Source organism: Pleurodeles waltl, chromosome 2_1 (assembly GCF_031143425.1).
Source record: "Pleurodeles waltl isolate 20211129_DDA chromosome 2_1, aPleWal1.hap1.20221129, whole genome shotgun sequence".
NCBI classification, from domain to species: Eukaryota; Metazoa; Chordata; class Amphibia; order Caudata; family Salamandridae; genus Pleurodeles; species Pleurodeles waltl.
Window position 1 is genome coordinate 398,981,929 of NC_090438.1, and position 144,179 is coordinate 399,126,107.

Below are 144,179 nucleotides of genomic sequence, written 5' to 3' on the forward strand. Positions count from 1 at the left end.
TGTCACCATCAAGTCTGTAGGTGACTATTACATGTTGCTCTTCCATTGTCGACAGGTCCACCAGCGGTCTGTACACTGGAGGATGCCACCATCTCCTCACCTGCCCCAGCTGACGTGCTCTATGGATGAGAACAGCGATCAGAGGGTCAGCCACAGTGAGGTACAAAAAAAACAACTTTATTGCACACAATTGTCAATCCGCTAGGTGCCTGTCTTAGTGTGTATGCAAGGCTTAGATATGTGTGACACATTTAAAATTAATGCCATGTGGCCCCCTGAAATGGCAGCTACCTGACCTGTAAGGTGGGACAAGGGGATATGAGGTAACTGCACTCCTGTTGTACACCGTTGCAGTAGGCGGTCGAAGACTGTGGCGCAATCCTGCATTGGTTAACATTGGACCCTATGGGTCCCAGGAGCCAATGATGATGTACGCCGGCGGTGACGGTACTTACTGCAGCAGACTTGACTGCCATTTTCTCTCTGTTCACTCACTTGATAGCTGATCTTCGACAGGAGAGGACCTACACTGCAAGTGTTTTGTACACTGCAAGTGCTGCTGTGACCTCAGTCTGGAATCAACAATGGCCCCTGCCTTCACATCAGAGGAGTTGGAGAAACTAGTGGATAGGGTCCTCCCCCAGTACACGCCTCTCTACGGTCCTCCAGCCAACCGATGAGTACACTGTGAGCATGCTGTATGGGCAATGCCTGTTTGGAGTGGTGTGGATGTGAGATGGGGGGGATGTGGCGTCAATGATCTGACGGAGAGTGAATGTGCATCAGGGCAAGGGTAGGAACGTGGGCCAATGACTGTGACGGTCCCGACAGTTAATGTTTTACCTTTTCCCCTGTACTATTCCTGTAGGTCAGCGGCCACCAGAAGAAGGATATTTGGCGTGCCATCGCCAAGGACGTCTGGACCCTGGGGGTCCACCACAGACGGAGCACCCACTGCCGTTAAAGATGGGAGGACATTCGCCGCTGGAGCAAGAAGATGGCGGAGGCCCAGCTGGGGATGGCCTCCCAATGTGGGAGGGGTGCCCGTCGCACCATGACCCCCCTGATGTTCCGGATCCTGGCGGTGGTGTGTCCGGAGTTGGATGGGCACTTGAGGGCATCACAGCAGCCACAAGGGGGTGAGTACAGTCACATCCATCTGACTCAGCGTGCATTAGGAGGTGTCCGGGTGGGGGAGGTGGGCTGTGGGTTCCCCTAGGCTAGGGCGAGCCTTGTAGGCAAGGACCCTTGTTGAGGCAGGCTAAGTGACACCCCAACCCCACCAGTAGTAAGAGCCATCTACAACTAGTCAGGCTCCTGTGACTTCCATGTGTGCAGCAATCGGGCATAGGCCATGTATCCCATGTCCCTGTGATAAATTAGGGAACTCTAAGTGCATGATATAGTGCAGAGGGCTGCTGTGTCTGTAGTGTCCGCCAACGGTAGCGGTGTTGCATGCACTGAACATGTCTTTCTACTTTCTTTCCCCCAACCTTTTTGTGCTCTCCCTGTTCTTGTGTGCGTTAGCATCATCAGGTGGAGGAGTTGTGCCACCAGAGCAGGAGGGAGCTGCATCCCACATTGCCCTCGAGGGCAAGACTATGGAGTCAGAATTCACCAGTGGGACGGAGGGCGAGGGGAGATCCACGGCGGGGATTGGAGCAGAGACCAGCGACACCGACTCCTCCTCTGATGGGAGCTCCCTTGCGGTGGTGGGTCCCTCTGTGCCCTCCTCATCTACAGGTACTGCCGCCACCCCCCTACCAGCACCGCCCTCCCAGCAGTCCCTTTGCGTGTCCCACGTGGCCGCTCACCCAGGAGGGTGGGCATCTCCTTCGCCCCAGGCACCTCAGGCCCTGCCCCAGTCAGCCCTGCTGCCCTCAGTGAGGAGGCCATTGACCTCCTCAGATCCCTCACTGTTGGGCAGTCTACCATTCTGAATGCCATCCAGGGTGTAGAGAGGCAGTTGCAACAGACAAATGCATACCTGGAGGGCATTCATTCTGGCCAGGCAGCCCAACAGCGAGCATTTCAGACTCTGGCCTCAGCAATGATGGCAGCCATTGTCCCTGTGTCAAACCTCCCCCTCCAACTTCTTCTAACCAGACCCAATCCCCAGTACCTCAGCCTATCCCAAGCACACCATGAGACCATTTGCACACACCTCAACACACAAGGGTAGCTCTGGCAAATATAAGCACCACGCATCCCACAGGCACTCACACAAGCCTCATACCCATGCACGCATACCATCATCCACTGCCTCCACTGTGTCCCCCTCCTCCACAACTCCCTCCTCCCTCCCTGTCACATCTCCACTCACACCTGCATGCACTACATCTTCAGCCACTACCTCCATCACCAGCACGCCCATCACCACACACCGCTCACGTGCAGTCACCACCCCCACTACCATTTACACATCCCCTGTGTCCTCTACCAGTGTGTCTTTGAGCCCTCCTCCCAAAGTACACAAACGCACTCACACACCCACCCAACAGCCAGCCACCTCACGACAGCCTCCAGCCCATGCACCTTCACCCAAAATCAGCAAACGAACACCTCCTACAACCACTACCTCTTCCTCCACTCCAAAACCCCCTCCATCTACCCGTCCCAGTGTGTCTAAAAAACTTTTCCTGTCAAACCTTCACCTCTTCCCTTACCCTCCCCCACCCTTTCCGTCCCCTAGAGCCCGCCTTTCCAGGTCCCAACCCAGCACCTCAGCCACCACATCACCGGGCACAGTGGTGCCAGCAGTAACCGGCTTCTGGAGTGTGCCAAGCAGCAGGGCTGCCAGTGTCCCAAGGAGCGAGGCCAAGGACATTCCCCCACCTCCAAAACAGAAGAAGTTGCCCACATCCCAGAGGGAGAAGGCCAAAACACCTGCCACCAAGCGCTCAGCCAAGACAACAGTTGGGAGTGGCAAGATAGCTGTGCCACCATCCAAGGTGGGGAAGGGCCTGAAAAAGAAAGGCAAGTTGCTGCCAACCTGCACGGTGGACAAGACCGGCACCGGCACCGCCACATGCACCGCTACCACGGCCACCGCCGCCAGCACCCAAGATACTGAGCACTTCACCAGCACTGCAGACACTGTGGCCTTCAGCAGCACCGAGGTCAGTGAGCCCGCCACCAGCACCGCCGCTCATGACACCGCCGCCAGCACCGAGGTCAGTGAGCCCGCCACCAGCACCACCGCTCATGACACCGCCGCCAGCACAGAGGTCAGTGAGCCCGCCACCAGCACCACCGCTCATGACACCGCCACCAGCACAGAGGTCAGTGAGCCTGCCACCGGCATCGGCGCTCATGACACTGCCGCCAGCACCAAGGTCAGTGAGCCCCCCAACAGCACCGCTGCCCAATGACCGCCGGAAGCACCGCCGCTACTGAGCCCGCCGCCAGCACCGTCAGCGGCCACGCAACATCTTGAGCCAGTGGCATCACCGCAGACATGGCTGCCATCCCCAGTGGTCATTCGTATGAGGCTTGTGGTCAGTTCCAGGGGCCTGGGCGGCTTCCATGTTGCCCCACCGTCAGTGGAGTATCACATCCACTACCTCAGTCCTTGGCAGTATGAAGCACTCTGGGCAGAAAGACCCCTCCAGAACCAGTGGAGAAAGGCATCCACTACTTCCGCCCTTGGCAGGATGAATCACTCTGGGTGAGGGTGGGGGTGGGGGTGTTGCGTGTGTCTGTCACTCTCTTTTCCCTCCCCCCTCCCCTGTGCCATAGGTGCAGTTCTCACCGTGGTCGTCGTCGCCGTCGGTCGTGCTACTGGTAGAGGAGCAGGAAGACAATCGCAGGGAGGATTTGGAGTTCCGGCTCCATGGCGTCCCGGTTCTTTGTGGGGTGTGTAGAGGTGAGGGTTTTCCCTTCCAAGTCCTGTTTCTGCCGTGTTTTTGTTCGCATTGAATCTGCCCCGGAAAAGGTGGCGGATTGGCCTGTCATAATAGTGTGAGCGGTACATTGTCTCCCGCCTGTCTGATGGCGATGACCGCCAAGCTGTTTGTTTGTACCGCCGTGGCAGTCATAGTGTTAAAGTGGCTGTCTCTGTTGGCGGTTTCCGCCACGGTCGTGATTCCAATTTTGTTTCCGCTAGCCTGTTAGGGGTCTTACAGCCGCTTTACCACCGACCGCCAGGGTTGTAATGAGGGCCATAGTACTTGAAATGCATGTAAACAAATGGCAGTCCAATCTCCTCTACTGGTCACATAATATGAGATTCTTCGCTGTAAATCATAACACATTTCACAAAACTGACCAATGCTGAAGACATTCAGGTGATCACTTATACCCCAAATAATTTAACACAGACAGTTTTTCAAAGAGAGATCTGTCATTGTTAAGAACACACTGCATTGCGTACACACCATATGCAGTGGCCATCTTGGAATTTCTTCTGTTTAAAAAAAATCATACATAGGTATACATCATATATATATAAATATTCATCATTCTCTGAATTACTTAAAATAAAAACATTTCAAGATTGCCTTTGTGTTACTGATCAGACGAGTCATCTTGGAAGTTTTATTGCTTTGTGTTAATGAAAAACATGTCAAGATTGCACTGCACGTGCATATACATGTTTACACATGTCTAAACACTTTGGAATGGAACAGCCACCCACTGAACAGTAGGTGGGTACTGAGTAGCAAGAAAGTGGTAGGGCCACTAATTATTTCAAAGACAGAATTCTGCTCAACTGATGGGAGAAAAGTAGGGAGAAGCACGCATATGCAGAGATAGCAGTCACAAATACATAAATGCAGTGAAATGCAATGTTATAACATTATCAGTGAAAGGATGCAACTCATCCAATCAAAACACAGAAAGACCAAAATGCTCCTTGAGTGGAACAAGAAAAGGGAGGAAAGCCTTCATATCTGGAATAGACTATTAAACCACTAAGAAAAGGTCGGACATACAGCCCAATCTAAGATTTTGTTTAGAAACAATCAGTAGAGACCTAAAATGTGGTGCTGTTTGTCAGTGACACACATATGAGCTCTCCACACACATATTACCACCTACACTTGGACAGAAATGTTCACCTGGGTGGTAGTCACCATTTCCTGGTGGAAATATCACACCAGAGATGGGAATTATGGTAGGCTGTGTGAAATTTGATTAATTTGGTTTCACATAATTGTCTGAAATTCCAGCAACAGTACACTTAATTATGCAAACATATGCAAATACGCGAAAATATAAATCCGCACTAAAAAATAGTGTAAAAAACATAAATACTATAAACAACAACCCCTTACAATTGCTGAAGATTTTACAGCAAATGGCACGTTTATGTTCAACATTTACCACAAGTGGAAAATAGGCAACAGGATATAATGGTGAATTTCTGGAATTTCATGTAACAAGCATAACGCTTAATTAATGAAATTACCAGAATTACACCTCCATAATTAAACAGTTGCCCATGCCTAGTTTATGAGCATCCAACTTTCACAAGGGTTTGACGACCACTGTGACTGAAAGTATGACTTTATTAACAGATTTCAGTCACACACAGCCAGGTGTGTGACCTATAGGTCACATACAATGAAGAAAGCCTTTTACATTTCCAGACTCCTTATTTCAGGTTTAGATTGGTAAAATGACATTCAAATCCAGCATGGAATGAACAAAGCTGGGCCTATCTGATAAGCTCTAACAAGAATGAAATACATGTGTCAGCCACTGTTTTTATTATTTCCAAGTTGCCTTGGTTGGTCTTGTACCAACCAGATGCTGTAATGCTAAACGGCTTTTGTCATTTTGCAGCTCAGTGTGGGTAGCACTAGGTAATTCTAGGCTGAAAGGCTTTGCTGTAAAACTGGCAAAAAGCTTTATTACTTTGTCACTTTTTTAGCACAGCTTGAATGACACTGTGCAAATTCAATGCTTACAACTTGTGGGGCATATTTAAAAGCCCCTAGCACCACCTTTCGTCACATTAGTGTAATTTGTTTGATGCTAATGTGGCTCAACGAGGCTAAGATCCTCTTGCCACATTTACAACCCCAGGGTGCATGACCAAAGGCTGTGTGCAGTGGGTGGTTAGGCACCTGGTGGGGATTGGGTGCAGAGCCAGGCCATTATGTAAGGCCCTGGGGCCAACCTACCAATGCACACATCCAAAGGTAATATTGCATGGTGGCTTGGGCACCCATACTGGTGTTAAATGCAAGGCTTGGCCTGAAGTAAGGCACAGCAGCCACCCCCACCGCATATTCAAAAACCACAGGGTAAAATGATATTACCACTGCAGTAAGTGACTTCAAAATGTATGATTGGTTATCCATCAGTATGATACGCAGATGCAGTAATAATGTTCTATGTTTAACTGTACTGCAGCTCCAGAGTTCTTCAGTTTTGTTCACTAGGAGGTATAATAATAATATTGTTATTGCATGATTCATAAAATCATTGCAATACAGTACATTACAAATAAATATGCTGAAAAAGAGATATATATAAAACAAACATAATTCCTGCACTGTAGCTTGGATGAAGTTGGCCCCGGGTAGAATACTAACTACTGGGATGCATGTAGCTAAGGCACACTGACTAAGGGGAATATTTAAGAGCCCTTAGCACCACCGGAGCATCACTTTTAGTGAAGCTCTGATGGCGCTATGCCCTGAGTCATATTTACAAGGTGGCATTAAGCTCATTTTTGTGGCTTAACACCACCTTGTAAATACGGCCCCTTCACATGCAGCCTTTTGCATTGAAGTGGCTTGCAATGGTTGTTGCTGTGACGTGCCACAGCAACACCTGTGACGTGCACAGCAACACCTATTGCCACACCAGGGGTGGTGTTATCAAGGCGCAACGAGGAGGAATACTTTTATTCCTCCTCGTTTTTTGCTTTTTATATGTGTGATACATTTTGCAGCATGCATGGAAAGAGCAAAATTCCAGAAATGATTGTTTATGTGCAGGAAGGTGTCCCTTCCTGCACATAATCAATCATTTCAAAATTACGCTTTGGCACTTCTATGTGTACTGCATTCACACATAAACATTCAAACCCCTTAACGCAGACATCCTTGCAACTTGGTGCAAGGATACCTGCGTTGGCGCTAGGCAGCTCAATTTAGCGCCAGCTTAGGGGACAACACAGGGATGCGCTGTATTCAATTAAATACATCGCATACCTGCATTGTGAAAACGACAGAGCGCAGTGCTGCCAATTTCGGCAAAGCATCAAGCTCCATCATTTAAAAAAAAAAATATGGGCCTAAATCTGGCTGACTACCAAGCATGTTAAAATTGATAGAACCATGAAGAACAAATAAAATACAGTTGATCTTGTTGAAATTCCATCAAATAAAAAACACAAACTGCAGCCAGGGACAGTGTGGATAAAGTAATAAGGATATTGTCAACGAAGGTGCAAGTACAACAGCCTAGGCATCTACAGGCCCTGTTCTGTTAATAAACTGTCAAACACATAATAGGGCAGGGCAAATGCATTAGAAGGGCTGCGGGTGATGAATGGTAGGACAGCAGGAATTCATAAATGACACCCAGTGGCCTAATGCATAGTTTACATTAGTAACAAATGGCTTATCTCAACTGATGAGGCCTATGAACCATTAGGGAGCCAAGTGCAGTGTATATAAAGTGCAGAGGATATTGTCAAAGAAAGAGATCAAATACATCCATCTAAGCATCTGAGGGTTCTATAGTGCCAGTAAACCAACAAACACATAATAGGGCACGGCCGGAACACTGGTACAATTTCTAGGAAAAAGTGCCCAAAGAGTTTGGGCCAGATTTAATAAAAAAATAATGGTGCACAGCGCTGCACCAAATTTAGCAGCATTGTGCACCATCATTTTCACAATGCAGGGATGTGCCTTATTTAGCAAACCCCTGTGTTTCCCCTAAATTTGCTGCTGTGTGCCAACGCAGCCATCCTTGCCCCGTAGTGCGAGGATGGCTGCGTTGAAAAGAAGATTGTTTGTGTGCAGGAAGGAACACCTTCTTAAATGGTGATTTGCTCTTTCTATGTGTGCTGCAAAGCATTTCTCCTCATTGTGCCACTTTAATGCCACCCCTGAGCAATTGTTTGTATCCAGCTCAGACCAAAGAAAGTAACTCAGTGAGCCTTCCTTTGCCTGGTTTAGTTTACAGCAACATACAGTATTGCAAAGGCCACCATTCGTGCAATTGACTGTTTGACAATACCAAACTCTAGACTAATCTGGGTGCGGGGAATGGGTTGGTTGGTAGCTGAAAGATTTGTCTCTATACCTAACTAGCTTTTTATCCAATATATTTCTTTCTCACCCACTTAAAGCCTTGCTTCCATAGGCTACGATTGGCAGGGCTTTGGCTTCGGGTACTTGCCTTTCAATTCTGTAGAGAGGGACCTCAACCCAGAGGCCAAGGCACTACCCTTCTTTCTGATTTCTTCTAGTTGGTCGCTGTACCTCCCATTCTCACTAAAAGAGATGCCAGGATACTTGAAGATTTTGGTTACCCCTATATTTTCTTGATTTATGAACCACTTGGGTTTCTGTTGCTTAGGACTTTGAATAATGAGGATCTTGGTCTTCTACTTGATAATTAATAACCCATTCTTGACTGTATAAGCTGAAGTAACGTCAAGAAGACACTGTAAGCCAACCTTAGTTCTACTGATGAAGACTAAATAGTTATTGACCAGTGGATTTGACAGATGGATACCCTTTAACTTGGGCGGATGAGAATTCACATCATTTAGTGCAGGTGTAGATTCAGATAAGAACAGATAGAATAATGTTGAATAAAGAACACAGTCCTGCTTGAGGCCTTGTGTGGTGTTGATTGGCCTGGATAGATGAGGGGCATCTCCAATTTTAATTCTGATCCATGTGTCTTTATGTTGAGTTCCAACGCCCTTAATAAACTACCCGCGATATTAAGGGCAGCCAGCTGATGCCAGAGCTTCCTCCATTCAACCTTGTCAAATGTGGACTTGTAGTCAATTAACCCAATTATTCATGTTGAGTGTTAAGCTTTGCTTGTAAGGTTAACAGAGAGAGTGCCATGACATTAACTGAAGTTCCTGAATGCCTAGTGAACCCAGCTTGGTTCGTCTGAATGATGTTGTTCGTCTCAGCCCAATGATGCAACATGTCCAGTATAACCCCGGCAAAGTGTTTAGACTTTTTTATCAATTAAAGCCATCAAACAATAGTTCCCAGGGACTCCTTTGTCTATACCCTTAAAAATAGCAGCAAGGAATGAACTGCACCATGTAGGGGAAGTACAGTTTTTCTATAAGATGCTAGAAAAGAATGGTGTGAAGTGTATAGCCCAGAATGATGGGTCGTCCTTTTAAATAGCAGGAGGGATTCAACTGAGTCCAGGCGCCCCCTCTCTGTGACCTTTAGCTATTTGCTTCTTGACCAGATTTTTGAGAACTGTGCCCCAAGATGAGTTGCAATCACTACTCCCAGGCTTTGGCTGACAGGGGTTTAGTGGATTTTAAGTTGTTTCCTTCAGCGTAAGGCTGGATCATGCATGCTGATGAAATGAAGTGGTAAAAAAAAAAGTGGTAACAGGTTGAAATGTTGGAAGAGGCCACATTTGGGAGTGAACTTCTACCCCCATTTAGGGTCTGCCAAAACTTCAAATAATTTTTGACCTGATATAGTAGAGTAGTTTTGATTAAAAGAAATTCCATCTCACCCTTTGGAAGGTCCTTTTCTTCTTTTTTTAGTATCTCCTCACCTTAGGTTGTGCAGTATTGTGTGGTCCATTAGTGATTTGTTTTATGGCTCTCCATAACGAGTTTATCCTCCTTTTAGCCATCCACATCAAGTGGGTCTTCATTTGTGCTTTAGATCTCTTTTTTGCTAAGATGTGCATGGCATGTTGGCTTGCATATTATTCTGTGAACCTTTCCCAGCCACACAGAGGGTTTTCGGCTGATGTGCTAATGGAAGCTTTTAGTTGTTTCACTTCTGAGGCCAGCACGAGCAGGGATTAAAGGGTATACTTTATCCTTTTGTAGTTGATTGTGTACCCTTTGGGCCCGAGGTCAACAGTGTGTGCATGATCTACCGGGGTAATATAAAAAATGATCTCCTGTGGTCGATGGTCACTGACTGTTTTCTCCCTGAAACAAAAGAAGGAGATATTATTCAGCAGAGAGAGGCTGAAAAAGGTGTATTCACTTAGGGTTGCCTCAGATGAGTTTAAGTATGAAAAACCAGGTGTTTTGTCAGGGAGTATGTGACCGTTTAACACTCCAAGGCCAAGATGTTCATGGGTACCTTGTAATGATCATTCTTTCTTGTCGTCTTTATGCTACTCTGCGATAAGTTGAGATATCATCCAATAGCCGTCTTTGAACTTCTGTAACCTCTTTGGCAGGTAGTACACTTGTTAGCCACATTTTGAAATTGCCTGATATAATGAGATCAATGCTGCGCCTCTCTGACCTCGGACCTGTTATAATGTTGATCAGTTTGTCAGGAACCTCTGTCCTTGGTCTAATGTTCAGATGGTTGTAGACAGTTACCAGAATTATTTTCTCAGTATTGCCATTAGTTGTTTTGAGTGACAGATCGACTACCTGCACTCCATCATCATTAGTGTGTCGGATCCCAGACTCAATTGTGTAGGAAGCGGTTACGTAAATAGAAAGATCATCTTTACAACACCCGTGCTTATGTTGTGGGGATGCAAGGATAAAATAGTTTATGAAGCCCTCCAGTTGGTGACCCTTCTGTGACCAAGTCTCTTGCAGGAACACAATTTGTAATGAACAGAGGTGTTGGTGGGTTTCAGAATGTTCCAACTTGCTTGCCACTCCATTAATATTCCAAGAGCATACCTTTAGGACCCATTTGGGGGAGAAATTGCCTTGATGTTTTGTAATCCTAACAGCCCAGTTGACTTTGAAGTTCCCAAAAGCCAACTTCAATTGTCAGGCTTTTCATGCCCAGGAACAGGCCTTTCAAGGGTCCCGGCAATGAACTGACCTGAGGGGACAGGTGACTTACTGAGGATATTTCTTTCATGGGGCTGGCAATGCACTGACTTGAATGGGCAGGGGACTTACTGAGGGAATTTCTTAAGACAGAGTAAAATGTTCTGGGTCGAGACATTGAGTAAGCCTCTTCCCTTACGTGCTCTAGTACATGCAGGTATCCAGGGTTTCTGAACAGGGTGGTTGTGATCCCCCACTGCCTAAAGGTGTCCGCATTACCCAGGACATTCTGGGCCACTTCAGTAGATGTCCAAGTTACTTTGGTCGTCTCATTACTCTGACTAGGACCTGAGTCAATAAATTCAATAGAATTCATCAGACCTCTCCGAGTGAACCTAAGGATCGTACAAGCTTAAGGATATCACCCTGGTTTAAGATGTCAAAAGGTCCCTCAGACATGTATTCCGGGTAAAGTAAGATACAAGTTGTGGTGGGTAAAGGTTGCAAGCCGTCCTGGAGTCTCTGGTGTTGATTGAACTCTCCTGCTCAGGGGAGCAAGAGCTGCAAGGTCTCCTAGAGCAGAAGGGGATGAAACATGCCTGTTGACAGTAACCTCCAGAGGTCCAGGGCACGTTACAGCAACCCTGCTTTTATTGCAGCGCTCATTGTTAGGAGTGGCAGGGGTTCCCTTGGCACTGAAGTCTAAGCCTCAGATTAGACCAATCAGATTAATTGTTTCAGGAAGAGGGGTAAGAGGCTCTGGGTTGTTTGGCATAGCTAACTCAATAGTATCCTTCAGGGCTGGAACCTTGGAGATTTTGGTGGTATTAGGCATTGAAGGCCCAAAAATAGTCACCAAGTTGAAACCCACAACCAAAGCATAGAGGAACGGATATTTTCTTATGTTGAAGATTGGGTAGGCTGTCTGTTTATGAGCCCGAGTTAGGGTTTTATTTGGGCCCTTCCTGCTTTTGGCTAGTTTACATTTTGGCTCTTGTTGGGTTGTTGCTCGTTCCTGTCCAGATTCCTGTGTGCCTCTTGGGGGGATGGTGTCTTCTCTGGGTCAGCACAAATAGATGCTGCAACCTGATAGTGGCCTTCTGATGGGCTATCTCTAAAGTTCCTATACTGTTATTCAATGGCCTCATTAATAATAGGCACACTTGCATTATCTCTGTGGTTAGCCTGGGTACTCAAAACAGCTATGACACCATCAGCTTGCGTTAGACTGGTGCGCTTTTGGAATTTATAGTTGGCCGCTTCCTTCAGATCACCCAGTAGTTTTGGCATCATCTCTGGAAGTGTACTTAGCTTGTCAAGAACAGGGGAGCAATTACTCCCACAGTATGGCTCTAGAGCACCCACCTGTGACTTTGCTCTTTTTAACACACTCTTTAGATTTGAGAACTTTTCATTAATTCCTGACACAGACATAGCTAAGCTGTTCAGAAGGCTTATCTGTATGTCCATTTTATTAGCTCGGAAGTTCATAACCTCTACTGAGTTCTGCAGTTTTCTGAGCATTGAAGCCCAGAGCGGCCCTTGGGGCCCTTGAGGTTCCTTATCACCTATTGTGATGGGGCTGAACTTATTTGGTGCTTCTGTGCAATATGAAGCCAGCATGTTATCCTATTCCTTAGTATGGAGATATGATAGAGCTTTCAAAAGAGCTCCTAAGTCGCCCTCGATATAGGCAGTTTGTTTTTCTACGACCATAGGGTTAGAGTCAGTCTCAGTAACTGTTGTCGCTGACACATCTGGTTCCCCATGCCAATGCGGGGGATTAAGAAATACTCTACCTTGAATTAGCAGCCAGCCCATCATCCCTACTCTGGGAAGCTAAGGCACGCTCTTCATGGGGGCAGGCCTTGATGAATTCGGGACTCAAGTATCTTGCAGCTTTTTGGGTTCACTTCCTGACCAGAAGGGGACAAAGTACTAGTATGCACAATCATAGTAGAGCTTAAAGTAGCAGACAGCCCCTTGAGGTTGGTGTTGCTGGAAAAAATGACAGCCCCATCGCCTTTTAGGAAATTGAATTTAGATGTGATTTTGGGCTGAAAGCTATTTAAGTTCGCCCCTCCAGGGTGGCTATTTGCAGCCACAAATGTTGTTACTACAGGCTGGTGTACAATTGTGGGTGTTCTGGGGGACAGCAGTAGAATCTAGTCAAATGGAGCTGATTGTGCTGAGAGGTTCTTCCGCTTTCTTCTCTTTTGGGTCACCACTGGTCCCCACGACCTTCCTTAATGCATCTTCAAATTATGTCTAGTTGTGACAAGGGACTGAAGGAGATAGTCTGGCTCCTTGGCTCCCTGGCTCCTTGGCTGCAATAGGCTAGACCTTAATGATGATTGATGCTCAGTATCACTATGTTGCTGAGTATGCTCTGTTAGGTGGTCAAAAGTAAAAAGGGTTACGTGAGGTTACAGGCTATAGGAGAGGTGCAAGCCACATTGGACTAATTCCGACTGCTTCCGAGCCTACCCCTTGCACACACTAATCACCTAGGATCACTCACGATCATCCACTGTAGACTATTGAGCTAGTAAACTGTTGGGCTACTGGCTTCCTGAAAGGCACAAAGTGGTTAGACAAATAAGCTAATTAGCTGAAGTAGCAGAGTAAGCAGATAGACTGGGTGGATAGTATGAAACCAAGAAGTTGCAGCTTTAAGTAAGATCACTTAAATCAATCCATGGGAGCTATTAATAGCTTTTATCTCAGCTTTTCAACTCTCCGCTGTTGAGTGCACTGCCTCACCCCTCCCCTAGGACGTCAGTGTCCTTGAAGATCGGCCACAGCTATATGGATGGAGGCACAAGAATGCACCGTCTCTCTAAAGTTCCAACATTATGTGGAGTGTTGCAGTGTGGGATACTCACGGCACTCCCCAAAGTCTACAGCCAAACCTTCTCTGGGTTCCCTGAGTTTCTGGGTTTCTTTTGGGTTCCTACTTTACCCTGCCCTGGAACAGTGTATGGGAGTGTGGAATGATGCAATATAATATAATCGTATGGGAATAGACTGGAGGGGTGCTCTACCCCGTGTCTTCCTCTGACCACATCTGTGCACTACCTCACATGTGCCTCACGCTCATTGGCACAACTTTTCCTGGTATCAGCACATCTGACCAACTGGCACAAAATGCTGCAGCTGACCAGAAGATTCAGCCACGGTACCAATTCTGGGGACCCTCTTAGAGGCCTGTTAGAGGCTTGTTGAAGTTCCACACACCTTCTTGGTGCCCAGTTCTGGCTTCAAACCTCACATGAGCTCAAACCTCAGGCCTCTGGCAGCCACAGGCAGCCACTGGCATCAATGTTCTCCCAGCCATGAAGCCCGATGTCTACATGCAACGTGCTGGTTCCTCGCCCGATCTGTCCTCTGCTCTGTTCTCTGTGGGTACCCACAGGTGTCCTAGGCTCTGTCGTGCTCGACAATCGTCTGAGTTCACTGTCTTAGGTGCATCACTGTTAACCCTAGGTGGTATACAAATAGTTGTCAAACTCATAACTGTATAAGTGGTCAAAGCTTATCAAGAGTCTTACTGTGCCTTGACTTGCAGCTTTCTTTAAAATAAATCATGATGTCAAAGGAATGCACTTGTCATTGTTTTTGTGTGTTAAGTTTTATATATCACTCTCCCTTGCTTCTCTTTCTTTCCCTCAACTTCATGCAAATAGTTATCCTCCGCAGTACTGTATCGCATTACATCATGACCTTATGGGAGAAAGCCTCCATTCCTGCTGCGTGTCACAGACAGTGGACTATCTGGTTAATACAGCAAGGTCAACAGAGGTCTCCCAGCATCAAAATGGTCATATTGTGCGCCACAAAGAGTAGCTCCAAAAGGACTGAAATAATTCCATTTGTGTTGGCCAGGGAAGTAAAGGCAGTCATAATGAGACCACCAGCCATCTTACAGTTTTGGTCATGGTGATGCAGCGATTACATGTTTTGCATTCAGGTGGCTGTCAACTGACGGGGTGCAATAAACAGCAGTCCAATGAAGTCTCTGCAACAGCTCACAAGTACAAACAAGCAGGCAATCGGTTAACTGAAAACAATCAGGATATCCAAATCCCTCTGGCACCTGCCTAGTGGTCAGAGGCTGAGCACCAGAACACAAAGGCACAGATTTCAGAAGGCCTAGATCCTCCTTGCACCACATTGGTATCATTTGTGGCCAAACAAGGCCAAAATTGTGGTGGCACATTTACAAAGTAGTACAATGCATGCATTAGGCCACTTTGTAACCTCTTGCACCACATTATGCCTGCACCAGGCATAACATATGCAAAAGGGGCATCCCCTGTTAGGGGGACCGCAAGAATGGTGCAGTGTAATCTAAGAGATTCCACTGTGTCATGTTTTGCAGACTTTAAGGCCTGCACAGAGCAGGCTTTAAAGGGGGTCACATCTTTGCTTTCAATGGGTGCCTATATACTGTACAGGATTAGCGCCAACATTTTAGTGCTAATTCTACACAGCACTTCAAGAGAGTCAAAAATGTTGACGCTATTGCCCCTACCTGTGCCGTGGTGTGCCATATATAAAAGACAGCACACACACAGTGGTGGTAGGGGGGCTCTAAGGGGTGCAAGAAAGGTGGCACTGCACATTGTTAAACATGTCAGCTCAAAGAGTCACTTCTACCTCAGGCCCAACATCAATAATTATTATAAAGATGACAATATAATTCACCTACTGTAAATTTAGCAATTTTGTCATGTTGAATTTAAAGTCAATAAAAATACACAAAACAAGGACAGTTTAGTACAATAAAGGATGTATGTTCCATCTCAATTAAATCCATTAAACAACAAAGAGGCCTAGATATGTATGAAGTGACTACGTGACTTTTTTTCTTTATACAAGTTAAAAATGTAAGTCATTAGACACCTGTCAAATGGGGATGGCCTTCTTTACTGTTTGAGTCATTGGTCAAGTTGTATATCATGGAGTAAGCTTTCTACCTATGATCACTCCATGTCTTTGTCATGACCCTTTCTGATATATCTGAAAAGACTCAATATAACAAAATTGTGTTAGCCTAATAGTGTAGTAGATTATAAATTGTAATGTTTCATCAAATTCACAATGGGGGCAACTAGAGTCCAAAATTATCAGGATTTACTTTCATCTCTGTAGACATTTGTGTAGTTTTGCTTAACACACATGATAACACTGACATAACCATATCAAAACATTAATTAGTCTCTTCAGGAATTACCTACATACTCCTTACACATTCCCAACACTGACAAATATCAACAATGAAGATTGTTTTTTCCACTAGCCAACTCAAAGTGTACCTCTCCATGACAATGTTTAAATGGTCCTATGTAACATTGTGATGATAAGTCATCTACTCTACTGGTTGCACAATGCAGGAGACTAACATGCCAATTGTGGCTGAGTTGTCTAACACTCTGCCTAATATATGCATGTGCCCAATGTCAGAGAATATGTATTAACATACTCAGATGCACATATAACATCAATTTACCACATAAGTGCTCACACAGCAATGTTTAACCGTTTCTGTGCCGTGGATGTAATGGTTACGTCCTGCGGCACAGTGCTCCAGTGCTGAGGACGTAACCATTACATTCCTTGGCCAGGAGCACGGAGGGAGCGCCCCCCCCACCCCGACACCCCTCCTGACCCCCCTATTCCCCCTGTGACGTCAGCGCGCTGACCTCACAGAGGCCGCCTCCCATCGCATCGCAAGAGAAATGCAAAAGCATTTCTCTTCCGATCATTTTATGGGACCTGAGAGGCTTTTTTGCATTTCTCTTCCGATCATGTTATGGGGGCCTGAGAGGCTTCAAAGGGAAGGAAAGGAATTTCTTTCCCTTTGAAGTCCCTCAGAGCATTTTAGCAGCCAGATTGTGAAGCGATCCGGCTGCTAAAATGCCCACTAGACACCAGGTATATTATTTTTTTAGGAACTTGCCATAAGGGGAGCGACCCCTTGGGCAAGAGTCGCTCCCCAGGGGGGCATTTTTTTTCAAGGCCTTTTCTGCCCTCTAGGCGCCAGGGATCATTATTTTTTTTTGTTTTGTTTTTTTTTCCTTGTTTTTTAGAGGTGGGGAGCGACCCCTTAGGGAAGGGTCGCTCCCCTAAGGGGCAAATTATATATAGACCATTTCTGCCCCCCCTTGGGGGCAGATTGGCCTATTTTTATGATGCCGGCAGAAACCACTAGATGCCAGGGAGTTTTTTTTCTAACGCAAATTTCACGCAAGGGGAGCGACCCCTTAGGCAAGGGTCACTCCACTGGGGTGCACATTTATTTTAGGCCATTTCTGCCCCCCTGGGGTGCAGATCAGCCTATTTTAATTAGGATGATCTGCCCCAAAGGGGGACAGAAACCACTAGGCACTAGGGATTTTTTGTTGTTGTTGTTTTACAGACGAGGAGCGACCCCTTAGGCAACGGTCGTTCCCATGGGAGAGGCAAATTGTATTTAGGCCATTTCAAAGTGAATGTGTGTGTTTTGTTTGGGGAGGCAGCCCCTTGGGCAAGGGTCGCTCCCCATGGGGGCACATTACTGTTGGCCATATCTGCCCCCCTTTGGCTTATTTTTTGAAGGCCCATCTGCCCCCCAGGGGGCAGAAAGCCCACCAGAGACCAGGGAAGATTTTTTTGTCAAAATAAGAGGGTGGGAGTATGGCCAAACCCCCACCCCAAATACATGGGTCAAAGTTGTTCTGCCCATGGGGCAATTACCCCCGATCCACACCCTGGGGGGGGGGGGCAGAAAGTCTACTGGATGCAAGGGAATAAAAAAAAATAGTGGGGTGGTGGCTACCAACCAGTATGGGCCTGGTTATACCCCCACCCCAACTGAAGGGGGTAACAGTCTTTCAGCTCTCCCCCGCACACTAAAACATCTTATCCCCCGGCAAGCAAGAGGACATTTGATTATTTTGGGTTTTCGTTTTACATTTGGGCCATGAGAGCTTGGCTAACTCTCAAAATCGTCCCACTTGGAATGGTGAGGGCTGCACTTTATGGACTTTGGGACGCTGCCATGTAGAAAAATCCACAAGACCTAGACGCATCTGAAAACTAAACATCTAGGGGGCATATTTATACTCTGTTTGCGCCGAATGTGCGTCAAAAATTCTGACGCACATTCAGCGCAAACGTTGCCCAATATTTAAACCCTGACGCCCGAGCCGGTGCAAAAGGAAAATGGCGCAATGTGCGTCAGTTTCTGGAAGCGGCACCCCGCCCTGCGTTAATGACATGCAGGGTAGGCGTTCCCGTCCAAAAACCGACGCACACAGCAGCGCGTCGTATTTATGCTTCCGGGCAAAAATGACTCCCGCGCGGTAGGCGGCGCAAAAAAATCACGCAAAGCACGAATAACGTGAAATTTTAACGCCTGGGTCAGGGCAGGTGTTAAAATGGGGCAAACACACCTGTACTTAATCAGAACACACAGAACAAACAACAGAGCAGCAGAGCAGCAGAGCAGCAGAGCAGCAACAGGGAGACATGGAGGTGCTTTTTCTTCAGCGTGCACGTAGACGCAGAGCCCTGCAGCAACAACAGCAGCTACAACAACAACAGCAGGGACCCCAAAAACAGCACAGAAGGCAGGAGAGGATATTCCGCCCAAGAACAACCCTGCATGGCCTCAGGGAACGAGACATCATCCAGAGGTACCGGTTGAACTGGCAGGCCATTCAGCAGCTGCTGAGAAATATTGAACCGCAGTTGGCCCCCACTTTAGTGACTCCACGCACTATCCCAACAGAAACAAAGCTGCTTGCCGTACTTCACCTGCTGGCAAGTGGCTCGTTTCAGACAACTGGTGCCCTGGTTGGAGGAATATCACAACCATCTTTCTCCGCATTCCTGCCTAAAGTACTGGATGCCATCATTCGCCTGACACCCTGCCACATCTGCTTCCCTAACACACTGCAGATGCAGCAGGAAACTAAACAGGGGTTCTACGCCATCAGTGGCTTCCCGCACGTCCTTGGTGCAATCGACTGCACACACGTACGCATTGTGCCACCTGCTGCAACAGAACACCTCTACCGCAACAGGAAGCACACACATTCAATCAACGTGCAGGCCATAGTCGATCACCATGACTGATCAGCAATATTGTGGCTAAATATCCTGGGAGTGTACATGACGCATTCATCTTCCGTCACTCCACCATCAACCAACACTTCCAGGAGGGACGATATGGCAATGGACTACTTGTTGGTAAGGACAAAAACCAAACTCATATACACACTGCTCAGAAACCCTCTAGGACAAACAACACATACACCACAATAGCAACACCTAGCCAGGAACACACTGAGGTATTCACATCACTAGCCATGTTTCAGAAGTCACCATTGAACCTGTCACACATTGTAATTTACTGTACAGCTTAGTGTGAAGACATTAATGACTGTGGTAGCCTAAATGTCACCTTGCAAATTGGAAGTCTCACAATAACCTGTACACTAATACAATGCATAAGTTTAAAGGTATGGGATGGCCTGGGTATGTTCATATGAACGTTTAAAATACACTTTCATGTTTCAACTCTGCATGGAACTATCATCACACCCCCAGTGAGGACACACGGACACCTGTATCACAAGTCACAATGCAAGGGAGGGCACACTGTACTGGAGAAACCAATACATCCTGCTGACAAACAGTTATCCAACAAACACTTGCTCAGCCAAGGAAAAAAACTCAATGCAAAAGTTTTCACCAACAACCATAGGTTGTCACATTAGTACACAAAAGAGTCACAGACAACACAACACAACTACTGCCATCAAAGATCCGTACAACAGTGCCTCCTACATCTAATTGATCCCATTCTGTGTTTCTCTTTCAGCTGATCAGGGGTATGGCATCCAGCCTTGGATAATGACACCATTTGGGAACCCAAATACTGCTGCTGAGCGGGCATACAATGACGCCCACAAGAGGACACGCAGCATTGTGGAGCGGACCTTTGGGATCCTAAAGTCTAGGTTCCGCTGCCCTGACATCACTGGCGGTAGCCTACTCTATTCCCCAGAGATGGTCTGTAAGATCATACTCACTTGTGCCATATTGCACAATATTTGTGTAAAAAGGAATATTCCCCTCCTTGACCTGGACCCAGACATGTCTGAGGATGACAAAGAGGAGGATGCTGGCCTGCAACAGGAGGGGGAACAACCTAACACGGCAGCAAGAGTGCGTAGGCGCCAACAGCTTGTAAATAATTTTTTTTCTTAATGTATCATAATAACTTGTATTCCACACTTGTAAATAAACACAGATAACCAACACCACATCATGCTTTGGCCTATGCATTTCGGACCACCTTTAGTTTGAAATCGCTGAAGAAGAATGTCGTCTCATTGAGCAAGAATGCTATAACATTCATCACACCAAAAATAAACATCACAAATGTATGCACAGAGGGTAGGATGTGACATGATACATTACAAAACACTGAGGCCAACAGGAGTACAAATGTGGCAATTATACATGCCGGATCCAAACACCTGAGACAGTCTCTCATCCAGCCCAAAATTTGAGATCATTTGATAGTCATATCACACGTGTTCAGAGACAGGGTGGGACCATCCATGTGTACGTGACCATGTCATCAATGGCTTCTCTCAATTGTGTGATATGAGCAATACACAATTGGAACAACATCAGCTGCCACTAACTCAGGAGGAGACCTTGAAGTCACAGTGACAACATACACCCAGACAGGTGATAGTGGATCCACATTCCAACACACATGTACACATATGTCATACAATCAACCCAATATTTGAAAGTAGACCATCACAGTTGTGTCCCAGTTAGAACCTAGCAGGAAGAATGTAACATGCCACTAAACCAGTTTATGCAGAAAGGGACACAGACAACAACAAAATTATTCTCCTTGGCACATCAGGAACGCTCAGAGTCTTGCAAACATAGTCATTGGAAAAAGGTATGCAAGTTTGCTCCAATTCATCATTACTGCAAACGTCAAATGGGCTAATGAGATGAATGAATGGTCAACAGTCCTTCATACCACATGGCCTTACATTAGCCTGCTGCAGCAGGTTTGCCATGATATAATAAATAAAACCCATGGATACAGTAGCTATTCTGGATGGTCAAATCCTAGGGTGCTGGGGGCCTAAGTCCACCTCTACCGCCCCCCAAACATACAAGAATCTTGTACTTGTGAACTAAACACATGCATAAGGCACATGTGTGGGCTACATGTCAAAAGTCCAACACAAATCAGAAACACAAAATCATAATGGGACATGGTTAGCCCCATAAAAACTGTAAGTGACTATTGCACTCCCTGTTAGGACTACAGATAAAGGCATCACCATCATAATTGTGGACACATTTTGGAGAAGGAATACATCATGGTATCCCATCCATCATTTCAAAATAGCCATCTGCAATTACCCAAAATATGTAGACAAATATGGTCAATACATTAGTTAACGTATCCAAAACATTACAGTGTGAATGCCTTCTATACATACAACAACGGACATGTGTCATATCCAAACACAAATGTGTATCACATAGCACCGTTTGACCATGACAAATCACCTTTCCAAAGTTCAAAACATGAAGACATAAGGAACAATTTGCTCCAAATTCTACGCATACAGCATGGGCGTCATAATTTGTTCACGTACATGAGTGCACAGAATGCAGAGTCAAATCTAAATGTATCCAAAAGTTTCACATATTTAGCCATCAAAGTATAATTTACATCATAATTTTTTTTTGACTCAGCATCATGTGCACTCTTGTACGTGGAAAAAATATGACGCCCATGATGTATGCGTGGTAAAATTGACGCTACATGAACAATATGTTGGTCATCTCATGTACATTCAAAAATTATTAATATTCATATCATATTTTTTGACTCAGCATCATGTGCACTACTGTACGTGGAAAAAAATGACGCCCATGATGTATGCGTGGAAAAATTGGCGCTACATGGACAATATGTTGGTCATCTCATGTACATTCCAAAATTATTAATATTCATATCATATTTTTTGACTCAGCATCATGTGCAATGTAATGCGTCAAAAAAAAATGACGCACAATTGTGCATGCGTGAAAATATGACGCATAACGGGAAAATAAAAACGGCGGCCATTTTCTGCAGGAAGTGATGTAATAGGATATCCTGTTTACTAAATCTGTACTGGGAGTTAACTTTCACTTTCACTTTGCAGTCTCTGATTTATCTAGACTGTGTGGTTGTGTGAAAGGTGTTGTCCTGTGTTTTACTGATTTTGTGTCCTGTGTCCCTTGTATTTTGTCTTTTTTGTGAATCTATTCTTGTTGCATAACATTGTCTCAGTCTGTTTAGTCTTGTTTTGTCTATTCCTGTGATTGTTTGTATTGTCTGTGGGAGTCTGTTGTGGGTAGCATAGTTTTGGGGGTTAGTTGGGCTATTTTTCTCCTTTTTCCTTTTCCTTCACACCTCTACCTTTCCCCATTTCCCACTTTTACTTTCTTATTTCATTTGTCCATTTTTCTAGCAGACAATATGTCAGGTAGGCCTCGCCTGTCCAGGATGGGTGAAGATGAATTGGGGGGATTCATATGGCTAGTTAGCCATTTCCTCCCACTGATGCTGGAGGCTGGGGGCCGTGTGATACAGGGGTATCACACGGAGGCTAGGAAAATCCGGTGGGAGAAGGTGCGCCATCACCTGGTCCGGGTCTACGGGAGCATGCGCAATGTCCATCAATTGAAGCACCGCTAGGCAGATCTGATCACCAGGGAACAGGACCTGCTGGACCACCTGGGAATCCGGATTGGTGGCCATGTTGGTGAGTACAAATCAATTACATGGGAATAATCGAAATCTGTGTGGGAACATGTGATGATTGTTACCCAATCTCCTAAATAAGTAGCTGACTGTGTGTAATGCTAGGGAAACCTAGGCCCATGTTTATACACATATATCCCCATTTTTGCTACACATTTTCACGCAATAACAGCAGCAAATTGCAACATCTATCTGTATTTTGCTATTTTGCCCCCTCTCTGCGTGACAAAATGATGCAAATGATGCGCTACAAAGGTATACATATGTGCCCTAATGTGTATTTGTTGCAGAATGTGTATGAAGACCAATGCTAGCAGTCAGATGGCTCATTTTTGCAACACATACCAGATGCCAGTAGCTGTATGTAATGTAGTGTTGCATTTGTGTCAGACAAGCAACACGTTAACGGCTCTATTTGTACTCTACAGGTCATAATGGCCAGTGAGTAAGTCATGTAGAAACAACATACCTACATATGTAGACGCCATAGCTAGACAGAAAATTTTAAACCCATGATGATGCTATACATGTGTGTTGCCTTCACGTCACATGAAGTTAGATATGTTGGCCACACATATGTCACATGTGTGTGTGGTTGCTGTGTGTTGAACATGTCCACCTAGCCTGTTTGATTGTGAGTGGTCATGCAGTCCTCATGGAACCAGTTTTGGAATGTCTCTCTGGGATGCACATGCTGAGATGTATGGATAACATTATTGTTGGGGCATACTAATGGAGGGTTAACTTGGACGACACATGACTGTCATGGCCACTGCATGTGTGTAGTAGGGTGTGTAACTGTAGCAGGAGTCTCATCCAATGTTAATGTTGAATACAAAGTCATCCATGCAGTATGAGCATGTGGGAAAGTCTATCATTACCATGTCATATTCACACAGTGTCATTGTAACTGAAATTATTTGTCAGTTCACCCAGTCTGAGTATATTCTTCCTTTCATGCTTTACAGGTGGACCAGCCCCGTACACCGTGGGAGAGGTGGCACATTTTGACGACCCCGATACCTACAGTGAGTGTCGCCTGAGTGCTAATTTCATTGTTTGGTAATGAAGCATGATGGATTACTGTGTGTTCAAGAGAATTCATGATTTGATGCGCTGGCCGTTCATTGGCATTGTTGTTTTAGTGTGATATCAAATAGGACTTATGTTTCTGTAAAGCAATACCTAGCCATCTCTCAGATTGAGGGGCTGTAGGTCATTCCAGTTGGGCGGCAATGGGGAATGGGATGACTCATTTGGAATACACTGGTCAATGTTAGACTTGGTCAGGGACTTGGCATGAACTGAGTCTGCATATCAGACTGACAGTCTCCCAGATAGCTTAGGCACATGGCTTTGATGACAAGTGCTTCTTCCTAGTTGAGGATGGACTGTGTACACTGTAGGTCGGATCTTCCGGGGGCATGTACTTCCACAAGGTGAACTAGAAGTGTGTGTGACTTGAGTGCAATGGCCTAGGTGTTCTGTCGAATCATGAGAATGGGGCCCGTATTTATACTTTTTTAGCACCGCATTTGCGTCGTTTTTTTACGCTAAATCGGCGCAAACTTCCAAAATGCAATTGCATTTTGAAACTTCGCGCCGATTTAGCATTAAAAAACAACGCAAATGCGGCGCTAAAAAAGTATAAATATGGGCCTGGGTGTTCTACCTCCTCTGTGTGTGTTGTAAAACATGCCTCACTGATAGTATGTCATGTTGGCCTAAGTCATATCATTTTGACATGTGTGGACCTGGGATGTGTCAATGTTTGTCTGACTACAACGTGTTGCTAGCCCTTCATAGGTGTTGTGTGTGAAGGCACATACTTGTTGAACTTTCTATACACTCCTGGGTGTGCATTGAACATGGGATTGTTGGTTGTTCTTCCCATACCACCCACAAATACTGGGATGTTACTGTGAAAGAGGGTACCTAGGACTGTAGCAACCAGTATGTTACACATACTTGACACCTTTTGTGACTTGAGTTAGTACCTAGGGCCAGATGTAGCAAACTGTTTACAAGTTGCAAATGTCATACATTTCTGTTTGTGAGTTGCAAACGTCTGTTTCCTATTCCGAAATGTATTTGGTGATCATGAACATATTAGCAAAATGCTTTTCCAAATGCAAAATATGAAGGGGTTTTCCAGACCTACTTGCAACTCACAGTGGTAGGCAATTCCATTTGCAACCGAGTACGTGGTTGCAAAGTGAGTCGCAGTTATCATCCACTTGAAGTGGATGGTAACCCACTTGCTAACTGGAAGGGGTCCCCATTGTAACCCTTCACCTTTGTGAGTGGACCTAAATAATCCTGTACAAAACAGCCAGTGGTCTAATGGACCACTAATTACCGTGAAATAATCCAAAATTGAAGTTGTTGTAATTTTTTACTAAGTGCAGCTCATTTTCCTTTCAGGTAAACGGCCTACACTTGGGGAAAAATAACCTGCTTTAGTTAAAAGCAGTCACGTCCATGGAGGTCTGCTTTTCCCAGCAGGCCTCCATCCCCGTGAGTGCCCATAGTCGCTAAGGTGGCGCAACATGGAACCCACATCATTGATGTTCATGAGGTGGGTCTTAGCGACCCCATAGCGACTCGCAGACGGTGTCAGAGACACCGTTCTGCATTGCAAATTGCTAGTTGCATTTTCCAAATTCCTACATCTGGCCCCTAGTGTTGACATTTGTTTATGGCCCATGGGTTCAATCTTAGCACACAACTAATTCCAAATGGCATTGAGTGAGGAGTGTGATTGTTATCACATAGAGTGACATATGTAGTGAAGTCAGTATGCGGAAGAGGTGCTGCCATGATGTCAAATGCCTTAGGTATGATTTGGATGAGTAGTTTAGGGTGATGTCATCCATCATGTAGAGACATGGATATGCTAGGTGTGATATGCCCTTATGTAGGCATGTTTCACATGTACTTCCTCTGAGCCTTTCCGTGAACTATGTTGTGACAATTGCTGCAACCAATACATTTCTAGTAATGGACAAATAACCCATTGTGCTATTCCACCCAATGCAAATCCAAGGCTAAATATTTGCCTTTTCTCTTCACAGCTGCAAACCTGAGTGCCGCAGATCGCAACCATTTTGAGCGCCGTGCGCTGAGATACAGGCACATCCTGCAGGTGCAGTGTGGGTATCGGAGGATGGCCCGCTAGTACCATTCAGATCGGGCCTCCGGGGCGTGGTGGGCCACACCACAGGCTCCCCCTACAGTGCCACCATCAACCACCAACACCACATCCACCAGGTCTGCCCAAGTGGACCCAGCAACGTCTTCAGCAATGGACCCAGCATCTTCCTCCAGACCTGGACCCAGCCGTGTGGTGGTAGCAGGACTGTCCCGTGGCCAAACAACTCCTGCCACAACATCAACCTCCGCCGGCACGCAAACCAGCACAGACCCTCCTGTGGACCCAGCTGCCTTCCTGGCATTGTCCCGAAAATTGGACAAGTTGGTGAAAAAGGTGGACAACCTGAGGGAGGACATGAATTATGTCAAAAAGAAGGTCCGCTCCATCAGGCGCACACTACTAAATCTGTAGTACTTTTGCCCTCTTGAACTTTTACCCCTCCCCTCTCACCTCTTTCCTATTTTATACTGTTAGTTGGGTTTTGGGGATTAGTTATAGGATAAGTATAGGTAATTAGCTTAGTTAGTGTTAGGGAAGAGGGTGGGGGGTCCTCCTTCCTTCTATCTTATATTTTTGTGTGGGTGGGTGGGGGGCAATGTTGGGATTCCTGTTTAAAAAAAAAAAAAATATTAAAAATATCAACAAAAAAAAATACATATATGTTTGTTTAGGATAGTATAGTATATGTGTAGGTTAGTAAGTGTTGTCCTGCATGTGTCTTGTCTCATAATGGTGGGTGGGGGGTTGATGTTTAGATCGTTTCGTTACATGTGTAGAGTAAGTTTAGCTTAGGTTAGTTAGGGACAGTTGTGGGTTAGTAGTAGTCAGGTTAGATTAGTGTAGGTTTACCTTTCCCTTAGTTGCCTCTTTTATTACATCATTGAAATAAAAATTTAGTTAACCCTTTACATGATGCGTTAGGTGCTACATTATCATGGCCTTGACATCAGTGTAGCAGAATGTTTTAGTATGACATTTGTGTCCTATGCTCGCTATCCCCAGGATATTGAGGTTTAACATGCCAGCTACCCGTGTGCTAACTTGGTAAGTATCCACCATGTGGGAGACCCACCATTGGTAGTGTGCATTGATCACCAAGGGTTTGTTTCGGTATGTATCCTACTTCACAAAGAGTGCTTCCAGACTTGTTATTGTGGGTAAATAGATAGGTCGGACAGCAGTGTGAAGTTCAGGGAGATCTTTGTAGATGAGGAATTGTTCACACTCTTGTGTTGTTGCTGTCATTGCTGACCTACATCATGTGTGTACTGATTCAGCATGACTTTCCTTCATGGAAGTATACTCCGTAAGGGTGATTGATGCAGTGTAATTTGTTAATGATTCCTTACATTTTACAGCTTTTTTTCTTATTTAAGTATTGCATGGTGCCTACATTTCTCAGGCACCATTAGTTGACTAGAATAGCTATAGATGGTGCATCATTCTGTCCAACACAGCATGATTGTGTGCTTAGTCCCTTCATCAGTTATTTTCCTCAGTATGGTAAGGCTATGATGCAATCCTGGCGACTGCACAGATGTTTCAGTATACATGAAATCAGGACAGTAGTATAGAGAATCTACATGGTTGCCACACAGCCACTTTGGAGTTATGTACTGCACAGTTGAAGTGTGAAATAACACAGAGACACAATAGGTGTGCAAGTGATATTTATTTATAGGTGGTGTAGTGCAAAATGTCCATTCACCATGTTTGCTGAGTCCGTTCTGGTGCATAATTACATGGTGATCCTACAGAAGGGGTGTGGATGATGCTCCTGACATGCTGGGGTGATGTCACAGACAGTGCAGAGGGACAGGAATTGCCAAATAGTAGGAGAGAGACATTCACTGGCAATGGGGACAAGTCATACAGTGGATTGCCAAACAGTCATTGAGTGTAGTTGTAGTGAGACTGGCATTTGACAAAACGTAGGACCTTGGTCAGAGTAGGCCATGGTGCAGGGACTAGGGCTTCCGGGTACTCTTGCGTGTGAATGTTATCTGTTCCATGTCTTCTTCTTCTGATGTGTGTGTTGCCTGGTGTGTCCTTGTTGTTGTTGGTTGTGAAGGGGCAACACACACCTCAGTGTTAGGAGACATGGAGGCAGACATCCCGGGGGCTGATCCCTGTCGAGTTATGAAGGGCAGTACTGCAGCAAGGAGGGCCTGCTGGTTTTTCAGAATGGCAGCCACATCACGATGGTAGGCAGCCAGGTCGGCCCTGAGGGGTTCTATGTTGCATTCGTGCACACGTTGACTGGCTTGCAGTTGGAGTTGTTGTGTCAACTGGATGACAGCTGTGCAGATTTCCTTCTGTGTTTTTAAAAGTTCCTGCAAGAGCGATGTTCGGGCTTGCATTGCAGCTGCTTGATCAGCAGTTGACATCATGCACGAACGCACCCCCTCAAGGCTGGCTGCCATAGTTTGCATCCCCACCCGCACCTCCTTGGCCAGCTCCCGCTGGACCCCAACGACGGTTCTTTCGAAGCTGGTGCCAGTGTCGTCAGAGTCCTCAGCTGTGTTGGAGCTGGCAGGTCTTACAATTGGGGTGGCGGGTGGTTCTCCTGTGGTGGCTGCTTCTTCTGTGCTCCTCCTTGTGACTGAAGGTGGGGTTTGGAGGCTTTCAAGGACCATTTGAATGGTCTCTTGTGGGATGTTTATGGGCTCGTCATCCATGTCATCAGGGAACTCAAGGACAGGCATATCGGCAGGAGATCTGTGTTCCTCTGCAATGAAACAGGGTACAATTAGTGTGTCTGTGTTGTAACAATTTTGCACTAAGATACAAGCCTTTGGATGCCTTAACTTTGTGCTCTGAGTTTGTCTTGGTATCTGCTGTCCGTCATAGGGCATTGTTGTAGGCCTATGGCCCACCTGTGTGTCACATGTATGATATGGAGCTATCAGACATGTCTGCCTGATCGCCTCTAGGTGTTGCTTTGTAATTATTTAGGAATAGGCGTGTTTTTGTCCTACTCCTCCCTCGGTGTTTAACTATTGTTATGGAGGGACATTTTGTTGGGTGGGCTCTCATTATCCTACATGTGATTACTGGCTTTCTAGGCAGCAGGATAGCTAATGGTGTGGGGGACTAAGTCTGACCCACTTGTAACTGACTCTGTCACCCTGATATTTCATTTTGCTCAGACTAACTAGCAGTGCCTCTGGTCTCCCACATCAAAGGAATGTTTAGACATCCGAGCGCATGACATCTTTGGAACTTCTCAGGGAAGTGGTGGTCACTCAGATCCTACACAATTATGGGGTGATTTTAACCTTGGCGGACGGCGGAGGCCGTCCGCCAAGGTACCGCCGTGAAATGACCGCACCGCGGTCAAAAGACTGCGGCGGCCATTTAAAAATTTCCGCCGGCCCAGCAGAAATGCCCCTGCAACGAGGACGCCGGCTCAGAATTGAGCCGGCGTAGTTGCAGGGGTGCGACGGGTGCAGTTGCACCCGTCGCGTATTTCAGTGTCTGCAAAGCAGACACTGAAATACTTTGCGGGGCCCTCTTACGGGGGCCCCTGCAGTGCCCATGCCATTGGCATGGGCACTGCAGGGGCCCCCAGGGGCCCCGCGGCACCCCCTACCACCATCCTGTTCATGGCGGGTTTCCCGCCATGAACAGGATGGCGGTAGGGGGTGTCTGAATCCCCATGGCGGCGGAGCGCGCTCCGCCGCCATGGAGGATTCAATGGGGCAGCGGTAAACCGGCGGGAGACTGCTGGTTTACCCTTTCTGACCGCGGCTGAATCGAATTGGTATTCGATGCACAGCTGGAAACTGTCCTCCTACAAAGTTTGGGGGGAATTAAGTACACTGAGGGCACTGGATGACAAAGCTTATTCCGAAGTACAAACACAGTTCACCCTCATCAATCACAATCTAGCACAAATTAATTCCAGATTGGTACAAGCAGAACAACACATATCCGACTTGGAAGACACTCAGAGCTCTTTAGAACTTCAGGTACTGCAACTCAAACACAGGATATTTGAGACCCAAATAAATATGGATGATTTAGAAAATCACGCTAGGCGCTCCAACCTATGATTTGTGGGGATTCCAGAGGGCCTCGAAAATGGAAAAAACCTGGTGAAATTCATGACCAATCTGCTTTCTCAGCATGTGTTTTCTGATGGTCCTGCTTCACCAAAAGATACCACTATTATGAGGGCCTACCATGTTCCCTCATCTCAGCTGGTAAATATGAAATATCCTTGACCTATTCTGGTGAACTTCAGGGCCTTAAGGGTCAAAGAAGCCATTTTAACGGATCTGTCAGAAAAGACAGGGTGGTGTTGTCAGGAATTTAGAAATATGATCAAACCTTTGAAACGAAAAGGCATCCACAAACCTATAGTACAGCAATCCAAACAAAATGCTGCTGGAAGGCCAGTTTCATGTTTTACAAACAAACGAAAGAGCGAAAGAGCTGCTAAAGCCCAAGAAATAGAGTATTTATTCTGGACATTTCAACATGGGCCTTTTTATTTTATTTTATTTTGTTTTTCTCTTGAAGATGCAATATTGTATGATGAAGCATTATTTGCATTGTGTCAGTTATGGGTAGGGCCAAAATATGCAGCAGAGCATTCAATTAAATATCTCTTGGTGACATGTTGACCAGGAACTTTAGCTGCTTTAATAGGTTGTGATGATCCCCAGAAGAAAGCTCTTGAGTGCTATGGCAAGGCACTCAGCTAAAGAGTAGGGGGAGGGTGGGTCAGGAGGTGGTAGGCTCCCATAGGAGACTCACAGGCCAGATGGGCTTTCTGGGCCTCTTCGCTTCAAGGGTACGGGGGAGGGCGATAGGGCACTGGGGGTTGGGAGTTTAGATGGTGTTAGTGTGGAAGGGTTGTATAGTTGAGGTAGAGGGGGGTCACAGATTGGGTTTGAAGTGCAGCACTTGCAATTGAGTTTTAATTAAAATATGTAGAAGTGTATTTAAAAAATGTTCATATGTTCAAATGCTTTCAACTTTTTCAAGCTCAAGAATGGGCAAACCTCAATATGCAGTAGAGTGTAAAATGCTGAATATGTGTTTACCTTCATGATGATTTAAATCATCAGCAGCTTCAAATAAATTCCTCGAATATATTTAGCATGCTTTTTTTGTGTTAGCAAATGTGGCAGTTCGTAAAGTTGCAATATTGATTAGTAGAAATATTGCTGCAGACATAATTAGGGTGCATAAAGATCCTATTGTCCAGTGGGCATGGGTCCAAATGGAACTATACAACCAAGTCATTATTCTGGTCAATTTTGTGATCCTATTGAAGAGTCCCCGGAATCACTGGCCTCAATTTATTATTTTGCTAAAGGAATGTAAGGGCCAATAGTAATGTGTGGTGACTTTAATATACTTTGTGATCCTGTGCTGGATTGCTCGCGGCTCAATAAAACTCAGACAAAGCCTAAGTCTATTAAAGTTCTTTGTGCTTTCATGTGTGATTTCTCTCTATTCTACTTATGGAGATCTGATCATCCATTGGAAAGGCTGTACATCTGTCACTCAAAACTGTTTCAGTCACCATCTCGTATCAACTTTTACCTTAGGTTGCACAACATGTTAAGATTGCAGGCAGCTATAATGGCAAACCCCTTTTCAGATCACGCCGTGGTCACCCTTGACCTTAATCTCTCAGTTCAAACTCGAATGCCACCAAGCTGGACGTTTGATAAATCTCTAGAAGCAAATGATGCATGGATTGCTCAGATGCATTTAGCACTTCAGGATTTCTTAGACCGCAATGTTGGCTCTGCCTCAGAATTTGCAGTATGGAAGGCCTTAAAGGACTTTTTTAGGAGGGAAGGTAATAACTTTCAAAACCCAGGTCAAGCGGTCAGTGAAGTCACAGACCACCAGCTACAAACTTTGCTGGATCAAGCAACAGCTGCATATTTAGCTGGATCTTAAAGGCCATTTTCTTAGCAAGGAGGTGGCAAACCACAGTATAATGTTACAGCAAAGTTAAACGGACAATGATGATACTGGCAGGCTTTTTGTTTGGTAGTTGAAGCATAAGGCTCATGCGGATAGCATTACTCATATCTCTGAACTAAGTACTGTGACATCTACACCAATCGCTGAAGAGGTATCTGCTTTTTTATGTCATTATACCACTCTTTACTCAGATGTCTTAACCCCATCTCCTGTTGAGATCACAAATTGGTTAGCGTATATCCATATTCCGTCAATCACAGCTGAGCAGGGGGCTGCCTTAATTAGTCCCATCTAACTAGTGCTATGCAAGCTCATCACTCACCATCGCAGTCCATACAATATTTGGAAGTTTGGGTGTCTCCTAAACTTGATGATCTCTATTCTCTTAATATGAAGGCCGCTATGCAGAAGATGCAGTCATTATTCATTCAATGGAAAGGTCTTTCCCTGTCAATCTTGGGGTGCTCTTCCTTGATTAAACTGTCTATTCTACCTCTCTTCCTCTTTCTCACCAATATATTGATTAAAGTGCTGCATGTTTTTTTGAGTTGGTGCATGGGGAATTTTGTCAGTTTTGTGGCATGACAAGAAGTCAAGACTTAAACTACAAGTTTTGCGTCTGAACAGCGAGGTAGTTGGGATTGCGGTTCCCGATCTTAACACATATTACCAGGTGTCGCTTTTAGAATGGCTGATTACATCTTCCCACTCATCCCAGTGTGAAGCAAATTATTATCTAGATCGTGCCCCTTTTTGAAGTTCCCCAGGCTGCTCAAGACAACTCTATATAAAACACCTTGGATAATTTTCAACCACTTTCAGAAGATTTGTTAGAGCTATGAGATTCCTGTGTTTCACCCTTGGTTGAAACTAGTGGAATGTATCCCATTGGGTTTGCAACTAAGGCAGTCATTCCAACCGCGGCGGGCGGCGGTAGTCGCCCGCCTGGCGGGAACCACTGAATGACCGCACCGTGGTCAAAAGACCGCGGCAGCCATTCTGGCTTTCCCGCTGGGCCGGCGGGCGACCGCCAAAAGGCCGCCCGCCGGCCCAGCGGGAAAGACCCAGCAACGATGAAGCCAGCTCCGAATGGAGCCGGCGGAGTTGCTGAGGTGCGACGGGTGCAGTGGCACCCATCGCGATTTTCAGTGTCTGCAAAGCAGACACTGAAAATCATTATTGGGCCCTGTTAGGGGGCCCCTGCACTGCCCATGCCAGTGGCATGGGCAGTGCAGGGGCCCCCAGGGGCCCCACGACACCCGTTCCCGCCATCCTGTTCCTGGCGGTAAAAAACGCCAGGAACGGGATGGCGGGAAGGGGGTCGGAATCCCCAAGGTGGCGCTGCAAGCAGCGCCGCCATGGAGGATTCCCTGGGCCAGGGGAAAACCGGCGGGAAACCGCCGGTTCCCCTTTTCTGACCGCGGCTTTACCGCCGCGGTCAGAATGGCCCAGGAAGCACCGGAATGACCCCCTAAGTGTGTCAACCTGTAGATGCTGGTCAGACCAGGGCTTCCATTGGCTGCAGTATTTTTTTCTATGGGACACTATTTCTCTTGACAGCAATTGATGAGCTGCTGCCCTGATATAAATCCTTCTCTCATTTTCAGCTATGTCCAAATTAAGACGTTTTGCGCAGGATATAGGGAAGGTGAGAAACCAATAGTGGATAAAATCTCCCTATCTTTTTTATTTCTCTAGTGCAGGGTATTAGCAACTGGTATTGGGATTTGCAATAAAAATATGATTTTGGTTCCTCAACACCTTCAGTTAATAGCCGCTGCCACAGGTTGTCATATTAAAATTGCACTATTCAGCAAGTGGATGAAGCTGTATCGCCATTATGTTTTAGGTGTGGTCAGGGCACAGGAGACTGGCTGGATGTTATCTCTGCCCTCTATTGAAAGAGTATTGGGAGGATAGTTTTCAGCAACTAGAGCATAAACTTCAGCTGACTCTGGTTTCTGTTGCCCAGATTGCATTATTCGGCTGGGCAAGGGCTGCTTTGGGGTTGATTATTGGTTAGCAACAGTCATTGCAGCCTTTCTAGCCAGATCGCTGACTCTAGGTGATTGGAGGTCGACTATAATTCCATGAATTGTGATTGGCTGACAGAAATTAATTGAGTGCAGTTTAGAGAAACATGCTAAGAGAGAGGGGTCAATGATCAGATTTAATAGAATTTGGAGAGATTGGCTCAAGTAATTAGTTTTTCGCATAAAAAGAGCAGGAGATGTTGGTAGCCAACACACAGCCATAGAGGAGATTGACACACTGAGATATAGGAAATACTGTATTTGATTGTCTCTTCTGAAGCCTAGGAGATACATTCCGGGAAAATTGATTATTTGTTTTCTCTATTCTTCGATTACCATATTTATGTATAATTATGTGCATTTTTGCATCACTGCTACATGGTGGGGAAAAATGATGCAGCAGGCAATTGTTCTTGAGTGGGAGTCTGTTTTGTTTGCCAATTAATTTTACCAAGTAACTCTAGTGTTTTTTGCTGCCTTACAATAATGCTATAGACACTCAGGGAAAACTTTATTTTGTACTTCCATTGTGCTTCCTGTTCCTTTTTTGTGGTTGGTGTGTGTTTATGTTTAGCTGCCTTGATGCATAGCCACTTGCTCTGTTTCACCAAACCAAAAGCCCAGGTTCTGGCTACCTTCCACTCATCATAAAGTTTGCCCATGCATCTGTATCTAAGGATGGTCTTCTGGATCCTCTCACATTGGGCCCATCAGGATGCAAATTTCTTCTTGGCATCAGTATTCATATTAGCTACACAAATGTTAGGGACAAAGATATGATTATGCAACATTAACAAATATCAAATATCGAATGTCTATTTATACAACAATACAATATAAATTTGTCAAATACATACATATTCTTCCTACACATTTCTGTAATAAACACTCAAATCACAACCTACGCCATGGTCTAGTCCCATCAACTTGCAAGCAGTAAAACATGTTACATGTTGCTGTAATCATGTTGCCAGCATGGCCATATCAGAAATGTGAATCAGAAAAATGTATTTAATGACACACACACACACATATATATATATGTATATATATATATATATATATATATATATATATATCGCACATCTATGGTGTTAACCTGTGTCAGGTCCTCCTGCATCCAGAATACACAGTGTTTACTAATGTATACCCCACATTGAGTGTGAGCACTGACAAAATCATGTAAATGTTCTTCCAACATGTATGCATCCATTGAAGTGCTTGAACAACCATTATGTTGAGTTGTGTCTAAATCTGAAATATAATATTGGTTACCTAGATTACACATGTGATAGACATAGGGTTGCAACACTGATTAATTGGCACCATTGTGTTGACGGTACAGACTAACATGCATTTAATTTTGTCTTTCCTTGTTGATGAATATCAGTAACTCATTTGGTTTGTTAGATACTCGCTAACGGCTGTTAGGCAGCACATATTATAGGTTTCAAATAATGGCTTGGCCTTTTGTGTATTCATGCCAACAGGCAATACAAATATTTTTCCTCTGATTTATAATGAAGATGCAACAAATGCACACATATAAATGCACGATACTCCATTCACATTTGTCAGTAAGATGATCCTCTTCATGAAGGTTTCTGACACAGTTAGTCCAACTCTTACATGAACAGCTTTATGTAAAATACTAAGGTGTATTGTCCATCATTTCAGCAACGGTCTATGATGTGTACCCTCACTCACATAGAAAATGTAGCTTAAAATGATGCAACACTTACACCATAGAGCTAGAATGCCTGGCAGTGCAGGATATAGTACGGCATCTAGAGGTCATATCTTATGGTGCAGATATCATTCTAACATCTAACCCTTACATCATTAGAAGTAATAATGACAGCATGAATATACTGATATGCAGGATGCTGTACAAAATCGAATACATACAGTTGATGTTTCCTTCATGCCATGATATTGACATATGGCAACAAGTAGTACTGCTACAGGCCCTGTATAGACATGTTAGGATTTTGCAAAGTAGAGTGCATACATTTGAGATATACTTGTTCATCAATTTTGGGTATAATGAGATCACAACTGGCAAGGACTGCATACAGTAAACTTACATTGTAGAGGGCAAACTTGATGAAGGAAAGCTGTATATGTAGTATGTCATACACAGACATCAAATAGCAATTTCACTAGGTTTTGTATGATTCCACTTATGTCACGACCAGCATGAAGCTTTTACATGTCAGTTATACTATAGAAATGTCACAGTTCCATTGTTTCTATGAATTTATTATTTGTCATTTTCAGACATTCAGTATGGAAATCCTTGTCAGACTAATGAAGATTTGGTTTTGTGAAACAGCCTATTTCTATCAGTGCAGCATGTTGAAAGGGGAAATGCCACAAGTCATTGTTTTTGGCCAGGAAGGATCTCCTACCTGTACTAACACAGGTATCCCCATCATGCAGGCAGCCTTGCACCATGGTTCAAGGGTGAATGGTTGCAAACTACAATCCACGTAGTGCACCAGTGCTCTGAGAGAGCAGTAATTGGCTCTATTTTTGTAGATATTAGGTATTTATACACTCTCCCTTTCAAGCAATACACCAACATAAGTTGCCTTGTAGCACTGCATTGCCTAAATGGTTAATAAATATGGGACAAGGAGTGTGAGAATCCTTAACACATGATGCATGCAACAGTGTACAGTGGAATATAGAAGACATACAGAAGCCATACTAGGAGGGTGTGCACAGTGCTGTATGGTAGAAGGACAATGTAATGAAAGAATTAAGTAAGGGCATTATATTTTAGCTTGTGAGTGATGGTGAGGGACTGACTGAGTTGTGTTTGGGCACACTAATCGGCATCCTTCAGACAAGACACATGTTGTAAAGGAGTTGTGAGTATGTGAAGTCACACCATAGAAATATATTAGTTATGATTATGCTGAGAACATGTACATTATATTGTTTTCTAAACACATTGCTAGTTATTTGTTATCCTTAGAAAATTACCTGCCACACATTTAATGGTGTAAGATACAAATTCTACTGGATTACTGAGACCTACCTTTAGCATTAGGATCTGTGAATGGTTGTATTCCCATATCATCACATGGTTTTATGTTCATCTGAAAGAACTGTTAGAAGAAAAGTGATATTTGTAGTCACAAAACACCTTATTACATATTTATGTTACACTTTAAAGAAAATATTGACAAATTACTTATATAGACCTTTTGGACACAATCTGCAATTGATATGAATTTACTTGCCACATAGGAAATTGCTATATGATATGGTTTTCTCAGAGTGAGGTACTGATCTATTCTTACATGTCTAGGGTCAGGAACCTAAGGAAGACTAAGTTAGACATTGGACGAATCCTGTCACACACTCACCTGGTTCCAACCGCGGGGATGATACTGGACCCCCAATCCCAGCTGGGGCAGCTTAGTGAAACAAGTAAAAACTGCTTAATTCCATCAATGCCTCCAGAGGGAGAAGGGGGATGGGACAGAACAAGAAAAGATGAACTTGCTCTCCTGCCATGTGCATTGACTGGTAGGGTCGTGTCTCCGTGGACCTTGTTATCTTTATGCAGGTGTGGAACACTAAAAACAACATGAGGCAATGTTATCCATTGGGTCTCTAATACAACTGATCTATGAACAGTTTATACTATTTGTACACTTACAGACACAATCATAAATATTGCTGAGAGAAAGCAGAAACCATTTCAGGAATAAACTGGAGATTTTCAGCCATTTGGGAACATACAGGTTTCAGATTCAAACTCAAATACAGCTTCAAGATCTAGAAGTTTCTCCCAAAATACTAGATACAACCTCTCAAGAACACAGTAGAAAGCTCTCAGTTCAGACACAATAAGGTTCAGAGGGCTGCAATTCAAGATTCCAGAGCACTGGGCCTTATGGGGATTAATACTCAAACAACGTCCGAAAACATGCTCAGGTCTTCATAGGAATATTTGCCAACCTATGGCTTAGTTTGCACTAACCTGAGGGGAAAGTACTTAGCCTTGTATAGTACTTTAACTGGAATCCAAAGATGACAGGAGTCTCTGCACAGGAAGCTCAAGAGAAGGCAGAATCATAGACCATGAGGGAAGACACAAGGAGCATCAGAAATACCAGGGTCACAGGAAAGCTTGGAAGACTACAGCTCTGGAACTTCTGGGCGACCTGGGGGAGTGCAGGGATGAAGCTTGGCAGGGCTGGAATGAGGTCAAGTGCCGGTGCAGGTTTAGAAGGAGTTATTTTTGCTGGAGAAAAGGATTGTTCCAGAAGGCGCGTGTTCTACATGGAAGCATGGCAATGAACCTGAGAAAGATAATTTGTTACATACACTTGATATAAACCCTTGCAGATGGCAGGTGCAAATGGTAATTGCCAACAGTTAACAAGTATAACAGAACCCCAAGTGAATGATGGTACAATTCAATGTGAAAATCTGCAGGTACAATACAGATAAAACATGTTTAGGAACAGAACAGGAGAGTCAATGGTTTACATTCCTGGGAGAGGGGCCATGGAGTACTCAAGAGAGAAAGGTGACACAAGGGAAGGATGATGTGGAGTTCTCTGGATAGGAAGGCACTAAAAGGGAAGGGTGACATGAGTCTGGCGAGAAAAACCCACAGCACATAAGGCACAATATGGAGTTGTGATAAATGCATAATAGCTGTAATTATTTTGACTGTCATAATATGTGCTGGGCATTGTGTTTAAAATGTTTACCTGCTAACTGGTCAAGATGCAGATGATGTACTTTGACTGTCTATATTGAAAGTGTTATTGATAGTATTAATGACCTTGTTTCAACAATTCTCATGGAATACACACATCCAGTAAACATTTACAAGTGGAGAGTTTGGTATGCTTCGTCATAGTTAATGGCGGATTAATTCTTCAATCAACCAATCAATCATTGGAGTTGTAAAGTGTAGCACTGTCATGCCTAAGGGTATCTGGGTGCTGGTGAGCTGAGTCTCCATCGAAGAGTCATGTCTTGATTCTCCTTTGGAAGTCCGCCAGGGAGGGAGCTGTTTGGAAGTAGAGGGGCAAGTTGTTGCAGGTCTTGGCTGCTATTTGGGAGAAGGAGTGGCCTCCGTTGTGGCTGTGGTAGTTACGGGGTGGGCGGTGTGCAAGGTTGAGTGGGGCAGAGCTTAGGTTTCTAGTGGGGATGTGGAAGTTCAGACAATGGTTGATGTAGAACAGGCCTTGGTTGTGTAGAGTTGTGTATCTAAATGTGAGGCCCTTGAAGAGGCATCTCTTCTGGGTGGGAAGCCAGTGGGGGCTTCTAATGGGTGGTGTGATTTTTTCATGCTTGGGAAGGTTCAGGATGAGTCTGGCTGCAGTATTATTTGACAGAGATAACAATTATATTAACAATCCAATATCCACTCCATGGCACACAACTAGTGGCATCATCATCTGACATTTAAGTGTACTTTACACATGTTATTTGCCACAAGGGTGCATGAATTGGTATGTCAACCATACTGCCGTGTCTATGTAAATCACTAAGCAGCTACAAATAGCCTTCCATGTTAGCATGATATGCACATTAAAACATGTATAAGTTACTATTCTATGTACATCATGAAGTGATGATGTTAGAAAGTGTATACATACCAGCTAATCCTGTGATCTCCAGCAATCTCCAGCCCAATTAGGTCCAGCAAATACACCTTTCTAGAGACAATATCAGCTCATCTATGTTACAGTTAGAAGAAGTTGCAATCCACGCTTGAACTGGAGCAGCTATTTTTAGACACATCCAAGCGGATACTGTACTCTTTATTGCCATAACCTTGGCTTACTCTCCTCCCAGCCCCAAGCATTTGAGGGGGAAGTGGACCATGAACCATATTAAGGCCTCCTACTTCCCTGTCAAAGGTATTCTCTTTCCTTTTCCCTGACATGACACATGCATACTCTATATGTAAGTAAAACTATTTTAAAAAAACAAACACCCCTTAACACCCATCAAATAAAAACAGAAAAAGAACAACTATAAAGGACAATACACTTATGGACACACAAGTTACACACAAATAGCAATAGTGGACACTGCTCTTCAGTAACAGAACAAAATACACAATACACAATCTCAAAGTTCCTGTCACACTCCAGCCAAATCCTCCACACACAACCACCAAACACCAAGCACAAGTAAGTGAAAGTAAATTTAAGTGAAAGTAAATGTCACACTTTTCCTGGTGTGCAGCCATGCCAGTTGCGTCATTTCCTGGGTGCAGCCACCTGATTTCAGTAGCTTGGTTGCTTATTTTCTGATGCAAGGGTCATGCAAGACATGTTTGCACTATGCAATGTTCCATTTTACTATGTGGGGGACATACAAGACGTGTTTGCGGTATGCAGAATTACATAATACCATGTAGGGGATACTCAAAACATTCCCTACATAGCATACCATTTAACTATGCAAGGGTCAAACAAAGACTTGTTTGTCCTACACAGCATATAATTTTAGTATTCAGGGACCATGAAAGACATGTTTGTCCTGAGCAGCCTACCTTACTACACAGGGGTCAGATAAAACATGTTTTTCCTACGCAGCATACCATTTAACCACACAGTGGGCATGTAAGGCTTGGTAGAAGTGTGCAGAGTGGAATCAATCTACCTTTGACTCAGTGCCGGGCAGCACACACAACTTTCACAATATTCAATCAAAAGTGACTCTATGCTGTACAGCCATACAACCTGTTGCTCATAGTGCAACTGAGGAAAGTGTGCACAATAGTGGTAGGGTTGCTGTGTTAAAGGCTGGCAATAAGGGCAATAAGGCAATAAGGGTCAACCTGATTTCTCTTCTGATGTGTGTAGACTTATGCTGCACATGTGGAAATAGTACATAAAACTTATAGCATAACATTTGTATGCACATGTAAGCGTCCGGGGAACACAGACGCGGACCGGATGTCCCCCAGGGGTACATTTGAGTCCGGCCACACTGACCCAGAAGTAATGGGAGCAGCTGCAGCCAAACTCTGGAAGATAAACACGGAAGCAGAACGGGTTTTAAAACCTGTGCAGAATGAGTGAGAGAGGAAGGAGTTTTCTCCCAGAGGAGAAGATGTGGACGTGCCGGATTGTCAGACGAGCGGACCGCCGGAACAGATGCCAGGAAGAAGACGATGTTATGAAGAAAGGCCAAGCAACCCTGGAGAGAAGCGGGAGGAAGGTGACCGAGAGGAGAGACTGAGAGACGGAGCGAACAGACCGGCCACACTCTAGGAAGAGTGTGGCCCAGGCAGGTACGGTCCTAAACCAAAGCGGGAAACAGGGAAAACAGGAATTGGGTTTAAAGTCAGACAACAAAAGGAGGGAAGTGAGAAACTGTGGCATTTTAACCTGGGCACATCCAAAACTACGATTTAAGTTTTAGTTGTACTTTGGTTTCATTATACCACTCACTGATTCACAGGGCACTAGAGGGGATTATAAAAGAGAGAGTCTAAAAAGGGTAAACGAAGGAAAGAAAAGTTCATATATATAAAAGAAACTACAAGAAAAAGAGAGACCAGAACGGTAAAATAGGACAAAGAGACAGAAGGGTATTGAGAAGTTTTGGAACCAAGGAAAGAAAGAAAAGAAGGTGGAAAAACTGGAATAGAGAAAAGGCAGAAAATAGAAAGAAAAAATAATAACAACCTAAGAACAGACATAACAGAGAGTAAACGTTAACCCCAAAGCAAAGAAAAGAGAAGGACAGAAGACAGGAAAGAAAAGGGGCAGAGAAGACAGAGGGAGCGAGAACAGGAAAGAGAGAGAGATTAACACCAATAATTCCTACCTCCTAAAACAATCCTTCTATGTTCTTTCCTCCTATGTGCCACTGGAGTCACCACCTAGAAAAGAAGACAGAGCAAAGTAAAGAAGTTGAAGAACGTACAAGAGGAAAGAAAAGAAAAGAAAGAGAGAGAAAAAGAAAGGAAAAAGAAACACTTTTATGACAAAAGACGGTGTCATAACTGTACAAAAAGAAACAAAAATCATAAACCACTGTAATGCCTATTAGCCTCCATTTCTCTGATCCTGTCACAGTGGTGTCAGAAGTGGGATCTAGCGGCTCCCATCTCATGGACAGGCGCAGGCAATGGAGGAGAAACTAACCTTGGCGGACATGATTGCACAACTATCTGAAGGGCAGAGACATCCGCAGCTACTCTGGGATGAACAGTTAAAGGATGCAAAGGAAGAGCAGGAGGCACTACAAACAGCCTTAAAAAGTCAGGCGACTATCATCGCTAATAATCAATTAGTACATGAAACTGCCATTGGAAAACTATCTGAGACGATAGCCACAACCAGGGTACACACTAATGTCCCTAGTAGTGTGCTACAAAAATATCAAGAAAAATGAGGATCCTGACTCCTTTTTTACGAACTTTGAGCGGGTCACTAGCTCTGCTAATTTGCCAGTGGATAGATGGGGTCAATATATTGCACTGCTTCTCACAGGAAATCTGCAGGCAGCCTATCAGGCGATAAATCCCGGGGGTGTAACTCCTTATATGGAGAGAAAGAAAGCAATTCTGGAACAAGTGGGTCTTGACCAAGAGAGCTACCGTTTGAGTTTCCGACATACAATAAGGGTTCATCAGGAGAGTCCGAGGACCCTTTATTATAGGGTCCATCATGAAGCCGGCAAATGGTTAAATCCCACTGAATCCTCAAAAGAGAATATATTTGAAATGATTGTGCTGGAACAATACCTAGATGCCCTACCTCCCTCGATGAGGAACTGGATTCGTCAACATCTGGGTCTCACTAATAATACTGCCATTGAACTGGCATGTGCATATCACCAAGCCCCCGATTCTAGAGGCTCCAATATAAAACCCATAACAGCATTGCCTCGAGCACCTAACCCAAAAACATTTTTAACCAAATCCTTACCGGGTCCCAGCACAGAAAAATCTGTCCCTTCTCGTAATCCTTCAAAAGAATTCCTAATGGGAGCCCAATGTTTTCACTGTGCCAAATGGGGGCACATTGCGAGAAATTGTCCACTCAAAAGAGATCAAGATGAACCCATGGAAATTTGGTGTGACTAAGGGACGTGTATTATGGTTAGGACAGACCATGACGAGATGCACAACACCCCTGTTGGTAAACCAAGTAAAGAGACTAACACTGATCGACTCCAGCCGAAGTCAAAGCATAATCAAACAAGCATATGTCCAACCAGACCAATGGGTAATGAACGCCCAAGTGTTGATCACATGTGTGCATGGAGATAGAAAAGTTTATCCTGTTGCTACAATTGGAGAGGACAAGAAGAGTCCCTCTCAGTAGGTGTAATTCCCGGCCTAGGGTAAGATCTCATTTTGGGAACTGACTATGAAGCCTTTCCTAAACTTTTCGAATCGCTAAATCAAAATAACCTTTTTGACTCCTGGTGGAGTGAGGCTCCATTTGTATCTTCCGACATAGAGAGATATAACTCCAAGTTGAAACTCTCTAGATCCCAAAAGAGAGAACAAAAGTTCCAAAAAGACTTCACTAGAACAGCACTACCTCAGCAAGAGCTCCCGAAAACAATAATGTCCATTGCCAGACAGTTTCGGCATTCACAAACGGAGGATCCCACGTTGAGAAATGCCTGGTAGATAGCCTTGTCTTTGGACAACCTTTTGGTAGGTCCCACTTTCCAAATCACTAACGATTTATTATATTGAGTGTGACCTTCTTCCAACAACCGAGGCCCTCAGTTGGTGTTTCCCCAGGAATATAGAGAACAAGTACTTCATTTAGCTCATGGAGATAGTGGCGAAGGGCATTTAGGAAGGGAAAAAACAGAGGAATCCATAATCAGGGGATTCTATTGGCCAGGAGTATATGGTGATATCAGGACACATTGTCAGTTGTGTCCCAAGTGTCAACTGATCAATTCCTCTACAGACCCTAGAGTTCCTCTCCATCCCCTACCTATTATGGAAGTTCCCTTCATGCGGGTTGGCATGGATCTTGTGGGACCTTTGATTCCATCCACAAGGGGTCACCAATACCCCTTAGTACTGGTAGACTACGCTACTCGGTATCCAGAGGCCATTCCATTAGTAAATATGACTACAAAAACCATAGCTCAAGCTATGATAGAGTTTTTTCCAGAGTTGCATTCCCCAGAGAGATCCTTATGGACCAGGGGAATCCTTTTATGTCCCGGTTGATGTCCGAAGTTTGTCAGGCATTAGGGGTTCAACAAATACAGACATCGGTCTATCATCCCCAAACCGATGGTCTTGATGAGCGCAACAACAAAACTATCAAAAATCTTTTACGCAAATTCATTAATGAATCTGGGAAGAATTGGGAAAAACAACCATGCATCACAGATCACAGAACTAAACTTTGTCATTTTAAGTGATGCACCAAAGGCAGGTGGCTTGTGTTACAATTACTTAGAATGAAATGCAAGGCAATGCAGGTCCTTAGGTCTGATACATGCCCCAGTCTTACATATGCCCCCAAAAAGCCTCTTTGCGATACTCTGCATGGCATAGCATTGTCAATCTGCATTTATGCAAGGCTGTGCGAGTCACCGTTGTTACCTACCATTTGCTTGGAAGGAGATACCCTGTGTATCCTAACATCCACCCATCCTATTTGAAATGTTAGCATAGTAAATTACACAAGTGAACCTTGAAAGAGGTAAAAAGCAGATGCATTTCCAGGTGATACATGACATCACAAGCTATGTTTATTTCTGCAATTTATTTCCACCCTGGATGGGTGTCGTATTCTTCATCATGCCTTGAAAGAGGAAAAGGGCTTGAGGACTTTGCGGGAAAGTGTCCATTCCTAAACACAATGTATTTGACCTGTAATGTAGGATCCTTTCATTACTCTGTGCAAGGGAGGCATTTCATGGGTGTTGCAAAGGTGTTCCCGTGCAACTCCCAGAGTTGTTGTATGCATTCCCAGATTTACTAAACCTGGTAATTGGGGGAATATGCTAAAAAGATACGCCTCCACAGAAGCGGCATAATGATGGAAAATATCTTTATTTTTCCAGGCTATTTCTTTTTTCTATTTGTGTTGCATAATGCAGCACACATAGATAGAGAAATATGCCACTAAGGATTATTTGTGTGCAAGAAGGTGCAAGAGTGTCATCATTGGTGCTAGGTAGCCCATTGTGTGGCAGCACAGAAGAAAAGGACAGGAGTGTGCCTTATGGCTTAAATACAGCACATATATGCCCTTTCCCAGTGAGGCAGTGCAGCAGAGCAAGGTGACTTGCTGGTCTGCACTGCACCACTTTGGCATAAATATGGCCCCTGTGTTTAAAAATTCCTGATTACATGCACAAATAAGTCTATCCCTGATACTACATACCTTATATAAAGCCCTTATAAAATCAAAGCATATAATTACTGTCTAAATAGATGAGCTTTGTTGAGAATTTTTGTGGATAAACTGTATATACACAAACACAAATTGCCCTATTATCCTTTGTTAATGTTGTACATATTGTGTTCAAATTATAGAGTGTGGACCAGTATCATGGACTGGCTTTTTGGATAATGAGTAGGGGTTGGCGGAACTTGCAGAGATGTACTCCACAAAAGTCTAGGAAGTTAAATAAAAACTCTGTATGATTTTGCTGACTTACGTCCACCTGTATAATTGGCATTAATAGGGATTGCCCTGAGACAGCAGGAAATGGATAGACTCCACTGAGCTGACTGATTGTTTTAGTCTCATCCAGAATACTGACCAGCACCCACGAAGTCTGCAAAAGAAATAGCTTCCTTCAGACAATAATAAGACGTGCTGCTGTTGTGCAATGTGCATTCACACATTGTACCATCATCTGTTTAACTCATGCCACTAATTTTCCCACTTGGAGTAATTGGAATTAGCGTTTCCCCATAGATGACAACAGACAGGGATTCCCTTGCAGGCTACCTGCAGTATTTGGCAGCTCTAGATGTGCTGTTATAGAAACACAGATGTATTTGCAGGATGGGCCAGAGTGATGTTTGCAGCAGCAAAGAATCCTCACCCTTCCAGTGGATCCCAGATCTCTTCACTAGTACACTCTTGACAGGAGAACAAGCAACTGTAAACTTGTTGCCCACTAGAAAACAGACTGGTAAGGAAGGCATATGTAAGGTTGGAGTTTTTGGGCAGCATTCAGGGTGCGAGGATTGATTTTTTCAACCTTTTGGGAAGGAAAGCATATTAACAGCTTTTCATTTGATGGACGTTTTCCACCTTTTACTCTTCTTTTATGTAACCTTTTTAATATTTTTGATGCCTCCAAAGGTTTGTGCAGATCACCTAGACAACATTTTTATAATGCCTAACTGCCCTTTTTGTGAGCAAGTATTTCTTAATCACGTTCAGCCAGGTGTTTATTCACAACTATTACATACTTTCTACATTCCTGCAGGATGTCCAGCCCAATGTTTCTCTTTCATAAGCTATTGCGATGCAGCTATCATATACCAGTCAGTCTTTGGCCAACCTAGGCAATTGATATTGACCGATAAATAATTGTTTCTTGGTCACTTTAAAAATGCTATCACTTAACTGGATCTTTATTCTACTGCCACTATGTAGCCTGTGACCATAAACCAATACATAGTTGAACATAGACAAGCTCCCCAAAGTTTATGTAAGTTTCTTACTGGGAGCTGCTCATGGGATCGAACACATCAGGTTGTGAGTATGATGATGACAGAATGGATGCTCCCTCGGGGGACACTGGTGAAAGACCATGAGCCAGAGGCCAACAGAAAACAACTATGCCCCCTCTCCTAAACTGCTGGAGGGGATGACAGGTAGATAGGCAGCAACATAACCTTTCAGTGCACTAATGTGAATGTGAATGCTCAGTTCACAATCATAAACACAGACTGATGGCCAATGAGATGCAGCTGGGCGCTAGCTCTCATTCAATCGTTCATCATCCTGGCAATGGACATGTGTATATTCCTTCTTGGGTCTGAAATGGTTTGTGTAACCATCTGTTTACAAATGAAATGGAAGCTAGGGTTCAGTACCTGTGTCTTGGATATTGTCTGCCGGCTGAGTGTCTCCTTGTTATTACAGAAACACAGGACCTGGTCCCAAGCTATTTAAAACAGCTATGAAACCACATCAACAGTAGGTCCCGGCATCAAAATCTGCTTCCCCAGCTGAGTTTGCAGAATTTGGGCACTTTGCTCTATGTGGAGTAGTGTGGAGTTCATGACTTCTGTAATCTGACATGAAGCAGAGTTAATTCAAGCACACAAGGTTGGGTTTTCAGCACTCTCTTGCGAGTGCCACAATACTCCCAGGCCACTAGTAAACATGCACAAGACTTTTCATTTAATCAAGCTATTTCCAGTCCCGCTCGTGAGCGCTAATGCACCTGGAGTACATGTTTTGTATTCCAGAAACATCTAAATTTAGTCAAAAAGTTGTTTTGTTAGTGGAATTTCTTCTCCTTTCAACCTTTCAAGTTATGTTTTTTTAATTAAGAAGCCTTTTAATTTCAAACAGGAAGGATGTGCACCAGAGACTCCAACTTCCTGTTCCTGTTCCTGTTCAACAGGCTCATCCCAGTGCTTTGTCCATCTCCTTGTCACTTTTCACTTGGATTTTGAGATGGAAGGATCACTCACTTTGTCTTCTGGATATAACTTTGGATTCAAGGACTTTGTTTTTGTGAAATCACCCAAGTAAGTTAAGTTAAAAAAACTATTGTATAAGGGTGTAATTTGCTTGGGGGTGCACCAGTATTTCTTTGCACTTTAATTTGATTTTAAAATTTTATCGGGGAACATGGCCTGGAGTTTAAGTATGGGCCTAGTTATTATTTATTTTGTATTTCAATGATTTTTCACCTTTTATAAAGGAAAATTGTTACGCAGCTCAGTCAGTGCCTGTTCTTTTATATATGTTTGTAACATCTGCAATGTTATTTTACTATGTGGCCTAGATATGTAAAGGGCCATCTAGCCAGTAGGCCCAGTACTAGTAATCAACAGTGCATGAAATAAATAGTTAAGTGTTATATGTGTTTAAAACTTCATTTAGTAAGGGATGGCATTGGAATAAATACAAAATGTTGGCTACTTTCTGTATTTTATTTTTTGTGCAAAAAGTGAATACGTTGTGAGGTAATGTTTGATGGCATAGGAGGATGTGTGTACTGTTGATGTGACATTTTTATAGTTCAGTTAATTTTTGTGTTTTGCATTACTGAAATAATGTTAGTGGTATCTTCAGTGTTATTACCACCATATCTCCTTATGGCCAGTGAGAGTGTGTGTCTTTGTCATTGTCCACCATGTCTCCTTGTTCTCCATGCCATGTAACCAGGGGCCATTTTGTGTAGTCTAGGTCCATAGGCTTGCATGTTTCTTTGCTGCCCATGCCTCCTTGTTCAAAGCTGTTGCTTGATCATGTGTCTGGCGGTCATTTTGTTCATCCAGCCATAGGCTTGAATGTGTTCTTTGGTTGTCATGCTTCCTTGCTCTTTGTCGTTGTTGAAACATTGTGATACACTCAATTTTCCATGCGAGTGTTTGTCGAAGTAAGCCTAGTTCACATTATTGTGCTGGGGCCAGATGACCGACATGAAAAAACTTCACGCAATCCGGTGGGAAGAGCACCTTAAAAAATTGCTAAATGTGGTCCCGGTGGCAAAGGTGAGGAGAGCTTGGAAACATCAGCTACAACTGGTCAAATCAGGGTGGAAGGTGAGGAAGAAGAAGGTGACATCCTCATGCAAAGCATCCCTGTCACCAGCAGTACAACAGAATCACGCACCTCAGGGACTTCACAAAGGCACAGTAAGACTCAGAGTCAGGTGGAGACACCAGAGCATACGGTGACTGCACCACAATGAACATTGAGTCTACCACCACTTACAACTCAAAAGTCACCGGCGTCAGTGGCCCCACAAAAAAGAAAATCCAGGCTACTATTACAGGCATGTTTAGACAGGAGTGGCCCCACGACTGCAACCATCCAATGGCACATTTGTACAATGGGAAGCTGGGAAAAATGTTAGCGCTGGACCTACTCCCTTTTTCTTTTGTGGAAGGAGTGGGATTGTGGAAACCATCTGCCTGAAATGGAAGTATTCAAGTCAGATCTAATTTAGTAGAGTTGCTTTTCCAGTACTGCATCACGATGTGCTGCAATTGGTTGAACAAGCTTTGCAGCAAAGTGTTGTCCACACTATCCACCTGATGACAGATATATGGACCAGTTGTCAGGCTACTGGTTACGTGTGCATCACTGCACACTGGATCTCTTTTGTGGGGTAAAGCAAAAGCTAGCTACAGGTCTTGGCCATGAAGACATTTTTTAGAGCATCTGGGGGAATGCAACAGTAACCATGTTCATCAATGAGAAATCACATACAGCTGCAAACATCTTGGTCGAATTCAATAGCAAAGTGTCTGAATGGCTGCAACCCAGAGGTAACCGAATTGGATTTGTTGCTATGGACAGTGTCAGTAACATAGTCAAGGCCATGGCAGAGATGGCTATTTCAGGGTCCTGTGTTTAGCATACTACACCAACCTGGTTGTGAAAGAGTTTCTCAAGAAAGAAGACTTAGTTAGCAACATACTGACCACCTGCGGGTGAATCTGCACTTATTTAAGCCATCCTTTTAAAGGCCGAAATCAGTTGCGGATTATTCAGGGTAGTGGCCATGTACCAGTTAAAGCCCTGATACAGGAGGTGCCAACTCTCTGGAACTCAGCCTATTATATGTTGCAATGTCTGTTTGAGCAGCATCGACATATCAAAGAATATGTCATTGATTGAGGAGGGGATTCAATTGCAAAAGCTATAACCATTGATGCAAACAAATGGGGCCTAGTCAAATGCCACGGACAGAGATGCAGCTCCTTTTTGAGGTTTTCACGCAGGAAGTTAGCAAAGAGGACAGTACGATGGGCCAAGCTATTCAATTGCTGTATCTGCTACAGGAGTAGCTAAAGAAGGTGTCTGAAAGCCTTGCACCTGGAGGTGTGAACAAAGACCCAGAAGTGCACACCTTAGTTGAGAGCTTAATCTTTCACCTGGCTAATACAAGGCTGCAAAATTACATTATCTCATCCAAAGAGTATATCTGTGCCACCCTACTTGATCCATGCTACAAAAAAAAAACATGCCTTTTTAAAAAAAATACAAGAGTCGTGTCTCACAGCAGCCACCACCAGCAGCAAGAACACTGGCAACACAGCATCAAAAGAATCTGACCCAACCTCTTCATTGGCTTGGTTTCAAGTAGCAAGTCTTAAGTCCAGTGAAGAGGTGAAGGCAAAAGAGGTCAAGCAAGTGGCAGCACCAATGACACTTCAGAGGATGTTCCAGGAGTATCTGGAAGACCCAAATAAGGTGTATGTGGATCAAAGCTCATTGTTGTATTGGTATGGGAAGATGCGCCAATGGCCACAGCTCGGCAGGCTGGAAATAAACATACAGCTTGACCTGTAGCCAGCATGTCTGCTGAACGTGTGTCCAGTGCAGCCGGTGTACTTGTAACAGTGAGAAGGACCAGTCTCTCACCTCATAACGTGGAAAGATTAACCATGATCAAAATGAACAGGCATTTCATACCAGCTGATTAAACCGTTCAAAAACACCACTGGAGGAGGTAAAGGATGACTGGTCAGAATCAAGCGTGTTTTCTGACCAACTTGCTGGTGAACCACCTGAGTTTGAGAACAAACTTTGTTTCCTGGACAGAGTATACCAGTGCCAACATAGAAATTTTAAATTTTCTTTCTCGTAGAACTTCTTTATTTCTTCGCAAAAAAAAATTGCAAGTGGAACATTATGTTTGTGTCAGGTTTATGCTGCCTCACCATTTTTAGTCACATATTATATGGCCTGACTGGAATTGGTCCTCTGTACAGTGAAGAAGCCCTCACATTCCCTTCAGGACATTGGAGATGATGCCTGCCTCACTCACATGCCATTGTCTGTCCTTTTTTTTACATCACCTAGCAGGACTGCCAAATTGCTTAAAAGGCAGCTATTGCTAATGCCAAATTATAATTTGTTGTTACTTGCTACCAATGGAGTAGATAATATTTTATTCAACCACCATACTTAGATTGGAAGAGGTAACTACTAACTATTGCAGCAATGAGCGGTATTATGATATTGAGTGATTATGAGTGATGATTGATGATGTATGTGGTGGTTAACAGTGAAGGAGGGAGTTCAACAAATTTGTAAACTTGATTCTGATGATTGGCAATGATTTGGTGCTGATGGGTGATCATTGTTCCTGAAAGCGGTTGGTCTTTCAAACTTATTGAAATTTACCTGCCGGGTCCACTGCTTTTTTCTGGTTCCTCAGGCCAGACAAGTCACTTTAGTTACCAAACACAAATCTATAAAAAATACTCCAGTTCTGTTTCTCTATTTGTTCTTCAACATCAGTGCACTTGACTACACAGGTCTACCTTGCTCAGTTTGGGACTGGGATAGAGTTCCTCAGAATCAGGAGAAGGAGGATGGAAGGACACAGGGTGGCACTACCACAACAACTAGAAGGAGAAACGTATTGACTTCAAAGACTCTAGGCCTAATACTCCCTCAGGTCTGTGGGCTCGAGAGAGGTGCGTTGTCGGGAAATGCCGCTGAGAATGTATGTTTACTGCATTGCTGTTACAAAAGTCAAACTCCTCTTATGTTCTTGCTGTGCTTCTGAGACTTATTGGTACACTCCTGACTCCTCATGAACCTTACCTTGCTTCCTTTTGTCCTTCTCCTTTAGTTTATAACATAGTTACAGTTTTTGAGGCCTTCTTCTGGTCCTCTCCTGCATGAACAAAACTTGGTGAAAATGCAGGACTCCAGCTTACCTAACAGACAGGTTCAGCCAGCAGGCACCCAAAGTGACAGGAATTCCAAGAACCTTGGAGATGCACCACCCAGTTTGGCAATATATTATTGTTTTCCTTTTAACAATCACAAGCTTTAGAACAGCGTGGGTTCACTTCAAACCTCCATAATTTGTATTTTTCAAACCTAGAAGAAATAACATTCAGGGATGTATTATTCTTTGGACTCTCTGGGGTGGAGGACTGTCTGCAACGCATTTACCTGAACTATGTCATACCTATACCTTCATTGTTTCCTTCCACAACAGATTAATGATGGTGTGCTGTGCAGCATCCAATAAATATTGTTGTTGTTTCATTTCCTGTAGTGTTTGACTTTATTACACCTTTCCCCAATTCCCATCTATTCGTCAAGCTTTTATTCCCCTTCCCCTTGGACTATGTGATTTATTGAGGTGTGACAATTTTACACCATAAATGGCTCACACACTTGCTGGGGCAGATGTGGGAAAGAGGTAAAAACTCACTGCATGACCTTCTATTACGTGAGCAATATTCCACACCAGCCCCATCAACATCATTATTCATGCCTTGTGTTCTGTGTTGTGTAAATGCTTAAACTTGTCAAACCTCTCTTGACTCTGAGCCCACTTCTCCTGAATCCATTATTGCATTTCATAAGTTTACTTTTTAAATACTAGCTCCCCACCATTGCTCAGAAGAATTTGATATTGCTAGTTTAGTGTTTGTTATCATATCAGGACTTCTTTGTTGTGTGTCAAATACTGTCACTGTGGTAGTCTGGTTTCAGTCTTCATATAATAAGACCCTTTAACTTTGTATTTTATTTCATCTTTCAATCTAGTTGACAGTGATGGATAAACTTTTAATTAATCCTGCAGTTGAAGTTTGCATAGGTAGGAATTCCACCTTTTTTCTTACCTGTCAGCATGCTGGCCTACTAGTACCAATACAATCCCCTTTAGATACCACCTTGGGAAAACCCCTGAAGTAAGAAATCTCCCTTGCTTCATCTATTCAGGTTAGAGATGAAGTATGGATTGAAGTGAACTTGTTTAATTAGTAATTAACTCCTACTGAAGAAGATATCTGGGTGTATCTAGGTTTTTGTAGGCAAAATAGGAAATGTCAATCATCCCCTCATGGTCAATATAGTTCTAGAGAGCAATAGTACAAGGCTATAAGTAAATAACATACACTTTTTTAGCAGATTTCGAAAACAGGCTAAACTAAGAAACAGCAGTACAAACTAAAACATTAAAAAAAACATTTGAGGCATAAATTGAGTAAAATAAATTATCACCTTTCAATTTTTAATATTTAAAAAACATGTTTTTTATCCACAACAGGCCTACCCCTCTCCCTAATCAAATTGCCTTGTCCTCGAAAAGTCGAACTAAAGTCAAAAGTGATGCCTGGTCCCACCTCCCTCCCCACCATTTCTACTCACAAGTCCGTCCCACCCAAACAAAATTAAAAAAAAAGGCTCAGAAGAGAGCATTTGCTATACAGGTCTGAAGCTGGTCCAGGCTCTGCTTTATGCTCCCTATCCAGCTTTCAATGCGGTCGAGCTGCTGAAGGACATGAACCTGAAATTACCTGTCTGAGCCAGAGATGTTGGCAGCATTGGCAGTCAGGGACCCTGACTACTAGCGGCAGTGCTGGTAATGTAGTGAATGGGAGGTGAGAGGCTGGTGCTGGTGTGCTGCTGAGCAGACACTGGATCAGGGGCAGCTGTTTCACCCTTTTCCTCCTCCAGGACCACAAGCCGCTGCTATTCAGCCTGGATGTTTTCCAACCTCTGCCACCGCAAACAGGCCACTATCTCCTCCTGGCAGCAAGAGTAACTATATTGAGAAAAACAAAAACAAAAGGACAAATTGTAAACAACGCTCTGAACAAATACTTGTTCAAAAGCAGATAGTGGGTGGCAGAGCAGTACTACATTGCTGGTACCCTAGGGACATTGGAATTTGATATGATTATGATTAGGAGAGTCACAGGGACAATTGTATTTGTTTACCCACACATGCGTCACATGAAAAGCACAGACTGTCTGGCAGAAATGAATTATGGCAGAATAACACCAGAATAAAAAAACAGTGATTTCTTTTTTTTTTCATTTAAAGGGGTTTCTAGTAATTAACCAGACACTTTTACTGGAAAAATCAACATTATTTACCTCTCATTTATGAGTAAGGCATTATGCATTATGGAGTACAAGTTGTTCTACCAAATTGAGGGAACCAGCACTTTGAGTACTTCACTACTGTCTGCATCTAGGGCAGCTATAGTTGTCAATTATCTAACTGTAATTCCAATGGCACTGCTCTTCCCCTAATGCCGTTCACTTAGTTTCTACCCTGACTCCAAAGATACAGATGGATAAATAAGATACGTCACACATGTCATGTATAAAATGCGGATATACTATTTATCCTATCTGCTGTAAGTAGACACTGGGGAAAACCATGCACTGCACAGCAGGGAAAGGCACAGGCTATATAGATTGTATTTGGCATGTTCATCACAGAGTATCCCTTATGCCAAATCAGGAACTTACTAGTCCCACTTTACTTACTTGCCTCACCCACCACCACAAATTCTTTCCAACAAATTAATTCTCTGGGCAGTAATGAAAGGAAACTTGACTTACTGTACTTCAGAGTAAGATAGGTGGGTAGGTAAAGCTTTAGTTATGGAATAGAGGGGTGTCAATGATTGTTGATTAATCATGTGCCTAAGCTTTGGCTTATTCAATCACTTTGTAAATGAAGGTCTAAAGGGAAAAATCTGAACAGACATTAATTAAATCTGTTATGGGAAACCATGAAATATATTTAGAAACACTTTGCATAACCATGAAAATCTGGCACATGCCAAGAATGGATTTTTCAATTTGTTTAGTAGGCTGGGACAGAATAACTTAAAAAAACAATGAGGGAGTGAAGAACTAAGAGGTGACTGAGTGGGCAAAGGGAAAACAACACACCAACGGGCAGATTTAATAAACATGGTGCTGCATCCAGTGCAGCACCACTTTCCTTGCAACCCTTAGCGCCCCCTACCGCAACTATGTGTGTGCCCTTTTTAAAATAGGGCACCTCATGGCGCAGGGTAGGGGGCAATGTCATCTGAATTTTTCATCTATTGATGTACTGTGCAGGGTTAGCAATACAATTTTGGCCCTAATCCTGAACAGTACATAGCGGCCCATTGTAACCAATGGTGTGCCCCCTTTTAATGCCTGCTTTGAGCAGGCATCACAAATACCAAAAACAATGGTGCAAATCTTTTAGATCTCTTTCTGCCATTTTTTCAGCCCCCTCAACAGGGAAACGCCCCCTTGCCTACATTATGCCTGGCATAAGCATAATGTGGAGCAAGGAGTTACAAAGTGATGCAATGAATGCATTGCGACACTTTGTAAATATAGAGTTGGGTTTTTGCCATAATACCGCCATATTAGCGTCACAACAATGACACTAATGTGGCGATATATGGTGCAAGGAGCTCTTAAATCTGCCTCCTTTTGTGTTTGGTCTCCAATACATTGAAAACTTTGTAAGTGCCACATTTACTGAAGTAGGTGCACATTGCACAGCCAACACTACAGGCACAAATTGAACCATACTGCACCTCTTCAGTCATTAGTGGTGAAATGCCAAGGGCAGGGAGACAAATACAGTGAGTCAAGGGATTAGAACACAAATTAAAAGCCTCATACCTTGAACCATAGCTTTGATAACCATAAAACATAAAGTAAGCAAAGTAGGTGAGCAGCATGCCCCTCTAAAGAAGAGTTCCTTTGTTTATGCATCCAAGCAATTATTGAATCATTGTTTCATTCTTCCCACTATATTATTCACCCATAACCAACATGATTTAACCTTTACCTTCTCTAACCCAGTCTCTCACCAAAATTCACAATCTAATATCCATCCAGTCAATATACACTATCCACACTTTCTTTCAATTATCCTTTCTGCCATCCATCCATTTACCCAATACTCACCCATGCATCTTTTCACCCACCCATGCATTCCTCCAATGGTGGTGGATATGGCTAGGAAACAAATTATAGTTTTTAGATGCGAGGTACACCTCCCCTTAAATATTTTAATCAAAACAATGCAACCTAAATACATTATTACAGTTTATTTAGCACTGCAGTATCTTCTATCAAAAATATAATTCTGGGCATTTTGTTGGTTTACAATGTTAGAAAAGCCAGGTGGTCAAACCCATCAAAAACTTTGCATAATGGAGGGGCAGAGTTATAGCGTATGATGATGCTGACTCATAATCATTGAAGCGTAATGAAGAGTTGAAATAAAAATGGTCAATGAAAGACAGAAAAAAATAATGCAGAGAGAACAGGAATTAAACAAAAATTGGATAGGAGAAATAAGAAAGGAGACAGTATAAACAAAAGTAGACAAGGGAAAATTAAAAGTAGTATAATAGTGTGCAGAGGTAAAAGTTAGGGAAATAATAATAATACTAAATAATAGGACTTACTGGGATGAGCAGAGACCGCATCATTGGCGCTGGTAGTCGGCACCTCCCCAGCTCCTGCCGGACTGGCTTCTGTTGTGCCCCTCCTATTGGTCTTGGGCACTGATGTAAGAAATAAAGAAGACAAAAAATAGATTAGAAGTACCATTACTCTCCACAAAACTATTATAACAGGCATATACAGTAACATTGTACTTAGCTAAATCAGATCACCTATGGTACTAGTATGATCAACTATTGTTGAGTTGGCTATTCTCCTAAAATCCTTATTCTAAATGTCCTTAACAAAAACTACATTTGGATCTAATTCATTGTAGTGAATCATCTTTGATTCTACTCTCATTTCTCACCCCCCTTGATCGACCAACTCAGTCTCCCTTTTTTACACTGCATAGATGCATACTAGCACTACACCTCACTGTGAAATTGCTTGGGACTGTATGAGCTAGATAAAGAAAGTCACAGATAATGCTAACTCACTGATATCACTAATTCACTATGGTGACTGGAGGACAGAGGAGTATGCATTGCAATTGTTTCTTAAATAATCAGCCAAAGTGAGCGACAATGAGTATGATTAGGTACTGCTGAGCATCTGCCAAGCTCAAAATGATTCACATAATAATATTCTTAATGCTTAATTTACCTCAGTGTGAGCAGCATGCTGTTTGGAAAAAAAAGGCTAGCACTGTAGAGAGGAAACACAACAAATAATATAATTAATACAAAAAAAAAAACATAATCTCAATGCCTAGCAAGTCGTGCAGGTCCTGCTTGCAGTTGATGATATCCTCCCAGTGGTGCGTCAGCTGCTGTGTGGTGTGGTGGACCTTGATGGTGCAGTGGGCACACTGGCACACACTTGCCAAACGCAGCTAAGTCTTCCACAGAGGGTAACCACTACCAAGCCTTCCACCTGCTGGCAGTCCTCCTTACTAAAGATAGGGTGAAGCTGCACCCCGTGGCAGCACCGCTACCCACAAGGTAGGCGGCTGCTGCTGGATGTCCAGGTGGCCTGGTACTGCCTCTCCCCTGTTCACCGGCACTGCCCTGCTCTAACGTGGTGCTGGGTGATGGGCTGATGAGTAAAAGAAACAGGAGGAGAAGGAAGGACGAAATAAAGGAAGAATAAACAAAAATACAAAAATAGTCAGGCACAAAAAGACACACTAATACAATAAATACAATTGAGGGGTAGAATATTAGAAGGGTGGAGGACTGAAAATGTTAATGAGGGATGAAAAATGGGCCCAGCACCACAAACAGAGTGAGAAACATGATGATTATTTCAACTGTCCATATCCAGGACCCAGCACACAACCTGAGCAACCCAACCATTAATCCAAGTAGACCTTTTTCCAACATGAGGAAAGTCACTTTGGTGTTTAATGAAGAATTCCCTGAGGCAGTTAGCTCCTGTGGACACACTGGTTTGACTGAGTTCCCTAGGGTAGTAACATTTGGCAGAGGCTTTGCCCGGAGTATATTTTGGAGGTCCTCCCTCCACTTTCTAGCAACTTTGATTATTTGACCTGACATTGGGGTGTGATTATATTTGGACTTCAAAAGTACTCCCCCTTGCTACTCCTTCTGGGGCTTTCTTGCACATGTGAAGGTTCCTTCTGGACCCATTTTTCTCCAATCACATAATTAAGATGGTGTGCATACATAATGTGTGAGGAATACCAGGAAAGTGAGGAGATTTACTATCATGACAAAGGCCATTCCAGTTTGTTTCCACAGAATCTGGTTCACGCCTTGGATGAAGGAGTATACCAAACTGGTAATGACACCTTAGTAAAGGCTATTGCACCTCTGAAACATCACCTCCATGGCTTCACCCAACAAACGGGCTAGCTATCCCCCCCTTCCGGCATGTCTGGCAAAGTTGAAGGCAAACCTAAGACCATACGGAGGCTTTTGAAAAAAAGCTGGCTGTATCCTTAGCTAATGAACATACCTATAGTATTCCTTCTGGCTCTCGTGCAGACACTAACACAGATGACTCCGACTCTTTGTCCTCTTGGAGCTGTACGCATGAGGAGAAGCAGGGCCCACGCAAATGTGAAGCTAAGACTCATCATACAGCACCTGACAAACAACACAAAGTTCTTACTTTTGAACAGGGAAACATTATGCATCCCAGGGCTACTTCATGGGTCCCCCCTCAGAAAGTGGTGGATTATGTTAAAGCCCACACCCAACATGATTTTTACAAGATAATGCAAGCTCATCTACGAACCGAGTGCCCTAGTCCCGAGTTGCTGGACAAGGTGGCTGATACCCCTGAAATGGATCCCGCCAGGGTTACATACCTCAAGAAGTACACAAAGGATGCAAAAAAGGGCCTGGATCAGTCATGGAAGTCCTGCCAGAACAAGTATTTAGACATGACAGGTCTGCTAACAAAGATTCTTGAAATGTCCTATCATTCCAAAGAATCAAACACCCCTATAGATACTGAGATTCTCTTGGGGTGGGCCCAACAGGCCACATTCCAGTTTAGTAATACCAGTTGTGCAATCTCCACAGAATGCCGCAGATACATCCTGATGAAATTGGGCCCTAAATTGGTGGATCTATCCTTTTCAGAGTCTGGCCCAGCGGCCCAAGGTCTATTGTTCTGATCCCAATTCTTAAAGGAACTGTCAACATTTGTTACAGCCTACCCTAATTGTAGATAAGGCCCAAGGATCAATTAAAAGATTCTCTGATCACTTTTTGGAAGGGCTCAATGCTTTTAGGATGAGCGTTTAGCCAAGGTTATCAAAAAGGCTCACCAAGAGATAGTTTTCAAAGTGGCAGAGGTGGCTATCAAGACCAAACTTCCACCTTCTATCCAACCAGATTGTGTTCCTTCAGATGATGTTTCTGGCAGGGATGATTTTAGGGTTCACCGGGCTCCTTCCAGGACTCTAACTCCTCAGGTGAGAATTATTCAGTGGTTGGAAGTGTCTTTGGGGGAAGAACTAAGAAGTGTTTTACACAACTGGTAAAAGATTACACATGACCCATGGATTCTCAAGACTATTCAAGGCTTCAAGTTAGTTTTACGAAACCCCTTTACAATCGAGCCCCCCACGTATGATGTGTTTTTCCCAACTAGATCAAACCATTATCAAGTCAGAAATTCAAACACTTTTACTAAAAGATGTGATAGAAGAGTCCAACCTTCACTCATGGGGCTTCCTAAGTTCCATTTACCTTATGGAAAATAAAGGAGGTGGCTCACGTTTGGTTCTCAATCTTCAAGACTTCAACCAGTGGATTCTCTAGCGTCATTTTAAGATGAAGGGGATCCATTAGTCACAAGATATACTTCAATCTGACATATTTTTCCAACTCACAGAAGCTTCCTTTAATTTCAGTGGAACGGCAAGTATTACGAGTTCAAAGTCCTCCCCTTTAGTATCTCATTAGCACCTTAGTTCTTCGTGAAGATCTCAAGCCGGTAGTGGAATTTCTGAGATCCCAGGGCATTCGCCTCATCATGTATCTGGACGACATCATCATTATGTTCCAGTGCCCACAGGGATCCAATCGGCATCTGAAGTGGACGATATCCCTTCTCCAGGGTCTGGGATTTGTTAGCAATGGCCAGAAATCTATTCTGAGCCCGTTCCAATGCACAGAATGTCTGGGTCTCCAGATGAACTCTCAGTCGGCTCCGCTCTTTCTCCCACCCCAGAAGGTGAAGAATATCAAGAGGGAGTTGAGGTTAGTTTTGTCCAAGAAGACTACATCCATGAGGTCCATAGCCCATCTAGTGGGCCTTTTTGCCTCCTCCATTCAAGCGATATTCACGGGCCCCCTCCACTATCGGGTCCTTCAATGTTTGGAAATTCAACTTCTGAACAAGGATCTCTCAGATTCTGTGTCTCTTTCAGAAGATGCGAGCATCGAAATTTCTTAGTGGTTGAGCCACATGAGGCTTGTAGCGGCAAAGCCATCTTTGGCTCAATGCCAGAGATGAACATAGAGTCAGTTGCCAGCTGTTACGGCTGAAGAGCTTGTTGTGGCCAAATGTCCACAGGTGGTCAATGGTCCTCAACAAAGTTGACTCTGCATATCAATTGCCTAGAACTTCTAGTGTGTTCCTTCACTATCCAAAGTTTTTGTGGCAGCTCAAGCGAAATATTGCATCCTCCTCCACATGGACAATATCTCAGTGGTCCTCTATATGAACAAACTCAATGGGACCCGATCAAAAATTCTAACAGAAACAGCTTACGATTTTTGTCTTCAGAACCACCTCTTAGTGACGGAGGAATATCAGCCGGGCCATCACAATGTGATAGCAGACTAGCACTCTTGCCATCTGCAGTATTTCAGTGATTGGAGACTTCACCCGAAGATCTTTCACTCTCCAGTTCACAGGTGTGGTCCCTGCAAGTTAGATCTGTCCCCATCCCATTTGAACAGTCAACTTCCAGCGTACTTCAGTTGGTGCCTGGATCCAGGGGAGCAAGCGACGCATGCATTTCTGCCAGACTGGAGCCTGTTCCGCTCCTATGCATTGCCCCCATTTATGATGATACCCAAAGTGCTGGCTCAACTGAGATGGCAGGAAGCAGAAATGATCTTAGTGACCCCACTTTGGAGGGCAGAAGCTTGGTTTCTGAATGTCCTCGGTTAGCAAATCCTTCTCCGGTCCTGATACTTTGGTGTTGGAAACTGCTGCTAGACCCGGTAGGTTAACCACACCCATAGATCCAAACAGGTCATCTGTTACTAGTAGCCTGGCATCTTTCAGGAAAAGATGGAGTCTCCCTGGCCTTTTCCAAGAGGCTCTAGACTACATTAACCAAGCATAGGCATTTGGTACTCAAAAACTAGATGCCTCAGCTTGCATATGCTGGTGTACACGGGTTGCAGATCCCTGTAACACGGATCATACCATGATTTAAAAACATTGTTTCTTTCCACCTTGGCAGCTACAGGGATGGCCTATTAGTCAATTAACAATTTACGTTCAGACATTTCTGCTGGTCACTCCTTTATAGACGGGAGACCGGTTGGGCAACCTCCCATTTGTGCAAGTTAGTCCGGGGAGTTAGGATGTTTTACCCTCCTCTACCCAAATACTCAGAATTATGGGATGTTAACATAGTACTTAGGTTTTTAGACTCTTTGCCAAGCAATAAATATCTGTCCAGGAAACAGCTGTCAGCCACGTTGAGTATATTGCTATGTCTTTGTTGGACCTTGCACTTTTTGCAGGGTCATCCCCAAACATTTTGCCACTTTTCTCCTATTTTTTTGTCAGGCCTGTTGTTGGTGGTTTTAGAACTTTGGGCACTTTACCACTGCTAACCAGTGTTAAAGTGCATATGCTCTCTGTCTAAATCGTATTGGTGATCGGATTATCCAGGATTGGCATATTTGATTTACCAGTAATTCCTTAGTAAAGTTCACCAGAGGTGCCCAGGGCCTGTAAATCAAATACTACCAGTGAGCCTGCAGCACTGATTGTGCCCCCCACATGAGTAGCCCTGTAAACATGTTTCAGACCTGCCACTGCAGTGCCTGTGTATACAGTTTTGTACTGCCAGTTCAACCTGGCAAGTGTACCCACTTGGCAAGAGCAAACCTTCCCTTTTAGTATATGTATGGCACCCCTAAGGTAGGCCCTAGGCAGCCCATCGGCAGGGTGCAGTGTATTTAAAAGGTAGGACATGGACTGTTGTGTTTTACATGTTCTGATGGAGAAATACTGATAAATTCAGTTTTCACTATAGTAAGGCCTATATCTCCCATAGTTTAACATGGGGATTGTTGTTAAATAATTTTTAAGTGCAGGTTCCCATTGGGAGTAGATTGAGATTTGGAGTATAGGGGCTCAGAACTCACAATTCAAAAATATATCTTTTGGTAAAGTTGTTTTTAAGATTGTCTGTTTGAAAATACCTTTCTTGTTTAACAATTCTGTGCCTCTGCTTGGGTGCTGAATCCACGTCTGGGTCAGACTGATAGTTGGGCTGTTTGTGAATTCACTCTAGACAGTGACAGAAAGGCCCATATTTATTCTTTTTTTAGTGCTGAATTTGTGTCATTTTTTGACGCACAATCCGCGCAAACTTACAAAATATAATTGTATTTTATAAATTTGCGCCCCTTTTGTGTCAAAAAGCAGCGCAAATGCTGTGCACAAAAGTATAAATATGGGCCAAAGTGAGCTGAGGTGTGTCCTGCATATCCTGAAGAGTCTTCCTGGGCTACAGTGGGAGGGAAGAGCTGACACCTGCACTTGAAAGGTCTTGGCCTGCCTTCACACAATATAGTCTCCAACACCCTAGAGTCTGTCTGGGGCAGGGCAAGGAAGAGGCAGGATCTTGTTTACTACAAAGACTTTCCTTTGAAGTTTGCCTACGTCAAATGCAAAAATTTATATACGTATTGGACTGCTGACCCCACAACTTTAGATTACTTAGAGCTTGATGCTTGTGGAGGACCTGCCACTCTGTCTGTTGATTTGCTGTGCTGGCCTGCTGCTTCTGCCTTGAGAATGAAAGGACTGGACTTTGCTTTCTGAAAATCTGCTTATGAAGTATCTCCAAGGGCTTGATATAAGCTTGCCCTCTGTTCTGAAGTCTCAGGGACATAAAATACTTCATCTGTCAGTGCCAGGGCTCTTTTGCTGAGAGTCCTGATTTGTTAAGTAGTGCCAAATCCAGTCCCTCGGCCCTTAGAAGTGGAAGCTGGTAACCTGTAGGAGAAAATCTACGCACTGCTATGTGTGCATCAGAAAAATCGACGCAGTGGCTGTCTTGCGACTGAAAATTGATGTAGAGCCTGTTCTCAATGCTGACCCTGCGAACACAGTGTCAGAATTTTCTCCCCAATGACCCTGGGCATCAAAACCTTCAAGATCACGGCATGGGCATGAGGTGGCTTGTCCACAAATTGACAAATCCCTTCCATGCGAGGAAAGAATTGACACATCAGTTACCCAGCAGAAAAAGAATAGATGCCCTCACTTCCAAGTAAGGATTTGATGCATTGCTTGCTTTTCCCAACACACACTGGCCCTTGCAGTTTCATTTTTGACACTTACCAGATACTTTGTGCTAAAACAACGCATCCATTGATTTCTAATGATTAAGAGTCTTTTTAATTTTAAAAAATCATATCTTTGCTTGTATATGTTGGATTTTTGTCATTTTGGTCTTGTTTGATTTAGATAAATATTTAGTATTTTTCTAAACTGGTGTAGAGTCATTTTGTGGTGTTCACTGTGTTACTGGGTGTGTTTGCAAAAGCTATCAAGGGGGTGAGCAGAAGTTATCTGAGATGTGTATCTCCCTTACCCTGACTAGAGTGAAATTCCCTACTTGGACAGGGTGCAAACTGACTGTGAACTAGAAACCCCATTTCTAACAGTCTTATTTCATGTAAACGAATTTCCGACATAAAGGCCCTAGACTTGGCAGGGTGTGAATTTTCCCCAGAGGGAGTCTCTTTTATTATTTCCAAAAGGATGAAATGTAATACCCAGTTAGTATCCTATCAAGCCTTTCCAGATAACCCCAAGCTTTGCAAGGTACAATGCTTGAAGGCTTATGAGGTAAGAACAGCCGAACTCCAGACTGACATACAGCATCAATTATTGATAGCCTTGCAGGAGCCATTTCGTCTGGTATCATCTGCTACTTTAGCAAGATGAGATGGCTTCTATCAGGGGCAGGTATAGATGTTTCTATATTTGGTGGTTATTCAACCGGGGGGGCAATGGCATCACAGTCTTTTTTACTGGGATCCCGTTTGGAGGACATGTTAAGGGCTGCTGATTGGTCATTAGAATCTCACATTTTATTATAAGCCTATAACTGATGTATCTTCTATGGTGATGGGTCAGCTTTAAACAAGCATAATCTGAGCCTCTGGTCAGGACATAGAATGTAAACTTTTTTAGCCTTTGCAACAAGATTTTCCAATTCTATTAAGGACATGGAGGCAAGGATTACCCCATTCATTTACTGAAAAAAAATTGTCTTGATGGAATGCATTTATATATAAATTTATATATATATATATATATATATATACATATATATATATATGTATATATATATATATATATTTATATATATATATATATGTAAATTAAAATATTAATGAAACTAGCCATAACTGACGCGTTTCATACCAACTGACTTCTTCAGGGCTTACAAATCAAAAACAAAGTTCTTCTCAGCATGATTCGGTTTGCCGACAACAGAACAAACCTTTTGAGACGAAACGCTTCGGCTATGGAGAGTTTCATTAATATTTGAATTTACATATGGATCAAAATGGATGAATTAATAAAGATGTAATGCCCTTTTAAGAAGACTCTGTAAAGGATATGAGATATGCAAGGAAATTCACTCTTCTATCATTATTAATGGATATATATATGTGCTGAATCTTGCAAGTAATTTTGGTACCGGGAATTCTAGTGTTGGAGGATTAGGGAGCTGGCCCTCAGGACTCGTGCACTATTAATACACACCAACTATTGATATGATGGAATGAAAAGGTGCGACAATAATCACATCGGCCCCTTTGTTATATTTATAGAAATGTATATATGTATATATATGTGTGTAAATGATGTTTGTGTTTAACCAAATTGTTCCCTCCCTGCTTAATTCACTGATAGACTTGTTCAGTGATAATTTTTCTTCCATGAGACAAGGTTTATGGCTTGTGTTTCTTTATTCTTCTTCCTAGGACAAGATGACAAATAACAGTGCTTTCCTTCCGTTCTTTGAGATCTATTTGTGTTGGTGTCTTCAGATGTGTTCCAGAGCCCCCTCTTCGGATCTTTGTTCTGAGACTGTTTCTTCCTGAGTGCCTCTGATCAGACTGAGATTCTTTTGTTCTTGTAATGGATTACCATTACAGATTCAGTGGATTAACTGTACTAATTGTGCAAAGAAAGAGTTGATGTCTACAGGTTTTAAAGGAACTGACTCTAAGGTTGGTCATGGGACTATGGTGGTTTATTGGGAAGTGTCGTATTGTGAAACTTCCATTTGTATTGGCTGCTGAGAAATAAAGGCAATAGAAAGAGAAGCATAATCCTTGCCTCCATGTCGTTAATAGAATTGAAAGTTCTGGCAGTGAATGCTAGAAAATTTTACATTTGATACTGCTAAGGCCAGGGAGTCACAAAGGTGGTGCCAGGGGTAGCAAAGGGCAAGCCAGGGGTCACAGCTGTGACCCATGATGACCCTTAAATGACATCCATGTTCTTTAATGAGCTTGTCCTCTTTAGCACCTGACTTTCTATTGAAATGAACAGCACTTTCAAGTTGTACAGTAGACCATGTACCTGTGACTTTTAAAAAGTCACTTTGAGGTTCCAGTTATACAAAATGCTTTGATGATAAGTTAGAAATAAATATGGTGATTATTGCTTACAAGTCTTGGTATGTGCATAAATAATTAGTGATGCACCACTTGAATTTATATGTAATAAGTTCCACGTGCTTAGGAGAGGCGTGTTAGGCTGGAATAATCAGCTTTGCTTGTCTACATTTTAAAAAGGATAATATTTTTGATGGTTCCTGAAATTTCATAGTTCAAATAAATTGAGACAATTCAAGCAGAAAAGATGAAGATCTTATATAGCCTTGAGAAATAATTAGTTACATGAAAATAAAAAAGATATAAAACACTTATCAGCAAACCACTGTGATATCTCTGAATTGAATTCTTGCAACACAAATTCCTTCAACATTAATTCCACTCAATCATTATGGGTAATTGTACTACAATTCATAAATGAGTATGCAATTTTTTAACCAACAATAGTATGCAATTGTTCAAAAGTCTAAAGCATTAACCCAGCTAGTAAGTCCAGTGTGAGCATGCCCGAGTAAAATTTCAATAGACTAGTTACAAATTCTTTCTACTGGAATCAGTAGTAGCAAAACATCGTCCACTTGCTCTGCTGATGGTCTATTATTTTCAAATAGATTTTTTAGCAAGGGGAACTTCATTACTGCTCAGCACCTGTATTCAGTGCTTAAACAAGCATATTCCATGTCCTCACTCAGTAGAATCCATTTTTAGCTAGTTAATTGGTGCAGTCACGGAAAAAAGGAGTAAATTAGCTCAAAATGAGGAACATCAACTCGCATCTGAGTTCACCTAGAAAGTTCATCATAACAGAATAAATACAACAGATAGCATCAACATTACAGATACAAAGGGCCATATTTACAAGAAAGTGGCGTATCAGCTCTGAGGCCCCACTTTTCTTAGATTAACTTGCGCCCCGCCCTAAAGGGGGTGATTTTAACCTTGGCGGACGGCGGAGGCCGTCCGCCAAGGTACCGCCGTGAAATGACCGCACCGCGGTCAAAAGACCGCGGCGGCCATTTAAACATTTCCGCTGGGCCGGCAGGCGCTCTCCGAAAGAGCGCCCGCCGGCCCAGCAGAAATGCCCCTGCAACAAGGACGCTGGCTCAGAATTGAGCTGGCGTAGTTGCAGGGGTGCGACGTGTGCAGTTGCACCCGTCGCGTATTTCAGTGTCTGCAAAGCAGACACTGAAATACTTTGCGGGCCCTCTTACGGGGGCCCCTGCAGTGCCCATGCCATTGGCATGGGCACTGCAGGGGCCCCCAGGGGCCCCGCAGCACCCCCTACCGCCATCCTGTTCATGGCGGGTTTCCCGCCATGAACAGGATGGCGGTAGGGGGTGTCTGAATCCCCATGAAGGCGGAGCGCGCTCTGCCGCCATGGAGGATTCAATGGGGCAGCGGTAAACCGGCGGGAGACCGCCGGTTTACCCTTTCTGACCGCGGCTGAACCGCCGCGGTCAGAATGCCCTCGGGAGCACCGCCAGCCTGTTGGCGGTGCTCCCGTGGTCGGTGACCCTGGCGGTCACCGGCCGCCAGGGTCAGAATGACCCCCAAAGTCACAAACGTAGCACTATTCACTATACAGTGCACCAGGGTCCACATTAGCACAATAGCATCATAATTTATGACACTATTGTGATACTTTTCTGGAGTAGCGCCATAAATTATGGAGCCAGACCAGCAAAGCACAGGGAGGCCCATAGGTTATTATTGGAGTGTCCGTTTAACACCTGCTCCGAGACGGCATTAAAAATGACAGAATAAAATGGTGCAGTAAAATCTTGTACATTTCACTTTGTCGTTTTCTTGGGCCTCCCTTCATGGGAATGCCCCCTTGCATACATTATACCTGGCAAAACTATAATGTGGTGCGAGGGGTTACAAAGTGGCACAATGCATGCATTGCACCACTTTGTAAATATGCACACAGTAGGGGCCTTCTTAACACCTCCTTAGCATAAAAATGATGTTAGGGCAGTGCAACGAGGTGCATGGGGTTTGTAAATATCTCCCAAAATTTCTGAATTACTCCATCTTTGCCGAACCACACATAAATGTCCTATGAATGCAAACACCAAGGACCCAATTCATGAAGAATTTTTGGGGTACATCTAGCTCAAACTTAAAGTCTAGGATCAAGTGAGGATTGATCCCTACTTAATTCTGGCTTACTTTGGAAATTTCAGAATAAAACAGGAGCACTACATGAGTGAAAACACAACTAAATTGTCGTTAACTGGGCCCTGAGCATGGTGCTTGGAATGGTGAGCATAATCTCCAAGCAAACTTCAGAGATCTAGTGACCCTTGCGAATTCCATGAAAGTGTATACCTTTCTACTCACAAATATAATTTAGTACATAGTTGAAGCACATATCCCTATCAATTTTGACATGTACCCTGGAACCACAGCTGAGAGCTGACTTTTATGAAAGCATAGTGGTCTGAGGTATTTCAGGTAACATACACTTGGAATAGTAAATGTGTTTTACCTAACAAGTGGATGCTTGCATAGCAAGCCATCATTTGCATGTAATACCATATTCACATGTTGCTAAATACACAATATTGCTCTTTTGTGTGGCATGCGTATATTAGATAGAAAAATACTTCATCCACTTCATGTGCTAACTCACTACACTACTGTATTGTCAGAGGGAACCCAAAAATGCAACATAAAGTGGTCAAAGTCACAAACTGCTGTTCCTTGTTTCACTACGTGTATCCTCATACCTTCTATCCTAGGATCCATCACAGTACATAAAATGTGTGACTTTGTACCTCTTTTTACAAGCTACAACCTATTTTTGGTGGACTCTAGCTGCTGCTTTTTTTATCCTGCGCACTGGAACACTGTTAACCGGACCCCCACGCATGTGCTCCATCCCCTTTACATACTGCATTGCTTAACACTCAATTGTCAGGTTCAAATTTCCTATACACCCATACTGTATAGTGTCTAAGGTACACTTATGGCAGGGAGGGTGAAATGTCACCTCACAAGGGACGAGTCCTTTAGACAAATGAGGGAGCTTTGACATCTCATTGCTCAGGCACAAAAATAAGTGACCATGCAATAGACACTGCAGAAGAAGCTACCAAAAGATCTGGGCAATCTTCTGCAAAACAGATGTGCCTCAGGAACAGAAACTGCTTGGGCACATTCCAGCATAACGTCAGGGGCACTTCTGTAATATGCCCTCAAGTTAAGACACAGGTATAATTCAGCAAGAAACGTCATTACTCTCCTTTTACCCACAAAAAAACTGGAATCCCTAAGAAGCAGATCACAAAACTATTCAGAAGAGTAACCCAATCAACCAACATCAACTGTTCAGAGAGGCCAATCTCACGGATACCCACTGAATGAGACTTGCCAAAACTTCTACACAGATCATGCACAGATCATGCACAAAAAACAGATTCCACACTTACCTTCTCACTACTATTGATTGCAACTTAAGATCAACAGCCTCAGCTGTAGAAGGGTTTGTTTTCAATATGAGAGGTACAGTATCCCTGGAAACAGCATGCCTTTGCTAATGGGTAAAGATTTGTGAACCATACATTTTAAATAATTGCACATGTTCTTTGTTTTTCTCCAAGTTTTATTTTTGAACGAAGACCGTACCTGAGACATTTATTTGTTAGGCTCAATATAGCAAAGTAACAAAGAGAACTTTTGGTGTTTTTTACATCCAAAGGACAGAAGGACAGCACCGACCCTCCTGACTCTCTGACCACAAAAGGTTTGAGTCCTTAGAGCATGTTTTACTATAACTTATACATTTCTAAGTGTCATTTTTATTTTTTATTTTATTTCACCTGTGGTTCCATGTTACGGCTACAATATACTGATATTGTACTTTATCATATTTTTTAATATGCTTTCATTGGTTACTTCTGTTTTTATTGTTCTTTTTTTGCTTTAATGCAGTGTAATCAATAATGTTGAACCTTCAAACCTCCCTAAAATATAAACTGGGATCTTTGAGGAATCTCTGTTTCACCACTTCTAATGTAGCTGAAGCAATAAGGCTTTGAGTAGAAATTTGTGGGCCACATTTCAAATTAAATATCTGTAGATATGAGAAACAGATGACTTAAAATCCACATTATAAAGTATGTTACATATTTAATGTGAAAAGTCATACAATATTTCAGAACCTGAACGTGCAGCTAGTAGGTGAAGCTTAGGAGAGCTTTGTTTTAGAAACTTTACCTTATGCCAATGACATCCAGCACTGAATGTTACCTTGGTGGAACTACCTAAGTGCTTTTCCAGAAATGGGTGTCTCCCAAAAGAAATTGAAAGAAGACAAAGTGTGTAATGAACCTATCTGACCATCAGCCACCCCATCAATTGGGACCACCTTCTGGTGCCAGACACATCTCTCCAGAACCTGGGTGTTGTGTTTAACTAAGACCTTGTTGGCTGCACTCAGATGCAAATCACCTGCGCTTCAGGCTTTCAGCAGTTTACATTTATGTGTACAGTGAAACTTTTTTTGTCCCCACTCTATGTTCCTTACTGTCAGGGATATGTGTGCCATCACATGTTGAGTACTGTAATCAGGGCCGAACTGGGAACCCAAAGTAGACCTGAAAATTCTGCAGCATACATAAAAAGAGGAAAATGCCTGTCCTGATTGTTTATGTGCCGGAACATTCCTGCCCTTTTCTTTTGTTGTAGGGCAGCACTAGAAGAAGGCTAATGATGCACCCTGTGCGAAAAAATGTGTAAACATGCCCTCTCTGTGTGAAGCAGCAAGCCTACTGCCATACTCACTCTGTTTATTTATTAAATCTAGTAAACCCTTAAGTTGCTAGAGGGATTACAAATGTGATGACCAATTCAGCTTGGTGTCTGTTCAATTCAGCAATGCTTAGTGCAGCATAACATCAACATAAGATATCAAGAGAAGGAGGAGAGCGTACAGGAGAATAACATTCCAACAGAGAAGAACACTCAATGAATTCACAAGAATAGTGAGATAAATTTAATGAAAATTAAATGACAAACAAGTACTCCCAGTAACCAGAGGGATGTTTGGCTGCTAACAGAGAATGTCACAAATACACAAGACCCCACTTAGGTTAGTAATTAATACCACTTTTCACAGCATACCCAAAAAGCTTTTCAAAGTTATGGCATGACACTGTCATCCTGGATGTACAGATGCGGAAATTATTCCCTACTCGTAGAGCAATAATAGCTTTTACGCATATAGACATGCAGATGGGCATAAACGTATACACACTCACACACGCACCTGCACACACACACCAGCAACTATGTATCACCACCTACTTCTTTCTGAGGTTGACAGTTGCTGTTGACAGGCTAGGTGATGATGTCAATATGCAGAAAAGATGCAATTTTCTTGGGGTCTGCAAACATAAAATCATGGGATTCTCAACTAGATTAGCAGGGATGCAAACCTTGACAGCAGGTCACCCTCTGCAAATGTCTCACATAATACGCAACATGGAGCTTGAACAGAGGACTTCAAAATATTTTACTTTAGCCATTTAGTGCCTGCTGCCTGTCTCTGATCAAGTCTGTGCTGGTGTGTGGGGTAACAGCTGGGCTTTGGGTATTCCACTTAGGCAGCCACACACATTATGAGCCAAGGTGTGAATCGATGGGCTTTGGTGGACCATCCTGGGCAGGATGGGAGGGTGGACCTTGACGCAGCCTCACTTACACTACAACAGACAGCCTCAATGACAATGCCGAACTCCGCATCACAGCAACTGCGCTCATTGAAATAAGTGCATCATATTGTCTTGACATCAACGCAGCCAGCACCTGCATCACATCTTGGTACTGATGCATCGCCACTCCTGTGACCTAATTAACAGATTATTATAGTCTAAAATTACTGCCCTGCCTATGTCCAACACACCTCTTCTAGAGCTTGTACCGGGATGGTGAGGGGCTCTTCAGTTTGCACCATGAAAAGGATGGATTAATCCATGGGCACATGCACTATCTCGCGAAGACACAGCAGCCTTAAACCCCACAACACATTCCCGCCCATGTCTCCACCCAGTGATTTATGCTCAGTGAGTGGCTTTTATACCTGTATGCAGGGACTCTGTTGGGGAAGGATCCCTCTGGACTCTGGCACATATGAAAAATGGCTGCTTTTTATGAAGCAAGCAGAGCTCACATTGATTATTCTTTTGGCTTTAACTGCATATTCTAAACAACCTGTGAATGCTTCTATCATACATGTCTACCTCCCTCTCATCCCTTACACAATACCCTCCTCTACAGCCATTTCTTCTACATGATACCTAGTAACTCGTACCTCAACATTTTACACTTTGACTGCCCTTGTCTTTTTTATCTGCTTGCCCATGCTGCTGTCTTAAATCATTTCTTCCCTTGTGTCTTTGACTGCACTCTTTTTTCCACAAATCTTTCTATCTCTCCCCTACCATGTCCTGAGCTCTGTCTCCTCATCTTTTCTTCATTTTATTCTTTCCTGTATGAAAGGCCCAACCCACCCATCAAATTATGAACAACCATTCCGCCACCAGTTCCAGGGCGGGAACCACCGCCACACAAAGCCAGGTGGAAACGAACCAAATATAAGGAAACACTCATCGGAGTCCCGCAGAACGTAACGTGGCAGACTTGGATAGAGAGCTGCAGATAATGCTAGCCCTGCTGCTTACCATATACTTCCACGACTGAGACTGCCGACGAAGACGATGACGGTAAGTACCGCAACCTTCTGAACAAGGGAAGAAAGGGCACAGTCACATACCCACCCACGCCACCCACCCTGCAACGCCCCCGACCCTTCACAGCAGCACAACCCATACCCCCCACATCAAGAGGTACTTACTCGACACAAGGCCAATCCAACATGACCATAGTACATACAAATGCCCCATAACAAATGAAACAAAAGACCAGGGTTCAACGGTGTGCAGCCGAAACACAGGCCACACAGAAACTTTAATGTGAAGCTCAACGAGCCAAACAGTCTAAACAGGGCCAATGGCCAGTCCGTATGTCAACAATTGCGATGGGCCACAACGTGCCCAACCTGACTCCTACAAGTACATGGTACTCCACCTCATGGGGCACCATATGGGCATCCAGGCATCTCACGTAAGGGGAGGTGGTGAGGGTGGCTGATTTTTGACGGGGTGGGCCTTTGACTTTGATTTGGAAGGTGGAGGTGGGGTGGGCTTGTCCTTTGAAGGGGGTGGTTGCTGTTTGGAACGGGGGAGCTAGATGGCCTAGACTCAGTCCGGGCCTTTTTCTTATCTGGGGAAGGGGCATGGGAATGTGAAGGGCGGACAGGGGTGGGCTGTGATGTTGAAGGAGCGGAAAGGGAAAGGAGGTGGGCACATTTGGGGACAAGACGGGGTGGGCCAGTGGGTTTGGAGAGGTCAGCACGGGAGAGAAATAGTTTCTTTGGAGCAATTGGGGTGGGCGTCGAAGAGGGCGTGGGAGTGGAGGCAGAGGGAGTGGATGTATGTGGTGTAGGGGTGCGTGTAGTGGATGCAGGTGACTGCTCAGTATGCTGTTGTGTGGTGGATGTTTGATGGATGGGTGTCTTGGTGTGTTTGTGTGTTTTTGGAGGGGGTAGACACAGTGGGAGAAGACAGAAAGCTAGTGTGGATGTATGTTGTGTGGGTGTCTGCAAGTCTGGTTAATGTGCTGCATGTGTCAACTACAGTAGTGCTGGTGAGTGCAGGTATGGTGTATGAGATGCATGTATGGCTGCCTGCTATTGTGGTGAGTGAAGGAAGAGGAACAGCAACAGTGAGTGAAGGTGCAGTGCATGAGGGTGTGCATGTGGAGGGGACAGACAGGGAGGCAGAAGAGGTGAGCACACTGGGTGAAGTAGACGTTGTTGTGTGTGCAGATGTGTGCTGGATGTGTGAATGCTTGTGGTGGGAGTTGTGGTGCTTGTGTTTTGAAGTGTGTTTCTTGTGTGTTGATGTGCTTGACTGGGTGTCTGAATGTGTGCCTTGGCCGGGTGAAGGGAGTGGGGTGCCAGAAGAGGTGGAGGAGGCTGGAGCAGGGACAAAATGGCTAGGGAAACTGGCTGCCGTCTGAGAGTAGGCCAGAGCCTGAAAAGATCTCTGTAGGGCTGACACGACACAGTGAATGATATCCAGATAGGCATTAGTCTGCTGCAACTCTGATGCTAGCCCCTGGATGGCATTGACGATGGTTGTCTGCCCTACAGAGATGGTTCTCAGGAGGTCAATAACCTCCTCTGTGAGGGCAGCAGGGCTGACTGGGGCAGGGGAGGAGGTGCATGGGGTGAAGGAGACGCCCACCTTTCTGGGTGGGCGGCACGGGCAACTTGGTGGGGAGCAGAACAGAGGGCAGTGAGGGAATGGGGGGTGGCGGAAGATGTCACTGTAGTGGTGTGTGCACTAGGGTCCACCAACGCCAGAGAGTCCCCATCGGAGGAGTTATCTGAGTCACTACCTCCTGTGGTAGTAGCCTCCCCTCTGGAACTCCCCTCGCCCTCTCACCAACTGGTCCCCTGGTCGTCCGTTGTCTCATTGCTCGGAGGATCCGTGGGCCGCTGCCTCCCCACTTGCCGGTGCCTCAGCTCCCTCGCCTGATGTTGATGCTGTACCAAACCAACACAAGAGAACAGGGATGGGGAGACAAAACATGAGAGACACTTGTAAATAGCTGAATGCAGGTACATCATGGCCAGACTTACACCCACCTAGAAGACACACCAAACGGGCAGCACCGTTCACTATGCCCATGGCCATGCCCCTACCTACTGACCAGAATACTGCTCTACACCCATCCCCTAGACTACCCAAGGAGGTGAGGTATGGGAGCCCTGACAAAGACAACCCTACACCCCTTGGAGAGCATAAAGTATACGGACACCAGTGAAAGTCCCTGCCTCTAAGCAGCATGAACCCTAATGCACACCCAGACATCCTTCCAGACTGAAGTATGTGAAAGGAGTACTCACCCCCTTGTGACTGCTGTGCAGCCTTCAAGCGCCCATCCAGGTCTGGGTACGCCACCACCAGGATCCGTCACATGAGGGGGGTCAGTGCCCGACAAACACCCCTTCCATGTTGGGAGGACTTCCCCAGCTGGGCTTTACTGATCTTTCGCGACCAGCGCCGTAGGTCCTCCCACCTCTTTCTACAGTAGGTGCTCCGCCGGTTGTAGACCCGCAATGTCCGCACGTCCTTGGTGATGGCATGCCAATGTGCCCTCTTCTGGTGGGTGCTGACCTAAAAGGGCGACACAGAAATGGAACACAGAGGTCAGGCACTTGCACGATAGGAACAGCTGGCTAATCGTCCACTATGGGACGGTCAGTACTCTCAGACTTACAGGACAGTCGCACGCAGCATGCCATGCACGATGGCCCATGCAGGCTCAGAGGTGCACACATTTGTCCAAACAACACCATCCATTACACACACACAGTGCCCCCAACCCAGACTCACATGTACCTCTGGCTGTTCGTACAGTTTCGCGTACAAGGGTAGGATCCCGTCAACTAGCTTCTCCAGTTCCTCCTGGGTGAAGGCCAGGGCCCTTTCCCCTGCAACACGAGGCACATCCATAGACAGAGGCAGGCCACAGCAGTACACAGAGTGGAGTACCTGACCGTACAAGATGGAGTCAAGTGATCAAACGATGACGAATGTGCGTACATTCCGCAGCGGTATGCACTGTCACCGCCGGCAGCGATCATGATACGCCAGGATTCCCCATTGGCATCCATGTTAGCCAATGAGCGTGCGAACAGCGGTAACTACCAGCTTACGCTGTGATGTGAAACGCTAGCGGTATGAGGTCTCTTTCACAACGAAAGGGCAGATCTACAGTGGGCAGACATTTTGCCATCACCTACACATCTAGAATTAATTACTACGCACAATGCAGGTCCTACTAGCCACATTAAGCACCTAGGCCTCTGTCCATTCAGTATAGTAGCACACATGAAATACTCTGTTCCCTTCTTGTGATGTACATGTATATCTGTTAGGTAGCAGTTATTGTCGAAACACTACAATGAACAATGCAGTGCACAAATGATGACAAGTGTGCCTAGGTATGTGTGTTCATCACTCCTTTTTGTAACCCCTCGTAGGTACCGACCCTTGTGGTGAGGAAGGGCACCATCGGTGTACAGACCACTTGTGAACATGGGGACCATGGTGGAGCGTCAGATCATAATCACTTACAGACTCACACGTGCAACTATTCAGGACCTTTGTGCATTACTGGATCCTGCACTAACTCCGGGAAATCGTAATCAGCATGCCATTCCAACTGAAGTGCAGGTCCTCTGTGCACTCCATTTCCTGGCCACGGGATCATTTCAAGTAACAGTGGGCATGGGTGCTGGTTTTTCACAGACAATGTTCAACATGGTACTGACAAGATTTCTGAATGCATTTGTCCGACATCTGCAGTCCTATGTGAGGTAAGTGCTGACCTACCTGCCATCAAGTCTGAATTCTATACCTTTGCCAACATACCCCATGTGATAGGTGCCATAGATGGCACCCATATACTGATCATGCCCCCAAGAGTGAGTGAACAGGTGTACAGAAACAGGAAGAACTTTCACTCCACAAACATCTAGTTGGTATGTACTGCAGACCAGTACATTTCACATGTGAATGCCATGTTCCCAGGTCCAGTCCATGATTCCTTTGTGTTGAGGAACAGTAGTGTGCCACAGAAGATGGAACAGCTATAAGAGGACAGAGGGTGGATCATAGGTAATGCCTGTCAGTAACTGACACATTGCAGAAAAACAGCCTGTCCGACTAAGGGTCATACCAATGACTACTCTGTATTGCACCAGTTTCTAGGTGATTCTGGCTATCCAAACTTGCGTTGGCTCCTGACACCAGTGAGGAATCCCAGGGCGGATGGAGAGAGGAATTACAATGAGGCCCATGGACTTTCTAGGAGGGTAATAGAGCGAACTATAGGTCTCCTAAAGGCTAGATTCAGGTCTCTACATATATCTGGGGGTTCCTTGGCCTATGGGCCTGATAAGGTGTGTAGAATGGTGGTGGCCTGCCTCATGCTGCACAATGTGGTGGTGAGACATTCTATCCCTCTCCTGGAGGTGGAGGGTGCTATAGGTCCTGATCAGCTACCTCAGAGGTGAGGAGAGTGATGGTGATAATGAGGAAGGGGAAGATGTCAATTCCAGGAACCAACTGATACAACTCTACTTCCAGTAACTGTGTGGGACTTAGGCCTGTCATTGGGGTTAGTGACTACTACTGTCAGTGTGATCAGTCATATGGGGGGGTTGGTAATGATAGGCAAAACATGGCTCACTTCTGCATGGTACTGACTGAAAATCCACGCATTTCCTCCTAGCCACCATGTGGGCACACAGGACTCCCATCATGCACAGATTCGACAATAAAGTTGTTCTCTGCCAGTTCCATCCATACTCTACTTTGTTCACAATTAAACACAGGCGACAGTGTTACAGGTGTGAAAAGTGTTTTATTGGTTGAAGTGAGTGAATTGTGTAATTTACAGTGATGGGAAGTCATAAGGGTGGGGTGTCCTGAAGACCAACATGGTGGTAGCCTTGTTGGTAGTATTGATGGGTCCATCTTGTCTAATAGTATTTCATTTTGCCTCTCAGCAATGTGTGTTTGGTGATTGGGTGGGATGGTTGCCTTGCAGTTGTTGCAGAGTTAACTGTTGGAGGGGGCCTTGTTCTTAGCTGGGGTTCCAGTGCCATAACGTGGCCTGAGGGTTCGTTTGGGTGCCTGCTGTTGAGCTTCATGGGATGACATAGTAGGACCTTGTGTTTCCTGTGTGGGAAGTTCCTGGGATGTTTCTGCTGCTGGGGTGATCTGATGCTGGTTGTCCACTGCTGTTGTGGGGGCCTCTTGTCCTGTGTGGGTGTCAGAATGGTTTTTGACCAGCTGTGGTGGCCATCATGGCATTGTGCTCTTTCCATTGCTCCATGGCCTGTTGGTGTTGTTCCTGCTGGATCCTCTGACTGTGCTCCAGGGTGGACACAATCTGTGCCAACCTGTCATGGGTATGTTGGTAGGCCCCCATTAACTCAGAGATCACGTCCTGGGCTGCTGCATCCATCCTGTGGCCTCCCCCCTGGCCCACTGCGACCCTTGCACTTGCCCTAGCCCCCTGTGCCTCTGTCCCCTACACAGGTCTGGCAGTACCACTTGTACTGGGACCCTCGCCTTCCTGCATGTTGGGAGCGGGAGACTGTGGCCTCTGTACCTGTGATCCACCAGTCTGTGCCCTGGGTAAACTGGTGTGGGTGTGTCTGCCCTGGGCTGCTAGTCTTGACTAAGTGGTAGGGGTGACAGTGATTTCCTGGGTGGGGCTGCTGCATGGTGAGAGTCCAGGACTGTGTGAGGGGCCTGCCTGCTCATCGGTGTCCAGGGATCCTTCACCAGTGTCCTGTGAGGTGCCTCTGTCTCCAGGGGGGGCACTGGTACTCCTTGTCCCGTCCGTGAGGGTGGCATGGGTGGTGGTACCTGTTCGGGGACATAGACATGTCTGTTACATCTGCATGAATGTTTGAGGTGTACAGGACTGGACTATTTTGTGCTGGTTTTACTTTCATTGGCCTGCCAGGGTGCCTTTGTGAGGTTGACATTGCATTTTGCGCCAGTGTGGGGTTGCATTGTGGTGAGGGGTGCAGTTCCATTGTGGGTACGTGCAGGGGTGGGTGATTGTGCACAGGGGGAGGGATGTGGGCCTGTTAGTGGGTTTGTGGTCATGCAGGTCGCTAGATGTAGTGGCTAACTCCTGGGTGGGGTGTAGGTCCTGGTGGGTGTGGATGGGGTGGGGTGGTGCATGCAATACAGGTGTGGATATGGGGTAATTGTAGATCACTTACCAGAGTCCATTCCTCCAGTGAGTCCAGTGAGTCCCTCTGGGTGCAGGATGGCCAGTACCTTTTCCTCCCAGTCAGTGTAGTCGGGTGGTGTTGGTGACGGTCCTCAATGGTCTGCCACAGCTCCATTTTCCTTGCGATGGGTGTGTGCTGCACCTCGGCCCGAATATTTGTGGCTCCACCTTTAAGATCTCATCCACCATGGTCCTTAACTCCCTTTCGGTGAAGCGTGGATGTTTGGGGGGACATGGTGAGTGTGGAGAATGGTGTCGGCCCTGGGAAAGAGGTAGGGGTGCTCTTCTGTGGGTCGGTGTGCATGCCCTGATGCTGGCGTTCGCTGTCTGGCTCTGATACTCTCCGTCTTCGCTCATCCTGCTTTCGTTGCAAGGGATTGTGGGGTATGTCTGGGGGTGTCTTATGGAGTTCTGGATGTGTGTCAGGTGTGTGGGTCATACGCCTGGCCAATGTGTGCACTTCTTGCTGTTGAGTCCACTTGCCGCCAGTGGCGTTCGCAGCCGCCAATGGTTGTCCGGCCTCCACTGTCCGCCGAGGTGATTTGTGTATCATTATTTGGAGGGCGGGATGTGGGTGTGCTTAGCGGTGGTGGGGTGGGGAGGTCTGGGTTTCCCACCGACAGCGTCATGGCGGGGAGTGGTTGGCTGGTGATTTTTGGCGGGGTTGGGATTTTTGTTCATTATATGGCGGGTTTCCATTCACCGCCAACGGTGGAATTCTGTTCACCGCCGCCACGGCGGTCAGCGGTCTTTCCCGCCATGTTTATTATGACCGCATTAGCGCTATTTCTTAGTGCAAAAATGCATTCTTGCATCAAATTTGGACATGAGGGTGCATTTTGCATTAAGAAAATAGCGCTAAATGATGAGAGTAAGGGCCTGATTTAGATACTGGCGGAGAGATTACTCCAGCAGAATGGTGACAGATAGTCTGTCTGCCAAAATCTAAATCCCATATGACATAATGGGATTTGGATTTTGGGGGATGGCATTTCTGTCACCTTTGTGATGGAGTAACCCCTCTGCCAATACCTAAAGTCAGGCCCTATGTTGAGGAAAAATCCTACCCCAAGAGCACACTTAGCAAGCACTAGTGCCTGATGACAAGGGATATTCATGTTCTATTGCATTTAGTGCTATTTCTTAGCATAATATGCATCCTGGTGTCCATTATAGATCTAAGGGGGCATTGTTATGCTAAAATATTCTAGGGTGATTCCGCATGATTACGCTTCACAGAATAATACAAGTTATGCCCACCCAAACTCTAAATAGCCCAACCTCCAAAGAGGATGAGCACTTGGTTTTTTCTAGGGATATTGGGGGTCATTACAACCCAGGCGGACGGTGTTAAAGCTGTGGAAATACCGCAAACAGGCCGGCGGACAAAAAAAGGGAATTATGACCCTGGCGGAAACCACCAACAAAGACAGCCACTTTAACACACCGCCCGCCACGGCGGTGCAAACAAGCAGCGCGGCGGTCACCGCCAACAGACAGGCGGGAGACAATGTACCGCCCACAGTATTACACCCCGCCAATCCGCCACCTTTTCCGGGGCGGATACTCCGTGGATAAAAACACGGCGGAAACAGCTTTTGCTATGGGAAAACGCTCACCTCAACACATCCCACGAGGAACGAGGACTCCATGGAGCCGGAACTCCAAATACTACCTGCCCTTGTGTTTCTGCTCCTCTACGACCAACAGCTACGTAGGCGCCGAAGGCAACGGTGAGTACTGCACCTACGACACGGGGAGGCAAAAGTTGGGGGGACACCCACCAAACACCCCCACCCTCGCATATTACAACAAACACACCAATGCATTCACATAAATCACAGTAACAACCCACAATCCCCCCGGAAGAATGAAAACACAATGCGAAATTCGGTCAAACATTGTAATGTGGCAATATACATGTCATACAAAAATATACAGATATATATTTGAAAATCAGTCATAATTATATACGATACGAGAAGTAGTGCAGATATGTAAATAACAATGTCCGTGCACCAACAGTCCAAAAATGCATGGGCGAGGCCCACAAAGGATACCTGACCACAATCGGAGAGAACACTGCCGGGGCATCAGATAGTAATACTACAGGCACCTCAGGGGGAAGGGAACGGGGGGGCACCTCAGCCGGATGACTGCAAAGCCAGATCCACGACGGGGCTCCATGCCCATTGATGTATCCTGGGGAGTGCAAAGCCACAGTCTCTCAAGTCTCTACAGTGGGTGGGGTGCCCACTGTGCCATCCTGGGGAGTGCAAAGCCACAGTCTCTCAAGTGTCTACAGTGGGTGGCTTGCCCACTGTGCCATCGTGGGGAGTGCAAAGCCACAGTCTCTCAAGTCTCTACAGTGGGTGGGTTGCCCACTGTGCCATCCTGGGGAGTGCAAAGCCACAGTCTCTCAAGTCTCTACAGTGGGTGGGTTGCCCACTGTGCCATCCTGGGGAGTGCAAAGCCACAGTCTCTCAAGTCTCTACAGTGGGTGGGGTGCCCACTGTGCCATCCTTGGGAGTGCAAAGCCACAGTCTCTCAAGTCGATAACAGTGGGTGGGTTGCCCACTGTGCCATCCTGGGGAGTGCAAAGCCACAGTCTCTCAAGTCTCTACAGTGGGTGGCTTGCCCACTCTACCATCCTGGGGAGTGCAAAGCCACAGTCACTCAAGTAGATGCAGGTCTCTACTGGTACTGGGGGGGACTGGTGCCCAGACTGGATGAGTCTCCCCATGAAAGTTCCTGTCCTGTCACTGTCCCAGCTGCACATGGGATAAGGATGCCTGATGCGGCGGGCCATTCATTCCTATGCGGTGCTTGCCCTGTTCAGCGATGCTTTGCCATGGTGGTCTTTGCCCTGTTCAGCGGTGCTTTGCCATGGCGGTCTTTGCCCTGTTCAGCGGTGCTTTGCCATGGCGGTCTTTGCCCTGTTCAGCGGTGCTTTGACATGGCGGTTCCGGACTGTTCAGCGGTGCTTTGATATGGCGGTCTTTGCCCTGTTCAGCGGTGCTTTGCCATGGCGGTCTTTGCCCTGTTCAGCGGTGCTTTGCCATGGCGGTTCCGGACTGTTCAGCAGTGCTTTGACATGGCGGTTCTGATACGGACATTGGTGTGTGGCATGACGTTCTCTACAATGGGCATTGGTGTGTGGCATGACGTTCTCTACACTGGGCATTGGTGTGTGGCATGATGTTCCATCATTGCCCAGCGGGGCTGTGGCAGCCGGGGCCCTCCAGGGCACTGACTCTGGCGGTGGTCTCTGGACCAGTGACGATACTTGTGCCCTCCTGGGCTGTGACTCTGGCGGTGGTCTCTGGACCAGTGACGATACTTCGGCCCTCCTGGGCTGTGACTCCGGCGGTGGTCTCCTGACCAGTGACGATACTTGTGCCCTCCTGGGCTGTGACTTTGGTGGTGGTCTCTGGACCAGTGACGATACTTGTGCCCCCCTGGGCTGTGACTCCGGCGGTGGTCTCTGGACCAGTGACGATACTTGTGCCCTCCTGGGCTGTGACTCCGGCGGTGGTCTCCTGACCAGTGACGATACTTGTGCCCTCCTGGGCTGTGACTCTGGCGGTGGTCTCTGGACCAGTGACGATACTTGGGCCCTCCTGGGCTGTGACTCCGGTGGTGGTCTCTGGACCAGTGATGATACTTGGGCCCTCCTGGGCTGTGACTTCGGCGGTGGTCTCCTGACCAGTGACGATACTTGGGCCCTCCTGGGCTGTGACTCTGGCGGTGGTCTCCTGACCAGTGACGATACTTGGGCCCTCCTGGGCTATGACTCTGGCTGTGGTCTCCGGACCAGTGACGACGGTGCTGGCGGTTGTGTGTCGACCGCCGGAAATGATGGCGCACTTCTCCGCCGTGACACTCACAACAGGCTGGGCAGACTTCCTCTGGCCCTTCACCACCTTTGGTGGAGTCACAGCTGACTCTCCAATCCTCTTGGAACCCATGTCAGTTGTTTTCCCACCAGGAGTCTTAACACGTTCCCGTCGTCCACTCTCCAATTTTAGAGCCTTTACAGGGGGTGGGCTGCCAGTGCCTTGGCTCCGGGTCCTACTGCCTGCCCTGGTGGCCGGTGCACTCCACAAACCTTGAACAGGCACCACTGGAATTGGAGGCTTTTTGCCTGAGGCGATACGACGGGACTGATGAATTGGAGGGGGTGGGGTGGGGGCAAAAAGGTCAACTTTACAGAGGGACAGTTTCTGACGAACACTGGGATGGGTAGCTGGAGGGGGTCTGGGAGTGGAGGAAGAGGAGGTGGTTGTCGGAGGTGTCACTTTAGGTGTTTTGGGTGCAGGTACTGGAGGCTGTCGTGAGGTTAATGGATGTTGGGTGAGTGATTGCCGGCGTTTGTGTACTTTGGGAGGGGTGTCACAGACACACTGGGAGAGGACACAGGGGACTTGTAAATGGCAGTGGAGGTGGTGAGTGCAGGTGAGAACTTGTGGTGCTGGGCCTTCCTTGTGCGATTCATGGTGCCTGTAGATGTGGTGCATGCAGGTGTTTGTGTAGACAAGACTGAGAGGGAGGAGGGAGAAGAGGAGGAGGGGGACACAGTGGAGGCAGTGGATGTTGCTGTGTCTGTATGTGAGTGAGGCTTGCGTGAGTGCCTATGGTGTGGGTGGTGCCTATGTTTGCTTGAGCTACTTGTGTGTGTTGACTTGTGTGCATGCTGATCTGTAGGTGTGCTTGGGATGGGCTGGGGTACAGGAGATTGGGTCTGGGTGGAGGAAGTTGGAGGGGGGGGCTAGACACAGGGACAATGGCTGCCATCAGTGCTGAGGCCAGAGATTGCAGGGTTCGCTGAAGGACAGCCTGACCAGAATGAATGCCCTCCAGGAATGCATTACCGTGTTGCAACTCTCGATCTACACCCTGGATGGCATTCACAATGGTAGACTGCCCAACAGTGAGTGACCTGAGGAGGTCAATGGCCTCCTCACTGAGGGGAGCAGGGATGACTGGGGCAGGGCCTGAGGTGTCTGGGGCAAAGGTGATGCCCACACTCCTGGGTGAGCGGGCACGGGGCGAACGCTGAGGGGCTGCTGGGAGGGCAGGGCTGGTAGGGGAGGTGGCGGCTGTACCTGTAGAGGTGGGGGGCACAGATGGTGCCGCCACCACAAGGGAGCCCCCATCAGCGGACGAGTCCGTGTCGCTGCTTGGTGATCCGGTGGCCGACGTGAAGCTCCCCTCGCCCTCCGTCCCACTGGTGCATTCAGAGTCTGTGGTGTGGCCCTCCATGGCCATGTGGGATGCAGCTCCCTCGTGCTCCGGTGCCACTGTACCTCCGCCTGATGATGCTGATGTACAAAAGGACAGGGAGAGCAGAAAAAGGGGGGGAGACAGAAGAAAGAGAGTTTTAGTGCATGGATTACCGCTACCGTTGGCGGACAAGACAGACGCAGCTGCCCCCTGCATTACGCCGTGCTCCTGCCCTCTGCACATGCAATTCCTGGGATATGGCCTACATGGCAATGGTGGACATCTGTGCACATGTCTGCCACAGGGACAACTGTACCTCGACTTGGCACTCTGCTGAGGTGGGGTAGAGTGCCACATGGCCTACATTACGGAGGGGCCTTGCCTACCTAACTCGCCCTGGCCTAGGGACAATCACAGCCCACCTCCCCCACCCAGACCCCTCCACTACGCTCAAAGTCAGCAGAATGAGGTTGTACTCACCCCCTTGTGTCTGCTGTGATGCCCTCAAGTGCCCATCCAACTCCGGGTAGGCCACCGCCAGGATCCGGAACATCAGGGGGGTCATGGTGCGACGGGCAGCCCTCCCACGTTGGGAGGCCATCCCCAGCTGAGCCTCTGCCTTCTTCCTGCTGCAGCGGCGAATGTCCTCCCATCTCTTACGGCAGTGGGTGCCCCGTCTCTGGTGGGCCCCCAGGGTCTGGACGTCCTTGGCGATGGCACGCCAAATGTCCCTCTTCTGGTGGGCGCTGACCTACATGACATGCACAAGGGAAGAGGAACAGTCATTAACAACTGCACCATTGTTGTGAGTGGCCCCCTCACTACTCTGGCCATGTGGCCCATTCATTCCCATGCATTGTTGTTCTATGAACTCTGCCCCCTTCCCTCTTCCAACCAGCCCTCTCCACCCAGGCTTAGCCCATACAACGTGCTCCCTGAGTACTAACCTGTTGGTCTGGAGGACCGTAGAGTAGCGTGTGCTGGGGGAGGACCCCGTCTACAAGTTTCTCCAACTCCAGTGCAGTGAAGGCAGGGACACTTTCCCCAGACGCAGCAGCCATCGTCGCTTCCAGACCGAGGTCACAGCAGCACTTGCAGTGTAGGTCCTCTCCTGTCGAAGGTCAGGTATCTAGTGATTGAACAGATAGAAAATGGAGGTCGCGTCCGCGGCGGTGACGTCCGCGGCAGGGCGCATCATCACCGCCGGCGTACCTGTTCATTGGCTCCTGGGACCCATAGGGTCCAATGTTAACCAATGCAGCATTGCGCCGCGGTCTACGACCGCCTACCGCGACGGTGTGCAATGCCAGCGAAGTTACCCCACAATCCCATTGTCCCAGTTTAGAGGTCAGGCAGCCGCCATTTCAGGGGCCCACATGGCTTCATTTACTACTGTGTCACACCTAGCTAGGCCTACACTCAACACACATACAGGAAGGGTTTTGTGAGTGGTGTAGTCTTCTGTGTAACTGTGGGTACATACCTGGAGGAATAATGACTGGTTCTTCGCTGTTATCCTTCGTAGGCACGGTCAGCTGGGACATATGAGAAGATGGCGGAATCCTCCGGTGTACCGACCGCTGGTGGACCTGTTGACAATGGAAGAGAGACATATCATCGTCACCTACCGGTTTGACCGTGCCACTATCCAGGAACTATGTACCCAGTTGGAGCCAGACCTGATGTCACCAATCCGCCATCCGACTGGAATCCCCCCTGACGTGCAGGTGCTGTCAGTGCTCCATTTCCTTGCAAGTGGGTCTTTTCAGACAACTGTGGCCATGGCATCAGGGATGTCCCAGCCTATGTTTTCCAACGTGTTGTCCAGAGTGTTGTCTGCCCTGCTGAAACACGTAAGGAGCCTCAGGGGGAGGATTTGGCTACAGTGAAAGGTGACTTCTATGCCCTTGGACATATCCCCAACATCATAGGTGCCATTGATGGGACCCATGTAGCTCTGGTCCCCCCCCACAGGAGTGAACAGGTGTACAGGAACAGGAAGAGTTATCATTCCATGAATGTCCAGATGGTCTGTTTGGCAGACCAGTACATCTCGCAGGTAAATGCTATGTTTCCTGGCTCAGTGCATGACGCCTACATCCTGCGGAATAGCAGCATCCCTGATATGATGGGTCAACTCCACAGGCACCATGTATGGCTATTGGGGGACTCTGGTTACCCCAACCTGTCCTGGCTATTGACCCCAGTGAGGAATCCCAGGACCAGGGCAGAGGAACGGTACAATGAGGCCCATGGGCGGACTAAGAGGGTGATCGAACGCACCTTCGGCCTCCTGAAGGCCAGGTTCAGGTGCCTCCATATGACAGGTGGATCCCTATTCTACTCACCGAAGAAGGTGTGCGACATCATCATCACCTGCTCCATGCTCCATAATTTGGCTTTGCGACGCCAGGTGCCTTTTCTGCAGGAGGATGATCCAGATGACGGTGTGGTAGCAGCTGTGGAGTCTGTGGAGCCTGTGGACAGTGATGAGGAGGAAGCTGAGGAAGAAGACAACGACAACAGGGAGTCAGTCATAAAGCAATATTTCCAGTGAGACACAGGTGAGAACATTTTCATTTTTAGCATTACATTAACTTTCACACATCTACCTCTATCTTGTTTCTCGATTTAAATCACTATTTGGAAACTGAGTTGTACCCTTCCATTACGGTTTCACATGTGTGGTTACCTACGTGTCAACTGCTTGCATCCTTCAAGGGCTTGTGATGTGTGACATAAGTATGTTAGCCTTACAATGGTAAACCCATTATGACGCTGTCATTGATAATACATACTTACTAAATCACAGACTGACTCCAGATTGTTTTGTGTTTCAAGGGTGTTTATTGAAGTGCTCTGAAATGTGAGGGGTTTGTAAAATGAGGATGGGTGATGGCAGAGGAATGTCCATGGCAGAGTCCAGTCTATTAGTGTCACAGGTGCACTGCCCATCTGGGCATAGGAAGTGGAGCTGGTGCAGTTTAAGTATGGACAGGGTAACAAAGTGGGACAGTGGGGTGACAATCAGGGTGGTCTCATTTCCTGGCGGGGTCTTGCCATCTTGCTCTGTCCTGTTCCTGGATCTCAGGGCCCGCTTGCGTGGTGGTTGTCCGTCTGCAGGGGGTGGGGTGCTGGTGTGTTGGTCCTGTGGCGGGGCGTCCTGCCCACTAGCGCCGGCGGAGGTGGTGGGCAGTTCATCGTCCTGGCTAGTGTCAGGGGCCCCTTGTAGTGCCACGTTGTCCCTCAAAATCTGCTGTATGTCCTTCAGCACCCCTACGATGGTGCCCAGGGTGGAGCTGATGGTCCTGAGCTCCTCCCTGAACCCCAAATACAGTTCGTCCTGCAGGCGCAGGGTGTCCTGCAACTTGTGCAAGACCGTCGCCATCGTCTCCTGGGAGTGGTGGTATGCTCCCATGATGGAGGATAGGGCCTCGTGGAGAGTGGGTTCCCTTGGCCTGTCCGCCCCCTGTCGCACAGCAGCCCTCCCAGTTCCCCTATGCTCCAGTGTCTCCGTCCCCTGGACTGTGTGCCCACTACCACTGCCCCCAGGTCCCTGTTGTTGTTGGGGTGGCGGGTTATCCTGGGTTCCCTGTAGTGGTGGACACACCGCTGATTGACCTGTCCTGGGTTGGGAGGTTTGGGCCCGCTGGGTGGGTGCTGTGCTGGTGTTACCAGAGGGTGGAAGGTCGGTGTTGGGCTGTGCCTGTGCAAGGGGAACCGACTGTCCCGAGGCCCAAGATGGTCCGGGCTGGTCATCAGGATCCAGTAGGGCAGAGCTGCTCTCATCACTGTGGGCCTCTTCTGGGGGAGGAGTGGTGTTGTCTGGACCCTCTGGTGTGGTGACGGTCCTTCGGGTTCCTGCAGGGGCATAAGAGCATGATTATTGCATGTGTGTGTGTAATGGTGTGCGATGGGTGGGTGTTTGTGTACCCCAGTGCAAGCATTCCTGTGTGAGGGTTTGTGTGATGATGGTTGGGGGGGTGTTCTGGGTATGTGCAGTGGGCATGCTTTAGTGAGGGGTGTCCATGCTTAGTTGTGTCATGCAGGGCTTGGTGTTGGGATGGGTGGTTTGTGTTATGGGTAGATTAGTGAGGATTTGGAGTGATAGGGGAGGGTGTGAGGGTGGGGGTGTGTGATAGCATGCAGGTAGGGTGGGGGATATGATAGTTAAGATTTGACTTACCAGGGTCCCATTCTCCACTGACTCCTCCGAGGCCCTCAGGATGCAAGATGGTCACGACTTGCTCCTCCCATGTTGTTAGTTGTGGGGGAGGAGGTGGGGGTCCGCCGCAAGTCCGCTGTACCGCGATGTTGTGCCTGGAGACCGTTGAACGCACCTTCCCCCGTAGGTCGTTCCACCTCTTCCTGATGTCCTCCCTATTTCTTGGGTGCTGTCCCACGGCGTTCACCCTGTCCACTATTCTGCGCCATAACTCCATCTTCCTGGCTATTGATGTGTGCTGTACCTGTGAGCCAAATAGCTGTGGCTCTACCCGGACGATTTCCTCCACCATGACCCTCAGCTCCTCCTCGGAGAAGCGGGGGTGTCTTTGGCGTGACATGGGGTGGTGTGGGTGATGTGTGGGGTGGTGTATGTGGTGATGAGTGTGGTGAGTGTAGTGGTGTGTGGTGTTTTGTGCGTGGATGTTGTGTGGGTGATGGTGTTGTGTGCCTCTGTGTGATGGGGTTGTCTATTCTGTGCTCTCTCTCTGGCCTTCGTTCGTGATTTTTGGGTCGTAGGGGTTTGTGGGTGATGTGGGTGTGTGTTTTATATTGTGTTGGGTGTGTGGGAGTGGTGTTTGTATGTGTATCAGGTGTGTGTATTTGGAATTGTCCAATGTGCCGGTGTTTTGGAGATGTGTGTGTATTTTTAGCGCGGCGGTGTGTACCGCCAATGGAATACCGCGGTTGAAAGACCGCCGCGTGGATTCGTGGGTCGTAATAGCATGGGCGTGTTTCTGTTGGCGTGGAGGTGGAGGATTTGTTTCCTCCAGTTTATCACTGACCTTTGGTGTGGCGGTGTTGTGTGGGTGTCTGAATTTCGGCAGATTCCAAGATGTGTGTCATAATAGCTGTGGCGGAATACCGCCGCCACCGCGGTGTATTGGCGGTCTTCTGCACGGCGGTAAGCGCCTTTTACCGCCAATGTTGTAATGACCCCCATAATCTCTTGTAGTACTGACACAGTGACTGGCTTTCTCTTGTCTCCTGTTCTCCCCCTCATATTTTCCCATCCTTCTACTACCCTACTGGCAAACTCCCCGGCATTGGGTTTGTATCCTCAAAAGCACCCACCATAGAAGGCTATGCCTGTTGTATTGCTTTCTAGCATCACTGCCAATGATCCCTTTTCAATCAGAGACATTAACTAGTATATTAAGTCTCCTACGTTTTCTTCCAAGCCTCTAAGTCCATCTCTTTTTAACTCAGGTGTCCATGAATTCATGCCATGTCTGTCTAAAGGTTGTTCTCATGGTGTTAGTGACTTCTCTGCCATGCTTAATGCCCTTATCTCCCTAAGTCTCACATCTACTCTGGCACCTTATCTCCAACCTGTCGCACCTCCGGTGTCTTTTCACAGAACTTCGACAACTAAAATTGGGATGAGGCACAGGACAATTCACTATCAATTTATAGGATGTGATTTGCTCTGAATATCTCATTAAGGTGTAGACATCTTAATACCATTTCCCACAACAATTGCAGCACCCACTGCTCACTAGTTAATAACCTGTTTTTCACCCTCACATTTACCTCATTCTCAATGAAGATTATCACTTATTTATTCATCAGATATGTGTCCCATGGTTCTCATGCCAAAGTCACAGGAAATACTTCATGAAGGCAGTAACATGGTTGTGTTTCATTCAGTCTTCCTGCCATCTTTTAGCACACCATCGTACTTTCCAGTAGAGGATATATGCCTCTGCCTCTGACACATCTGAGATGATTTCCATGGCCAAAGTGAACAAACAGATCTGTGTCCATTCCCATTGTCACACTGTTGCATTCATAAAGAAATGTCTACTATGCCAACATATCTCAATGCATATGTCTGGTAATCCTTATCCATGTATGTGCCTGTATACACATATATATGTGTATATTATTCTATGATCAACATGTTCCTAGGTCTTTGCATAGTTCCTACATACGTTTTTAGGTTAGATACTTATGAATCCCTGCTTTTATTTTATCTAGCACAATGAGCAAATGTTATCTAAACTATTTTATCTGCAAGTATCTTGCTATGGAAAGTTGAGGAAAGATAAAATAATGTTACAAAAGTACACAGATAAATTAACCTCAAACGTTGCAAATCTTTAAAGTCTGTGGTTGTACAACACAACTTCAAATCTCAAAATATTATATCCATTATTATATTCCATACGCATATATTCCCTAAGTATGTATTTACATATCTATTTATTTATTACGCTAGTCCTACTGTACAAGAGGGGAAAAGATTAATGAATAAATTACTCTCTCATAAGCCTTACTCTGTACCCCAATCACCCTATACCTCTATCTATCTATACTCCATCCCCACTCTCTGACTCATCCCAAACCCAATCTACTACTATGATCTAAAAAAAACCCTACCTAAGCTCTTCCCCTTCTACTGTTCCAGACTCACCCCTAACCTCAGTTTAATACTATGATCCCTCAAACAACCCAACTAAATTATCCCTCACTTATCTCACCTTTGACTTATCCAAACCCCTTCTAGTATTATGATCTCCCTAACCCCTTTCTACAGACTCTTCCCTCCTCCATCTCTCCTTTACTCATCCCAAGCCTCATTCTATTGATATAAACTCCCAGCTAACACTTCTGGATTCTTCCTTCCTCTATCCCTCCATTATTCTATTTAAACTCACATATCCTCTGATCAAATCAACTCATACTTATACTAATACTGTATTCATATTTCCCTATACTAATCCACTGCTAATTATTGTGGGTGCCCAAGTAGCGTGCTACTCACAGAAAAGCACTTTGATGCCTTGTCAGGGGTAGTAAGCGCTATATAAATACAATTACAATTATCCTGTGGTTGAGTCTCATCACTCCCCTCATACTCAAAGCCATGTTTTCTGAAAAATGCTCTTACCAGGGCCACCATTTTGCATGCAATGCTCAGGTTTCCCAGAATTTGCTGTAAACTCCTCTGTTTGCGTTTCTTTCTGCCAACCACCTCATATTGCACCATTTTCAATGCTGCTAGTGTGTCCATTGGGTATCTTCATTTCAGTGCTATAGAATCTAATTCTATGAATAGGAACATCAGTTTTGTTGTGAATCCCTTTGTCTTTCCTGATGCCAACAGCACTCCCAAATCCCTTATCACTTCTATTGTTCTCATCAGTTGCACCCATTCGCTGTGTCTTCACTGACATCACACAAACAGCAAGCCGTCAAGGTAGTGCAGCACTCCACTTAATCTGTATGTGGCTGGTATCAGTGTGACAGGCATTATATGGGACAGTGAAAGTTCTTGCTCAACCTCTCCCCACCCAGCCCTGAAATCCTTGTTGAATATCAATCAACCTACCACCAAAATATATATGTTCAGTCTTGATGGCATCCACATATTTGAATAGCACAACGATGCTCACTGGATGTTTTTTACAAAATATCTTGGTATAAATTGTGAATGCTGGCGTCCTTGTGTCGAAGATGTATCACACCATTTGGCTCTTCACCAGTTCCTTCTTTTCTGCTGTGGAGCCTTCCTTACTACATGTCTCCCTAAGTAACGCCTTAAAAATATTGATTTATTATCTTACCCATATTTCCTCCATAGTGCTATTTATCAAGTGACCTCCCGGGGATGCCATCACTCCCACATAGGGAAGGAGACCCAATCTTTCCCACTTTGTTTGACTTTCTCCTTCCTCTCTGTGCTTGCTGTCCCTTCAGGTTCTATCATATCTGCCACTGTCACCTATGTCATATTGCCCTGCCTATGTTCTCCCCTTATTTCCAAGAATTCATCCCACACTCCCCACCATAGCCTTTTGAATTTCTAGAATTCTCTTCTATCCCTTTCGCCTCTCTTTTCTCCCCTGCCATACTTTTCCCTGCTCTTCCCCATTCTCCTTAATAGTCTTCCATTTCTCCCCTTACTTGCCTCTGGAGGGTTTCTATCCACCTTGGTCTTTTGTCACAGTATACATTTTTCTGCCCACCTCTACAGTTGCCTCTTCTCCCCTCCTACAGTTTTTCCAGTTTATTGTGGGATGCCACTTTGTGTTCTGCGTTCTTCTCTGTTCTTTTTTGCCCCTTTTCTCTCAATCTCACCACCACTGACACCATTCCTCTAATTGTCTTTGGACTGGCGGATAGGTTTCTCCTTCTTCATGAGCTCACCCTCTGACCATTTAGTTGTACCATGGGTCTATCTTTTCTCCCTGGACCCCAATTGCACTTCTGCTAATATCCACTCAGTCTCTCCCCTAGCTATCTGTGTGGTGCCCAGCTCCTCTGGCTGCCCAGCTCTCAATGTATCCTCAATAAAGTCCTCCATGTTGCTTGTTGAATTAGGGTTGCTCTGATCCCATCCGTCCTCTGTTGTCCCTCCTGTGTTCTCTTCCCACAGGGTTCTGAAATGGCAGACTTTCCAGTGTTCCTGACCTTCCATACCAGTATTTCGGAGATCCTTCTAGTGCACCTTTTTCAGAAGTTGCATCAACTACTCCAGCCCCTTGCTCACATCGTAGTTTCTGCCTCACTGTGCATGTCCTTGTGCCTTCATTCTGCTATCTACCTGTACTTTTAACACATTATCCCTGCTTGCCTTCATAACTGGCTTCTTCATTAGTTGCATTTTACCTCGTGTAGGTCTGGGGCCTGAACCTTCTGGCCTCCTTAACAGTTTTTTTTTTTTTTTTGCCATGGCCCTTGATGCTCATCAGTTTGACCTGGTCCGCTCACTCTTTTGGTCCTCTGGGGTTTGGCTTGTGATGGCCTTTTGAGATCTTCTTCCCTTTTTTCTGGGCCGGCCTTCTTACTTTACAATCTTGTCCTTATTTAAGGCCCTTCCGTAACTCTGAGGCCCACCACTCCATTAATTCCCTTATGGGGTGTGACTGGCAGACCCGAACTACTGCATGCACACCCGCAGAAGCAGTCCTGGCCATCACATTCTGCTTTTGACCCTTGCCTTCATTACTTTCTTGCGATTGCCCTGTTTACCTATTTCCTTAGCAGCCTGAGCTCTGACTCCGTTGGCGTCCCGAGAGGAGCTAACCTACACTTTATTTTGCAGTGCGAGAGGGACAGGTGAATTCCTTCATGCGAGCCGCTACCCCGAACACGCAGGGGCCTGGCCTACGACCACCTACTTCTTTTGCCGCGTACTCTTCCGTGATGTTTCTCAGTGGCCCTCCACGCGGAGAGCGACTTCTGCACCTGGGTGATGGGTGCCCTTTTGTTCATCTAAGCTTCACTCAGAGTGGCAAGTGAGAAGGTAAATGAATCTCTAAACGTCATAGTGGGAGGAGATTTCTTGATTTTATCCAACTAACTTTCAAGTAACTTCCACTTCTTTTAAGTAGTATTGACTTGCAAAAGATTCTAAAATGTTTTTATTACACTTCCGAGTACTTCTGTTTGAATCCGACTGGCAAATAGTTGGGTACATACGACTGAGGAAAGTAAATCAGTTTTGTTTTAGATAAATAATCAAAGAAAGCTCGTCAAACGTGCATGTAGATGTGTACGGGCATACATATGGAATGGTCTTGAAAGTGTTCTTGGCCATTATATAAAGTCATGCACATTAAGTCAGCTATGGAAATATACCAAAAACGTGAGTATTGTGACCGGACTCGGTAAACATTTGCCTAGCAAATTGAACCCAGAATGCGTCGAATAAATCGAAGACTACGGAAATACTTTACATTTTAATGAATGTATTCTTGACTATGAAGCTCTTCAGATGTTGCTTAAACATCATGTTTTACACGTTATAATGTACTGAAATAAAATGTGCAGTAACTAGCACGAACTTGCCGTATACATTTGATGTGATGTGTATTGTCGTAAAAGGAACTGCTCAGCACTAAGAAAACCTCTTTACTTTTTTTATTTAATAAGATGTCAATGGTTCTAAAGAAAGTTCTCTTTCCAAATAAAATCTTTGTGAAGAAAGAAGAAAGCTGAAGAAAAAAGGCTTTTCTTAATATGTGTCAGTCTGAGAAAAACTTCTGGTTGGTTTAATACATTTCAAGTCACTCAAATCCATTACCCGTTGTGCCTTATTCTATTTATTCAAAGACACGCTTATGCTCAGACAAAAATGTGAAGTTGTATTGTTTTGCATTCAAGATTTTTATTGATGATCTTGGCAACTAATAGCTCATTGGGAATAATAATGTGCATGTATTATGTCAATGATTAATAACTGTGCATTTGGGTAATGTAGATAACAAGAAAAAAAAGTAGTATTAAAAAACGTTAAAACCAGGGCGGTTCCTCTGTTGGAGTGTTTGGGAATTGACCCCCTCCTGCAAACCCCACCCCCCCACAGACTGATAGACTCATTGATAAATTAAGATTTATCCATTCTGTCACTTGTTTTTCCACTGTGGGGCGGGGCTACAGTTCTCTCCCTGATCGAGATTATGAGGTTATGGAAACTGGAATGTGCACGTCAGATTGGCCTGTGTTTTCACCATGGTCAGCCTTACAAGCGCAGTTCAGGCCTCCAGAATAAGTGCTATGAGGGACCCGAAACAGCAGACACATACCCCCATCGGTCTCTGACAGAGTGCTGTGCTTGCTTGACACAGCCAATACCGGCAATCCTCATGCTGTTTAGTATTATAGACAGAATGAGAGCAGTGCTTAGATTGGCTGGGAAGCTTCAGACGTATTGCTGCATTCATCATCTTTACAGCCAGGCAGAGCGACGCGGGACTAAAGGTGCCAGGGTAAGATAAGGTTTAATTATTACTCCATGGATGGTAAATGCTCTATAAATATACTGTACCCGATCACCTCTACATTACGAATTCCATTTTGCAGCTATGCTGTGCTCCAAAATGGAATTCGTTTTGCAGAGGTGTTCTGGCACATTCTATTTATAAAGCATTTACTGTTACTGTTTAAAACTGTCAAATACAATATGACATACCTCAAAGATGCCAGGCTGTGTGTGACCTAATGGGAATTATTGACAAAGGAGACAAACAACATCATTGTGTGTTGGGAGTTAGGGTTAACACGAAGAGAGCATAACCTGGCTGTGCCATTATCACTCCAGAATTGACGTGAAAATTTAATCAACTACATATATAATGTGTGTTCAAATGTATTCATGTATACGTGGTGCACTGAAAAGTCATATAATCAGAGTTCATTGATAAGTAGAAATGTTGTGTGTAAACTCTGTACTGATATTTATGGATTGAAGAATCACATATAATACATTTGTATTCAATGCATTGAAAATATGCATTGAGATCTATGTTAAGTTAGCTGGAGTTGGGTCCTGAAATGTTTTTTTGTGTTTAACCTTCGACATGGAGTTGTGCTCTTGTTGCATATTCCTTTATACACAGGTGAATCGCCACAAATCTACAGTTAATAACAAAGTTTATTGTTAGTCTTAGATAAAAAAAGGGTATGGGAGGATAGGTTGCCAAGGATGAGAAATGTTAAGAAGGAGCCATGAAGAAGAACTTCCCACTGGATTCCTGGACAGGGCAGGGATCCAAGGTCGCCCTTATGTTTGATCCAAGAGATGAAAGGCTAATGAGAGTTTCAAATTGCAAACTGCATGGAAGGAACAAAGTTACAGATGGTGCAGATTTTAGTGTCAGCCCTTCAAAACTGTGCAAGGATTAAAGTGGTGTTTAGTTAGTTAGTGAGGCAGATTCGTTTTCACCCTTTGATTAGAGGGAACCCTTGGAGACTTAGGGCCTGACTTAGATCTGGGGGGGTTGCACCGCCAAGCCATGTCAATGGTGGACCCAAAAAGACCATCAACCCAACTCTGTTCTGGGCGCCATATTTAGATGTTATAGCTCTGCAAGCAGATTGACTGGAGATGGATTGCTGACGGAGGGAAATGGCGGCCGGATTCAATGGACTTCATATAAATGGCAGAGGCCATGTAAGAGTGGTAAGTGACACACACACACTGTCCCTTTAGCCATATGTGTACCCCTGCACTACACACGATCCTGTTTGGGGGCAGATCACCCTATTTTTTAGACCCATCTACCCCCAAGGGTAGCAGAATCCACCTAGTCACCAGGGATCTTGTGTGTGTGTGTTTTGGTTGGGTAGGCTGCCCCTTTGACAAGGGTCGCCCCCCAAAGGGGGCACATTAATGATGGCCATTTCTGCCATCTGCAGATCAGCCTATTTATATAGCCGCCAAGGGGGGCAGAATCCATTTAGGCACCAGGGAAAATTTGTAAATTCTTGGTGGCAGGGTGTTTGTCAAATGGTGAAGTATTTGTATTTGTGGTTATAAGAGTTTATTTCTTATTTTTGTTCTAGTTCAAAGCTTTTGCTTCCTTTGCTGTGGATCCATACAGTTTTGGCAGAAGTTGACCTGTGGTTTGCGTAGTTGCATGTTTTAGGTAAGTAAAAGCAATTTACGCCAAAAGAATATTGTTGACATGTATGAATGACATGTTTGTAGGTGGTGTATTAAATGCAGGATTGTGTCTGAAATTGTCCTTAGATGTGTGCACTATGATATTCCTGTTGTCTTATGTCTAATTTGCTTTTCTTTTTTTCTTTTTAGCGGGATATCATTGGTGATTGCTGTATCTGTGCAGAGTAGTTGCTGGTGAATCTAGTATTTTAGTACATAACTCTTTGTGATAAAGCCACACTTTGCTGTTGTTGGCAATCCATTTGTTGTTAGAACAGATCGAGGCTAGCTGCAGAGTGACCGCTCAGCAGGTTGTTGGCATGCTTTTTGAGTCGTCTTCTGACCATGATTATTGGACTGACTCTGCATCTCAGGCAGAGGAGGAAGTGAGAGATTCTGGCAGTGAATTTTCTGTCCGAGAGGAATCTTCTGATGAGGAGGCCACTCTGAGTGCATGTTAGACTTGGCATCCTTTGCGTGGTCTCCCCAAAACTTTTCCTCTGTTTCTCAGGTTGTTGATGTGTGCTGGACCCTGTTTTTGCTGTCTTTTGTTACTGCTATCCAGTGCTAAAGTACAAGTGCTCCTATGTAAAATGTATGTGTAATTGGATTTCCATGATTAGCTTAATTGATTTACTGGCAAGTCCCTAGTACAGTGCACTAGAGGTGCCCAGGGCCTTTAAATCGAATGCTACTAGTGGGCCTGCAGCACTGGTTGTGCCACCCACATTAGTAGCCCTGTAAAGATGGGTCAGACCTGCCACTGCAGTGTCTGTGTGTGAAGTTTCTAACTACCAATTCGATTTGACAAGTGTACCCACTTGCCAGTCCTAAACCTTCCCTTTTCTTCCAAGTAAGACACCCCTAAGGTAGGCTCTATGTAGCCTCATGGGCAGGGTGCAGTGTATGTTAAAGGTGGGACATGTACTTATGTGTTTTATATGTCCTGATAATGAAATACTGGCAAATTTGTTTTTTCACTGTTGCAAGGCCTATCTCTCTCACAGGTTAACATGGAGGGTAACCTTAAATATGATTAAAGTTTAGATTCCCTTTGGGAGCAGATGGACATATGGAGTTTGGGGTCTCTGAAATCACAATTTAGAAATACATCTTTTAGTAAAGTTGTTTTTGCGATTGTGTGTTTGAAAATGCCACTTTTAGAAAGTAGGCATTTTCTTTCTTAAACCATTCTGTGACTCTGCCTGTTTGTGGATTCCCTGTCTGGGTTTGTTTGAGAGTCGGTCTGTTTACACCTCTCTCTAGACAGTGATACAAAGGGAGCTGGGGTGTAGATGTATATCCTGATGAGCCATTTGTGCTAGGAGGGTGGGTCACTTATGCCAGAAAGGGTTGTGCCTGCCCTAACACAGTCTCCAACCCCCTGGTCTATGTGTGGGGCCTGGCCTGGGCAAGGCAGGATCTCACAAACAAGAGAGGCTTTCCTTTGAAGTAGACCTACTTCAAAGGCCAAAATGGGCATAAGAAGAGCACCCAGACCCCTGAAAATTAGATCACTTCTTGAAATCAAGAGGAACCTCTGCCAAGGAGAAGAGCTGAGGAGAAGTGCTGCCCTGTCTGTGACTGTGCTTTGTGGAGTTATCCTGCATTTGCTGCTTCTGCCTGTGAAAGAGAACAAAGACTGCACTTTGTTGTGCATTCCTGCTTGTGAAGAAATCTCCAAGGGCTTGACCTGAGCTTGCCTCCTGTTGTTGAAGTCTCAGGGCCATCAAAGACTTCCCCTGCCAGCACCTGGACTCTCTGCTGAGACTCCTGTACTACCAAGTGGTGCCCTATCCAGTTCCTTGGCCCTTGAAAGGTGAAGCTGGTATACCAAGACTGAAAATCCATGCACAGACCGCTGTGCGGGGAAATTTTCAGCGCACCTTCCGGGACGCAGCTGACAAACGACGCGCCGCCAGCTTCGTGGCTGAAATCTACATTTCACCTGCAATGCGGCTGGAAGATCGACACAATGTGGATGGAGAAAATATACACACTTGCTGACGGAGGCTGTTAATGTCGCAACCCTACATAGCACAGTTTTCTGAAACCGTGCGACTGGATTTTCAATGCAAACCTCACTGGGCGTGGAAAACCAATGCAAAGCCTGCCTGGACCCGAGGTGCCTGTCCAGACTGACGCCTCACTCTCCTGCGGGGAGGAAAAACGATGCACACCGACCTGACTGAAGGAGGAACGATGCACGGTGTTGCTTGCGAGTGAGAAATCGACGCATCGCTGGCCTTTTCCGACACACACTCTCCCGTGCCGTGTTATTTTGACGCATCCCAGGTACTTTTTCACGCTAACAGTGTTAGCACTATTTTCTAAGGATTTAAGACTCTTTTTACTTTTTAATTCATAACTTGACTTGTGTATGGTGGATTTTTGTCGTTTTGGTCTTGTTTTATTTGGATAAATATTACATATTGTTTTAAACCAGTGTTGTGTCATTTTGTAGTATTTTCACTGAGTTACTTGTGTGTTGATACCAATACTGTACACCTAGACTCTGAAGTTAAGCCTGTCTCTTTGTGCAAAGCTACCAAGTGGGGGAAAAGGGGGTTAACTGATGTTGATTCTCATGGGCAGGGTACAGTGTATGTTAAAGGTGGAATATGTACCTGTGTGTTTTATATGTCCCAACAGTGAAATACTTCCAAATTTGTTTTTCAATGTTGCAAGGCCTATCCCTCTCACAGGTTAACATGGAGGCTACCTTTAAATATGATTAAAGTGTAGAGTCCCTTTGGGAGCAGATAGACATATGGAGCTTGGGGTCTCCGAACTCACAATTTAAAAATACATCTTTTAGTAATGTTGGTTTTGAGATTGTCTGTTTAAAAATGCCACTTTTAGAAAGTAGGCATTTTCTTGCTTAAACCATTCTGTGACTCTGCCTGTTTGTGGATTAGCAGTCTGGTTTAGAGTGACAGTTGAGCTGTTTGAACCTCTCTCTAGACAGTGACACAAAGGGAGCTGGGGTGTAGCCTGCATATCCTGATGTGCCATTCGTGCTAGGAGGGAGGGGAGGAGTGGTCACTTACACCTGAAAGGGCTGTGCCTGCCCTCACACAATGCAGTCTTTAACCCCCTGGTGTGTGTTGGGGGCCTGGCCTGGACAAGGCAGGATCTCACAAAACAAGAGAGACTTCATTTGAAGTAAGCCTACTTCAAAGGCCAAAATGGGTATAAGAAGAGCACCCAAACCCCTGAAAATTAGATCCCTTCTGGAAATCAAGAGGGAACTCTGCAAGGAGAAGAGCTGAAGAGCTGAGAAGTGCTGCTCTCCCTATGTCTGTGCTTTGTGGAGCTGTCCTGAAGTTGCTGCTTCTGCCTGTGAAAGGGGACAAAGACTGGACTTTGTTGTGCATTCCTGCTTGTGAAGAAATCTCCAAGGGCTTGACCTGAGCTTGCCTCCTGTTGTTGAAGTCTCAGGGCCATCAAAGACTTCCCCTGCGAGCACCTGGACTCTCTGCTGAGACTCCTGCCCAGCCAAGTGGTGCCGTATCCAGTTCCTGGGCCCTTGAAAGGTGAAGCTGGCAGACCAAGACTGAAAATTCACGCACAAACTGCCGTGTGGGGTAATTTTCGACGCACCTTCCGAGACGCGGCTGAGAAGCGACGCGCCGTCGGCTTCATGGCTGAAATCTACACTCCACCTGCATTGCGGCTGGAAGATCAATGCAACATGGCTAGAGAAATGACGCACAACACCCACTGACAGAGGCTGTTAACATCGCAACCCCACATAGTGTGGTTTTCTGATACTGTGCAACTGGATTTTCGATGCAAACCTCACCGGGTGCGGAAAACCAACTCAAAGCCTGCCCGGACTTGAGGTGCCTGTCCGGATCAATGCATCACTCTCCTGCGGAGAGAAAATCCAACACACACAGACCTGACTGAAGGAGGAACGATGCACGGTGTTGCTTGCGAGTGAGAAATTGACGCATCGCTGGCTTTTTCCAACGCACAAACGCCTGTGCTGTGTTATTTTGACGCAACCCAGGTACTTTTTCACGCTAACAGTGTCAGCACTATTTTCTAAGGATTGAAGACTCTTTTAGCTTTTTAATTCATAACTTGACTTGTGTATGGTGGATTTTTGATGTTTTTCTAAACCTGTGTCGTGTCATTTTTATAGTGTTTTCACTGAGTTACTGTGTGTGTTGGTACAAATACTTTACACCTAGACTCTGAAGTTAAGCCTGTATGCTTGTGCCAAGCTACCAAGGGGGTGAGCAGGGGTTAATTGAGGGTGATTCTCCTTTACCCTGACTAGAGTGAGGGTCCTTGCTTGGGCAGGGGGTAACCTGACTGCCAATCAAAGACCCCATTTCTAACAGTGCAGATGAAGGGCCTGTTTTATAGGAGGACACTGATGTCCCAATAGTGCAGCAGCCTAGGGCTGAAATGTTTATCTTTGGAAGACCTGACACCTGTGTTGGCCCAAAACATGGAGCAGCCACAGTTGCCTACCTTTACTGGTCTCCCAGGGTGTAGAGTAAATACAGAAAACCTTTTGCCTGTCAATTTCTTTGAGTTGTTTACGGACAATGTATTTTTGGAAGAGATTGTTGAGCAGACTAATTTGTATGTGGATGAAGTAGAAAGAACCACGGCACATCCAAGCATTCCAAATATTAGTCCTTTATTCTTCTTGGGTATTCATTGAATACAGCAATCGCTATACCGTTCCATGTACATACAGCCGACACGTGTTTCGTCGTAACAACAACTTTTTCAAGGATTATTGATACAATGTAAATTATTAGATCTGTATCACAATACAACCATCTTGTATCACTCGAAGTAGAAATTCCTTTCACATATAGGGGTATATCGATTTATGTTCAGCGGTACACCTTGAAAATGAGTCAAGGCTCGTATCTGGACCGTGATAAGTCCAACCGTAGTGTGTTAGATCTCGTCTCTTATTGTGAATAGTTTAATTTGTATGTGGAGCAGTATTTGAGGGACAACACTGCAGACTTAGGCCTCAGTCTAGAGCTGCCCAGTGGGTTCCCACTAATCTGGAAGAGATTAAAAAGTTCTTAGGTTTGACTTTTTTGATGGGGTTGATAAGGAAGCCGCCACTGGCTTCTTATTGGTCTACTAGTCCCTTGATGGCAACAGCTATATTTCTTGCAACCATGACTGGTAATCGCTATTTGCTTCTTCTTCTTCGGATGCTGCATTTTGATCACCCTGATTGTGACCATCGTTTTAAGTTTATGCCTGTTCTTGATCATTTTGTAGATCAGTTTTCAGAGGTGTATGTTCCAAGCAAAGAAATAAGTGTGGACGAATGGTTGGTCCTTTTCATGGGGTGTTTGATTTTTAAGCAGTACATTCCTAGCAAGAGGGCACGGTATGGAATTAGACTATATATGCTGTCAGAAAGTAGTACAAGATAAGTGTATAATTTCCGGGTCTACACTGGTAGGGATTCCAGTATTGACCCCCCTGGTTGTCCTCCTACTTTTGGAGTTAGCGAGAAAATTGTGTGGGAACTTGGTAGACGACTGTTTAACAAAGGTCACCATTTGTGCGTAGATAATTTCTACACTTGAGTGCAGTTGTTCAAGTAGTTGTTCAGAGACTGTTGCTTGTGGCACAATCCGTTCTAACCTGAAAGACTATCCAAGGGAGCTTGTCTGTAAAAAACTTGAGAGGGGACAGTGCAGTGCCTTGTGGAATGATGAGCTGCTAGCTCTGAAATTTTCAGACAGGAGGGATGTGTACATGCTAACTACCATCCACAATTAAAATACTTCCCCTGTGATTGTTTGTGGTCAGGTTGCCGAAGTGCACAAACCTGCATGCATTTTGGACTACAATAAGCACATGGATAGTATTGATAGAGTAGATCAGAGTTTGGAACCTTGCACTGCTCTTCGTAAGTCTTACGTGTGGTATAAAAAGTTGGCCATACATTTATTTCATTTGGCAACTTTTAATGTTTTTATTGTGTTCAAGGATTGTTCCCCTGAGTCAAGGATGACATTTGTTAAATACCAGGAGTCAGTGACAGAGAGCCTTATTGTGGTGGAACAGGCATGAGTAGCAGTGGTGGAGGATATGGCTAGATTGAAAGATCACCACTGCCTTGATCACATTCCTCCCACTCCCAAAAAAGACTTGCCCACTAAGAAATGTCTGTGTCCGAAGAGGTATCTGGAGCGAGAGCCGGATGTAGTTTATAATTAGTTAGTGGTTTCTTTGTTGTGTAAAAATAAAAATAAGTGATGACGGTGTGCATGGAGTGGTGCTTGGCTGGAGGTGTGCGTGGATTGGCGCTTGGCTGGCTGTGTGTTTGGAGTGGCACTTGGCTGGCAGTGTGTGTGGAGTGGCACTTTGCTGGCGGTGTGTGTGGAGTGGTGCTTGGTTCGCAGTGCCAGCCAAACAGAAGTCCACACACTCCCATCAGCTGGTGTGATTGCTGTATCAGGCATATGGGCATATGTAAGTGATGGGCCCTTGAGTGGCGCTGTCTGTCGATGTAAGTATTGTAATGTCATTGGTTCAGTTTTTTGGCCTTTCAGTTATTAACAGTGCATTTCATTATTTTTCAATCTGTTGTTAATAAAATTTGATCTACTGAACCATCACTCACCTTCATGCCAAATCCAACCAGTATGTGTGGTAAAAATGACAAAAGCTGATCCGCTGTAATCAGGCTTCGCAGCACACCCGTGACACGCTAGGTGTCTCTGGTGGAACCCCGATGATGAAGCATGCCACCAACTTAATTGGTGAGTGAGGGTTCTTTTTAACATAACCTAAGTGTGTTTCTTTTCACAAGATTTGTGTTTGGAACATCACAGAAGTACGTGGACACATCATGGTCTATAACAAAACTATCTGTGTTTGGGGGGGAGAGGCACCTATGTTTTTGGTCCCGGGTGCGCCCTTCATCTGGGGAAACCTACTAAACCCAGAAATGTTTTAAAACAAGACACCCCAAGGAGTCCAGGGAGGTGTGGTTTGCTTGGATCTCCCAAAATTTCTTACCCAGGCTCCTCTGAAAACCTCAAAATTTGCATAAAAAAGCATATTTTCCTCACTTTGCTGTGTAGGATCGCCACTCCAGCAAACATTTCCTACCACCCAGCGTTCCCCTCAGTCTCCCAAGTAACATGATACCTCACATGTGTGGGTCCCCAAAGCAGAGTAAGTCTAAAGATGCATTAAAATAGAATGTGCTTATCAACTCGCTGTGCTAACTCCTCACTCTCTATAGGTGTTTGGCCTTTTTCTGTTGCAGGCACATGGGCCACCCACTCAAGTGAGGTATCATTTGTATTGGGAGATTTGGGGATATGCTGGGTGGAAAGACATTTGTGGCTCCTCTCAGCTTCCAGAACTTTCTGTCACCAAAACTTGAGGAAAAAGTGTTTTTTTTGGCCAAATTTTGAGTTTGCTGAGGATTCTGGGTAAGAAACAACTGAGGGATCCACGGACGTCACACCTACCTGGACTCCCTCGGGTGTCTAGTTTTCAGAAATGTTTAGGTTTGGTAGGTTTCCCTATATAGCTGCTGAGCCTAGGACCAAAAACGCGGGTGCCGCCCCTCAAAAACATTTAGTTTTGTATTTGATAATTTTGATGGTTCCACATAGTGTTTTAGGGCATTTTCGTTCGTAGGCACTAGGCCCACCCACACAAGTGAGGTACCACTTTTCATGGGAGACTAGGGGGAACTCTGGGTGTAAGGAAATTTGTGGCTCCTCTCAGATTCTGGAACTTTCTGTCACCGAAATGTGAAGAAAAATTGTTTTTAAGCCAAATTTTGAGGTTTGAAAAGGATTCTGGGTAAGAGAACCTGGTGAGAGCCCCACAACTCACCGATTTTGGATTCCCACAGGTGTGTAGTTTTCAAAAATGTACAGGTTTGGTAGGTTTCCCTAGGTGCCGGCTGAGCTAGAGGCCAAAATCCACAGCTAAGCACTTTGCAAAAAACAGCTCTGTTTTCTTTGGAAAAATGTGATGTGTCCATCTTGCCTTTTGGGGAATTTCCTGTTGCAGGCACTAGGCCTACCCACAGAAGTGATATACCATTTTCATGGGGAGACTTAGGGAAATGCTGGGTGGATTCAAATTTGGGGCTTCTCTAAGATTCTAGAGCTTTCTATCACCAAAATGTGAGGAAAAGGTGACTTTTTTAGGCAAATGTTAAGGTTTGCAAACAATTCTGTGTAGAAGGACCTGGTGATAGCCCCACAAGTCACCCCATCTTGGATTCCCCTAGGTGTCTAGTTTTAAAAAATGCTCAGGTTTGGTAGGTTTCCCTAGGTTCCGGCTGAGCTGGATAAAAAAAATCCACAGCTAGGCACTTTCCAAAAAAAGCTCTGTTTTCTTTGGGAAAATGTGATGTGTCCATAAAAGCGGCCGCACTCCTGCAGGGTCTATTATGAGATCCCCGCTGGGCCGGCGGGGATCTCGGCCGCAACACGGGAGCCAGCTCCTAATGGAGCTGGCGGTGTTGCGGCTATGCGACGGGTGCAGTTGCTCCCATCGCGCTTTTCACTGTCTGCATAGCGTACAGTGAAAAGCTCCATGGGGATGTGGCAGGGGCCCCCAGGGGCCCCACTACTCCCATGTCCGCCAGCCTTTTCATGGTGGTTCTTACCTCCATGAAAAAGCTGGCGGGAGGGGGACTCGTAATCCCATGGGCAGCGCTGCATTCAGCGCTGCCCTGGGGGATTTAAACCGCCGGGAACAATGTGCCCTACAAGTCACCACATCTTGGATTCCCTGAGGTGTCTAGTTTTCAGAAATGCACAGGTTTGGTAGGTTTCACGAGTGCCAGCTGAGCTATAGGCCAAAACCCACAGCTAGGCACTTTGCAAAAAACAGCTCTGTTTTCTTTCGGAAAATGTGGTATGTGCACGTTGTCTTTTGGGGAATTTCCTGTTGCGGGCACTATGTCTACCCACACAAGTGAGGTGCCATTTTTATCGGGAGACTTAGGGGAATGCTGGGTGGAGGGAAATTTGTTGCTCATCTCAGATTCCAGAACTTTCTGTCACCAAAATATGAGGAAAAAGTCTTTTTTTTTTGCCAAAATTTCAGGTTTACAAAGGACTCTGGGTAACAGAACCTGGTGAGAGCCCACAAGTCACCCCCATCTTTGAATTTAAAAAAATGCACAGGTTTCATAGGTTTCCCTATGTGTCAGCTGAGATAGAGGCCAAAATCCACAGCTAGGCACTTTGCAAAAAATAGCTCTGTTTTCTTTGGGGAAATGTGACATGTCCATGTTGTCTTTTGGGGCATTTCCTGTCGCGGGCGCTAGGCCTACCCACACAAATGATGTACCATTTTTATCAGAATACTTGGGGGAACGCTTGGTGGAAGGAAATTTGTGGCTCCTCTCAGATTCCAGAACTTTCTGTCACCGAAATTTGAGGAAAAAGTATTTTCTTTGCCAAAGTATGAGATCTGTAAAGGATTCTGGGGAACAGAACATGGTGAGAGCCCCACATGTCACCCCATATTGGATGCTCCTAGGTGTCTAGTTTTAAAAAATGCACAGTTTTGGTAGGTTTCCCTAGGTGCTAAGTGAGCTAGAGGCCAAAATCCACAGCTAAGCACTTTGCAAAAAACAGCTCTGTTTTCTTTGGGAAAATGTGATGTGTGCATGTTGTGTTTTGGGGCATTTCCTGTCCCGGACACTAGAGCTACCCACACAAGTGAGGTACCATTTTGATCGGGAGACCTGGGAGAATGCTGAGTGCGACAAAGCGGCCGCACTCCTGCAGGGTCTATTATGAGATCCCCGCTGGGCCGGCGGGGATCTCGGCCGCTACACGGGAGCCAGCTCCAAATGGAGCTGGCGGTGTTGCGGCTATGCGACGGGTGCAGTTGCTCCCATCGCGCTTTTCACTGTCTGCATAGCGTACAGTGAAAAGCTCCATGGGGATGTGGCAGGGGCCCCCAGGGGCCCCACTACTCCCATGTCCGCCAGCCTTTTCATGGTGGTTCTTACCTCCATGAAAAAGCTGGCGGGAGGGGGACTCGTAATCCCATGGGCAGCGCTGCATTCAGCGCTGCCCTGGGGGATTTAAACCGCCGGGAACAATGTGCCCTACAAGTCACCACATCTTGGATTCCCTGAGGTGTCTAGTTTTCAGAAATGCACAGGTTTGGTAGGTTTCACGAGTGCCAGCTGAGCTATAGGCCAAAACCCACAGCTAGGCACTTTGCAAAAAACAGCTCTGTTTTCTTTCGGAAAATGTGGTATGTGCACGTTGTCTTTTGGGGAATTTCCTGTTGCGGGCACTATGTCTACCCACACAAGTGAGGTGCCATTTTTATCGGGAGACTTAGGGGAATGCTGGGTGGAGGGAAATTTGTTGCTCATCTCAGATTCCAGAACTTTCTGTCACCAAAATATGAGGAAAAAGTCTTTTTTTTTTGCCAAAATTTCAGGTTTACAAAGGACTCTGGGTAACAGAACCTGGTGAGAGCCCACAAGTCACCCCCATCTTTGAATTTAAAAAAATGCACAGGTTTCATAGGTTTCCCTATGTGTCAGCTGAGATAGAGGCCAAAATCCACAGCTAGGCACTTTGCAAAAAATAGCTCTGTTTTCTTTGGGGAAATGTGACATGTCCATGTTGTCTTTTGGGGCATTTCCTGTCGCGGGCGCTAGGCCTACCCACACAAATGATGTACCATTTTTATCAGAATACTTGGGGGAACGCTTGGTGGAAGGAAATTTGTGGCTCCTCTCAGATTCCAGAACTTTCTGTCACCGAAATTTGAGGAAAAAGTATTTTCTTTGCAAAAGTATGAGATCTGTAAAGGATTCTGGGGAACAGAACATGGTGAGAGCCCCACATGTCACCCCATATTGGATGCTCCTAGGTGTCTAGTTTTAAAAAATGCACAGTTTTGGTAGGTTTCCCTAGGTGCTAAGTGAGCTAGAGGCCAAAATCCACAGCTAAGCACTTTGCAAAAAACAGCTCTGTTTTCTTTGGGAAAATGTGATGTGTGCATGTTGTGTTTTGGGGCATTTCCTGTCCCGGACACTAGAGCTACCCACACAAGTGAGGTACCATTTTGATCGGGAGACCTGGGAGAATGCTGAGTGGAAGGAAATTTATGGCTTCTCTCAGATTCCAGAACCTTCTGTCACCGAAATGTGAGGAAAAGTTGTTTTTTTAGACAAAGTTTGAGGTTTGCAAAGGATTCTGGGTAACAGAACCTTGTGAGAGTCCCACAAGTCACCCCATCTTGTATTCCTGTAGGTGTCCAGTTTTCAAAGATGCACAGGGGTATTAGGTTTTAATAGGTTCCAGCTGAGCTATAGGCCAAAACACACAGCTAGACACTTTGCAAAAAACAGCTCTGTTTTCTTTTGGAAAATGTGGTGTGTGCACATTGTCTTTTGGGGCATTTCCTTTTGCGTGCACTATGCCTACCCACACAAGTGAGGTGCCATTTTTTATCAGGAGACTTGGGAGAAGACTGGGTGGAATGTAATTTATGGATTCTCTCAGATTCCAGAACTTTCTGTCACCGAAATGTGAGGAAAAAGTGTTTTTTAGCCAAATGTTGAGGTTTTCAAAGGATTCTGGGTAACAAAACTTGCTGAGGGCCCCACAAATCAACCCCATCTTGGATTCCTCTATGTGTCTAGTTTTTAAAAATGCACAGGTTTGGGAGGTTTTCCTAGGTGCCCGCGGAGCTACAGGCCAAAATCCACAGCTTGGCCCTTTGCAAAAAACAGCTCTGTTTTCTTTGGGAAAATGTGATGTGTGCACTATGGCCCTCATTACAACCTTGGCGGGCAGCAACTGCCGCACGCAAGGTTGAACTGCTGTGCGGCCGACAAAGCAGCCGCACTCCCGCAGGGTCTATTATGAGATCCCTGCTGGGCCGGCGGGGATCTCGGCCGCAGCACGGGAGCCAGCTCCAAATGGAGCTGGCGGTGTTGCGGCTGTTCGACGGGTGCGGTTGCTCCCATCGCGCTTTTCCCTGTCTGCATAGCGTACAGTGAAAAGCTCCATGGGGACGTGGCAGGGCCCCCCAGCGGCCCCACTACTCCCATGTCCGCCAGCCTTTTCATGGTGGTTCTTACCACCATGAAAAAGCTGGCGGGAGGGGGACTCGTAATCCCATGGGCAGCGCTGCATTCAGCGCTGCCCTGGGGGATTTAAACCACCGGGACCAATGTGCCCTACAAGTCCCCACCTCTTGGATTCCCTGAGGTGTCTAGTTTTCAGAAATGCACAGGTTTGGTAGGTTTCACGAGTGCCAGCTGAGCTATAGGCCAAAACCCACAGCTAGGCACTTTGCAAAAAACAGCTCTGTTTTCTTTCGGAAAATGTGGTATGTGCACATTGTCTTTTGGGGCATTTCCTGTTGCGGGCACTATGCCTACCCACACAAGTGAGCTGCCATTTTTATCGGTAGACTTAGTGGAATGCTGGGTGGAGGGAAATGTGTTGCTCATCTCAGATTCCAGAACTTTCTGGCACCAAAATATGAGGAAAAAGTATTTTTTTTTTGCCAAAATTTGAGGTTTACAAAGGATTCTGGGTAACAGAACCTGGTGAGAGCCCACAAGTCACCCCCATCTTTGAATTTAAAAAAATGAACAGGTTTCATAGGTTTCCCTATGTGTCAGCTGAGCTAGAGGCCAAAATCCACAGCTAGGCACTTTGCAAAAAACAGCTCTGTTTTCTTTGGGGAAATGTGACGTGTCCATGTTGTCATTTGGGGCATTTCCTGTCGCGGGCGCTAGGCCTACCCACACAAATGATGTACCATTTTTATCAGGAGACTTGGGGGAACGCTTGGTGGTAGGAAATTTGTGGCTCCTCTCAGATTCAAGAACTTTCTGTCACCGAAATTTGAGGAAAAAGTATTTTCTTTGCCAAAATATGAGATTTGCAAAGGATTCTGGGAAACAGAACATAGTGAGAGCCCCACATGTCACCCCATATTGGATGCTCCTAGGTGTCTAGTTTTAAAAAATGCACTGTTTTGGTAGGTTTCCCTAGGTGCTAAGTGAGCTAGAGGCCAAAATCCACAGCTAAGCACTTTGCAAAAAACAGCTCTGTTTTCTTTGGGAAAATGTGATGTGTGCATGTTGTGTTTTGGGGCATTTCCTGTCCCAGCCACTAGAGCTACCCACACAAGTGAGGTACCATTTTGATCGGGAGACTTGGGAGAATGCTGAGTGGAAGGACATTTTTGGCTTCTCTCAGATTCCAGAACCTTCTGTCACCGAAATGTGAGGAAAAGTTGTTTTTTTAGACAAATTTTGAGGTTTTCAAAGGATTCTGGGTAACAGAACCTTGTGAGAGTCCCACAAGTCACCCCATCTTTTATTCCTGTAGGTGTCCAGTTTTCAAAGATGCACAGGGGTGTTAGGTTTTCCTAGGTTCCAGCTGAGCTATAGGCCAAAACACACAGCTAGACACTTTGCAAAAAACAGCTCTGTTTTCTTTTGGAAAATGTGGTGTGTGCACATTGTCTTTTGGGGCATTTCCTTTTGCGTGCACTATGCCTACCCACACAAGTGAGGTGCCATTTTTGTCGGGAGACGTATGGGAATGCTGGGTGGAAGGACATTTGTGGCTCATCTCAAATTCCAGAACTTTCTGTCACCAAAATATGAGGAAAAAGTGTTTTTCTTGGACAAAATTTGAGGTTTACAAAGGATTCTGGGTAACAGAACCTGGTGAGAGCCCCACAAGTCACTCCCATCTTGGATTCCTCTAGGTGTCTAATTTTTTAAAATGCACAAGTTTCGTAGGTTTCCCTATGTGTCGGCTGAGCTAGAGGCCAAAATCCACAGCTAGGCACTTTGCAAAAAACAGCTCTGTTTTCTTTGGGGAAATGTGATGTGTCCACATTGTCTTTTAGGGTATTTCCTGTTGCGGGCACTAGGCCTTCCCACACAAATGATGTACCATTTTCATTGTGAAACTTGGGGGAGTGCTTGGTGGAAAGAAATTTGTGGCTCCTCTGAGATTCCAGAACTTTCTGTCACTGAAATGTGAGGAAAAAGTGTTTTTTGTCCAACATTTTTGGTTTGCAAAGGATTCTGGGTAACAGAACCTGGTGAGAGCCCCACAAGTTACTCCATTTTGGATTCTTCTAGGTATCTAGTTGTCAACGATGCACAGGGTTGGTAGGTATTCCTAGGTGCCGGTTGAGCTAGAGGCCAAAATCCACAGCTAGGCACTTTGCAAAAAACAGCTCTGTTTTCTTTGGAAAAATGTGATGTGTCCACATTGTCTTTTGAGGCATTTCCTGTTGCTAGCATTAGGCCTACCCACACAACTGAGGTACCATTTTTATCGGGAGACTTAGGGGAATGCTGGGTGGAAGGAAATGTGTGGCTCGTCTCAGATTCCAGAACTTTCTCTCACTGAAATGTTTCAAAAAAATGTTTTTTTAGCCAAATGTTGAGGTTTGCAAAGGTTTCTGGGTAACAAAACCTTGTGAGAGCCCCAGAAGTCACCCCATCATGGATTCCTCTATGTGTGTAGTTTTTAAAAATGCACAGGTTTGGTAGGTTTTCCTAGGTACCGGCTGAGCTAGAGATCAAAATTCAAAGCTAGGCACTTTGCAAAAAACAGCACTGTTTTCTTTGGGAAAATGAGAAGTGTCCACGTTGTGTTTTGGGTCATTTCCTGTTGTGGGCACTAGCCCTACCCACAAAAGTGAGGTACCAATTTTATCGGGAGACGTGGGAGAACGCTGGGTGGAAGGAATTTGTGGCTTCTCTCAATTTCCAGAAATTTCTGTTACCGAAATGTGAGGAAAAAGTGTTTTTTTTAGCCAAATTTTGAGGTTTGCAAAGGATTCTGGGTAATAAAACCTGGTGAGAGCCTCACAAGTCACCCCATCATGGTTTCCTCTTTGTGTCTAGTTTTCAAAAATGCACAGGTCTCACAGGTTTTCCTAGGTGCCGGCTAAGCCAGAGGCCAAAATCGACAGCTAGGTACTTTGCACAAAACAGCTCTGTTTTCTTCAGGAAAATGTGATTACGCCTACCCACACAAGTGAGGTACCATTTTTAACGGGCGACTTAGGGGAATGCTGGATGGAAGGAAATGTGTGGTTCCTCTCAGGTTACCGAACTTTCTATAACCGAAATGTGAGGGAAAAGTGTTTTTGTTGCCATATTTTGAGGTTTGCAAAGGATTCTGGGTATCAGAAGTTGGTGAGAGCTCCACAAGTCACCCCATCTTGGATTCCACTAGGTGTCTAGTTTTCTAAAATGCACAAGTTTCGTAGGTTTACCTAGGTGCCGGCTGAGCTAGAGTCCAAAATCCACAGCTAGGCACTTTGCAAAAAATAGCTCTGTTTTCTTTTGGAAAATGTGATGTGTCCACGTTGTCTTTTGGGGCGTTTTCTGTTGCGGGCACTAGGCCTACCCACACAAGTTAGGTACCATTTTTATCAGAATACTTGAGGGAATGCTGAATGGAAGGAAATTTGTGGCTCCTCTGAGATTCCAGATCTTTCTGTCACTGAAATGTGAGGAAAAAGTGTTTTTTTTCTCCAAAATCTTTGGTTTGCAAAGGATTCTGGGTAACAGGACCTGGTGAGCGCCCTCCCCAGTCACCCCATCTTCGATTCCCCTAGGTGTCTAGCTTTCAAAAATACACAGGTTTGGTAGGTTTCCCTAGGTGCCGGCTGAGCTAGAGGCCAATATCCACATCTAAGCACTTTTAAAAAAACAGCAGTTTTCTTTGGGAAAATGTAACATGTCCACGTTGTGTTTTGGGGCATTTCCTCTTGCGGGCAATAGGCCTACCCACACAAGTGATGTATGATTTTTATTGGGACACTTGTGGAAATACTGGGTGTAAGGAAATGTGTTGCTCCTCTCAGGTTCCAGAACTTTCTGTAACCAAAATGTGAGGAAAAAGTGTTTTTTTGCCAAACTTTGAGGTTTGCAAAGGAGTCTGGGTAACAAAACCAGGTGAGAGCCCCACAAGTCACCCCATCTTGGATTCTTCTAGGTGTCTAGCTGTCAAAAATGCACAGGTTTGGTAGGTTTTCCTAGGTGCCTGTTGAGCTAGAGACAAAAATCCACAGCTAGGCACTTTGCAAAAAACAGCTCTGTTTTCTTTGGGAAAATGTGATGTGTCCACATTGTCCTACCCACACAAATGAGGTAACATTTATATCGGGAGACTAGGGGGACCACTGGGTGGAAGAAAATTTGTGGCTCCTCTCAGGTTCCCGAACTTTCTGTCACTGAAATGTGATGATAAAGTGTTTTTTTTGCCAAAGTTTTAGGTTAGCACAGGATTCTGGGGAACAGAACCTGGTGAAAGACCCACAAGTCACCCCATCTTGGTTTTCCTTCAGTGTCTAGTTTTTAAAAATGCACAGGTTTGATAGGTTTCCCTAGGTGCCGGCTGAGCTAGAGATAAAAATCCACAGCTAAGCAATTTCTAAAAAACAGGTCAGTTTTCAATGTAAACATGTGATCTGTCCATGTTGTGTTTCCTGTCGCAGGCATTAGGCATTAGAATAGTAGAACAAGTGTTATTTCCCCTAGCCTTTCTCTGCATTTTTTCCTTCCAAATGTAAGACAGCGTGTGAAAAAGATGTCTATTTGAGAAATGCCCTGTAATTCACATGCTAGTATGGGGACACCGAAATTCAGAGATGTACAAATAACCACTGCTTCTCAACACCTTATCTTGTGCCCATTTTGGAAATACAAATGTTTCCTTGATACCTATTTTTCAGTCTTTATATTTTTCCAAATGAATTGAGGTATACCTTGTATACAATGGAAACCCATTGCAAGGTGCAGATCATTTACTGGCTCTGGGAACCTAGGGTTCTTGATGAAACTACAAGCCCTATATATCCCCGCAACCAGAAGGGTCCAGCAGACATAACGGTATATTGCTTTAAAGAATCTGACATCGCAGGAGTAAAACGTGGAGAAAAATGGCTGTTTTTGTTTACATCAATTTCAATAATTTTTTTATTTCAGCTGTTTTCTTCTGTAGGGAGACATTGTAGGATCTACACAAATCACCCCTTGGTGAATTCATTTTGTCTACTTTTCAGAAATTTTAGCCTTCTGGGATCCAGCATTGGTTTCACACCCATTTCTGTCACTAACTGAAAGGAGGATAAGAGCACAAAAAATAGTAGAAATAGGGTATGTCCCAGGAAAATTCCAAAATTGTACTGAAAATTGTGGTTTTCTAATTCAAGTCTGCCTGTTCCTGAAAGCTGTGACGATGGTGATTTTAGCATCGCAAACCCTTTGTTGATGCCATTTTCAGGGAAGAAACCACAAGCCTTCTTCTGCAGCCCTTTTTCCCATTTTGTTTTTAAAACAACATTTTTATTTTGTTTGGCTAATTTCTTGGTCTCCTTCAGGGGAACCCCCAAATTCTGGGTACTTCTAGAATTAATAGGATCTAGGAAAAAGGGATGCAAGTTTAGCATTGGTAGCTTATGTAGACACAAAGTTATGAGGGCCTAACCACGAACTGCCCCAAATAGCCAAAAAAAGGCCTGGCACCTGAGGGGAAAAAGGCCTGGCAGCGAATGGGTTAATTTCCTTTTTCCATGATTAGAGATTTTCTAGATTTCTTTTAGTTTCATTAGAATAGATAGATTTATTTAGATTCAATGGTTAGGCAGGAAAATTGAAATTTGTAGGCTGAACATCTGGTGCTATTCCTGATCTTTTGCATAACTGCAACTTAAACCTTGGTGTATTTTATGCTTGAAGAAATTAAGTTCAATGTGTGTAAATTGTGTGTATCAATAAAACCATTACCCTGACTTAGATGTGGGGAACTATTGACCAATTAAAGCTTTGTCATGAAGCCTACATTAAAGGATTTGTGTGCAATAGTAGATGATAAAAGTACCACCACTTTGAGTGATAGATAGCTCTATGGTAAAGGTGATACAAAAGAAGTTCACAGTTACTTTATTTTTGGAAACACCAAGAATGCCCAGCATCGTAGTGCAATGATCTACTGAGTCCCCTTAGGCGATGGCCTGCATGCTAGAAGTAACTGAATTTACACTTCAGTTCTGCTTTTGTAGTGGAATCCTATGCTGTGTCAATGTAAACGAAATGCACTCTGGGAAAGTACACTCTTTTTGTCTCCTGGTCAATTTCAATGGCACATAAAGCTTGAAGCTTGACTACCTTTAGCAACATCCTTGCGGCCTATCTGAAGTCTAGTACAAAATAATGATTTTTGATGTTTTTGTTGAACTATGCAAGTTTTTATTTGGCTTCAAAAGAATATTTTGAGTCTTTTTAGGTAAAAATTGAGGTCAAGTAAATGTATAGGAAGTGTATTATTTCACTCTGTACACTAGTACAAAACCTTTAAAATCGGCACCCAACAACGTACCTGTAAAAATATACAAGCCAAAAGTTAAAGCAAATAATCTGTTATATTTTTGTTTTTTGTAAAGCACACTATCACCTATGAGGGTACCCTGCCATTGAGCAGGTGTGCGTGTCTAGCACTGTGTTTGTTACTGTGGCTAATTGAGAAGAAAGGGCTCCAGTTTCTTGTAGATAAAAAAAAAAGGAGGAGGATCTAATGTGGACTGGTGGGCCAATCCATGCTTTAGGAGCATTGTAAGAGAATACCTGTCTCCTGTTGCATAGGCTCTCATTATCCTAATGAGACTACTGGATTTCGGCGACAGAATCACTTGCACTGTGGGGGACTGTGTCTGAACCAACAACAGATGTCACCTGTCGGCCTAATCTGGGTTTTGCTCTGGCTAACTATCAGTGCCTCATCTCCACCCAAGAGTAGGGATGATTGGGCAGCTGAGGGCATGACACAATTGACTCCTCAGGGAAATCGTGATGACTGGGATCTCGTCCTTTATATTAGTCTCACATAAATAAGGTCAATCAGAGGCAGGATAGAGTTCAATAAGGTTTTATTGAAATAACTGCATCTTAGATAATAAAGCGTGCACTGCAATAACTAGGATGATGAACCATGAGAATAAGCTTGTGACAAGGAGAGTGAAACACAAAAATAACACTACCATGTTCTCACTAGGATCGTTGAAAATCGCTCCTGCCTAGGCTATGTTACAGCACAGCATGTTTTTTTTAACTATCTTTTTATTATTTTCGAGATTTATCACATATTGTTATGCTTACAGAACGTTATACTTGCAAGTTCCGAGGTATATCATACATATAATTGTTTGGTTGTCAGTGGCATTTTACATTCTATACCATATATGTAAACTTTGAAGGTATCATAGTACATTCTGCATATATGTAGCTTTATACATTTTAATCCTGCGTCAGTCATAACATTTAACCATCCTATTCTACATTCTTTTATTTTTATTTTAACTTGACATCACAGCTTTATAGTGGGGCACTGACAGTTGCGCAATAGTAATTTCATTAACAAGTTGTACCTATTTGTGACTATACAACATATACTCATATTAGGAGTTTTTCACTATCACTCACAATACGTGTCCTAATTTCAATAACAAGTTATTGCCTGAAACGGTTCTTTGGCATCGGTACTCAAATTTATATTGCTGTGGCAGTCGAACATAGACACTTCTATATTTGAACCTGGATCCCTTCCACTTCGCATGATGTTACAAATGCATCTAATAGTTCATCTCATTCCACAGCCAAAGGATGGCTTCTCATTCCTCTACTTTCCTCCCTTCTAAGGGCTTTCCCTTTTCTTGAGTGTGGGAATAGCCCAGCACACAGGCTTCGATTGTCTGGCTTACAGTGCTTCCCATTGTTTTCTCTAATGTAGTTCTCACCCCATTCCAATATTGGGCAATAGTAGGACAGTTCCAAAGCATGTGCATTAGTTCTGCCTCTTCAACTCCACATCTGGGACATCTTGATGGTGCTTTGGGATATAGTAAATGTAACTTGTGCGGTGGGATGTATGCTCTATGTAGTATAGCATACTGCATAAAATTGAATCTTGTGTTGTGGGGAATTTGACTAGGATACTTTAATATTGGTGCCCAATCTTCATCGGACAGCTCTCTGCCAATGTCTGTTTCCCACTTAGGGGCTCATTCTGAGCCCGGCGGGCGGCGGGAGCCGCCCGCCTGGAGGGAGCCGCCAAATGACCGCACCGCGGTCAGAAGACCGCGGCGGCCATTCAGACATTTCCTCTGGGCCGGCGGGCGCTCTCCAAAAGAGCGCCCGCCGGCCCAGAGGAAATGCCCCTGCAACGAGGACGCCGGCTCAGAATTGAGCCGGCGTAGTTGCAGGGGTTCGACGGGTGCAGTTTGCACCCGTTGCGTATTTCAGTGTCTGCATTGCAGACACTGAAATACTTTGTGGGGCCCTCTTACGGGGGCCCCTGCAGTGCCCATGCCAGGGGCCCCGCGGCACCCCCTACCGCCATCCTGTTCCTGGCGGGAGACCCGCCAGGAACAGGATGGCGGTAGGGGGTGTCAGAATCCCCATGGCGGCGGAGCGCGCTCCGCCGCCATGGAGGATTTCCCCGAGCAGCGGGAAGTCGGCGGGAGACCGCCGACTTTCCGCTTCTGACCGCGGCTGAACCGCCGCGGTCAGAATGCTCGTGGAAGCACCGCCAGCCTGTTGGCGGTGCTCCCGTGGTCGGTGGCCCTTGCGGCCACCGGCCACCAGGGTCAGAATGACCCCCTTAGTTTTTAGTTTTGTCAGGGGTTGTGATAAGTGAATTCTGAGACCTCAATAGAGCCATTTTATTAAGTGTTTTCCATGCCCTGTGGTGTACATAGTACTTACAAGATCGTGCGATGGGGTTCTATACCGTCTGGGGCCCAGTGTTTTTTTACATAGTGTATAATATTTGCATGAAGAAGGAAGAGCAACGGTGTCAGGCTATGCTCATGTGTGAAGTCAATGTGTGCAAGTAAGTGTTGGTCTTTAAACAGTGAACCAACCGTGTCCACTCCATCATGTGTCCATCTTTGTATTTGGCGATGGGTTAGTGCACCGGCCCCAACCAGCAATCCTAACAGTGGTATATTAGGGGAGTAAGGGGTTGTTTTAGCTGTGTATTTGAGTGACAGTTTCGAATATTGCAAGGCCACTCGTAGTAGAAGTGGCATTTTCTCCGGCGTCTGAGAGCCAGGAAGCAACAATGAGTGTATGCTGCCTTTATCCAGCATTATTTGGGTGTACTCTATTACCTGGTCCATAAAAGGAGAATGCTATATATTTATCAAAATGTATGGCCAGTCCGGATAGTGGTGTTAATTCCTGAAATATCTGCGCTATAGTGTCCAGGTTTTGCCCTAGATCTTTTATGTATAATATGATGTTGTCAGCATATAATGATGCTGTGTGTTTTGATCTAGCTGTATCTATTCCCCAACACTCGCTATCTTGTCTCAATCGGTGAGCTAAGGACTCTATCGCCAGGACAAACAGTAGGGGGGATAAAGGGCATCCTTGCCTGGTGCCCCTGTGTACCTGGTAGGCATCTGAGATGTTCTGTCCCGTGCGTGCCCTTGCTGTTGGTGTATCATATAGCAGATGAACCCAGCGTGTGTAATCGTGAGGGACACCAAATTTCTCCAACACCTTAAACATATAGTCCCAACTCAAGGAGTCAAACGCTTGATGAAGGTCCAGTGAGAGACATCCCGCATGTGGGTACCGTCCCTCGGCAGAGTCCATCACATGATAAAGTTGGCGGATGTTCAGGGAGGTGTTCCGAGACGGAACAAATCCGCATTGATCCATGTGTATCAGACTGTCTATAAAACTGAGTAGTCTTTGTGCCAATATTTTTGCTAGTATTTTATATTCTGTATTCAGTAAAGACAGGGGTCTATAGGACGAGATGTCTGTTGCGGCTTTTCCCGGTTTTAATAGTGAGGTAACTATCGCTTGTTTAGTCGTATCTGGGAGAGATCCATTTTGTAATGAGGCATATTAAAGCTTTCCCAACTGTGGGGCAAGCTGTGTGCAATAGAGGGAATAGAATGCGGACGGAAGTCCATCCGATCCCGGATGTTTTATTACTCACCATGTTTTTAATAGCCTCCCATATCTCTTCTTGTGTTATCTGCCCGCCTAATTGTAGTCGGGCCTCTTCGTTGAGTGTTGGCAATGTAATGTCAGCCAGAAAGGAGTCGATCTTAGCCTGATCTGTTATTAGCGGGGCAGAATATAACGTAGTATAGTAGTCATGGAATGCTGCATTTATCTCCAATTGTGTAGTTATATTAACCCGTTGTGGTGTAATAATATCGAGAATGGGGGATAACTACTCTTTTATTAGGCGTGCCAGTACTGTCCCTGCTTTGACCCCTTCGCTGTGAGTGCTCTTCCTGTATTTAGCATAGTCTACTTTTCGTAGCGTTTCAATGTGTTCAGTATGTTCGGCCCTAGCTTCTTGCAGTTGCTGAGTCTTAGAGGGGTGTAATATCACCTCTTTTTCTAGTGAGTTCAATCGGTCCTCCACCTGTTTTAACTCTCTTGCCAATACCTTACGAACTCTGGATGCTGCTCCCATCACTGCCCCCCTTATCACTACCTTGCATGCCTCCCATTCCATCAGTGGGGAGGACGCAGAGCCCGTGTTGTCAGCGAAGAAGTTTGTGATCACCTGGGTTATTTCGTCCCTCAAAATAACATCTGCTAATATTGATAGTTGTAGACGCCAAGTAGGTATCGGTGCAGACCGCCAGCCCCACAATAAGATCAGCTCTAAAGGATTATGGTCTGATAATGTTTCCCTAGGTATGTAACCTGTGATATCTGTGTTTGCAGTGCTGTAGTACATACAACGCGGTCTAGCCTCATGTGCACCTTGTGTCATACCTACATCTCTAGCCCGCCATATGTCTGATAGTGACCAGCCTTGTAGCCAGTTGCGTAATGCGTCTGCCTGTCTCTGTGCGTTAGTGCCTGGTAATGAGGGGGTGGGCGGTCCAGCATAATATTTAGTACCACGTTAAAGTCTCCGCCCAGTATCCATGGGATATGTGCCCATTGTGATAGTACCCTTGACAGGCGTTCCAGGAAAAGGTCTTGGGCAGTATTTGGGGCATATATTCTACCCAGTATTATGGTTCTCCCATCTAAATTGCCTCTGATCAGTGTATATCTGCCCTCATCATCTATCTTAGTCTCTATTACTTCGAAGGGTACACCAACCCGTATCCATACCGCCGCTCCTCTCGCAAACGCAGAGTATGATGTGTGAAGGAGTTGTCCCCACCATTTCTTGCGGAGTTTGGTCACTTCATGGGTGGTGAGGTGAGTTTCCTGCAAATAGGCGATGTGCGTTTTTCGGCGATTTAATTGGGCCAGTAATCTCTCTCGTAGCCCAACTTGGCCCATGCCCCTCTTGATGTATTATGTATGATATGTGTGATGATGTCGAACTTATGAACCAGTAAACAATGCCTCTTATTAGACTTAATACTAGGCGAAGCGGAAACTGGCTTTGTCAAACTTTTGTGCAATACAAAACCATTATTATTGCAAACCAAAGGAGAAATATACAAGGAGTCTACTCAAAGGGGTTATACAAGATGTGCGTTCAGTAGTCTACGCCCGTGGCCAACGTTTTTTTTTAGGTATAACAGGGATTGTGGTGCTCAACCGCCCGGGACTGCCATTGCATCAGTTTGACCTTCCAGAACTTGTAATAGCGTCGGGCCAGTTTTTTCCATGCTGATTGTAGTCTATTGCGCTTGTCTCTGCAGGGCTGGTGAGGTTGTCTTGGGGGAGGGTTACCACTATGCTCTCCAGACTCTGAGTGAGGAAAGGTTGCATCCAACCAGTTACATGCCAAGTCAGGTGTTTCAAAGAAGTGCGTTTTCTGATTGAATGCGATTCGCAACCTGGCCAGGAATAATAGTGCGTATGTTATCCCTTCTGCTAGTGATCTCTTTTTTACAGTTTGGAAAGAGGTTCTGCGTTTCTGGACCAATAGCGTGTAGTCTGGGTACAGGGAGATTCGGGCATTATCCACTGTAATATGGTCTAAGTCTCTCGCTGTTTGCAGTATAGTTTCACGATCTCTGTAGTTTAGTATCCGGGCTATCAATGGGTGTGCCGGTGCTCCTGGTGGAGGTCTCTTACCCGGTATACGGTGTGCTCTTTCTACTGCGAAGTGCGCTGACAATCGGTCCATTGCTAACTTCTTCAGCCAGTCTTCTACATATTGTGTGGGGTCTCTCCCCTCCTTTCCTTCCGGGAGACCAATTATTCGGACATTGTTGCGTCGAGATCGTCCTTCTGCATCTTTGACTCTTTCCTTCAAAGCTTCTACTTGTTGCTGGAGGTACTCAATGGTGTTTTTGTTTTCCTTGTGAGTCGGGAGTATCTCAGCGACGTTCGTTTCTGTTTGTTTCATTCTATCTGATAATTTCTTCTGATAATTTAATTCTGCCCTTCAGGTTCCCCTGGGAAGACATCATCCCTCATACATGTGCAAGAGGCCTGTAGTCTACATAAGCAGTTGCAGCGAAGCATTCAGCAATCAGCATACAGTCATGGCCATCTAGCTTGAATCTCCCTCTAACGTACATGTTTCAAAGTAGGGTTTTTATAATAAAACAGCTGATGTTCCAAGAAAAGATCCCCACATAAGAGTGTGTATGTTTCTATGAATACTAGAAACAAATCGTTACTACGTTTGCCGGCAACCTGTCTTACTGCAGCCTTGAGAAAATCACAGAGTCTTGTTTAAGAACAGAACAGCTGGATAGAGAAAATGAAACAAGACCGCAAATGTAGCTATTGTTAAATTAATAAAATTAAGTTTAGTAAAATATGTCTAGGTTAAAGTTCACAGCAGCAGGCCTAGTTTGCTAAAATAACGTGTATGAAGCTATAACTAAAATGGCTTCAAAACACTCGCAATCTGGTTCTGTGTATGCATGGGATGTGTGCGTGAAGGAGTCCTGTGGAGCAGGAATGTCTGGGAAGTTTGTGGAAGGAGATGCAGCTCTTCAGCTAGGTTGCACTGAAGTCTTGTGCCTTGAATATGTGTGTGTGTGTGAGGAACTTGAAATGAGCGGTGTAAGAAATTAGGTTGTTGGTTGACACTGGGTGTGAGTCCTGGTCAAGCAGCAACCACAATCCTAGTCAGGGTAGTGCACAGGCAAACCCCAAATTAACCTGTGCTCAATCCTCTGGTAGCTTTGTACAGAGCAGTCGGGCTTAACTTAGAGGCACTGTGCAAAGTATTTGTGCAGCAATTCAAACAGTATTAAAGTGAAAACACCACACAAATGAGAGCCCAACTCAGGTGTGAACAATATTTTAATTATTAATTAATAAATAATAAATAAAACAGACCTAAAACTACAACAATTCAGTCAGTAAAACCAGAGTTATGAGTAAAGGTCTTTGAGAAAAAATACACCAAAAAGCACAAAAAAGCACAAAGGGCCAACTATAGATATCGGGTCATACCGGACTGAGTCAAAGTCACAAGTACAGGCTCACCTTGATGGTGAGCAGGTTGACCACTGTCACCAGCCTGATTAGTCCAGCTAAAGGTTTACCTTCTCAAATCTGTTCCAAGAGTCCCATTTATGGTGGAGGGGGGCCACGATTCATAGGAAGATCATTGCAGGAGGATGTTGGCATAGTAATAAAAGCAGGCCAGGTGTTGTGGGGGAGGGTTGCTGGGACTTGGTGTTGATGGTCCCCAAGAGCAGTCGATCCTGTAGCAAAGAGAGGCGTCTGCCAGAACTTCATGTTGAATCACAGTGCAAGTGTGTCCTTTATGTGCGGGGGACACAGCCTATTCAAGTGTAAATGGGGCTGTGCCTAGCTCTTCTATCCCATCCTGCTAGTGATGGCCCATCCAGGCACACCCAAGGTTACTAATGTGTGTGGCTTTTGAGAAGGAATACACAAAGCCCATCTGTCAACTACACCCAGTCATATGATCCAGAGACAGGCTGTAGGCACCAAATGGCCAAGGCAGGAAAAAGCCAGCTTCCGAAAAGAGGCAATTTCAAAACTGTAATTTAAAATTTGTCTTCAACATAAGTTAGTATTTTTCATTATAATTCCAAAGACTCCAAACATGAACTGTCAACGTGCTCCCGTTTGAAAATTATTACTTATTAAATGTAATAAGGTAACTCCAATGTTATCCTATGGGAGAGGTAGGCCTTTCAGTAGTGAAAAACTAATTTAAGAGTTTTTCACTACCTGAACATTCGAAACTTAAAAGTACATGTTAACCTAGGATAACATATGTATTAAAAAGGAGGATTTGGTCATGGCAAAAGGTTAATTTTGCCAGTTTGAAATGGCAGATTAAATCTGTACATACAGGTTGCAATGGCAGGCATGATACAAGTTTAAAGGGCTACTTATGTGGGTACGACAACAGTACCGAAGGCCCACTAGTAGCATTTAATTTATAGGCCCTCTGTTCATGTAGCAACACTTTACTAGGGACTAATAAGTAAATTGATTATGCCAATTGGGCATAAGCTCATTTTACCATGTTTTAAGGAAAGGACACCTGGCACTTTAGCAATGATTAGCAGTGGTAAAGTGTGCAGAGTCCTAAGACCAGCAAAACAAAGTCAGCAATACAAAAGGTCAGAAGGCAAGTAGTTGGGGACAAGACCACAGCAAGAATGCCAGGTCTAGCAAGCACATTTGTATCGGATGCCAATAGAGCTATCTGAGGTCTGTGCGAACTGAGTTCTGTGTGAGAGGTTGAGGATGAGTCTGGCTGCCAAATTCTTGATGGGTTGTAATCTTCTTTTAAGATGCTTGGTGATCCCAGTAGAGAGAGAGTACCCATAATCCAATTTGTTGGTGAGTGGGCTGTGAGTGACAGTTTTTCTAGTGTTGCTTGAGAGTCATTCAAAGGTCTTTCTCAGCATTTTCAGGGTGTGGAAGCAGGATGCAGTGATGGCTTTGACTTGCACACCATTTCCACTTTCCTGTCAATGACTATTGTGAGGTCCCTGGCATAGGAAGTGGGTGTGGGTGTGTGTTTGAATTCCGCCAGCCACCGGTTGGAGTCCCGTGGTGAGGGAGGTCTTGCTGAAGATCACTACTTTTGTATTGTCAGTGTTGATCTTAAGATAGTTGGTTGTCATCCAGTTAGCAACTTTGGTCATGCTGACGGTAAACTTTTTGCTTGTGTTGGATTCCTTCTCTGACAGGAAGAGTTGTGTTTAATCAAAGTAGGAGAGAATGTTGATGTTGTGTGAGAGGATGAAGTTAACTAGAGGGATCATGTATAAAAAGTAGAGGGTGGGGCTGAGCAATGAACCTTGAGGCACTACACTGATGAGTATGCAGGCTAACGTGCCAGGTTGACAGCTTCTGTCGATTCATTAAGAAATTCAGCACAATTCAGCACAAATCAGGTCTTTGAATGCCAATGTCATGCATGTACCTGATGAAGATAGAGCCAGAGACCATGCCAAATTCTGCAGAGAGGTCTAGGATTAGGAAGGCTGCTATGTCTCATCTGTTGAGGATCTTGTGGATGTCGTTTGTGGCAGCAATGAGTGATGTTTCCGCGCTGTGGTTGGGCCTAAATCTGGACTGGATGGCATCAAGAAGCTAGTGACTGCCGAGGATGTCAATGAGGTATTGGTTTATTAATTTCTCTAAGAACTTTGACTAATATGGTAGGATGGAGATCAGTCTATATTTGGAAGGAGTGGCTGGGTCAGTGCATGGTTTCTTGAGCAGGATCATGTTGGTGCAGGTTTCCAGGTGTTCGGGAATGTGGCTGAATTGATTGGAGTCATTTAGGAGGTTGTTAGTTGTTCTCTGATTGGTAGGAATCTTTTGGTGATGGAGTGATGGGGGCAAGGGTTAGATGGGGGGCCTGTGTGAATGGTCTTCCTGGTACCAGCAATTTGAGCTGGATACCACTGCTGTGTTGAGATTCTGACCCAAGTGTGGAGAATCTGCCCTGAGTGCGGAGACTACACACTTGTATCGTTATTACATGCAAGTTACGTTTGTAAATTGGGCCCATATGCTTTAGTCAATGCAGTTGATGTGGTTTCAAGATCACAGGATCACCATTTCTTTCCCAGGCCAGTGACCCCTGCCTATGACAGGTATGTAAATGGTTAGGCATATGGTCATGGAGTCTTCACTGACTGCTCATGCATGATCCTGCCTTTCTATGTAGCTTTTATGCTACTTTTATGTAACCAGACATTAGATATAGCTTTATACCAAGTTGGGCACTGCTGAAGGGAAATGGGCCAGAGGTGTTCCATATCCTATGTAAAATCAAAAATAATGTTCAATGGGCATGCTTAATTCAGAAATGATGGTGTCAGTGCAGTACAAATTACTTTTTGGGTTAATCTGAATAGAGAGCCAGCTGCAATGAGGAAGTGTTCTGTTAAACATTTCTTGTTACAATCCGTTATAAAGCTGGAATCAATGGTTTTCACTGACCTGAATCCATTCTTAACAGCTACATGCTGTTTTCCATATTGAGTCAGACATGTTGTCAAACAGCCTCTCCTTAACGCTTTAGTGCGGGCGTCGGCCACTGGCCGACGCCCACACTACCTCCCTGGTGCGAGTCACGACCAGTGGCTGACACCAGGGAGGGGGTTAATAAACCAGAGATTTTTTTTTTTTTTTTTGTCCCTGGTGTCTCCCCCCGCCCCCCAACCGCCCCTTTGTGACGTCCGCGCGCCGTGAGGCGCGCTGACGTTACAATGTTGATTTCCCCATCAGAGCAGGAAGCAGCCTTGCGACCACTTCCTGCTCCGATGGGGAAAACGGCCACAACAGCCTTCCCCATGCTTCGGGAAGGCCTCGTAAGAAAGGGGAGAGTCTCCCCTTTCTTATGAGGCCTTCTGAAACTGTTTCAGCTGTTTCAGCTGTGCTGCGATCGGGGGCAGGAAACAGTTCAGGAGAGTCTCCCCTTTCTTATGAGGCCTTCTGAAACTGTTTCCTGGCCCCGATCGCAGCACAGCTGCGATCGGGGGCCAGGAAACACCACTAGACGCCAGGGATTTCACTTGGGGGGGGTAGGAAACCATACAACAACTAAAAAAAAAAATATATATATATATACATATCTATATAGTTCTATATAGATATATCTATGTAGATATATCTATCTACATGGATATATCTATAGATAGATCTATAGATATATGTAAATATATATATATATATATATAGATCTATCTATAGATATATCTATCTAGATAGATATATATATAGAGATAGATCTATATATATATATATATATATATATATATATAAACAAATATATATATATATATATATATATCACTTTTGTCAAGATGTGTGTGGTTTCCCTGGGGGCTGCGATCGGCCCCCAGGAAAACCAGACCCACATATAAAAGTGATATATATATATATATATATATATATATATCTATATATAGATTTGCCACCAGTTGTCTTGCAGTTGCAGCTTGCGTCTTCAAAGCAATGCACATACTTCAAATGACGCTTTTCAACTGTAGCTTTTAGGCCGCAATAAAAAAGTCAAGTAAGTATTGTGATTATGTTTCTGCTACAAAAGGGTCAGACTTGTCTAGTGGCAGTTTCAGTGCCATAAAGAAGTGCAGAAGGTTTATATGCCTACTGAAAAGAGCAAATCTGTATTTTATGTAAATAGCTGAGTACATTAGTAAAGTCAGCCATTACCTGCGCTATAATACAAATGAAATGTATGTGCGGGGTGGAGGGCGGCTATGGAGAGATGAAGGGCACTTTTGCTGGGTGGTAATGAGGGAATCCGAGGAGGAGGGAGTGGGAGCACCAATAATGATTGTTGGACTGGGCGCAGGAGGTGTTAAAAGACTGTGACGAATGGTATGTGACAAGGTATTTTTTGAGTGTCTTGAAAGAACGTGCTGATTGAGGGAAGAAGCGCAGGTAAGGTGGCCTCTACTGTTGCACGTATCTCACACACACCATCGATTTTGTGACTGTCTACATAGGCTAGTGTTTTAGAGCAACAGTTTAGCCAATAGCAGAGATGGCATCTTGATGGATGACTGCTGCCGTCACTCGGGTTATAGAGGACAGCTCTGACATAGGATCAGAGACTGAGACATCATATACTGAGACAGCATCTGAGGGATGGGCAATGGCGCAGACTCTGGGAGTGATTTTTCAGTCGGAGGAGTCCCATTCGATAACTCCTCTTCAAGTACATTATGAGGGAGGTGATGAGGACAGTCCTGCTGTCCCTTCGCAAGCAGTCTGTGCAACTGGGTAATAGTGGGTTAGCCCAACCCAAAGAGCAGGTGAATGAGGCGGCAAGCAGAGAGAGAGTGCTCTCTTGGGAGCTCCCCAATTTAGTTCAGCCCCAAATTCCACCGCCAAAATCGTATTGTGGAGACATCAAAATTATCTATCGCAAAACAAACTGGTTTTGTAAGGCAGGCACCTGTGTTTATGGTCCTGGGTTCGGCGGCCATATAGAGAAACACACTAAACCCAAACATTTCTGGAAACTAGACATTTGGGGGAGTCCACAGAAGTGTGAATTGTGTGGATTCCCCAAAGGTTTCTTACCCAGAATACACTGCAAAGCTGAAATGTTGAATAAAAACTCTATTTTTCTCGCATTTCTGTCACACAAACTACAGGAATATGCTGGGATCCACCAAATTCCTACCACCCAGTGATTCCTCACCTGTCCTGATAAAAACACTACCCCACTTGAGTGCCTACACCTAGTGCCTGAGTCAGGAATGGATCACCCCAGGGTCAACAGCTGCCTCATGTAAGGACCAACATTGACCGGTGTGTGATCTATTCCTGTCGCGGGCTCCAGGCCTACCCACACAAGTGAGGTACCATTTTTATCAGGAGACTTGGAGGAATGCTGGGTGGAAGGAAATTTGTGGCTCCTCTCAGATTCCAGAACTTTCTGTCACCGAAATGAGAGGAAAAAGTGTTTTTTTAGCCAAATGTTGATGTTTGCAAAGGATTCTGGGTAACAGAACCTGTTCAGAGCCCCACAAGTCACACCATCTTGGATTCCCCTGTGTTTCTAGTTTTCCAAAATGCGCTGGTTTGCTAGGTTTCCCCAGGTGCCGGCTGAGCTAGAGGCCAGAATCCACAGGTAGGCACTGTTTTCTATGAAAAAATGTGATGTGTCCACGTTGTGTTTTGGGGCATTTCCTGTCGCGGGTGCTAGGCCTACCCACACAAGTGAGGTACCATTGTTATCAGGAGACTTGGGGGAACGCTGGGTTCAAGGAAATTTGTGGCTCCTCTCAGATTCCAGAACTTTCTGTCACCGAAATGTGAGGAAAACGTGTTATTTTAGCCACATTTTGAGGTTTGCAAAGAGTTCTGGGTAACAGAACCTGGTCAGAGCGCCACAAGTCACCCCATCTTGGATTCCCCTAGGTCTCTAGTTTTCAAAATGCACAGGTTTGGTAGGTTTCCCTAGGTGCCGGCTGAGCTAGACGCCAAAATCTACAGGTAGGCACTTTGCAAAACACGGCTCTGTTTTCTGTCAAAAAATGGGATGTGTCCACGTTGTGTTTTGGGGCATTTCCTGTCGCGGGCGCTACGCCTACCGACACAAGTGAGGTATCATTTTTATCGGGAGACTTGGGGGAACGCTGGGTGGAAGGAAATTTGTGGCTCCTCTCAGATTCCAGAACTTTCTGTTACCGAAATGTGAGGAAAACGTGTTTTTTTAGCCACATTTTGAGGTTTACAAAGGATTCTGGGTAACAGAACCTGGTCAGAGCCCCACAAGTCACCCCATCTTGGATTCCCCTAGGTCTCTAGTTTTCAAAAATGCACAGGGTTGGTAGGTTTCCCTAGGTGCCGGCTGAGCTAGAGGCCAAAATCTACAGGTAGGCACTTTGCAAAAAACAGCTCTGTTTTCTGTCAAAAAATGGGATGTGTCCACGTTGTGTTTTGGGGCATTTCCTGTCGCGGGCGCTAGGCCTACCCACAAAAGTGAGGTATAATTTTTATCGGGAGACTTGGGCGAACATAGAATAGCAAAACAAGTGTTAGTACCCCTGATCTTTCTCTACATTTTTTCCTTCCAAATATAAGAGAGTGTGTAAAAAATAAGTCTATTTGAGAAATGCCCTGCAATTCACATGCTAGTATGGGCACCCCGGAATTCAGAGATGTGCAAATAACCACTGCTCCTCAAAACCTTATCTTGAGCCCATTTTGGAAATGCAAAGTTTTTCTTGATACCTATTTTTCACTCTTCATATTTCAGCAAATGAATTGCTGTATACCCAGTATAGAATGAAAACCAACTGCAGGGTGCAGCTCATTTTTTGGCTGTGTACCTAGGGTTCTTGATGAACCTACAAGCCCTTTATATCCCTGCAACCAGAAGAGTCCAGCAGATATAACGGTATATTGCTTTAAAAAATCTGACATTGCAGGAAAAAGTTACAGAGTAAAACATAAAGAAAAATAGCTGTTGTTTTCAGCTCAATTTCAATATTTTTTTATTTCAGCTGTTATTTTCTGTAGGAAAACCTTGTAGGATCTACACAAATGACCCCTTGCTGAATTCAGAATGTTGTCTAGTTTTCAGAAATGTTTAGCTTTCCGGGATCCAGCATTGGTTTCACACCCATTCCTGTCACTAACTGGAAGGACGCTGAAAGCACCAAAAATAGTAAAAATGGGGTATGTCCCAGTAAAATGCCAAATTTGTGTTGAAAAATGTGGTTTTCTGATTCAAGTCTGCCCGTTCCTGAAAGGTGGGAAGATGGTGATTTTAGCTCCAGAAACCCTTTGTTGATGCCATTTTCAGGGGAAAAACCACAAGCCTTCGTCGGCAGCCCTTTTTTCCCATTTTTTTGGAACAAACAAAAATGTCACTGTATTTTGGCTAATTTCTTGGTCATCTCCAGGGGAAACCACAAACTCTGGGTACCATTAGAATCCCTAGGATGTTGGAAAAAAAGGACGCAAATTTGGCGAGGATAGCTTATGTGGACAAAATGTTATGAAGGACTAATCGCAAACTACTCCAAATAGCCAAAAAAGGGCTCAGCACTGGGGGGGGGGCAGCAGCTAAAGGGTTATGGTAGGATGTAGAATAGGTACATCTGAAATAATGGAACCTTATCCAGGAATGATATTATGGGTTATACACACTAACACTCAAATGATAAAAACTTGTAAATTGGTTTACAACACAGGAAGCTCATCAAGGTGAGAGAGGCCAGTGAGCGAAAAAGAGTTTGTGTGCATTCAGTCCTGAAAACAGGAGTTTTAAGTATGCAGGGGACTCAATTTTACTGCAAAAAAGATTGCAAAGAAAGGGTCAAGTTAGGAGTGACCAGGCTGATATTAAACAAGGGGATTACCATCTTCAACAAGAAAGAACTGCAAGAAATGTGTTATTCCATGCTATTCTAAATAATGCTCTTAACATAGTGGTTGCTCCTTTTACAAGCAGAGGTATTCTGCTTGGTGAAACAGTCAAATTGTGAAAAAGTCAGATAAGCTATGTATTTGGAGATAATGCAAATGTTCAGGCATAATATAGGTGCAACTTATAATTCTTCATGTCTTTCCATTTGAATACCCCCAAGTCTAACAGGTAGGTGGTTGTGTAAATACTTGAATCAGGACTGACACTCTTCTATGCATGCAACCAGTCTTAGTGGAGGTGGTGTGTTGTTGGTGCACTAACAGTAATGTAGGTGGTTTTTGGGAGTGAGATATAGGCCCTCATTGCAACCCTGGTGGTAAATGCCGCCTACTGCTGTGCTGACGGCTGCCAACATACCGTGACCGCAGCGGTATACCGCTACGAGTATTATGACCCACACAGAGAAATCCACCACTAAACAGACACCCACACAAGTCCGCCAGACCAAAGGTCAGTGATAAATTGGCAGTACCAAAACCCACACCGTTACACCAACAAGAATACACCCACAGTATCAGGACCCATGAATCACCGCAGCAGTCTTTCAACTGCGGTAAACCATTGGCGGTACACACCGCCACGCTCAAAATATACAGACACTTACAAAACAACAGCACATTGGACAATTCAAACAACACACACCTGACACTCATACACACACCACAACCACACACCCAATGCAATATAAAAACACACCCACATTACCCACAACCCTTTCTACAAAAAAAAGATTGCCAACAGAGAGAAACACAAGCCAGGAGCACCCACTCAATCTGAGCCACAGAACTCCATCATCCATACACCATCCGTGCACCTCACACCACACACCCCAACACATCACCCCACACATCACCCAACACATCCTCACACCTACCACTCACACAACATCCATTGCACCACAAAGACACCCCATGTTCTCAGAGGAGGAGCTAAGGGTCATAGTGGAAGAAATCATCCATGTAGAGCCACAGCTATTCGGATCACAGGTGCAGCAGACGTCCATTGCAAGGAAGATGGAGCTATGGCAGAGAGTCGTGGACAGGGTCTACGCTGTGGGATAGCACCCTAGAATAAGGGATGACATCAGGAAGAGGTGGAACGACCTATGGGGGAAGGTGCGTTCCGTGGTTGCAAGACACCAGGTAGCTGTACAGAGGACTGGCAGTGGACCCTCACCCCTTCCCACACAACTAACAACATGGGAGGAGCAAGTCTTGGCGATCATCCATCCTGAGGGCCTCGCAGGAGTAGCAGGAGGACTGGACGCTGGTAAGTCAAATCTTCACTACCTATCCCCCACCCTACCTGCATGCCATCACAAACTCCCACCCCTGCCCACAACCCCATCACCCCACCACCTCACACATACCCCACTATGACAACTCACCCATCCCAATACCAAGCTCTGCATGCCACAACAATCCATGGACCCCCATCACAGACCTGCATGGACACCAATCACCACAGCATACCCATTATAGAGAATCACCTAGCCCACAAAATCACCACACACACAAGCAAAGCTGACAGGGCAATCTCAACCATACAGGGAAACACACCCATGCACAAGATGGAACACACAGCTACAATAACACTGCATTTGCATCCCCACAGGACCCCTACTCAACGTCACTGGAGAGGAGTTGCCAGCAACATCCAGCCCCCCCCCCCCCCCCAAAAGAGGCCCACAGTGATGACAGCAGCTCTGCACGTCAATCAGCAGTGTGTCCACCACTAAAGGGACCCCAGGCAATCCCACAAATCAAGGACCTGGGGTCATTAGCAGTGGGCACACGGTTCAGGGAACAGAGGCACAGGACAACAGGGAAGCTGGGAGGATTGCTGTGTGACAGGGGCAGGACAGGCCCAGGGAACCCACTCTCCAGGAGGCACTCACCAACATCCTTGGAGCAGACCACCATTCCCAGAAGACCATGGGCCAGATACTGGCCAAGTTGCAGGAGACCCAGAGGCTGCAGGAGGGACAGTACCTCGGGATCAGGGAGGAACATAAACACATCTACACCATCTTGGTCACCATTGCAGGGGTGCTGGCTGACATGGCCAACACCATGAGGGAGGCAGTGGCACAACAACGGGCCCCTGACACTAGCCACACCGAAGAACAGCCCTCCACCTCCACCGGCGCTAGTGGACAGGAGGCCGCGCCACAGGACCAACCGGCCACCAGCACCCCACCCCCTGCAGAAGGAGAACTACCCCGCAAACGGTCCCTGAGATCCAGGCAAAAGCCAGAGAACATTGCTAAGACCCCCGCCAGGAAATAAGACTCTCCTGATTGTCACCCTTCTGTCCCACTCTGTCACCCTGTCCACCTTGAACTGCCATTACTCCCCTTCCTATGCCCCACTGGACAATGCACCTGTGATACCAAGAGACTGGACTCTAACTGGGCATTCCTCCACCATCACCCCAGCCCATTGCACATCCCCCTCTACCTATGAGCACTTGAATAAACATCCTTGAAACAAATACAAATCTGGAGTCTGTCAAATGATTGAAATATGTATTAGCACAACATTCAGAAAATATTGCAAGTCTGTTTGTACCGTTATTTATACATTGGTATAACCTTTAGTAGGCAGCAGTAAACATACCAGGAGCCAGAGTGGGCCACATATATCTGAAAACAGAGATGCCAAAGGGTACAGTAAGTGGCCATAGACATAGGGAAATCATGCTGCCATGTACAATGTCAGAAAACTGAAAAGTGAAGTGAAGTTACAGTGTCTTACCTGTGTGTCACTGGAAGTACTGCTGTATTATATTACTTCTGTTGCACACATCTTCTCCCTCTGCCTCCTCTTCATCACTGTCCACAGGCTCCACCACTGCCACAAGACCATCTCCAGGCTCATCCTCCTGCAGAAAAGGCACATGGCGCCTCAAGGCCAGGTTGTGCAACATGCAACGATGATCTGGCACACCTTCTTGGGTGAGTAGTACAGGGATCCACCTGTCAGATGGAGGCACCGGGATCTGGCCTTTAGGAGGCCGAAGGTGCGAACAGTAATCCTCCTTGTTTGCCCATGTGCCTCATTGTAACGTTCCTCTGCCCTTGTGCTGTCATTCCTCACTGGGGTCAGTAGAAATGAGAGGTTGGAGTGACCAGAGTCACCTGAAAACATTGAGGGACAACTGTTAGACACACACTAACCCTTGGGGACAACACCATACCCAGACACCAACATATACTGGGTGGGGACCTTGGGCTCAGCTATTAGCCACACCCTGTGCCTCTGGAGTTGGCCCATCACATAGTGGATGCTGCTACTCCTGAAGATAAAGACGTCATGCACAGAGCCAGGATACTTGGCATTCACATGGGAGATGCACTGGTCCACCAAACACAACATCTGCACATTCATAGAGTGATAGCTTTTTCTGTTCCTGAACACATGTTCATTTCTCCGGAGGAGGGGGGACAAATGCTACATGTGTACCATCAATGGCACCAATGATGTTGGAGATATGTCCCAGGCATAAAATTCAGCTTTCACTGTGGCCAAATCCTCCTCCTGGGGGAATACAATGTGGCTGCGCATGTGTTTAAGCAGGGCTGACAACACTCTGGTCAACACGTTGGAGAACATTGGCAGAGACATCCCTGATGCCATGGCCACTGTTGTTTGGAAGGAACCACTTGCCAGGAAATGGAGCACTGACAGGACCTGCACTAGAGGGGGAATACCTGTGGGCTGGCGGATAGCTGACATAGGTCTGGCTCCATTTGGGAACACAGTTCTTGGATTGTGGCTCGATCAAGCCTGTAGGTTAGGATAATGTGTCTGTCCACCTTTGTTGCAAGGTCCACCAGGGGACTGTACACTGGAGGATGTCTCCATCTCATATTCATCCTCAGCGGTCAAAGCCTATGGAGGAAAACAGTGAGCAGAGGGTCAGCTATTGCAATAATGATAAATTTCTTCCTTTACAGAACTAGTACGTGAATTCGAAAGTCAGTTGCTGTGCCAATGTCTGCTGTGACGCAGTTAGGTGCCATGACCTGCGCCCCCCTGAAATGGCGGCTGCCTGACCTGTGAGGAGGGACAAGTGGAAATGAGATGATTCCGCTGGTGTTGTGCGCCGTTGCGTAAGGCGGTCAATGACCGCCGCGCAACTTCGCATTGGTTATCATTGGGCCCTATGGGTTCCAGGAGCCAATGGCGATGTATGCAGGTGGTGACGGTACGCACCGCCGGGTACGTGACTGCCATTTTCTATCTATTCACTCACTTGCTGCCTGACCATCAACAGGAGAGGACCTACACTGCAAGTGCTGCTGTGACCTGTGTCTGAAAGCGACAATGGCTCATGTGTCTGGGAAAAGGGCCCCTGCCTTCACTGCGGAGGAGTTGGAGAGACTGGTGGATGGGTTCTTTTTCTAGTACACGTTACTCTACGGTCCTCCAGACAAACAGGTGAGTACACTGTGAGCAGGATGCGTGGGCCATGAATGTATGAAGTGCTGTGTGTGTAAGCCACATGTAGGGGGGGCTGAGGCATCCTGGGCAGAGTGCTGCATGTATGGTGGTCAATGTATGTGCGTCAGGGTCTGGGAGGGATATGGTGGGCTATGAGTGTGACGGTCCAGACGGTTAACTAATTCCCTATTCTGCTGTCATTTTTCATGCAGGTCAGCGCCCATCAGAAAAAGGGTATTTGGCGTGCCATTGCCAAGGAGGTGCAGACCCACGAGGTCATTGACAGGCAGAGCACCCACTGACTCAAACTGTGGGAGGACCTGCACCACTGGGCAAGGAAGACGGCAGAGGCCCAGCTGTGGCCGGCCTCCCAACGAGGAAGGGGTGCCCGTCGACCCTGACCCCCCTGATGTTCCGCATCCTGGCAGTGGCCTATCCAGAGTTGGATCGGCGCTTTAAAGCATCACAGCAGCCACAAGGGGGTGAGCACAGATTCTGAATCCTGACTTTGCACGTTTTAAGGGTTACCTGGGTGGGGGATGTGGGCTTTGGGTGCCCCTAGGCCAGGGCAAATATGGCAGGGTCGGTCCATTGTTGGGCAGGCTCTGAAGCACTCCAACCCCAATAGCGTAAGTGGGCATCTACTACTGGGCTGGGTCTTGTGGGTTTCAGGTGTGCAACTAATGGCGTTAGGCAATGTACCCCATGGGCTGGTGACTATCTTTGTAACTAGTGGTCCATGGCCTAGTGCATAGGGCTCCTCCCTGTGTGTTGTGTACGCCAATGGTAGTGTTATTGCTGGCATTGACCAAGTCTATCCTCTATCTCTTCCCCCCTTTTTGTTTTGTCACCCTGTCCTTGTGTGCATTAGCATCATCTGGTGGAGGAGCAGAGGCACCAGCAATGGAGGGAGCTGCATTCCACATGGGCCTGGAGGCCGAATCCACAGACGATGAGAGCACCAGTGGGACGGAGGGCGAGGGGAGCACCACGACGGGGACAGGAGGGGAGGCCACAGACAGCGACTACAGCCGCCACCACCTCTACCAGCACCGCCCTCCCTGCTGCCCTTCAGCGTGTTTCCCGTGCCCGCTCTACCAGGAGGGTGGGCATTTCCTTCACCCCAGGCACCTCAGGCCCTGCCCCAGTCAGCCCTGCTGCCCTGAATGAGGAGGCTATTGACCTCCTGAGATCCCCTCACTGTCAACCATTCTGAATGCCATCCAGGGTGTTGAGAGGCATTTACAACAAACAAATGCATACCTGGAGGGCATTCACTCTGGTGTGGCGGCCCAACAGAGAGCATTTCAGGCTCTGGCCTCCTCCCTGATGACAGCCATTGTCCCTGTCTCTAGCCTCCCCGCTCCAACTTCTTCTACCCAGTCCCAATCCCCTCAACCCCAGCCTATCCCAAGCACACCTTCAGACCAGCATTCACCCAAATCAACACACAGAAGTGGCTCAGGCAAACACAAGCACCACACTTCATCTCACAGGTACTCACACAAGCACCATCCCCATGCAGACATACCAACATCCACTGCCTCCACTGTGTCCCCCTCCTCCTCCTTGTCCACCTCCCTCCCAGTAGCGTCTCCACTCACACCTGCATGCACTACATCCTCATCCACGACCTCCATAACTACACACCCCTCATTGGCAGTCACAACCCCCACATTCATGCACACGTCCCCTGTGTCCTCTCCCACTGTGTCTGTGACCCCTCCTCCCAAAATACACAAACGCAAGCACCCACCCACCCAACAGCCGTCCAACTCACAACAGCATCCAGACCATGCACCTGCACTCAAAGTCAGCAGACATACACCTCCTACAACCACTCCCTCTTCCTCCACTCCCAAACCATCTCCCTCTTCCCACCCCAGTGTCCCTAAGAAGCTTTTCTTGGCAAACATTGACCTCTTCCCTACCCCTTCCCCCATCCTTCCCCTTGGGCCAGGATAGCCAAAACCCAGCCCAGCACCTCAGCCACCAAGTCCACGTCCGCTGTGGTTCCTGCACCTGTCAGAGGATCAAAGGGAACACCCGTCAGCCCAGCCAGTGTGCCACCAACCCCTGCCAAGGTAAAAACCATTCCGCCACCTGGCAAGGTGAAGAAGGCAACAGCTTCCACCAAGGGAAAGGAGCCACAACCACCCAGCAAGGCCACCTTAAAGACTCCAGCTGCCAGAGCCAAGGTCACACCACCATCTTCCAAGGTGAGTAAGGGGCACAAAACACCAGGCAAGGCACTTCAGCCTCCCGAAGCTGCAGGTGAAGTCCTATTGGCTACCAGCACAACTGCCAGCACCCCCACCTGCACCACGACCAGCACCACCAGCAGCCCAGCCGCAAGCACCACTGCAAGCACTGCCACCAGCACCACCACCTGCACCACCGCAAGCACCACTACTGTCAGCAGCAGCAGCCCCAGTGGGCAGCCGTCCAAGGCTGCAGGAGAAGGGCTGGAGCCTCCCCCCACCACTGGCAGCACCTCCACCTGCACCACCACAAGCACCACCGCAAACCCCGCCACAAGCATTGCCACCTGCATCGCTGACAGTAGCACCACTGCCAGCAGCAACAGCAACCGCCCCAGTGGGCAGCCGTCTGAGGCTGCAGGAGAAGGGCTGGAGTCTCCCTCCACCACTGGCAGCACCGGTACAGCCACCACTGTGCAGCTGTAGCCACCACGGGATGGACTCAGGCCCTGCCTCAATGGACTATCATGCATCCTGACCACTGCAAATCTCGTGGCTCAGATACCCAGGTGAGGGACTGTGAATTGCCACACCCCAAGTGTTGCATCACTGGGCACAAAGCCCCCTCCAGAACCAGTGGAAGAAGGCATCCACTCACCCTATCCTTGGCAGGATGAAGCACACTGGGCACCAAGCCCCCTCCAGAACCAGTGGAAATATGCATCCACTCACCCTATCCTTGGCAGGATGAAGCACACTGGGCACAAAGCCTCCTCCAGAACCAGTGGAGCTATGCATCCACTCTCCCTATCCTTGGCAGGATGAAGCACACTGGGCACCAAGCCCCCTCCAGAACTGGTGGAGATATGCATCCACTCACCTGATCCTTGGCACGAAGAAGCACACTGGGCACAAAGCCCCCTCCAGAACCAGTGGAGATATGCATCCACTCACCCGATCCTTGGCAGGATGAAGCACACTGGGCACAAAGCCCCCATCTCCACTCACCCGATCCTTGGCAGGATGAAGCACACTGGGCACAAATCCCTCTCCAGAACCAGTGGAGATATGCATCCACTCACCCTATCCTTGGCAGAATGAAGCACACTGGGCACCAAGCCCCCTCCAGAACCCGTGGAGAAGCCATCCACTTGAGAGACTGCAGCCTTACTCTTCCCAGGACCAAGCAGTGGTCAAACCACCCACGTGAGAGCCTGTGGCTTTGCACTCCCTAGGACCCCACTTGAGAGACTGTAGCTTTGCACTCCCCAGGACCAAGCAGTGGGCAAACCACCCACTTGAGAGACTGTGGCTTTGTTCTCCTCAGGACCACGCAGTGGGCAGACCACCCACTTGAGAGACTGGCTTTGCACTCCCAGGACCAAGCAGTGGGCAATCCACCCACTTGAAAGACTTGAGAGACTGTGGCCTTGCACTCTCCAGGACATCGCTGTGGGCCTGGTGCTCCCTCCAGGAGCAGTGATGTTGTCTCATCTTCCTGCTAAGGTGCCCCTCCCTTCCTTAACCCCCTGAGGTGCTTTGTGTTTTCAACTTGATGCCCCTGCAGTGTCCTCTCCGTATTGAGGCAGGACCCCATTGTGGGCATGGCCTATGAGTTTTGGCCCAGTGGCCCACGGACATTATGAGTGGACAATATACCGACTTATGTACATATTGTATATTTTTGTAAATACTGTTTTTCAAATTGTAACATATATCTGACTATTTCTAATATGAAAACGGGCTCTGGGGGGTTAACAAAAGCTGGTTGCAAGATCAATGCCGGGGCCGTGAGAGATGGGAAGGATCAACTCTGAGGTGCCCAGCCCGATAACAAGCCAAGAGACAAATTGCAGAGTAAGACACAGCCAAGTATAACTGACTTTCTGGCTTATGAGGATCCGGGTCCCATACTTAAGGACCCCCCCTATCCCGACGAAAGTCTCAGGGGGGGCAAGCAGTGGAGAATTGGGTTTATGCATGAATGCGAAACTTGGGAAGAACAGCCTGGGCTCTAAGAATCCACAAGACTGTGGGGAGGGGCTGATGAGTGAGGTTAAGCGGGCGGAGCAGAAAATAAGGCGGTCTGATCATTTTATTGCTCACAATAATATACAAGAGCAAGAAAGGGCAAAAGAAACCCAAAGATTGATTGAAGGCTGTCCCGAATCTTGTGTCAAAAAGAGGACGGTGCAGGAAAGGATAGGAGCTGCCGCAGGGGAGGATGTGGATAAAAACTTGTCATTGGAGATCGAAAAAGTAGAGTATGATGGAAGAAATGGTAACTGGCTAAAGGATGGAGGAGATAAGTTCTATTCGCTGATGGAAGAATCAGAAGCAGTGAGCAGCGGATATGATTTGAACAAGGAGGGCGGTAGCAGCTTATCGGAGGCTGAGAGTCTGACTGAGAGTCTGTCCCCTGTAGTGGGACCCACGGTGCAGCCGCAACGCCGGCATCATAAGTGCATAAAATCCAGAACCGGCTCAGTTGGTGTCACGGACTCTCCTGCAGCGACGCTCAAGTGGGATTACTCAGGAATCAGACTGTCACAATCTGAGAGGTCCCTTCAGTCCCCTAGTAATACGGCTTTTACTCTTAATCTAACTGTGAGTGAAAATTGCCCGGATGAGCAGGCGAACAATATGGCTAATTCCGACACCAAAATGTTTCAGTTGATTTACGGTAACATGAGGGAATTGCAAACTGAGACACAGGCAGAGAATCGAAAAGCCTGTGTGGCCACCAAACAACTGTAGGTCACTGTCCGGAAGATAGCCAAATCATGTTCTGAAATAGAAGAGAAATTGAACACTGTTGAGAATCGAACCTCAGTAGTAGAGGGGGAGAGGGCGGCTCTGAAAGACCATGTAGTCACCCAAGGTGGACAACTAACAGATGTTATGTGGAAATTAGAGGATTTTGAGAATAAGCAGAGGAAAAATAACCTACGTTTTTTGGGGATAGTAGAAGGGGTTGAGGGAGCCGATATCAGAACATTTATGATTAAGGTGTTGGGTGCAGCCTTTCCTGAGCTCGCAAATTGGAATTGGGAGACAGAAGTTCAAAGAGTCCACAGATTTCCTTTGAGCAAACGAGGAGATCGTAATCCTGACTCCAAATTTCCCAGGGCCATTTTGGTCTTCTTCGGGATTTCTTACTGCGGCAAGCTATATTCGAGAAGGCCCGTACGGATGCCCCTTGCTGCGCTGAGAATGTCACTTTTTTTGTGCGACCTGATTACTGCCACAGTGGAGCGCAGGTGGCGATTAAGGCAGTTGATCCAACCTTTTCAAGATAGGGGAGGGGAGGCTTTCCTGCTGGCCCCTGCAAGGCTGAAGACAGTGGTTAATGGGAATGTCATGATGATTACATCGGAAAATCAAGCAAACAAATACCTGATGGAACTGTATTTATAGGCAGCATCAGTAAAAGATTAGTTTGCTAGAAGTTGGGGGGGTGCAAATAGGTTGGGTTGTAGAAAAGCGGTGCCTTCAGGAGGAGGTTGCCGGCCGGCACTTTTAGTCAGCATCATTCAGGCCAGTGGTGGTCTGACTGCTCAGATGGCAGGGGGTTTGGGGGAGGTCGGGTGCGGGCTGGGGAGAGGTTGGTATGGAGGGGAGGGACATGGGTGGGGAATGGAGTTTAGAGAAGGGGGGTTTGGTATGCGCGGTGGGGCACAGGGTGGGGGTATGAGAAAAAATGGAAAAGAAAGGAGCAATGTATTGTTTGCGATCAATGGAGTGGAAAGAGAGAAGAAAGGTGCTCAAGATAAGATAAAAGCAGAGAGAAGGTATGTGAAGGGTAAAAAAAAAGAAAAATTGAAATATACGTAGAGAAGCAAGTAAGGTTAAGGGCTAAATGACGAGATTACAAATTGCATCAATTAATATTTGTGGATTAAATGATCCCCGGAAAAGGCAAAAAATTGAAGAAGCTTTGAAAGTTCTTAGGGCTGATATATCTTGTTTACAGGAGAAGCATGTGGAACTTAATAATAGAGGGATTCTAGGCTCACTTGGCATGAGGGTTGTTCTCTGTTCTGAACAAGGTGTTAAGACCAAAGGGGTGGCGATACTGGATCGGAGCAATAGATAAAAATTTGCGAGGCAGATGGCAGATAGAAATGGAAGATGGGAGGTAATGGAATGTCACTATAGACAAGGGTGCTTCACTTTATACTCTGTTTATGGTGCAATAACGGATGATGCTGCAGTAATGGATTTTTTAGCAGTGCAATTAGCAGGATGCCCCCCTCCTTATATTCTTTGTGGTGATCTTAATTTTGATGGATCTTGGGATGGGTTACGGGATCTGCTCAATGCCACTTCTAAGGGATACCAGGGTCGTAAGCCTTGGGTATATAAAGCTATTGTAGGGCTGCAGAAGGAGTTAGGGCTGGTGGACGCCTGGGTAAAGCTGTGTGCACTGGACCCCGGGTATACATATTATTCAGCTCCCCATGTGATGCTGGCTCGATTAAATTACTTTCTAACATCTCATGAGCTGTTAGCACGAGCTGGCATGGAATTATACCAGTGGTTTATGTTAGACCATAACCCATTAATATTGGATCTAGATCTAGACGGTTTTGAGCATAAGACGAGGAGATGGACTTTCGAGAGGGGGCTCTTTAATGTCCCGGAATACTGTGTTTATATGAGAAATTGGATAATGGAATTTCTAGAGTTTAATCGGGGGATGGCCTCGCTCAAGATTGCCTGGGACACCTTAAAGGCTGGTGTACGGGGGGAAACACTGAGTTTCAGCCTTAGGAAACAGAGATGTGACCAAGCCTTGATGAAGGATGCATATATCAAACTCAGAGCTGTAGAAAACCAGTTGATTTCGGTTATAGAGAGGGGGGAAGATACAAATAATATTCTGGAGCAGATTGCTATCGCAAAGGCAGCCATAAATGAAGTTACAACCAGAAAAATTGCGGAAAAATATCTTGTTAAACACACCGAAAAGGTATGAATATGGGGAGAGGTCTGGCCACTTGTTGGCGGTGAGAGCGCAACACAAAGCAGCAACTGGGGTCATCAGAGAAATTAGGGATCAACAAGGATGAATTATAGTAGATACTGATGGGATTAGGGAGGTGTTTCAAAAGTATTATACCAAGCTCTATATCTCAACATCTTTATGTATAGAAGCAGCAATGTTTGAGTTTTTAAATTCTATTAAGACCAGCAAACTTTCAGACAAAGACCACTCAAATCTGGAGGAGTGTATTAATAGCAGTGAATTAGAGATGGCAATGAGTGACCTCTCCAAGAGGAAATCCACTAGCCCGATGCAATTCCTCTTGAATTCTACAAGTGTTTTAAAACACTTCTCTTACCTCTGATGATGGAATTATTTACTCAGGTGGAAAACAGTGGCAAAACACCCCCATCTTGGGATTTGGCCAATGTAGTGTTTTTTTGCAGAAGTGGAATACCCCACAGAACCTGTGTTCATATCGACCAATCACATTGATAAATAGCAATGTAAGCATTTCTTCAAAAATATTTGCTGCTCGACCCTCAATGGTTTTCGAGAAATTAGTAGTATCAAATCAACATGGGTTTATCCCCGGGAAAGATACCATGGAACATATTAGGAGGGTCATCACGCTTTTCAATGCTACAGAGGTGGCGGAAGAACCTATGGCTGTTGTGTTGTTAGATGCTGAAAAAGCGTTTGATAGAGTGAATTGGATCTATCTGTGGCAAGTAATGGAAGTTCATGGTTTTGGGAAAAAATGTATTTGGGCAATAAAAGCCATTTATAGATCCCCTGGTGTGCGGATTCAGATAATGGGAGGGCAATCTGATTGTATTCAAATTGAGCGTGGTACAAGACAGGGTTGTCCATGCTCCCCATTGCTATTCACAATCCATATAGATCCCTTGCTTAGACAGCTAGAAGCGAACTCCACTATCTTGCCAGTTTGTAGGTTCGGCTGGGATACGAAAGTCTTGGCATATGCGGATGATATAGCCGTCATAACTTCTAATCCAGATGTAACACTGAGAGAAATAGAAGAGGTGACAAGTAAATTTGGAATTTTCTCTGGGTATTTATTAAATAGAGGGAAAACCCAATTATTGGTCAATAGACATGTGACTACACAGGATCCTCGGAGGGTGGATCATGCAGTGTGTCTCGGTATTGATATCGCCCCAAGGGTAAGAGAGATTGTTAGTATGAACCTGGGCCCGATATTAGCAAAAGCAAAACAGGATTTGAATAGATGGAACAATCTACATATGTCTATAATGGGAAGATGCAATATGGTTAAAATGATCCTTCTCCCTAAGCTGCTGTATCTCTTTTGGGCTATTCCATTGAGTTTTTCAAACTCCCGGTCCAGTAATGAGATTTATATGGGCATATGGTAAATACAGAAGGGCGAGCAAATTTATGTCTTTACCCCGGGAAAAGGGGGGGTGGTCTCTCCCGAATTTGAAATTATATCAGCTGGCAGCGGCTTTTCAGTATATGCGCCCATTGTTGGGGGGGAAACAAGGCAAGATTGGGGTAGAATATTGTCCAAATATCTACGAGCTGCTGATGGGACCAATAGCTAATGGAAGCTTGCTGATTTTTCATGAACCTGGGAATTACAAGAAAGTACGATTTAAGGTACTTGATGCCGCCTATAGATGCTGGCGGCCATGGCGGAAAAAGATTGGGCTTGGAAGATTTAATTACTTTACATTAATAAAGAACAACCCATCTGTGCCTGTAATATTTGAAGATCACTATGCTGAAAAAGGGGCCCTCTTAGGTATATGAAGGTTAGGAGATTTTTATGATGGGCTCGGAGTTAAGTCATTTGAGGATCTCCGGGAGCAGTTTGGACTTGAGCGGAGAATTTTTTTAAAATACCTACAGATAAGAGATTTTTTAAGTAAAAAAGCTGGGGTGGTACATGGTTTTGTAAATAATCCTTTTCTGAAGGATATAATCGAAAAGCCCAATCTTACAATAGGATTTATTTACTCAATGTTTATGTCAGAACAGCCTAATGATTTAGAGAAATATAGTGAGAAGTGGGAGGGCAAGTTTGAAAACGGTGGTATTAACTTTCTTAAATCACTAAAGTTCGGATATACTATGCTATTGTCCTCAGCGTTACAGGCGCAGCACTATAAGACAATGTATGACCTATATTATACCCCAGCCCATCTAGCTAAATGGGGTGGATTAGAGGGGATACATTATCCAAGGTGTGGGATGCTTGGGACAGATATCACCCATATGTTTGCCACCTGTGGAAAATTGACAGTGTTGAAAGACAGGGTCTAGCTAGTGTTAAAAGGAATATTTTGATACAAAGTCAAGCTTACCCCTGAGATTACGGTTTTAGGGATTGCGGAGAAAGAGGGGGAAATGCATAGAGCTTTTATATTTATGGCTATGGCAGTTTATCGATTGTGTATTTTTTCTGCTTGGCTGGATCCATAGCCCCCTACGTGTCAACAGTGGTGCAAATTGTTAACTGTGTATCATCTTGAGTTTGCCCTGTATGAACGGAAGGGGAGACGTGCTAGGAGAATAGGGCAGGTGATATGGGGGCAATTTCAAGAATGGATTCGGTCCCGTTAATGGTCATTTGGGGGTTGCTCCAAGCCTCGCTTCTTATTGAAACCTGAATTGTTTTGAATTTGATTATGATTATTATGTAGTCTTGATCTCTTTTTCCATGGACTAAATTCTTTGTTTGGTAAATTTACGTAATGAATTTTCTTTCTTTTCCGAATAAAAACTAATAAAAAAAAAAAGACA